This window comes from Apus apus, chromosome 3 (genome assembly GCF_020740795.1).
Source record: "Apus apus isolate bApuApu2 chromosome 3, bApuApu2.pri.cur, whole genome shotgun sequence".
NCBI classification, from domain to species: domain Eukaryota; kingdom Metazoa; phylum Chordata; class Aves; order Apodiformes; family Apodidae; genus Apus; species Apus apus.
Genome location: NC_067284.1, coordinates 24,117,433 through 24,218,417, shown reverse-complemented (window position 1 = coordinate 24,218,417; position 100,985 = coordinate 24,117,433). Strand labels below are relative to the sequence as shown.

Below are 100,985 nucleotides of genomic sequence, written 5' to 3'. Positions count from 1 at the left end.
TGAAAACAGATGTGTTGACCTGGAAACTCTGTAGGGAGCTTTCTCTGCAAGCAATGAGTAAGAGAGGCAATGCAGTGTCTGTCACCTGTAAAGAAAGCTTCTGGGAGGAGCTATTCAGGGTTGAAACCTGTCTGAATGGCCACTGTGCCACCCCTTGTCCATCAAACAGCTCTGGTTATTGTGCAGTTGCTAACCACTCATCAGTTCATGGTGGAAGCTTAATTCAGCTGGAGGCTTGTATCAAGTGTAGTGTGAACTGTTCAAGAATTCTGGTTTGCTAGATCACTTTCATTTACTGTAGCTGTTAGTATCCTTTTATGCAGGAAAAGACAAAACTGTAACTAAGACTTCTGCTGGACTCTGGCATTACAGAGCACAGTTCTAACCATTCAGAGCAGCTATAGATGACAGGAGTGTCCCCCTTGGGAGACTGAAGGAGAAATTGTTGTTTTAACTAGTAGACTGGCATTTTTAATTGAAGTAGGAAAACTCTTTTCCTCTCCTTGACACTAATGGCAGAGTTGAGGGGAGGGCAAATTTGGCTTCAAGATTAAGTGGTTTTCATTTCCTCTTCTGGCTTTCTCTCACTTCAAAGGCTATAGATGTACCACTGGTAAGAGATGTGCAGAGGGTACCCAAGGAATCAGATTGTTTTCCTGACAACTTTTACATTAGAAAATACTGTAGACAAGCAAATCTCTTTACTGTAGAATAGTTTGTCCTACACAAATTTAAGGCTAAGTTTTTTCTTTCACTTCAGATGTGCTGTGTCTGTTCCTATGGGCTAAATGCCCAACTGAAGCTGCAGTATGGTGGGGTGATCTGGGAATGCATCTCCAAGTAAATTTTTGATAAATCCTGTTTTTGTGGTTTGACACTGCTTCATGACATGATTCAAAGCATATGCAGAGGTAAATTCAAAGCTATGTTAAAAAGCTGTATTCAATAGCCTTTTAATCTGAACTAGAACACTAATGTAAATTCTTTTGTGGTCTCCTGCCTTCCATCACAGTATGCAGTTATTCCATTAACAAGGAGTTCTTGCTGGGTCTGTGTTTTCTTGGCATCTGACATACCTAACAATGCATAGTACTGGAGTATACTGACCTGAGGCAGGTCACTTTCCTTCTGGTGTAAAGACTTTTGTTTGGTTTTGTTACATACTTCCCAGGCTTGTGGCTGTGATAAATCCTGTATCCTCCTGCTCTGTTTGACCTCTTCTGTGTTGTAGCTGACTGGCTTTGAGGCCCTTGGCAGAGACCTGAGCTTGACTCAGGGTAGCTTGGAGGAGAAGACCTGTGGTCCTCCTCAGCTAAGTGGCTATTTTCACAAAAAGACTAAACTTCATGACTCCATGATGGCCTTTGTTTCTTTAGAAACATGGCAGCTCCTAGTCTTCCTGCAGTATCTCTGGACCCCTTCATCTCAGCAGCACAATGCTTTTCTCTCCAGGTGATGAGCATGCTCCATGTTAATTTCTTGAAAATTAAGTAATGGGAGAAAAATATGGTCACAAAAGTAAAATCCTGCTGTTGTGGAAAAGACCACAGTTAGAGAATCTGTGTTTTCTTGAACTGTCCATTTCATGCATAGAAACCACTTTCCACTTCCTGCCAATGTTTGTTTCATGACATTCAGGAATGTTTTTCATCCTGTTAGTGGTTGAGCCCAAGATGGAAGCTTGGCCTGGCTGCAATTCCACTTTAAAAGGATGTTTGATCTTGTCACTTAAACAGTCCTTCTGGCAGGAGGAGAAAACACAGCTTTGAGGTGAAGCATTCTTTCTTATGAGACCATGTTCAGAAGGTATGTGAAGTTCCTGGAGATAAGCTGTTCTTGGGCACCATGGAGGCATTCAAATGCTAGGTTAAGTCCTGGGCCAAAGCCAGGAAGGGGCTTAGGGTTTGGTGTGATCCTTCTGGAAGAATTTGGAGACCTCAGTGAACTGCTCCGTGCATACTGTTGTCAATTGTTGCTGCCAGAGCAAGGCACTGGGATCCCTGTCAGCAGAGGGGATATTACAGCATGGTGCTGTTGGCTGTCTAGTACTTGGGGATTTCTAAGGATTTCTGGTAGTCACAGGACAGTCTCAGCAGAGGGAGCACATCCCTCACGCTATGAATCCCAGACTTGCCATCTGGAAGCTCAGGAAAAAAAATATCTGTGCTGGGATTTAGTGTGGTGAACAATGATGATGGATTGATAAGGAAGAAGACATTCCTAGATATAGTGCTTTTGGGCAGGGATAAAAACCAACCAACCAAAACACCACCTAATAAACCCCAAAACAATCAGTGAGGGTTGTTAGATTCTTTGTTTGTAGTAAACATTTTTAATTAGTTTTTTAAATTCTGCTTTGCACACTGGCAAGCTGCATCCTTATGCAACTATTGGATCTTTTTTTCTCTAAGCTTCATAGAGCTGAACTACATTTTACTCTGTGGTACAGTAATTTCCTTTGGTTACATGTGTTGCATTATTTTTAAAACTTCAACCTTAATCTGAGGAAAAAGGGGGCCTCTGTGGCTACACACATTTTATAGACTAAATTGCAGGCTTTTCAGAAAATAAATAATTTGTGGAAAGTTGGGATCCAAAACAACAAAAGAGCACATTAAAAATAAGCATTTCTAAATGTGTGAAGGAATGTACTAATGCCAGGAGTCCTGAGAAGACTATTTCTTCTGATGGACATACAAAGGCCAAGTTCCTCATGGCCTAGAACCTTAAAGATGAAGAGAAGCTGTGTCCTGGATACAGCATCCTGGAATCTGAGGTCCAACAGTCCTGTGCATTTAAACCTCCTCACCTTCCTTACTGATGTGACCCTCGAAAAAAGTTATACTAGAAAAACCCTTGGAATTGCAAGAATTGTAGAATTAAATACATGATGAGGCTGTCTTCGTTTTTCAGAAATGAAAGATCAAATATTAAGGAATTTTAAAAAATATTTTGGCATAGGAATCTACTTTTAGAATAAAAAGTGTCTTTCAGGTTCAGAAGAAGAAACTATTCAGGTCAAGATAATGCAGAAGGTTGGGTTTTCTTGTTCCTTTTTTTTTTTTTTCCCCTCAAATTGCAAAACTTTAAAATCCTTACTTCAAACGTGAAACTGCAAAGTCACAAGTATCATCTTTGTAGCTTAAGCTCTAAATGGTGTGCTTAGTGTGGGAAGTGCTGGTGGAAGCCTTCAGCAGCGTATGTTTTGTCAATTCTGTTTACAGAGAAGTTGTTGCTTATAACTGGTGACAGACCTAAAAATGGCACTTGCTTAGGGAGAGAGCTGAACAGCTCTGGGAAATCTTATGTAGTTCTACAGAACTGCAAGTGGGTATCTGAGCAGTAGACAAAGCTCTTTACCGCTTCTCCATGCCCTATCCTTTAATGTTAATGGAATTGCTGAGGCTGTGGAAGAAGGGATACTGCTTGCTGAAGCCTGCACAACCAGGAAAACAAGCTGCTCAGGCAAAACTGAAGAGAAGCGAGCTGCTGCTTGCCTCTGGAAGATGCAAGAGGCAACTTTCTGACCTTTGAGAGGGAAGAAAGCTGCTGAGACCTGAGTGAAAGGAAGTAATATACCCTCTTTTCCAGATGGTGACCTTTCAGGGGAAAAAGTTGACACCTCTGTCTTCCTGCCACCTTGTTCCATGTATTTCATAGAATCATAGAATGTCTTGGGTTGGAAGGGACCTCTAAAGATTACCTAGGCCAACCCCCTTACAATAAGCAGGGACATCTCGCACTAGAGCAGATTGCTTAGAGCCCCATTGAGCCTGACCTTGAATGTCTTCAGGGATGGGGCCCCACCACCTCTCTAGGCAACCTGTTCCAGTGATCCACCACCCTCATATTAAAGAACTTTTTCCTAATGTCCAAACTAAATCTACTCTTCTCTAGCTTGAAACCATTACCCCTTGTCCTATCACTACATGCTGTAGTGACCAGCTCTTCCCCAGCCTTCTTATGGGCCCCTTCCAGGTATTGGAAGGTTGCTGTAAGGTTTCCCCCAGAGCCTTCTCATCTTCAGGCTGAACAACCCCAACTCCTTCAACCTGTCTTCATATGAGAGGTGCTCCAGCCCTCTGATCATTTTCATTGCCCTCCTCTGGACACGCTCCAGCAGGTCCACATCCTTCTAGTGTTGGAGGCTCCAGAGCTGGGCACAGTACTCCAGGTGAGGTTTCACCAGGGCAGGGTAGAGGGGAAGAATCCCCTCTTTCCATCTGCTGGCTGCACTTTTGATGTAGCCCAGGAGGCAGTTGGCCTTCTGGGCTGCAGTTGCATGTTGGTGGCTCATGTCCAGCTTTTGACCCAGTAGTACTGTCACGGTTTGGTCTTTTTCCACAGGGCTGCTCTCTAGCACATCTTCCCTCAGCCTGCATTGGTATCTCTGGTTGCCCTGGATCCTGCACTTGGCCTTGTTTTACTTCATAAGGTTTACATGGGCCCACTTCTGCAGCTTGTCCAGGTGCCTCTGGATGGCATCCCACCCCTCTGGCATGCTCTCAATGCCACTGTCAATATCATTAATGAAGATATTAAACCACACTGGTCCCAGTACAGACCCCTGAAGGACACCACTTGTCTCCGTTTTCCACCTGGTCATTGAGCCATTGATCCTCTGGAAGCAGCCATCCAGCCAACATGGCCTTCCTACGCAACCAGGCAACATCCCTATACTCTTCCCTGGATACCTGTCCCCCTTCCATTGCCTGTATCATTCCATCTTGCCTTTTAGTTGGACCAGCAGGTCTCGACTCAGCCATGCTGGTCTCTTGCCTTCCTTGCCTGATTTCCTGCACCTGGGGATTGAGATCTCTTATGCTCTATGGAAAGCATCCTTAAAGATCTGCCAGCTCTGTTCTTCTCCCTTGTCCCTGAGGGCCATAAATTTATTTCACCAGACAAGGCACTTTCCCTACTCGCTGCTCTTCAAAACGCTCAGGGAGTTCTCAGCTTTTCTCTCCCACAGATGTGCTGTAGCCAGTGCTCTGCAAAGCACATTTTCCCATGGTTACTTGTGTTGATGTTCTTTTCAATGTTTTCAGACCTTCCAGCCTGAAAGTTAGATAATTAGTCTCTCTTAAATTTAGATAAAAAATAAAGTGGTGTATTAAAGTGTGACTTCTCAGAATACTAGTACCATGCTGGAGCAGTGCTGACAGCTGAGTTTTGGGCTTAGGAATTTATAAAAGGGTGGAGAGAATGAAATGTTGTAAGAAAGTCCTAAAGGCTTATGCACAAAAGCAGTTTCTCCAGGTTTGCAGAATGCTTGAGACCTGAGTTTGCTTCTGCTGCTGAGGGATGAACATCACAGACCCTGAGCAGAGGTACCAATCTCTCTACCTTTATAAGGGAGGAGAAAAATAATCTATGTGGCTCTGAAAATATAAAATCAATATATAAGGGACCTCATTGTAAAAAGGAGCTCTCTGCCTTGTGCCACAAGGTGTTCTTGTGATCTGGATGTTGATCACTGGCTGATTAATCAATAGGTAAAGTTTCAAACTCCTTTCTTTTGTTAGCAAGGCATGGCATCATGAAGAGACTGATAGCCTCCCTGACCTTTTATTATCATAGCAGAAATGATTCAGTGCTTTAAGAGGGGGTGAAACACATGAGAAAATAAGGCCTATGTTGCTTCTTGAACTTCTCCATCTAATCTTCTTTTTGGGTCTAACAAACTAGGGAAACGTATTTTCTGAAACCTATTTTCCCAGTGGCTTTGGAGAACACATACTTTTCAAACAGGCAGAAAACTGGAAATATCAAGACACTGCTTTATTCTAGAAATCCTAGCAGGTTCTTCAAAGATGTTAAAATTTAATGTTCTCAGAAAGGTACTGGTCCCTAAGAAGGGAAATGCCTCCAGTCTCTACTAAATGTCTTTTCCAGGAGTCTCCTGATCTGGAGAACTGCACTAAGCTGTATCTGTGTTTCCTCTGCTGTTTAGTACAGCAATGTATTTTTCATTACTGAGGGCTCAGATCTCTTGGCCTGCCTAACAAGAGAGGATGAGGGAAGCGTTTCCTCAATAAAACCTTGGAGTGGGTCTACTATGAAGTAATTTAATCATTCTGTGTTATCAAAGCTTTCAGCACTTAATGTGACAACATATCTTGATTCTCCATAATCTCTATCAAGAGCTATATGGAAGAACTCATGCATAATGTATGAAGCATTTGTCTCCATTGTTTGAGTAAGACTAAGTTATATTTTGTATATGTCAGTGTTAAGCATTAAAAAAAAACAGTATAATTTTCCCAAAATTATGCTACTTACAGCACAGAAAGGATTCTTCTGAGGATTTAGAGGAAAAAACAAGGATGTAATAGACTGCGGTTTTGGTGCTGCTCTGACCAGCACAGTGGTTTACATGTTTCTTAGTTGTTAAAACCTATTGAAATCCTGAGCTTGTAGGAGACAAGGCAACTATTCTTCCTATCAGTCTTTTTCTCCTAGCTCTGGAACAGGAAGCTTCATCTTTTATGCATCGTTTATAATTATCTGTTGAATTATGTTAAAAATAATGCCTTTCTTCCAGGAATGAATTGCTGTAATTCTCAGAGAGTGACAATTTCCCATGGCAGTTCTTTTCATAGAAGATGCTTTTGCTTGGGTGCTGATCCTCCTCCTGGATTCCCACCCATTATTGCCTGCCTCCTCCTGGCAGTGCCTGGCTCCCACTTTACTGTAGCTACCACCATGCTGCTGCCGAAAGGGGAAGCTCTTACCTACAGGGAGGCAGCAGTGGGCTGCCTTTTCCTTCCTATGCTCTTGGGTACATCCTGTTTACCAAAGCTTAAAGTTACTTGTCTTTTTTAAGGTTATTTATTATACTGTGGTTTCCAGGCAAGAAGTGGCAGTGAGAACTAGGTCCCTGTTTCCTCTCAAATCTGGTTATGGTTTGACTCTGTAAGTCCCTCGGGCAATTATGGAAGTGAAGGTCTGGGCCATTTCCTCATAACAACCCCTTTCCAAGCATGCTGGCATGCAGCTTAGAGGTTTGGGTTTTTTTTTCCTCCAGATAGGTGCCAAACCACAACTATGGGCAACCTTAAAAATCAGGGAAATATTGGACTAATCCCCAACTGTGAGATTAAAAATAATACATTGGGTTATTTTGGTCTGTCATTCAAAGTGCTAATGTAGTTATTCGCCTTGCTGGCTCTTCCCATAACATCAGGTAAGGTGTTTTTAGTTCTGCCTCTTTTCTGACTAAAGCCCACTGGTGTTTCTATCCACAGAAATGAGAGGCTCAGGAACCCATGCTGTGTCCTTGGCACCTACCCTGGCAACTCCTCTGTCCAGCAAGCTCTTGCAGTCTGTCTGTCCTTTTAATCACAACCCTTCCTACTCCAGCTGCTGGTGCAATATGGCAATACAATGCCATGAGAAGGAACATCTCTGTGAGATCCCCTGGTGTGTATTCTGCCTTCCTTTGTGTTGCACATGCGTGCTTTTCTTTTCTGGCTCATTTTCAGGGGTGTCACCTTAGCATGTTGAAACCATTCCCTTTTCCCCTCCATGGATAATTTTTATAAATGTATTTCCAGTGGTGTTTTTCTTTTTTTGAGCACTCCTACAGGAAGTTAAAGCTTCCTAGTTTCAGAGATGCACTCACTCCCTGCTAATGTTTCCCAAAATAATCAAGATGCTCTCAACATGCTCAAAAATGAGAATGTGTTTGCTATCTTTGGCTGTTTGTTCATACTTTTCAGTCAGCTAAATTTGTTTTCTTCACACTTAGACTCCTCAATTTGTCACTAAATGTGAAATAAGTTCTTGTGTTCCCAAAAGCAGATGCTTCACATTCAGGTTTAGAAAGACCAATTTTGCCTGTGTTTGAAAATGGAACTTTAAAAAAAATAGAGCTTTCTCTGTACCCAAAACTTCCTTGTGCTTAGGTATTGCTCATCTGCAGCTCTGCTTACAGCCTCGCAAGAGTGGGCTGTGCCTGTTTTGAAGAGAGGAGATAAACATGCTGCCCTCTGCTCTAACTCTGGCTCTGTTGCCTTTTGGCAGCTTTTTAAATAGACTGTGTTCTCCCCCCCCCGAACTAAAGCTCTGTGCTATTTCACCTACTGGAGATAAGATACTTCAGAGCAGCAGTAGCTATACTGATGCCTATAGAGGACCACACATGGCTTAGTTGTTTGGAGGTCTGGTGGCCTTGGTGTAGCAACCTACAGCACCAGAGATCAATGTCTGAGCTCACATCTTTAATCAGATGTCACTTCTTGTCCCTTTTAAATAAGAGGAAGATTTGCTAGAGGGAAGATTTCCTCAAGTGCCTGCCAGGAGCTCCGTCGTTTTACGTCTGGGTGAAATACATCCCCTTGTCACATCACCCCTGCGGAGCAGCCCGGTGGCTGGCAGCGTGGCCATGGCAGGAAGCAAGGCTCCAGGTTTCATTTGGGGTGAGCTGGCAATTCACAGGAGTGTGCTGCTAATGGCCTGCCACTTCCCACTATGGAAAATTAAGTGCAAAACGTTGAAGGAGAGTGACAGTGCTTTCTAGATATGCCGCAGCACATTTGTGTACAGACTGTGAAGCTTGCTGCTTCTCTTCATGGGGAGCCCCATCAGCTTTTCATGCTCATCCCCTTTTTACCTGCTCTAAATAGCAAGCATCATCTAAAAATCTCTTGCTTGCATAAGACAGCACTCATGGTAAAATAGGTGTTTCAGAAAGTTAGAGAAAGCCATTGCTGCCAGGACACAGAGCTGGTAATGCTCACTTTATGAGAATGTTAAGAGGAGTTATCCACTGAAATCCCCAGATTTATTTGGAGAATAAATCCAGGCGGAGATGTTAACTCTCAACGTTGCCGTGGATGGGTGGGGGAGGGCATGCCAGATTGAACTCAGAGGAACTAATTTTCATTGGTTGGATAATACCTTCAAAATCTGTTTTCTGAGCATCAGAGAGAGATCCTATCTCTTTATTAATGCCTGCGTAGCGCTTGCATTTAAGCAGAATGGGTATCAGTGGACAAGTAGCCATGGCAAATGCAAAGGCTGTTTCCGTACCCGGTCAGTGGTTGATAGCTGTGAAGCTGAACCATTTAAATCTCTGCTAATATTCAGCACTTGGGATTCATTCTAGAAAATATATCCTGGAACTTAAGAAATACAGGAATAGCAATATCCACTCTGACCATCAGGCAGATTGCTCAGTTTGCAATATTCACAGTCAATTAAGTCCAATAAAAAACATCCACTGTCACCAAACTGGAAAAACAAAGCACTGCAATATACATCTGTAATTTTTTAATATGCTATGTATAGCTGTATTCAGTAGAACTTCAAAATTGTAAGCCACTCTGGTGAATGTATAGATAAATTTATTAAAAATCCAGTATATGTTGCCTTGCCATTTTCAAACCTCAGGGGGAAACAGCAAGCAATTCTCTGCTGTGTATTTTCGGTCTTATTACAAACAGCTGGGGTTGATCCAGATCACTGGCTCAGGATGATGCAGAGAAAATGTTGATGTTGTAGCATCTAGTTTGTTGAAAAGGGAAAACATGGATTTTATTTATTTGTTTATTTATTAATCTGGAGAGGATGAGGTATGGGTACTACTTATTTTTTAAAGGTTTTTAACTGAAAAAAACAGTTTTGATGCCATGCAGAGCAGAGGGAGGGGGAGTGTTTAGTCACTTCTACAAACATGTGAGGTTGATTTTTACAATCAGTAATGGCTATGTACATTTTGTACTACTGGAAAAACACAAAATACGTGTTTGCTGTTTTTTTTTTTTTTTACTTACAGTACATACACAATTTTTTCCCCTTTACACTTGACATAGATCATATTTTTGCCCCTGTGCCTCATGGCTAAAAACAGTAATTTGAAAGCAAATTAGACATGTGAGAGGGAAATAATGTGGTTGTTTTGTCATTTTCAGCCTGCAGTTTGGTTTCTGTTTTTGATGGACTTGTGAAAAGAACAGAAGGATGAAATGCTTGTCACCATATAATCTGTCCATGTATTACTTGTCAACATATAATCTGAAGCAGCCTCTGGAGAAGTAAGTACATGCTTCATGGTTGCATTCATAAGGAATTAAATGAAATGCAGATACCTCATACAAAACCATGAAAACCTAGCCATCATATCAAGCTAATTGAAAATATCTCCCTAATTTTAATTCTCTTTAATGAAGTTTTTGTGAGCTGGTGGGGGCTCTATGTCAAAAACTTATCACAGTACCAAAAAGAGCCCTGAAGCTTCCAGTATTGATGAGGTTCTGTTACTTTGCCAACTCTCTTGTGTTACAGCACAGGTTGCAACACCTCTCAGAGCTCCAAGCCACTTTTCCCCACCTGTCCCTGCCTGCTGTCTGTAATTTAGCAGCTCCTCAGGAGCTGCTCTGTGAAGTTAATGTAATTAAAATTGCCTTTGTGGAGGAACAAAGAGGAAAGTCAGGCAATTCGTTTTGACTGGGAAGGTTGACTCAACTTTGCTTAGTACACTGGTTTAAGCATGTGTTCCCAAAACAAGGTAACTTTTACAAATAAGTAAAATCAAATAAATCACTGGGTATGATGTTAATGGCTCAGAAAGAGTATATGATATTAGAGAGGCAGAGAACATCAATAGCAATGAGGAAAAAATAGCCTGAATTTCTCTTTGCTTCCACATAAAAACATGTGAAAGATGGCAGGAGTTTATATGCTGTTAGCCAGCAGGCATGGCCACACCAAATACTGCCTATCATACAGGAACTTTTAATATAAATGCAGACATCCACAATGGAATTCTGCTCATCAGTTGCCCCAAGCCACAGAAGAAAAATTTGCTGTAATTCTGGAAGAGTCAGTCCTGAAAGCTACAGCTCTCCTTGCCCAGCATGCTTTTGCTCACCAATCTATTTTTTCCATGAGCTCTATATATATTTCCCAAATGATAAAGCTGTAAATTCAAGTGTAAAATATAACAATGTGAGCTGATCAAAACTGACATTGCCATAGTCTCTCTCTCCACTCTTGCCTTATGTTCCTGGCCCCTTCTTTCCACCAAGCTGAGAATTTTTCTGATGTAGCAGTGAGCCAAATTGGTAAAAATAGACTCCTAAACTGCTGACCAAATATTTCCACCTCCTTTCTTGAATCAGATCTAGAGCGCATGTGGTATAAGGTATGTTGATTCAGCATTCAAAGCCAATGAAATAAAAAAGCTTGTCTGTCTTTTTGTATTTTTCATACTGGTTTTGTTTCCCACTGGATCAGCAAGCTTGATGGTACCCTGCTACTATGACCAGTACACAGGAGAGCTTGGGAAGGGAAGGTGAAGGGCATTTTTTTGCATAGAAGCCTGCAACTGGAGAGGTTTAGGCTGAAGAGTGGCTTAGGATGGCCAGAAGTGACCTGAAGCTCTCTGAGAGGTGGTTGAGCCCATTCTGGGTTGCAAGAGGTCTGGCAAAGCAGCAGTGAATCACCGTGTTGGAGAGCTTCAGGGATGCACCCTCTGCTTTGCTGGTAACAAGGGTGTTGGCTTTGGGTTCTGACATGGTGGTGTAAACCTAACTTAACCAACTGTCTAGTAGTGTAAGCTTAAACTGAAAAGTGTAGCCTCAGCCTGAAAATGTGCAACAGATGAAAATAATATTGAATAGGTACTTGTCCCATGGAATTTGGAACTGAAGTGGTTCAGAGAGCAAATACAAATATTAATATTAATGGTGGCTGGATTGGATTCTAGTTGAGTCAGCTTCTCTGAACTGGCTAAAATGTGCCTGTGTGAGCATTAGTGCTGGCTCACACAAGAGGCTGCACAGATTTAGGCTTAAACCGTCCAGTTTTGCTGAGCTGAGAAACAGGTTATGTCTGTCCTGGGGGAGCCCTAGTCACTGCAGCTACATTCAGCCTAGATAGGAAAGAGCAGTGGGAGAAAAAGGTAGACACCACACAAGTCTTTACCCTTGGACCTGCACCATGCACTCCATGCTGGAAAGGACTGGTGAGATACAGAAGATGACCTGGGGTGATCTCACTCCTGTTTGCAGTACTTGGCTTTGCTGGTTCAGTGATATGAATTGTATGAAAGGATACCTGACAAATCTTCAAGGGATTAGAATGGAGGGATTAGAATTAGAAGGGATGGGCCAAGGCCAATTGCATGAGTTTCAATAAGGCCAAGTGGCAGGTCTTGCACTTTGGCTACAACCCCCAGCAGCAATAGAGGCTTGGGGAGGAGTGGCTGGAGAGCTGCCCAGCAGAGAGGGACCTGGGGGTGTTGATTGACAGCCAGCTGAACATGAGCCAGCAGTGTGCCCAGGTGGCCAAGAGGGCCAAAAGCATCCTGGCCTGCATCAGGAATAGTGTGACCAGCAGGACCAGAGAGGTGATCTTACTCCTGTGCTTGGTACTGGTGAGGCTGCACCTTGAGTTCTCTGTGCAGATTTGGGCCTCCTCACTACAGAAAGGGCATTGAGCTGCTCAAGCATGTCCAAAGAAGGGCAAAGAAGCTGGTGAAGGGTTTGGAGCATAGGTCTTATGAGGAGCAGCTGAGGGAACTCAAATTGTTTAGCCTAGAAAAAGGAGGCTGAGGGGAGACCTTATCGCTCTCTGTAACTACCTTAAAGAAAGTTATAAATAAATGAGGATCTGTTTGTTCAATGAAGTTACAAGTGATAGGACAAGAGGTAATGGCCTTGGGCTGGGTCAGGGGAGGTTTAGATTGGATATTAGGAAGAATTTCTTCACCAAAAGGGTTGTCAGGCATTGGAACTGGCTGCCCAGGGCAGTGGTGAAGTCACCATCTCTACAGGTATTAAAGTGATATAGACATAGTACTCAGGGACATGGTTTAGTTCAGGACTTGCCAGCGTTAGGTTAATGGTTGGACTCAATGACCTTGAAGGTCTTTTCCAGCCAAGGTAATTCTGTGATTACTCTGGGGCATGTAAATACAGCTTTAAGTGACGTTAGTTCAAAACTTTTGAGGAAGGTAAGGGTTTTTCTACTCACTAGCCTTACCCAGCTTATTGAGGAAACTCAGCACAATTCTGCAATTCTCAGCTACCAAATGCGGTGCCTAATGTTGGGTGAGATGTTACTTATTGCAGACAATGATAGTGTATGGCCATTCCCAGGGGAAATCACAGTCTGTAGATGTGCAAAAGCTCCAGGGGCCCATTTTATCTAGAGGTCACTCTGATTTTTACATATTTCCATTCAGTTTCTGCTATCATTCATTCAAGGCACAATATTCTTGTCTGGGAGTGTTATATTTTTGACTGTCGGTTGCTGCAATGTCATGGCAGGAAAGCATGAATTTGATCTATTAATATTTTAGTTCCTCTCCTACAGTATGTGTTTGGAAATGGGATTAGTTTCTGCAATAGGTCTTCAAATATTATACTAATATAGGAGCTAGGTGCAAATATTAAATCTGGTGCATCTAAGGCTAAATTACTAAAAGCATGGTGTGCAATGCTTGCTGTACTGATTGGTTCCAGAGGGACTGGTTAGGTGCTAAGGGTTTCTAAAACTCACAGCTGTGTTTACTCTCTGTAACTAAATAAGAGACTTAGAGGCTAAACTAGAAATGTGATGGGATTTGAAAGCACTTTTTTTTTTTTTTTAAAATATGAATTAAAGCATGAGCCTGTGCTCACAGTGAAGCAGAGAAAGAAAGATGCAGCTATATTCTAGGTATTACTGGATGATACTTACTGAATCTGCCTCAAACAGTTTGTTACAACCATGAAGCCTATAATTAAGTGGAATTTACCACATTGCAGAGGGCTTCTGTAAAAGCCTTTACTCCACAAATGACCTACTTCGGGTCTCTGTGAAGGGCAGTAATTTGGCATAACTGATGAGGTTCTGCCCCAGACATAAATCCTTGACGAAAATCCCAGTTATGAAGTTCAGCCACTGGATGTCCTCATTTTCAAAGGTCTGCAAAGGTTGATCAGCTGGAAAGCCACATGCTGTTGACAGTTTGCAGAGCATTGCATAAAAATGTGTGTCTTGGGTATTGCCAAACTCCAAGCTTACCACCCATAAAGCAATAGAATCAGTTTCACTTCTCAAGGTAATTAAACTCCTACTGGATATAGAACATGTATTTAATCTGCTCTTCTCTCCATCTTTCTCTCTTTTTTGATGACTTAACTAATTTATGTAACATCTTGCTTTATGGAACTCTTGCATTTCTAAACACCCAGAAGTTCACTACATTTCTTGCTTTTTCCAGTGCTACTTTCACTGGAGATGTTTGCAGTTTCTACTGCAGATTCTGACTGCAGCTTGTTTTTTCCAGGTTCCTATGAAATCCCAAGGGTGCATCCCTCTGCTTGCAGGAATCCTGATCTGATCCTACAAAGGTGATTTCATCATACATGTAGCTTCACCTGCCCAGAGAGTTTCACTTCACTTTTCCTGAGCAGTCCTGCTTTCTCCTGCAGCTCATGAGCCATCGCCACCCACCTTTCCTTTGCTGCCAGCTCCCCCGCCTGCACCATCACTGAGGTTGTTTCTCAGACCAAGCTTCCCCTGCAGCTAGGGCTCTCACCCAGCTTTCCCATTCTTGCAGCTCTAATGGCTTCGTCCTCATTGCCAAACATTCCTGTCTTCTGATTATGATTCAACATTGCTTGTCAGACACTCTCCAACAACTTATAAAAATCTGAGCTGGCAGAAAGACTGGCAAAGGGTTGTCTGTAGCTGCACGTGGATTTCATGTTTGTTCATGAAATGTGGAAAGCATGTTCATGAAAATCTTCATTGTTGGTTTTTTTTAGTCTGAAGTTTTAAGAAAAAAAGAATGTACTTCTCTTAGCTTCCTGCCTTTTACTTTCTCTAATTTAAGCTGCTGTTAAACCACATTGTTTTTCCAATAAGGGGGCAGCTTGTGCTCTGTAAACACGTTTGAAACTGTGAAAGCAGGCTTTGCCAGAGGACAAACTCGGTAGAAAAATGAAGGCTAGACTTCTTTCCCTCATAAAGGAAACTCACCTTCAGGTATAAACAGAAGACTTACACTAGATATGTACACTTCATGTACCAGCATGGTAGTTTTGTTCCTACCACGCTGGTGCTGTAGGCGTATCTCCAGAAAGAATCAGCCACTGCAGCTGCTGAAGTCTCCTACGGTGACTATGGCCAGGTATTAATTTATTTATCTGCTTGCTAACATCTGTTTTCAGTGGTTCAGCATTGGATGAGTGCTTTGGAAAAAGAGATGAACATGTTATCTTTCCACACACAGCTCTGAAGGATCCTCATAGAAACTCGCTCACCCCCTGCTCATCCGATCGTGCCTGCTGTGGAAGGGGAGGCGTGCCAAGAGCTGCCCGGGTGGGCAGAAACCTGGGATGATCCTGATAGGACTCTGAGTCCTGGGATTTGCTCCTAGCTCACTAGTTGTGCTGATTTCCAGACTCTGAAACAAACTCACTATTCAGGTGACCTGTGAGAAAGATTTGGAAGGTGGAGGAGAGAGAGAAAACCACCACAGCAGATCTGGGTGACATGATGTTTGTCACAATGTTGTTACCTTAACCCCAAGTACACATTGGTGTTTCTGTAACAGGGCAAGTAGCAGAAAGTGATAGAAGCAGACTGCTTTGCAGGCACAATGAGGAGCTAAGAGCATCTTCAGAAGAGGGCATGTGTTGCAGGAGTCCTTCCATTCTGGAGGTGCTGGCAGCCATGGTTGACTGGAAATGAACTCCTGGTGCCAGACTAACTGGGCTGGGGGAGTAAATTAAACATTGTGTCTCTGCCGTAGAAACAGTGAAACTGCTGTGAAATTTGCTCTCCTCAGGCTAATGATGCTGATGGTGGTGCATCTAAATTATTGTCTCTCAGAAAATTCTGCTTCTAAACTGCTTAGGAACTGATGACAGCCCACGGTCTGGAGCAGCCTTCTTGGAGAAGAAGACTTACTGATCCTGCTCTGTCATTCTGAAGGGCACTGTGGGCCATGCTAACTGTGGTGGTGAATATAGATGAGGAAGAAGTAGGGTTGGAGTCCAGCATCTCTATTCTCGGGTTGGATACTGCCACTTTTCCCTCTGCCACTCATGGTAATCCCCGGAGAGCTGAAGCCCGTCATGATTTTTGGGGGGATCTTCTTACTCTTTCTTCTTGTAGCTTTTGAAAAGCTCTTTGGAAAATGTGAGACCCTGCTTTTAGTTGTCATAAAACTGGAGCTTTGACTTGGAGTGCTGAAAAGAGATTAAAGGTTTTGCAAGCAGCAAACCCTAGATTTACAGCGAACACAGAGGATTTTGCTTCCTCAGTGCAAAAGCCTAGATGCGGCTCAAATTAAAATCAATAATTGATTTATATCCATTTACAGATACATCTACATTAATGTGGTCTGGGAAACCTTACCCCTGTGTGCACATTTTCCTTCTAAGCAGCTTGTACTCAGGCTGCCTGCAAAGATAGCTGTTCATGAAGCAGGCAACACTTGGTCCCTTCTAGGAATGAGCTGGGGCCATTTTTCATTCTGCTGGATGCCAAGAGCAGGACTGACAAGACAGATGGAAGCTGATGAACTGTTACATCACTTGTTAGAGAAGGACAGAGTCCTTTAAAGCTCAGGGTGCAGCCAGGATTTACCTCTTGAGAAGTGGCAGCAGTCCCAAAAGTAAGTAGCTTGCATGGGCAACAAATCTGCCTTGAAATGAGCAGCGTGATGCAGCCTGTAATGCTGAACTCAAAATAAACATTTTATTTTATTACTTTTTTTGGCTGAGATGCTATAGTATGGGACAAGGCTGAGCAAACATATTGTGGCTCTTCCTTGTTCTGTGCTCCGTGTCCCAGATCACTGGCTGTGCAGCCATGCCAGGCTATGGGGCACAAGCCTGAATTCCCTACATAGAGAAAAATTGCTGCTGCTTTAACAGATCTGCTGGAAATTTTGTTTTTTCTTCAGCTGGTTGATGAAGCAGCATCTTGCTCTGGCCTATGCTTGCAGGGAGCACATTGCAAAGGCTCCCCTGCTCCACCACTGTGCTGGTGAGATGTCTGCAGCACAGGATATCCATTGAGCTGGGGCAAGTCCTGGCTGCAGGATCTTGCTGGGACCCCACTGCAGGGAAGGGCCCTGGGACATGTCCCTGGATGTTACCTGCTGCTGGAAACCTGATTCTGGGTGGTGGCACCAGCAGACCCAGGTTGTCCCCTTCCCTGGGAAGCAATTGCATCTGTCTGCCTTGGGGTTCAGCTTTCAAGGGCACTTCAGGGTCTGAACCTCTGAGGACTGTCCCTCTCTTCTCCTGCCCCCCTCCCTTTTGCTCCTTCCCTGCTGCTTCCCCCCTCAGCCCCTGTCCCTTGCATCCCTCTGTGTTGTGCCCAGCCCTTGGCGGAGGCAGCCCCCTTCTCCCTCTGCTCCAGCACAGGCAGGTCCCCTCGTTCCCCCAGCCCTCCTGCCGCTCTCAGGGGGCATGTGGCAGCCTGGACAGCATGATGCAGGGCTGTGTGAGCCCGTGGAGGTTCTGGGGGATTTTCAGTTGCTAAATATTAGGCTTGTTTGGTACACATGCTGCTGAGCCTATGTGAACTGCTTTTATTTTTTTCAGAGGAATCTTGGATGAGTTTCATGGCTGTGGCAGCAAAGGGCACACTGGTGACAGGAGGCTGAACTCTCTGCCCAGCTGCTGTTTCTACTAAAAGGACTCTTTTTTTTCAAAGCTAATGGTCACAGTAGCAAAATCAACATGCATCTTTTCAAGGTACGATATAGTGTTCTTGGAACTAGCTGATTGTTTTAGCTGAAGCTTTCTTAAAAATACCTGAGTCTGAGTCATGTACAGTAGAAAACATTATCCTGACAGTTGGAGTCTGGGGAAGTTGCAAACAAGTAGAAACTAGATCTTACAAAAGGAAGTACCAGGCCAGCTAACTATGAAGATTATCAGCTCTTCCCATCGCTCCTGATGACAGAAGGAGAAAAGGTGCCCTTCTGCATCCTAGGGAGGTTTCCAAATGTAAAGAAAAGGGCTTTGTTTCTGCTTGGGGGGGTGGAATTTTGGCTGAGGAAGGTTAGCAGGGAAGCAAACAAAGATAGGAAACCTCCAGCCACTTGGCATTGTATGTGAGAGGGGAAGCTGCCCATTTGGTGTTTGTGGTGTGGTGTGCCTTCAGGACCAGAAAGGGCAAGATGCTTTTATTTTTGGCTTAATTTATAGCTGTTGTGTCCTCTCAACTTCCCCTATTTCAGCTTGCAGCCCCAAGACTAATTCACAATGTAGCACAGAGCTTCCTACTTTCCAGACAATAAATGTTGTGATCCTGTGTGAGTCCTGTAGGAGATGGACAGAGAGGAAGAGGGAGACAAAAGAGTTGAGGAAAAACTGCATCATCCAGCCAGATCTGCATCAGGCCCAACATTTGTATTCTGGGATCAGACTTCTGCTGAGATTTTGCTTGAGGACAGCTTGTTCTTCCTGCTGGGAAGAGACTTTGCCACAGGACAAGCATGGCTGTGTTGGGGAAGTTGTGGGGGAAAATGATATGTAGGAGAGGTGGCCCTGAGTAGGCTCTGTTTTGTTTGGGGGAGACCAGGACCCCTCAGCATTTCTACCTGGGGACAGCCCCATCTATAAAGCTCCTAAATGTGAAAGCAGTGATGTATCGGATCAGCCTAAACCAAGCGAGCCCATGACAAGGAGCGAGATTTCAGGTGGAGAGAAGTCAAACCTGTGCCGTGAGCTGAGAGAGCCCAGCGCCGTGTGCAGTGAGGCGATAGGGATGTGTGGGCTGCAGAATTGCAAGCTGCATCTTGCCAACTATGTGGTTACAATGAGCACTCTGAAGCAGACTGGGTTTCTCTTTCACCCTCCTCTGGTGTCCTGTTTAGCCTACATCCTTGTGGGGTGTTGGGATGAAGTACTAAAAACTGGAAATAGAAATATAGAATGAAAAACTTGACTAAAACATCCAGGTTAAGATCTGTATTTGCATGCTGGCTGAAGTAAGAGTGGGCATTTTGTAATGAAAGCTGAGCATCGTCCATGGTGGGTGGTGGTGCTTCCACGCCAGAGTTCCCACCAATGGGCCAGACCAGATGTATATTGCACTGATGGTGTCAGCTGGAAGAAGCTTATTTTGGGGGTTTGTGTCCAACACGATCACCAGATTCTTTTCTGGTCCACACATTTTCAAGTGTTTGCAATCATCTCTGATCTTCACATAATCCAATTAATTTCAATACTTTCTTCATATACAAAACAGTCTTAACTGACCACATTAGTACCTGGTGAAACCTATTCTCATAAAAAGACCAAGGATAGGAAAGGGTAAGGTAGGATAGTTCAGTTGCAAGGGACACACAATGATAATCTAGTCCAGCTGCTGGACTGGTAGAAGTTCCTTGCAGTTGCAAGTTTGCTAAAGGCATGCCAGGAACATGCTCTAGCCCATTTTGCTTTCCTTCTACTTCTGTTGGCCTGCAGAGCTTCTGAGGTGCTTGCATGAACTAACCAGTTCACCACAGCATGTCTGTTTGCCAAGTATGTACTTGACCTAAATTCTTTTGAAAACCATCATTTGTGACAACTGTAATGCTGGCTTTACAGAGCTGTGTAGCTGGTTAACAAATGCTGTGGCAGGGACACGCAAGCTCTGTCATTTCATTATCAACAGTATAGGCAGTTATTTTTCTAATTTATTTATTTTTTTATGTTAGCTGTTTTCTTAAACTATGTCTTTTTCTAACTAGAAGATTGGGATATTGCATATATGTCCTAAATTGTTAGTTTACCTTTCGGTCCTCAGCATAACATTACTTCAGAAAAATATTTCTGAAGAAAATTTGGCTTCTCACTGAATGGTTACATCATATCTGGTAACTCACTGGAGTCACATGTCTGCTTTTAGTGCCAATTGTTACTGTGACACAATTAAAGGCAGAAAAAATATACCTGGTGCAACTGCTTATTACAGTTTTCCCATTTGACATTCCAAATAAATTCCAGTTACGCTGATTGATTAAATAAGCAACTTTCATACTCTATCAGTTCCTTTTCTCTGAGGAGAAACATGAGAAATTTCCTCATTGATTTTCTTGAAGATCAATAACACTTTTCTAACATGGCATTTTATAATTTGAAGAAAAAAAATCATCTATGGTTAAAAAGTCATTGAAGAACAACTGTCTAATTAACATGCCTTATATGAGCTAAGTAACTATTATAGGAAATCAGTGAAAAGTAGATGCAACATTAAATTTGCATTTATGAATACCAAATGTGGAACTGTGTGTGTCTGTAGTTGTAGATAAAACCCCATTTGACTGTTCTAAGGGCACTAAACTTCTCTTTCAGCTAAGATGAGAGGAAGAAGGAAATTAAGAGCCACATGCCAAAAAAAAAATAATAGTTCTGAAAAAATGATGAGCCAATCAAAATACTTTTCTTTGTTGTCAAATTTGCTTTAGCCCCAGTGTCAGCTGCTTCTACTTCCCATCAGTAAAATATTCTCCAGATCCATCAATCAGTACATGAAATGATGGGCCGTAAGGATGCTCCTGATGCTCTTGACATGTGGAGTGATGCTCCTGATTGCCGCCTTTGTGCTGGTGCAACCCTGTACCAACCCAGCTTCTCCAGCAGAGACAGTGTCTCCTCCTGAGCCCCACTATGCTGAATACAACCTGGCTCAGAGCCCACGGGAAGCTGGGGGTCTCTCATCATTCAGAGGATTAAGATCATGAAATGGCATGAAGTGAAGGTGTGGCTTAATGCCTACCAAAACCCCTGGGCTGGGCTGGTAGGCAGGGTCACCTACCTCATGCTGGTATTTGCCTTTTCATTTCATGGTAAATCCAGCAGTGTGGTTGTCTCTGTTGGCCATGGGAAGCAGAGCACCCAACTACACGTGCAGTCAAATGGTATTTAGCTACATCATGATCTTGATTTGGAAAAATAAACACAGACCTGAAATCGTGTCTCTACTTGTTCTCTTCACAGTTGTTGGAGAAGCAAAATTTCTGCAAGAGGTTGTATCTGGTTGTATTGGACCAGCTGAAACTAGCAAAAACCTGAAAAAATGGTTGGGGCTCAGAATCTATCCCTCAGCTGTGACAGCCAGCCCAGCAATTGGAAAGGAAAAGAGAGAAGGGAAAAACCCCATTCCAGCCACTAGTGTATCTCTTCTCCTTACCTGCCAGAACCCATCACTTTGTTCTTCTGGCCAGAGAAGATGATGGGTGTTAGCCCTTGAGAGTTGGTGTCAAATAAGAAGCCATTGGACACAATGCAACCACGTATTACTGGCCACTCCTTGCAAACCAAACTGAAGCAAATAAGATTAAATCAGAGTAATACCTCATGTGATTACAGCTCATTGTGTTCAAATAAAAGCTGACGTTATCATGAGCAATTTGTTCAGGGGTGGGGGTGGAGAGGAGAGATGCTATAGCTTTTGTGCACAGTGTTTGCTATTTATAATGCTGTAAAACCACAGTGAATGTGTTAAATGCACTGCCACAAGCTTATACCAATTAAGCTTGGTATTACGGCTAGAATAATTCATTGCAATTCTTAGATGTGCCTTTATATTAATAATACATTAGTATAATTCTATATCAGTTATTTCAGACATACAAAAACTTTGTAGATATGGCACTCATGATGATGTAACCATAATCTGTAACTGTATTTGTAGGTCTGTAATCAACATGGGAACACTTTATAGTCACATTTACCTGCTGTTTTTATGACCCCATTTGAAGCAATGTACATAGAAACTGAAGAGTAAATGTGACTGGAGACCTCAGCCAGGAAAACTGAGAAAAGAGAAGCACGTCAGTGCTAATTAACTCCAGCACCCTGCCAGGCCTGGCTCTCAGCAGCTCTGCAGGCTATAGTATGGTTACTGTAGGCTCAATAGTATTCTCATTTTATTTGTTCAGAAGGGGTGGGTAACTACTCTTCCAGCAGCACTCAAGCGCTGCTGAGAGTGTTATGCCTGAAACTGGACCTCTTGCCTGTAATACTTGGGTTTTTCTCTTCATACTCTTCCTGTTTTGCCTTGGCTTCTCTGTGTTCTGTAACTGCATCTCTTTCTCTCAAGGCTCAGGAAATGTAACAGGGGGGAGGAAAGTCCTGAACGTATTTCCATCTATTCCCTTTTTTTCCTCTCTACCTCACAGTGTACTTTACTGTGAAGTTCTGGTTATTCTGAGTATTACTACTATCTTTGTAGCATCACTAACCTCCTATGCACTTACCCAAACCCATGGATATCTGTGCTTCAGGGCTTTTTATAAGAATCTCAGCTTACAACCTGGTGCTGTTTGCTTGAATTACCTTTTGATAAGCCAGAAAGGAAGTCTGTCTGAGCTGCTCTGAGGAGGGAGAGCTGCAGTGTGACCTTGCTCTCGCCCCTTTCAAACAATAACCTCCAGGAACACTCCGGAGATCGGCCCAGCCTTATCTATGTTTTACATTTCATTGTCTGAATTCCTCAAAAGTCACATAAAGCTTTTTTCTTTTTTGTTCAGGAGCACACAGTATTATCATATCTAGAAGGAAAAATTGAGATTTTCAGCTCTGAAGTTCTTGTCTATATACCCAGACCAGACTGGTAGTGATTGAAGGATGGATGTTTGTTTGATAGACTATAGGACACTAATTTTTCGGTCATGACCTGTCTCCCAAATTTCAACTATGCTGTGACTGTATGTGTAACTCGTACCCCTGCTGTCATTCCCAAAAGAGAGCCCTGGAAACACTGACTTGTTCAGCAGGGAGATCCCTCACATGCAACACATCCCTGCTGGCAATCCCACACAGGAGAGCTCTTCTGCTGTGTATGTGCTGAGAATAATGGGGGTACAACCTTTGTTTATATGCACCTTAATGGTGTTTAATGGGGCAACAGTGACTGCCACAAAACCTGATGTGGGTTGTCTGATCACAGTGTGAATGGCGGGAAGAAATGTGAACTGAGGTATTGTGGTGAGAGCAGACTTCTTCATCTGTTCCCCTCCAAAGCAGAGTTGGTAGAAATCTGACCTTGTCCACCTATGGCTGAAGAAAGTGGCCTGCCAGGAAAGAAGCATGAAGCTTCTCCCCACACTCATTCATTGCTCTCACAAAAGAGGTAGTTGCATTACCTTTCTTACAGATTTCATGCAGCTTCAAGGCTCCTGCCATTGCAGGGAGAGTCTTAAACATGCTATTAAGTTGTCCCAAGTAACTAAAATTCAGCCAATCAGTATCTAAAAGTACTACAATACTCTTAGAATTACTAAAAAGAGGGAGGAAAAGTAGAAATGGAAAGATCTAAACAACTAAGCAAGAAAAGAAAAGAAAAGAAAAGAAAGGAAAGAAAAGAAAAGAAAAGAAAAGAAAAGAAAAGAAAAGAAAAGAAAAGAAAAGAAAAGAAAAGAGAAAAGAGAAAAGAGAAAAAAGAAGAAAGAAGGTAAAGCAGACCAGTGGTTATCAAATGGCAGTTTGGAGCCAGGTAATCCCCTGCAGAACTGGGAGAGCAACAGCCCTTATTTTCTTCTGCACGTGACCCACACCTTGGCTTGCCATGGAAATGTGTAATGCAGCAGGACTGCTGCTATCAAACAGGGCAATCCTTCTCCTACCCCTGGGGAACACAATTGCCCCAAGTAAAAAGGTTGTCAGGGATGTGTCAGGAGCCCTGGCAATTTGCTGTCCTCCTCCGCTTGCTTGCACTTCTTTTGTGTGCCTGGTTTTAATTTCTAGTTACTCTATCCCATCACACTTCTCTTTTCTCACCCCTTTTCAAAGACATCTCCCACTAAAACTTGCCCTGACATGAGGTCACTCTTCTGGCCACACAGGATACAGAATTGGTCTCTTCTTGGACTAGGGAAGTGTTTTTTTTATCGCTGCTATTTCTTAGTGCAGAAGAACAATAGAGACTAGTAACTCATTACACTGACCAAAGCTGAACAGGTTTACTTGCTCAGGATTATGCTTTTTGCTCTGAGAATACCATATCCCCAGCAAAGGTGCTGGTTTGCCTTTTGGCCTCCTTGATGCCTATTTCCATACTGTAGCCTCAGGCTACATCTTCAGGTGTGCTGTGAACCAGGGCCTCTAGCACAGAGTTGATGTCCTAAGGTCCCGAGGGCTTTATCAAAGACCCTGTGACAGTAGCTGTCCATCTGAGAGAAAGGGAATAGGCTCTTTATCCTTATACTGAGTGTCAGATGGTGAAGGTAGATCTCATAAATAAGTATTAAGCTCTCTTGTCATCACTCTGTCCCCTGGGCTCCCTGACACTCAGGGGAAGCGTGCATAGAGTTTGCCTCATCTTTCATCGAAGTACACAGACTCACTGAATAGTCACTCTTACCTTCCTGTTACTGTCTAGACTTGTCACAATGAGACCTAGTCATGAGACACATGACAACATCTGCAGAAGTGACACCTCATGCCAAACTTTGTGTCTGTGTCATGCAAGAAAGGCTCAAACTTTTTACAAGCCTCCAAGACAGACAGGTGTGCTGGGCATTTCTCCTGACCAGCACAAAGATGGAGAGCACCACAAGCTGGCATCAAATCCCCCCACAGAGGCCACTGCGGAAGCTCTTGCCTGGTGTCAGACTCAGCTGTGGGATGATATGGATGCTTCCAGTCGAGTAGAAGGTACAGAGGAGGTCTTGAAGTGCCACTCACAAGCTTGTTCTTAAGAGCTGAAGCTCAGGAGTCAACCCATTCATCCTTCTGTTTGGCAGGTATGCAAGTCACAATGTTCTTCGATTTCAAATACTTTAATGTCACCATCCCTATGATGTAGTCCCACACAGGGCATGTCCGGTGTATGCTGGGGGAGTCAGCTGCAGCCTTCCCTTGTTCACATGCTCTGCTGCACAGCTCCCCTGCAGTACCACTTCTCCAGTTGGTTCCAAGGAGCTGTAATGATCACTAATTTAGGTGAGGCAATCTTAGTATTGGCTGTTCTCTGTGTCTGGTTCAAGACCCCCTGTGTCAGAGCTTGGGTCAAAGCAACCATTAAAAGCTTGACTTGCTAAACTTAGCCCCTCTGTTTGCCCTCAGGGAGGACCAGCCTCACCAGCAGCTTGAAGAAGTGCATCAGCAGCACTTGCCTGGCCACTGGCTGGGATCCACTGTGTGTGGTGGAGATGATCCTCCTCATCTCCACCTCTGATCTGCTGGCCAACTTCATAGATCCCTGCCTTTGCCCAGCTCTGTGCCAATGCACAACGTTTGTTGGATTACTCCTGTCTTGTAGTTATCTAATTCCTGCCCTGGGGCTGGAAAGGCCTGAAAGTGCTGATGCACGCCCACCCTGTTTCCAAGCACGTGTGAACACATTTATGAATGCTCCTTCCATGGGCACTGAAGGAGCTGAGAAAGTCCTTGCGGCAAAATATTGTAGATCTGTAGAAAAAACTAATCTCCGAGCCCTGTTCAGAATACCATTAGGAAACTTCCATTCTAGTATAGGGTGAAAAAGGTAAATCAGAGTTTTCTCTTTGTCTGTGCTATGAACAGTTGGTACTCTTGTAGAGGATGAAAATGCCGTTATGGTCCTCTGAGGTTAAATGCTGACACTTTTGCTCCAACACACATTTTTTAATCATGGCCTGATCGTTTCCCATGGCTTTCTAAAAAAAACACTTCAGTTCAGTTGTTATCAGGTCAGCAATATTTACAGTTCTTTCACTGCAGGCTGGCAGATTTCTTTACATACTTTATTTAGACACATTGGGAGGTTCCACTTCTTTTTTTCTTTTCTTTTTTTTTTTTTTTTTTTTTTTAATTACTGGGTATATAAATTGCTGAAAAAAACAATTGCTTCTGACCATTTTTTCAGGTACATAGAAGAAAATGGCAACGTTTTAAAAGTGTATTGTTTTATAGGTCAGCTAAGAGTAACAGTACACAAGGTCCTAAAATGCCCTTTTTTAAACCAAAAAAAGCGCAGATCACTGCAATTCCCACAGAAATTAGGAAGACTAAGTATTGTCCCTGCTGTGCAGGGCTTGAAGAGCAGTGATGACTACAAAAAAAAACACGACTTTCCCCTTTCCCCTAGTCCTGTATCTGCACAATTTATATACATTGCATAAGGTATAATTATAATCATTGCATAATTTATAATTATGCAAGGAATTAAGAATATTTCAAGAGCAGGTCTGATGCTCAGTGCCTGTTTTCAAAGGTATTACATGTCATTGTGCAGACTACAACATTGCTATTATGCAACCCAGCAGGCCGGAGCCCCTGAGCCTGTTTTCCCGGCGGAGCTGAGCACATCGCCCTGCCCGCAGAGGTGTGAGGAGCGGGGCTGCTGGAGCCTGGAGCCGGCACTCACAGGCAGAGAGGGGGCTGCTGGCGTGCTTACCTTTGCTGACCCTTCTGACCTTATCATCAGCTCTTTTGAAAGCGGATTTTAAAAGCACAACAACAAACTTGTTCCAGAAAGCCTTGAGGATAGTATATTGATTTTTTTTTTTTTAATGCCACAGCAATGTAGCTTGAAAAAAAAGATATAAAAAACATCCACTGCCATGGTACCTAGACAGCGATCCGTACGTTTTATGATGTTACTTTCCAGATAGCGCTGCGTTCCAACAATTCCCAAGAAAATGTTAGGGCAGCCTGCGCGCACTCCCGCTTGGTGATGTTTGCGAGAGCCTCAGACAGGGAACAGCACGTCTCAAAGCAGGTAAAATGAGTGGCCCAAGCCTGCTCACGGCATTCCCCGGCGTTTCAAACCCTGTTCCACCGCCTGACCGAAGGCAGACCTGCCAACACCGCCCGCAGCGCCGGCAGATCCCACCCTGGCGGCCGCGGGGGCTGCGCTCGGGACCCCCGCACGCCCTGGGCGCGGGAGCGGAGCCCCCTGCTCCCCCGGGCAGGGCTCCGCACTTCCAGCCGGGGGAAAAACTCCGTGCCGGGGCGGCTTTCTCCTCGGCAGAAAGTTATTCGGCCGCCCGCCGGCAGCTGCCCCGGGGCGAGGCGGCGCCGGTGGGGCACGGGCGGCTGGCCGCCTCCCCGGGCGGGCCGGGCCGGGGCGGGGCGGCGGGGCCCGGCCCCGCTGATGTCAGCCGGGACGGGGGAGGAGGGGAGGGAGGCGAGGAAGGGGGGCAGGCCGCCCGTGTTCCGGGTCAGGCGCGGGAATGCGCGGCGGCCGCCAGCAGCGCTGCGCCCGGCGCCCCGCGATGCCCCTGCGGGGAGGGCAGCGGCCCGCCGAGGAGCAGTAGGGGGGCCTCTCCGGTCCCGCTTGGCCCCGGCTCCGGCTCCCGCCCATTGTTCTCCCGGGGCCGCCGCGCTCGCCCGGGGCCGCTTCCCGCCGGCGGCGGCGGAGCGCTGGATGCAGGTTGCCGCCGCCGGCTGGCCGGGACCCGCGCTGCGCGGCGGCGGAGCGGGCAGCGAAGCGGGCAGCGGCTCCCGCAGCCGGCGGGGAGGAGGGGGCGGCGGTGAGCGGCCGCGCTGCCCGCCCCGTGGCCCCCGGCGGCCCGGCCCCCCCCCGGCGGGGCGATGTTCCACTGCATCCCCCTGTGGCGGTGCAACCGCCATGTGGAGTCCATCGACAAGCGGCACTGCTCGCTGGTCGCCGTGCCCGAGGAGATCTACCGCTACAGCCGCAGCCTGGAGGAGCTCCTGCTGGACGCCAACCAGCTCCGCGAGCTGCCCAAGGTGAGCGGGGAGCGGGGCGGCCCCGGCAGCAGGGCTGGGCTCGGGGCAGGGGGGGAAGCAGATGGGCCGCCCCGGCAGGTGCCCGCCGAGCTGCCCGGCCCGGCCCGGGGCGGTGCCGCCCCGAGGCGGCGGTGAGGGGCACCCGGGCTCGGCGAGCGGGGCGGCCGGGGCCGTCAGTGCGCGGTGATGACCCCGGGAACTACTGGAAAAGCCGGAGTCTCGGGTTAGCGTTTAGCGTTTCCCTGTAGTTTGACGGTGAATGAGCTTTCCCGAGCAAAACCTGGAGATCTGCGTCTTGCGGGCGGAAAAGTACAGTTTGGAGGGCAGAGGGGCGAGGGCGGGAGTCACAGGACACGAATATATGTTGTGATTAACATTCACGTCATCGGAATTACGAGACCTTGAAGGGTATTAAACCCTCCCCTTTTTTCCCCTTTCGATAAATACTATCTGCCCTCTCTACAAGGGGAAAACAAAACCCTGTAGCAGATGCGTGTCCCCGTTTCTGCCTTCCACTCCTGGAAACTTCGTCATGCAAACACACGAGAGACGAATAAGCTTTTTCCTGGTGTGAGCCCTGCAGAGTTGTCAGTGTTCTGTTTCTTGCACGGAACACGGAGCCAGATCGTTGCCCCTCATACTCTTTCGGTAGTATTGTCCAAGGTGAATTCATGTCAGTCTGCCTGGTTTTGAGACCTCGAGGGGTACCCGGCAGCCTGCCCTGCCGTTGGCACTGGCTGGTTTTGCTGGAGGAGCTGCCATCCGCGCCAGCCCAGCGAGGCTCTGTTCCGCTCCCTGGTGCCGCGGCAGTGGGAGGTGCGGCTCCGCTTTCGACTTGATCCGCCGAGGGCCTTTTCTAGTGTTTCCTCTTTAAACTTTGGACACCTTAGAGGACTTTGTGAGTTGTGGTTGGTGGAGTTTGACACAGGAGGGGAAGTGTTACCTGGAAGCTTTACCTTAGAAGTGTGTGAACCCTTTACTAACTTGAGATCCAAGAAACTGAACTCACTGGCTAGAAAAATGCTCAAAAGCACCTTTGTTTTCACCTGAATCAAAGTTGGTCTGTTCATACCCAAACTTAAACAGTCTTACATTAATTTTTTTAAACTCAATTCACTCACATAAAGTGTTTTTTTCGCTCTGGGTACTAAGAGTAATTGTAGTGGAGAAGTTTTCCTGTAGACACTAATAAAGACATTCAGTTTAACTGACGTATTAAGTTTGGCTGTTTCTTTTTGAAAAACCTGGATGCAGGTTTGCATCTTGTGACTGAGCTCTTTATCCTTCTGAAGTAGAGCAAAACTGGTTTCCGTAGCCTCAGTGTGGGTGCTATTTTTAATTCCAGCAGTTTCTGCTGAATTGGTGCACAGACTAGGCTCAGGAGTCTCTTTTTGTGCTAGACTTTTCTTCATAGTGTTGGCTTTCAGGCTTGTACACTTCTTATGGTAGGGGTATTGAAGGTGCCTGTGACTGAAATCCCATTGAGACCTATGGTTCTTTTTTTTTTTTTTAAATAATAATAATAAATCCACCACAAACTTGTTACTGAATTAAAATATAAACAATTATGCCTTGTTCATGGTATTATATGGTATTTATTTCTGTAATTAGTGTGCAGCTATTCATTATTTATCCTCTTCCTTGAACTGTGATATATGAAATAGCCTTTTTGTCCTGTGATGGCTAAAACCTGTTTCTTCCCATTTCTTTTGTGTGAGTTGGTGTTAAGTCCCATACATGTAAAGAAATAGCTGGGTAAAAATAAGGTTTTTTATTTTTTAATTTTTAAAAAGCAACCCAGGCTCCTTAGCATTGCAGTGGAATCAAACAAAAGCTGATGTGAGAATGAAGATTTTTGTGTGTGTGTGCACGCATGTATCAGATTACAGGAGTGCCTAAATATACTGTAGGAATAAGTTTGTGGGTTTTTAGCTGGACTAGGAGGAGTCTGATGAAATACAACCGCAGAAACATACTTGTAGTGTCTGTCCTGAGTACTTCGTGCCTTGTCAGCAATGCAGGAAGGCGTTTTTATGAGGGCTTCCTGCATGGACCTATGAACTTTCCTTGTCAGTTCCTTATTAGTGTTTTTTGATAAATGGAATATGGTGCCATCATCTCAGATAAGCGTTGACTTTGTAGGAGTTTTGGGTACAAAAATACAGCTGCAATCCCCTATGTGAAACTATACTGTTGAAGGTAGAAACAGATGGGAAGAGCCCTGTTTAGGGTTTACACTCATGAATAGTTTGAAGAGTTCTACTACAGGAGTCTGGTTCAGGAGAATAGTGAAAGATGTCTCTGTGGAAGGTAGCTACAGGCTGCAGTGTTCACTCCACTTTATATTAAAGGGGAATGCTCATGCACAGTAGAAAAGCAGAATTGGAAACAAACACAAAAAGCTGGAGTACACCATACGTCTTGCAGAGGAAACACAGGGGAAATTAGTAGAGTGTGTAATTAATGAACTGTTAGGTCAGCAGAGATGTTAGTGGTCGTTATGCCCTTGATCTAGTGTAATGCATAATATTAGTCTTACCTCCATTGAAGTTTCCTCTCAGTAACACAAACTCAAACCCATTTTGAGCTCAGTTCAGGCCTAAGCAAGTCGGGAGACTTATTTAACTCAGTGGCTGGTTAGTTAGATGTTATGCTGTACTTGATGAAGTCCTGAAGTTCACAGTGACCTGTGCCAGTTCCTGGTGAGTCATCTGTGGATGGTCCTGATGCTGTAATGTATCTCATAACACCAATAAAGTGTCCATGTCACTAACATGGTTGTGGTACTCCTTAGGAAGTTGCTGCTGTAGAGACTCACCTTGAAATAGTGAAGAACTGCTCTGTAGACTCTGCAACTTGCAGCAGAAGTTGCCATAGTTGGATGGATGAGGAGCACACGAACTCTGCTGCCCTGCTCTTCATTCTGCTCACTGGTAGAGTAGACCTTATCCTCCCAGCATGGGCAGATGGGGCCTGAAATGGGTGTACCAGCAAGCAGTAGGTCTTCTAATACTTCTCAGAAACCAAGCAGATACTGGCACGTTCTTTTTCCAGCTTTGCCATGCAGCAAGTCTGAGACAGGGATGATGTCTTTATTTCTAGATACCTGCTTTCCTTCCACTTGCAAAATTTTTGTTGCTCCCTCAAACGTAAAGCTTTCTGGGGCAGATAAATACAAGCAAGTGGCATGTTGGAATTAATGGACTTGCTGTGTTTCTCTGAAGTTTATGGAGCAACTTGTGTTGGATGCACACACTTTCCCTCCTTCTCCACTGTTTTTTTTTTCCCCTGCCCTCATTTCTTTTCAGTAGCAATGAAAGGTGTTCTTTGGTTGGTTTGCTCCAATGCACCAGTAAAAGAGTACACTCTAGTACACCCTAAAACCTCGATTTTGAGGTACATGAGTAGTCCTAGGCTTTGTTTAGTCTTTAGTCTTTGCCAGCAATACTTAAAACCTCTTATTCTAGAGGACAGTAGAGCATGGCATAAGTTAGCATTTTATGGAAAAAAACCCCAACAAAACAAACACATTCACTAATTTCCTCAAAAGGCAGAAGGTAACTTAAAGAATTGCCATAGCATCTCAATGGGAAAGGGCTTGCAGAAAGACTGAGCAGTATTCCTGTGTTGTATGTCCTGAGAATCATCGGAAGTATTCCTAGGAGAGGAGAAACAAGAACTACACTTTAATTATTTTGAAAGAACTCCTGTGTTGGTTTTATTTTTGTTGTGTTGGCTGACCAAAACGTATGGTAGAATTCTTCAACTCTTTCTAAGGGGAGAGGGGTTAGGAAAGGTTAATCTGGAGAACATCTCAAAATAAATGTCCAAGAAGCAGAGGGAGATGTCTTTGCCTCCATTATTTCCACTCCTCCCCTTTTTTGCTCCCTTGTACATTAGTGCATATGTGGACCAGGAAAAGAATGAGCTAACTCAGTTTTTCTGATTCCCTTTCCCTACAAATACATTTTTTTCCTAAGCAATACCTTAAGCCTCTCAGGAATACAAGTTAATAATTTTTGTTTGTACGGTAGCTTACAAATGTCCTTTTGCTACTGCATGGGGATCCTTTCAGTTTCCCATGTCAGTACTCTGATATTTCCCCAGGTCTCCTTAACTGCTCTGTTGGATGCTGGGATCCCTTCTTCCCTCGCTTCCCATATTCTGTGATGGAGAGCTTGTGCTTGGGTTGACAGCGACCTTCCTCTGCTGTCTGGTGTCTCAGATTCCTTGCCCTGCATGTTCATACTTTCCTATCCACTTCTGTCCCTGTTGTCCCAGGATCTTGCTTACTTCCTCTGACCTAAACTGCCCCATCTGCCTGGTGTTTCTGATTCTTGCTTCCTCTCCTGTCCCTCTGTGCTGGATTCTTGACTGCCCTTGCAAACTTGTGTTTTGTTTTGTTTTTTTTTTCTTTCCACGCTGCTCTTCCCTCTTCCTTTCTGCTGCCTCCCAGGCTCCCTCCCCTGCTCTTGCCCTTCCCACAGGATGAGCCAGCCTGGTGGGGTGGGCTGGAGGAGCAGGCTGTCTGCTATTAAGCTGCTGGTGGTTTTCCACAATATTGAGGTCTCTGTAGCCTTTCTTGGCAGATGTGGCTGTGTTCCCACAGAACAGCAATTTCTAGCTGTCAGCATGCTTCTCACCACTTCTGCTTTACAAGACAAATTAAAGAGCTGCACCCTTCAGTCTCTGAAGGAAGAGCTTTGTGTAAGGCTGGTGGCAGAGGGCGGCTCTTAACTTGCTTAAGTAATACCTCCTCCTGCGCTCGATCCTAAGAGCCTTCTGTTGAATATGTGCTGTATCTGATTCGATTGGAAAAAAAAAAAACCTATGCTCTGTGGTCACCAGTGTGCACTGAGTGACTTAAAAATGTAGTTGGTAGTGTTTTGTTGTGTTTTTTGTTTTTGTTTTTTTTTTTTTTCCTAAACCTAGAGCGTTTTTATTTTCCTTAGGAGTGAAAACTTGAAGGCTTTTTCAACTCAAGCTGTAATGTGTGGTATTTAATTTGCTCCATGTCAAAAACTATACTTCAGTGAAAAGCAGGCTTTCTGGCAAATTGCTTTGATAGAAGCAAATAACACATTCTGCATGATGCATTTCAATAGCTTCTCTAATGAAAAGCATCAGATAAAAATAAAATGCTTTCAATTCAATAGATCAGCTTGTAGTTGATTAAATGTTGTTTCCTACTCATACCCATTAGAATTTAAAGGCCTGTCAACTTAATTTCTCTGTGCATGAAATTGGCAGTACAAAAGTGTATCTCTGCATATTTTTGCCCGCTGTTTTTTTAAAAAAAATACCATGGTGGTTTTTTTTATGAACCTTAGAATAGAGTATTATATTTTGGCTATTGCGTTAAATCACTAGCATTCTTTGCATTAGTGGGAGGGGAAAATAGCTTAGAACTGGTTTTGCTGCTGTTTTGTCTTTCTTCTGCTCAATTGTTCTACTCAAAGGATAAAGGCCATTTTCCTGTGAGACTTTTTCCTGATGTTGTTTTTGTGAAAACTCAAATAGCAAAAAAATCAATATTTTATGTATGCACTTAGTTTAACTTCAGAGTCTGCTGAACTCTTTCCTCTGTTGGGAATGATATTTATACAGTTTGTAAACCTAATCTTATGCAACTCTGAATCATTTTACTTGTGTGTTTGAGGTTTTATCTGTCATCTGTATTTTTTTATTCTTATTGTTACATGCTAAAGCTTCTCTGTAGAGTTATTTCATTTTTGGGAGGCCTTATTACAATGTTCCAGTACTTAAAGGGTGTCTACCAAGGAGATGGAGACTCCCTGTTTACAAGGAGTCACATGAAAAAGACAAGGAGTAATGGGCACAAGTTGCTCCTGGGTGCATTCTGATTGGACACAAGAGGTAAATTTTTCACCATGAAGACAATCAAACATTGGAATGGTCTCCCAAGGGAAGTGGTAGATTCCCCCACATTGGACAGTTTTAACTCTCAGCTTGACAGGGTGCTGAGCCATCTCATATAAATGATAGTATTACCTGGAAAGGTTGGACTAGATGATCCTTGAGATCCCCTCCAGCCTGCCATTCTATGATTCTATGATTCCTTGACATAAGACCACTTTCCTGAGAGACCTAGTTAAGCCCTGGCCTCCTCCCATGCCTCAGTTTCTGTGTTAGAGAAGCCTATGGTGTGCTGCTGCTTGCCATGTGGCTTAGGCAGTGCCTGTATCTCTTCAGTATGTGTGGTGTTGAAATCCGGGGTGCTATTATCATACCGAAATCTTGGGAAAGCTCCTCAAGAAAGACTTCCTCTGTTCTCCCCATACCACACCTTTTTCTCAGGGAGAAAACCCACAAACCAAACAAACCCTTTTAGACTTTCAGACTAAATTTCACTCTTCTACTATATTTTCTCCCATTATGCAACCATTAGTCTGAAAGACACTTGCTTGGTCGATGGTCAGTAATCTGCTGTGGAAAGAGATGATATCATACTGTAATATGTGCTTACGGGTTGTAACCATCCCTTCTTAAGATGTAAATATCTAGAAGTTTTATTTCCTTTTTTCAAATCTGTAGCTCTAATTGGGATCACATAGATGTGGTGGGATATCTCACATAACTGGAGTGCTGCAATGGATGAATTACAGGCTCTTTAGGAAGGACAGGCCAGGAAGGAAAGGATTGGAGAGTTGTTCTTCATGTGGAAGTTTGGCAGAGATATGTGAAGCTTTGCCTTGGGATGGATGATGGGCCAGCTGAGAGCAGCTTGGGATTAGTGGGTGGCATTGTTTTGGATGTCTGCTGTAGGCTGCCTGATCAGGATGTAGTAGGAGATGATGCCTTCTTCAGATAACTAGAAGAAGCCTCATGTTCAAAGGCCCAGGTCCTCATGTGTGTCTTGAACCACCCTGACTTCTGCTGGAAGGACAATATAACAAGGCATAAGCAATCCTGGAGTTTTCTGGAGTGCATTGATGACTTCCTTACACAGGTGATCAAGAAGTCAATGAACAGAGGTGCTTTTTTGGACCTCTTAAACATAAACAAACAGGTTGAGATGTGGAGGTCATGATTGCAGTGGCTGTAGTGACCCTGAGATGGTGGAGTTCAGGATCCTGAGAGGAGGGAAGGATTCTGAGAGAAGGGAGCAGTGCAAAAAGCAGCATCACAACTCTGGACTTAAGGAAAAAAGACTTGAGTGTGCTCGGGGATCCACTTGGTTGTGGCTGATAAGAGATGTTTATGCTGCCATTCAGAGGGGCATTGACAGGCTGGAGAAGTGGGCCAAGAAGAATCTCATGAAGCTCAGTAAAGAGAAATACAAAGCCCTGCATACACGTGAGGAGGATTAACTCCATTGTCCAGTACAGGCTGGGGACCAATTGTCTGGAAAGCAGCTTTGCAAAAATGGCCCCGGGTGACCTGACAGACAAGTTGACCATAAGTCAGCAAGGGTTAGCTCCCTCATGGCAAAGGTGGCTAATGGTATTCTGGGCTGCGTTAGGGAAAGTGCTGCCAACAGGTGATGCTTCTTCTCTGGCCGGCAGTGGGGGAAACATACCTGAAGTGCTGTGTCGAGTGCTGGGCTTCCCAGAAAAGTGTCATGGGCACACTTAACCAGGTTCTGCAAAGGGCCACAAAGATGGTTAAGTGCTTGAAGCCTCCTTCATATGAGAAGAGGCAGAAAGAGAGGGGATAGTTTAGCCTTGAGAAGAAAAAGGCACAGGACATCTTACTGATGTATAGAAATATGTGATGAAAGGCTGTAAAGAAGATTGAGCAAAACCCTTCTCAGTGGTGCCTGATGCCATTATGAAGGGCAATGGGCACAGACTGAAACAGGATTATTTCAAATGAAAAAAGGAAATGCCTTTTTTTACATTAATGTGAGGGTGGTCAAACACTGGCACAGATTGGTCAAAGACATTGTGGATTCTCCATGTTTGGAGATGCTCAAAACCTGACTAGACATGGTCCCAGGTGACCTGCTGTAGGTGTTCATGCTTTGAGCAGGGGCTTTGGACTAGATCATCTCCAAAGGCCTCTTCCAACTTCAACCTGTAGAGGACATATAAATGATTTTACCTGTTTTTATCTTGATTTTTTTTTTTTTTTAATGATGCAAATAGAATTGTCATGTTTTTCACTGTTTATTCACCCTCAAAGATTTAATTGCATTTTATTTTTAACACTGATAGTGTCATGGTGTTTTTTGCACATCTTGCTGTAAATCCTTGAGGAAATGCCATTCTAGGGTTTGAACAAGAATTTACTTCTGGTTAATATTAGAGAATTATGCCACTGTGTGAAAGTCAGGTAGACAGTATGCACACAGTAAAGGTAGTTTTATTTAAAGTTTTAAGATTTTTTTTTTTTTTCAGTATGGCAAATACTATGTAAAATACTTTCTCAGAACTTCTGCAGCTTTAAAACTTCAGTGTCTTGGGAACACTTACCTTTGTAAAAACCTTTTGTAAGCATAGTCATTACTATGGTGTACAATGCATGCTTGAATTATTAAAATATGTAATGCTTTGTAGAGGAGCAACATTGGATCCTTATATTAACATTTCTCTAAATATAAAACACTGTGTTAAAGGCTTCAAGTAAGTTTATTACCAGATTAAGTATCTGTAGTTTTTCTGCTAGCTTCCAGATTCTTTTGGAATGGTTTAAGACTTGAAGAAAATACTATGCCTTTTGACATAAAATTTGAAAGACCATAATCAGATGGGGACAGAGGGAGAACTTAGTCTCGTGTCCAGCTTCCTTGTTAATGTCCATAAGATTGTTCAGAAGATTTTGAAGTCCGCTTGGTTTGAAATCTTTTCTAATTGGCAGAGTTTTCTTGTCCCAACATCCCACCAAATAACAACTGAGTTCTACTGATTTTTGACCCCAGTTCGAAGAAGTAATTAGGTGGTTATGTTTCAATGCTTTTAACTTTCTTTTTCCGTAAGGGTGTATTGTTTTAGTAAATCGATAGCATCCGCTTCTCTTGTGTGATGTACACAGGTAAGGTTTGTGGGCAAAGATTATACCCCTGTAGCTCTAAAAGAAGTTTTATGATTGTACATAGAGTTATTTTTCTAATTATATCAGTTGGTCTAAAAAAAGATGTTACCTCCTGCCAACAATATTATACTGGAAAAATGCAAGCTACAAATTCGTTAGTGAGATTAAATGTGGAGTTTTTTTTTTTTGCTTCTCCAAATGGCAAATGCATTTAACTGCAATGAATACATATTTTCTTGTAGCGGTTGTTTTCTGGACTCTCTTAAAGGCAGAGGTCTTCCCTCCCACCACTGTACTCTAATGGCTGTGGCATCAAGTGCTCTTTAACCTTTGTTGTCTCTGCTTAATGGAGATATGAAAGTAAATCCTTGCCTGCCAGGAAACAGTATTAGGCAACCTGTTCAATGCATCACTTGGTATAGCACCATTTTGATTCAGTGCTGCAGTGTAGTGGTTTTTGAGAATGGACTGTACCTTGTTCATTTTTTAAAATGGATGGTAACAGCTGGCCCATTGTTGACTGTAGTTCAGAAAATGGCAGGTGCTTTGAAAACAGGGGGCAGAAACCGAGTAGGTACCTGTTGAATGCCAGCTTCAGTGAGGCACTAGTCCTAATTTTTGTTCTGTCTCCTGTAGACCCTTCATCCACAAACCTCTCTGGCTGCTGCTTCCTATCGGACTTAAAGGATCTATTGGAGGGGGCAGTGGCAGTTGCAACATCGGGTTCTGTTTAGGGTGCATGCTTGTCAACTGTGATCTTTCATTAATACTTTCTCTTGTAATGAAATCTAGTAGTTTTATTAATGTTTGATTAATGATTCCTGCTTGAAGGTCTGCCCCTATGCCATCTTTCATGATGACAGACTTGATACTAGGAAGCTGCAAGACCAAAATACAGCCTCAACATATTCTACAGAAATGGTTGGGCTATGTGAAACAATCTTTCGGTGCACCAAAATACTGTGGAAGTTCTAGTTTTGCCATGAAACATGTAAGTAAAGAATGAGAGACCTCAGCTGCATGATGCAGTTGTCCATTTGCCAGTTTACTGCTCAGTAAGCAGGCAGAGGTCTGCGTACATGGTCCGTCACCAGCTGCATCTCCTCATGGCTTGAGAGGAAATCCAGTAACTGCTTTCAGTAGCACCTTGATACAGACTCATCAACTGCATCATGACTCTGCTTTGTTGCACTGTGATTTAGCCCCTTCCCCAAGTGTGTTTGGCCCAAAGGAACATGCAAGATCCGCATTTGTGAAACCCTGTTGCTTTTACCAGCTGTCCCTGCTTGCAGGTGAAAGCAGGTGGAGTGACTTGAGGGATTTTGATGCTGATAGCAGGCTTTGTGGGAGATGGCAAGCTGATAACTTTCATACTAGACTTCCCTGAAGTCTACTAGGAGCTTATATCACTTCACAAACCTGGAGTAGGAACCAGCTTCCTCCGCGTTTCATTGTGCAACTAGTTATGATGTGTGTCTAGAGGAAGCTGTCCACTTTCAGCGCTCTTGCTGGTTGTTCTCAGTGCTCCTGCTCGTGCCACCAGCAGGTTTCTCTAGGATGTATTTTAAGATGGTGATGTGCAGGATTGCATCCTAGGAAGAGTTTTTTACTTACAAGTTAGCTGTGATATTCGACTGGAGTTGCCCTGTGGCTTGAGTGGACAGCATGATGTGTTAGAGCTCACTGTGAGCATGGCCATGATTCTCATCTTTCCAGGCTGGCATGTCCCGTGGCTGACCTTGGGGGAGAAGGAATGTTGGAAATCCCACCAGTTGATTAGTGCAGAGCATGGACGTGTCCTGTCCTGTTGGAATCCTTAGCATTGAGTGTCCTGTATGGATGATCTTTCTAAGAGTTGACTATTTGTGGCTTCTCTAAAAGGAGGTGGGGAATGACTGAGGAGGCTTGTCCTTCCCTCTCTGCCTTTGCACTTCTGACAGCCAGGGTGATTGTGTGTGTGTATGAATGCCTGTTGGAGAGCCTGGATTGGATAGTAAATGCATCCCTAGGAAGCAGAACACTTGAACGTAGTGCTCCTTCTGCCCTTATGATTTAATCCTTGTTCTTCTCATAGTATCCCAACCACCACACATTGCCTTCACCTAAAAAAAGATTGGACTTCCCTGGCTCTCTCGAAGCCATGCAATGGTGTAGGCAAAACCCCCCCAACTTCTAGAGGACAAAAGCAAGTGATTCTGTAGTCCAGTGCTCAGGGACCTCATTGGAGAGCTGGAGAGCATTGTGTCAGCCGTGTTGTGAGGCTGTTTCACAGGTTTGATGCCTTATCTTGTTCACTGCTTTGCTTACTAAAAATGAATCACAGCTTTTGCCTGTGTTTACATGAAAAAAGACCTTTTCTGAGGTGTTTTTTGAGTCAGTATAGAAAGGGTGGGGGAAGGATTGATTGCAGTTTCCCTTATCTGGCGACTGAAGGAGGACACATAGCTGGTGAATGGAAGTGAACAACTTAAAGCTTCCCCCATTGATCTTTGTTTACAATGTAGGAGAAGAAAATGGAGCCTGAAATAAGATTTGAAGCAGGAATGCGATTAGGAGTTACATTGTGTTTGAATTACTGTGTGTTACTTTTTAATTCTAAAGGGATATCCAGATATCTTTTACCTGGTCCCTTCTGTTTGGAAAATGGGAGCAAAAATCATAGATGGTGTTTCTAAGGAGCACAACCTAGTAATGTATTGAGTCTTGCTAGATTACTTAATTCCTGTTTGAACATAGTACTGCAATTTCCTGGAAAAGCCTTTCAAGCTGAGGCAGCCTGTGTATGTTGAAAATCCATACTGATGTGTAAGGGAAATGTGACATGAGAGCAAGTGCTTATAAATTTGTAAGTTTGTCAGGAACAGCTCAAGTGTCTGCACCAAAACCCCCCAGCTTTTACTCTCTGCTGTGAATATAGCCCTACAACTGGAGTTAATTTGCAGTTTTCTTCCTCCTCTCCCTCTCATTCTAATTTCTGTTGCTCATGCGTATCTTGAAAATCGGGAAATGAATTTAATAAAATTTCTAATTTTAATTATCTTTGCTGCTACTAGTAGGCATTTTATGGAAACATTTTGCATAACACAGTAAGCATTTAATTATTCTGCCTATGCCAAATGGGTTTAGAGTGTGACATGTCCCTAGCACTGGAAGGGCTCTAGCAGTGAGATGTTGCTCCTCCCCTTCAACAGGGGTAGCTGCAAGTAGGTCTTTGTGCCCTCCTGTGGTTTTTTTTGTTGTTTTGTTTTGTCTTTTTTTTAAAATTTCAGTTGCCTATTGTTTTCATCTATTTTAATTTATTTTTTTATTTTCCATCAGGAAAAATGCTAAGCATTCAGGCAAGGTTCTCAGGCATGAATGTTTTATGTTGCAGGAGTGAATCATTGAAAGAAAGGCAAAGACGTTGCTTTGGTCACTTTTGCAAGAGAAAATACTGAGTTTTATCAATGCTACTAGTTTGGCTTAATTCTGTTAACTTCCGTTTCTTTAATTAAATGCCAGTTCTAGTAGTAATTTTTTTTAAAAAACAAACTATTAAAAACGAGGTGTGGTGGGTCACACTTTGTACTTTTCAGTGAGCCACACATTTATCTTTTATTTCTTCTGTTGGCTGACATTGACCCAATTTTGTCAGTTTTTTAAAACGTATGTGACTGGATGGAGGAGAGAAACTTGGTTAGTTTAGAGGAGGCTCTATTCAAGTGTTTTCTTAGAAAATTCATGTAAGAGAAACCTCTATAAATTCTTTGATAGCAGTAAAAGCTTCAATTGAAGGTTGGGAAATGCAGCTAAATAGAAAGTTGTAGGCTTCTTTAGTGCTGATACTCATGGAATTATTTGTCTCACTGAACCACTATTAATTAGGCTGGCTAAGCTAAGCGGCATTAAAAGTGTTGCCAAGATACTTGTAGAGACGTCGGGTCTGCAATCCAAACCTGCTATTACAGCGTGCTGGGAGGATGTGCTGCTCTGGCCAACAACCCTAGTGCACTTTGGTTTGTGTTAGAGCTGTTCAAAGAGGCTGAGCTGTGTCTGATAATGTTGAATTAGAAACATGTTTCTGATTGGCATATATTTAAGGAATTACAGATCTTTATATATATACGTACATATATATATCTGCATTTGTTGAACACTATTCAGAAAACTCTTAATTCTCTTCCTTGTGGTCATTTTGACAGGTAGAACAAATATGGCAAAAAGCGAGGTGCTTGCCTCTCCAGCAGTGCTTTAAACCACTAATGATATGCCTTGGATAAAAGAAGAATAGATACTGAAATGGGAGTAGGCTGTACTGAGCATGCAAGAATGATTAAGTACTGTAGTTTAAAGGATAAAACCAGGAAGTTCATAGAAATGCCATTCACATAACTGCAGTATCTGATTTTATCTAGGGAATGGTGTAATTCATTAAAAATTGTTATGCAAAATAGAAATAAAGCTCCCAGATAATTTTTATTTTAAGTAGTCAGTTAAAGAAACAGGAATGCTTTAAATATTGTGTAATTGTTTGTTGCACGCAGGTGCTCTGCACATTTAATAAATAAATGGGACATTGACACTTGGTGTGGTGAGGGATTTCAAACCTTCCTAGGGGTGCCCAGCTCTTAATAGCTTTTTGATGATAGTTCTATCTTTTAACTATGTTCTCTCTGTCTTTTCTCACTAGCTATTGTAGAGCATCTCTGATAAGGACAACTGTTACTTAGGAGAAGATTTGTAGTAGAACATGAATATTTGTCACTGTCATACAGTTTAGCAGCTACACACTGCCTGAGGAACACTTTTTGGTATATATTTATTTTGGGCAGTGTTAGGACAGATTGGGATTTCCTTTGTGGAGTGTACTCCTGTGTTTTCACAAAAGTATCTGTAAGTGCTTTTCTAAGCTTCTGATGGATTATTGGTATAGTCATATGGATAAATATTTAGCAAAAGGGATGCTTTGGTTTTAGAAAATAAAAAATGTTAATGATAAGACAATATAGTTGTGGATGTCATGAGGACAAACCAGGATTAAAAAACCCAGCGCATTTGTGGCTATATTAATTCTAATATATGCTTTTAGGGAGCTAGAAATGTGGAATTGTAAAAGTTTTTTATATTCCTCTTACATTTCAACTGTGTTACCAAAGGCCTTTAATACTTGGGGGAAGGGAGTGCCGTTCTGACTCAAGAAACGTGTTCAAATTTTTGCATTCTGATTTGGTGCATCTTTTGCCTACTGAGTGTTTATAAACTCTTCAAAGCTTTGTTCTTTTTATTCCCTAGAAGGAACCCATGGTTTTGGGTAAAACCCATCATTTTCAGTTGTGTTTTTCTGTGGCAAGGAACAACAATGTATATTGAAGGATTGTTGCTGAGGTTGCAATACCTTGCACTTAAAGCCTGACTATATCTAGAGTATAAGACACTCAAACTAAGATAGAAAATCTGTATCATAATACAGATTAATGAAATTTTGCTCTTACCTTGTGTCCTACTGCCCCTTTTTGTGTCTAACTAACTTGGAACTGAGTGACATTCAGAGCACATTCTCCAGCACCCAAATAAAATAATAATAAAAAAGGGGCTAATTTCCAAGAAGGGCTTGCAGGTGATTAAATGTAACCCAATGTCCCAAACTTCCTACCATCTTGCAGTTACCCTGAGAGGCAAAACCTGTGAGGGTGCAGGCACAAACACATGCTGTGTGTGGGTGAGGTGCACAAGTTCTGACTGCTGGGCAAAAATGCTTGTGCACTCTGGGGGCACAAAACTCGCTCAAAATTTGGGGAATCTGGTCATTTATGGTCAAAACTTGTATTTAAAGTCATTTAATTCTTCACAATTCCTTTCCTCAGCACTGGTAGTCACTCTCATGCAAAGGCCTGCCTGGGAGAGAGGAAAGCTGTGATAAGGGCCCTCCAGCTTTCACACCTTAATAGGTTTTTAACGACCATTTTGTCTTTCAATCACCAGCTGTTCCCAGAGCCTGGGGTTGACCTGACTTGTGGAGAAGCCTGTCTCCTTTGATGGTTGTTTTGTCTTGGTGGCTGCTAGACCCTCTGAACCCATAGCTGGAGGTCAGGGAAAGGTAGCATCCTCTCTGCTTTGCATGCCCAGGTCCTTACTGGCTGGGTTGGGTTCCTCTTCAAGCTGGGAAGACCTGGAATTGTGTGTATCCTGCCCAACTTTCATTAGTCCTTCTGAAACTGGGCCATGGGATGGAGGATGTGTGAGGCTGGAGATAAAGTCTTCCTGAGGGAGACTGGCTCTGTAACCCAGTTTGTTGTGGCTGTCACTGGTGAAGAAGACCTTGCCAGCCCCTCTCTGTGGATTTTCTGTATTGTCCTTTAGAAGTGTCTCTCTACATTAATTTCCTAATGAGCCCCAGTGTATAATTAGGATGCTTTTAATTACCCTGCTGGGTAACCTCACCCCATTAATGATTTTGAAGCAAGCACTCTGGATTTCACTAGTGTCTGTCTGCTGTGATCTTTAATAGTGAGCTTTACAGATTTAATTAGCTCACATTTTAAAAGTGGCTTCCAGTTATTGCTTATCATTTATCATACTTACATATGAGTTATGTGAATATTTTCTGACATGGAATTTGTTCTTTCTTTCAGCCTTTCTTCCAGCTTGTGAAGTTACGGAAACTTGGACTTAGTGATAATGAAATCCAACGGCTCCCTCCAGAAATAGCGAATTTCATGCAGCTGGTGGAACTTGATTTGTCTCGAAATGGTAAGCTCCAGGGTGAAGTTGTTTGATTCTATATCATCCTATGCCACGGTCTATAAAACTGGGTTAGTAGGGTTTTTCTGTCTCTGAAGTTGCTATCTATGTCCTGCAGAACACTTTTCTGTGTAATTCATGGATTTGCCTATAGGTCTAGATGGGGAGGAGGGAAAAAGCAGAGGAGAACCGGTGGTGGTAATACAATAATAAAATAGTGCTTGACTGTAGTTATGCCTTTCTGAAAGCCTGCTTTATTTTCCAATTTAAAAAATGCCTTACATCCAATTTTTTCATGTGTGCCTGTCACAATGTTGATTTCTTTCCCGAAGCTCTCTGAAATGCCTAGAATTTAAGGGAAAAAAAAAGAGGTTGAAAGAAGAAAGCTCCTTTCTGTCTGAAAGAAGGCTGCCTGTGGGTTAGAAGTCCAGTTCTTTATCTCTGCTCTCCTTTCTACGTGTGATTAGCAAGAGGCAGAGCTCTGGTATTTCCAGTTTTATTTCCATCAGCCTGATGGTCACTTGCAGAGATAACTTCAGAAAAGGATGCTGGGAGAAACTGTCTTTTAACATGTGTTACTGGAAGCCACATGGCTTTATAATTAGGTTTTAATGTTTGCTGCTTATGTTGTCCAGAGCTGTGATATAGTGAAAAATTTGTTTGTTTGTTTGTTTGTTTGTTTGTTTTTTTGATGGCCTGGTGAACTTACCAGTTCTGCAAGAAATTCCGGGGCTGGTGGGTCACCTTTAAACAACCTTACGACCCAGAGATCTAGAAATAGAGAATCTGTGTTACCAAATTAGAACAACTGGAAGCTATTTTTTCTTTCTTAGATGCAGTGAATATGCACAAAGGGCTCTGAGGTGTGATGGATGGGGTAGGAGAGAGCAAGGTTGCATAACCTTATAAATAAGTGGGGGTGTAACTGAATATTCAAGAGTATTAGTGTAACAGGGAGCCTTTTATTATTTCTAGTTTAACTGCACATTGACCCTTTGTCACTGAAGAATATTCAGTGGCCAATATACCTTCCTGTACTGTCTGAAATGTGCATCTTTCCTTTATTTCTTTGGTGCTTCTAACACCATCTTTATCTGATAATACAATTGATGAAGCATAATGAGTCTCCAGGCAGTTGCTGAAAAATTTCATTGAACCATATAATTTTATGCACATGTGCAAAACCTTGTAAGAGAAGAAAACTGGAAAAAAACATCTGAGAGACACACTAGTTAAAACGTTTTAGAAATACACCAGCATTAATTGACATAGTATTTTGGCTGCTGAGTTGGATGCTGTCTGTGACAGACCTTATACAAAAGGAAACACTCTGTTGGTTTAGTAATCCTCTTTGCAAATGAATAACTAGCTGCAAAAGAGCTGGTGGATCAGAGCCATGTGAACTCTTGTCAGCCTGACTTGGAAGTTGGCTTGAGAGCTCAACTGTAACGAGAACAGATGGTGTGAACATTTATGGTTGGGTAGATGCGTGCATGTCATTGGAAGTTGCTGCACAGGGAAGTGTTTTCTCAACTGATGGGTTGAACTAAAGCAGGCGTCAGGGAGCAGTTGCTTCCCTATATCCAAGGTTCAGTGTTAATCGCCCATTTTATTGCATTACTTTCTCTTTTCTGTGGTTCAGTGCAGAAGGTGACTGATCCTGCTTAATTATGTCACAGTTATTGCACAACTTGACTCTTCAAATGAGAGTCGCACCATGCGAGGTGGTGCAGGGGGGGTGGTGCAGAAGATGACTGATGTTACTTTCCACCGTTTGGTCATCTTGTGGTTGTCTCTTAACTCTTAAAATTAGAAGGCAAAACACACACCATCTGGAATGCAGCAGGGGGAATTCTCACATAAGATTTTGGAGATTTACAGCATTTTCATTTCTTAGCTTTGTATTTTAAACCCGTTTTCCAATATGTCAGATTCTCAACCTGCCAAACATTTCTCCTGCTCAGTGATTTGTATTCCATCGTTTTTGTTTTTCTAACTACCAAAGTACTTAGGAAAAAAAAAATAGGAACTCTTTGTATTCCTTTCAGGCCGAGAAAAACAGCTCAGCTTTTCAAAATGCAGTATGCTGCATGAATAGGAAAGTGTGATGGTGACATCTGAACTTGGGAAATAAGAGATCATTGTTCTCTGTTTTTTGTTGCTTTAGCTGTCTGGTTTGGTGCACTGATTGCTTTCAGTTCTGGCCATTATATTTCCTCAATAGCTTAAAAATGCAAATAAAAATTCATGTAATGTTCTGTGTACAGGAGTAGCCCTTTATATTTTAACCTCTCATCACAGGAGGAGGAGAGGGTTTTGAATAAACAGAGTATTCCATTTCCGTCATAATAAAATGGTAACATGTCCTCCTTTCTCATACTTTCTAATCCTTTGGTCATCAAATGATCTTTGAAACTTCATGAGATGATGGGTGCCTTGTACAGCTGGACTAGGGCGCACTTCCAGGCTGCAGTGACCGGCTGCTTTTTGTGCAGCACTGAGGGGTTGCATCTGAAGGTGGGATTGATCCCCCCCAAGCAGGATACCTCCTGGTTCCTCAGAAGCAGCTTTGCGTGCTTGTGCAATTTGGTGTTACATGCTGAGTAAGTAGCCCTAGGTCTTAGGCACTCAGGAAGGGTCAACAGGGAGACTTGTATATGTGGCTTTCTTAAGTTCCCAAGTGATTTAAAGTGCCTGAGACATGCTAGTGTATGTTAAAAATATGCTACATAATTAATCCTATTAAGCAGTTTTTGGTTAATAAGTAAATTTAGAATGGCAAAAATCCTTCTAAGTAAAACTCAGAAATCTTCAGCAAATGTAAACTTGATGCTCCTGTGATCTTGGGTGTATGTGAGAGAAGTCTGGGAAGGTAAGATGAGAGCCTTAGTGGTGCAGAAGGAGAAGGATTTGGGGAAGGCTAGAAGCCATATAAACTTATATTTTTCCTGGATTATTTGCATGTTGATGCTATTTCTTATTCCTCTGCAAGGCCATGTGATCATGCCGATTTCCTAGGAAGTATTCCCACTGCTTTTCTAGTCCTGCTGAAGGTGTTACTTGAGCAAAGGTTGAATGGATGAATCAAGAATGGGAATATCAGAGGGCAGACAAGCTGTGCTAAGAAAACAGCATAGGGATGGCAAACACTTTGAAGGTTATTTGGCAGTATGGTTTATCTTTGCCCCTTGGTCTTCGGTTGTTCAAAAAACCTGATGTATTAGTTCTGAGGCTAGAAAAAAAACTTGTAGAATTTCAACAGTGGACATCTGAATCTTTGAGTTGCTGTCAAAGCATGCCTGAGACTGAGCATTCCCTGTGGCATCATCTGAGGTAGATACTTAACTGCCGTGTGTCTGGTTCCCTCAGACTCCCCAAGCTTGGGTAAATCTTTTCCTAGATTCTTACATCACTGGTGAATTCTGCAAGGACACAGGGTCGCTGAAATGTCCTTCCTGATGTCATTCAAGTTTGGGTCGGGCTGTGCATTGCATTGAGTTTCAGTGAAAGTCTTTGCTCCACATGGTAGAGATTCTGCTCTATGAAGCATCTGTGTGGTATTTGTTTTCCATAGCCCTGGGGCACTTTCCAGGACAAGTCTTGAAAGACCTTGTGAATTCAGAAGAGAAGTGCAATCTCAAAAGGTGTGCTTAAATTTCCACCGTTTTTTTTCTTGTGTTTTGACTGGCATTTCATTAAACTTCTCTGTCTCCCAAAGTGTGTGCAGCTTGTTTGAGATCCCTGGGAACTGTAGCAGGCTGGTACCCATGCTGCTCATCCGGCAGAGGTTTCCTCCAGTGGCTCCCTCCCCCCTTTTCTACTTTGCAACCCCTGGAGGCTGAATTCTTATAATTTAGGGCCCTGCTATCCAAGAGTCATTAAAATGTGAATGGCTTTTCTTGTTCTGTAGCTTCTTCCAGACAGGAGGGGTAATGCATAAAGTTTCTCTAGGTAATTTAATGCATGGTGGTATTTGGGTTTATGTGTGCCACCTATGTATGCTGTGTTCCTGCAGACATGGTGCAGTCCTTTTTAGCATCCCTATTCTCTATGAAGAGGATTTTTTTGTTTGCCTTTGACAAGCCTTTTTTTTTTTTTCCCCCTCAAATGTCCTATATGTTTTCCAGACTTTGTCAGATTGTCAGCAGCTTGTTTGATTCAGCTCTTCTAGGATACCAGCAGATTTTGTGTACCAGCAGATTTTGTGTACCAGCAGATTTGCACTGTCTGTAGTGGCTCTCTAGCTGGGAGCAGGTAAGGGGATTCAAATTAGCTGTTCTTCCGTGGAAATGCTGAGATTTGTTGCTTTGTGAACTGAGGAGCAATGGGTTTGCTGTGGCATCTTCTGAGGAAATCTGTGTGTGAGCAGATCTTGTTAAGCCATATTTGTCTCTGCATGGTGCTTGATACCAAAATCTCAATGTGGGTCTTTACTTTGCTATATAATAGCAATAATAATAATAACAGTAATATCAATAACAACAATAACAGTAATGATTATGTAATAATGTTAATTTAATATGCATGATTTCATACCTACCCTAGAGATGGATTCTGGCTGCATGATGTATAAGTTATTACCCATTTTTGTAGTTTCAGGTTAAACTGAGCTTATGACTGTATTGATAGCAGAATTGCTCTGGACAGAAATCTTGTGACAGCAGGGTATTCTAATTCCAAAATCCTCTCTGAACACAGTTGCCATATACAGTTGAAAATATACTCTAACTTATGTGAAAATAATTACAGATTTCACAAAAGATAAATACGCTACCCCAGAACTACTGTAACAGTAAATATGGTTCCTCAGTAGTATCTCAATAGTCACAGCACTGTACGGAGAGAGCTGCTGCTGTGCAAGACTGGCAGTCTGAGCAGTGCCCAAGATAGACTATAGTTGCAGATTTAGAATATTTTGTTTTGTTTTGTCTTCAGTTATCAGGGTTCTTTCAGAAATCAACAGTATTTAACTGCTCTACATTCAGCTGCAGGTGGTTTGATATTACTTCTTTTTCTTTCAAGTGTTTATTATTTTTTAGCTGCTTTACAAACTAATTAAGTCTTTTTAGAGATCTTAATCATCCTCAAGACACCACAATGTGTATGGTGTGGTAGGTACATTTTATTCAACAAGTCATTTAAAGCTTCCATTGAAGGCCTGTTGAGCACTTGGCAGCTGATGTGCAGAGCATCAGTCGATGCCACTGAAGAGTGGTGTGTAGTCTCTGCGTCATTCCTCTGGGGCTTCAGCTCACTTGTTTGTATCAGTGCATAAGCACCAATGCTCTCCCCTTTTAATTCATCTATCTGCTCTCAAAGACATACCTGTCAAGTATGTACTGTAGGATTACCTCCCTTCTGCCCACAGTGTCCCTCTTTTCCTCTCCCTTACCGAAAGTAGGAGAAACAGTGTTTTCAAACTAGAAATACTGATAGAGAAAAGGCTTGAACACTTGTTTCAGTTCAGCATGGGCTGGTGACCCAGCTGTTTTATAGGGAGGACATAAGCTAATTAGGCAGAAGCATGTCTTCTGATGCTGCCCTGCAGCCCCACATGGGCTCTGCTCTCTGGTTGAACAGCTGCTGCCTTTTGCCCTGTGCTTTCACTTTGCATCTGGCTTTCCACCTCTGCTGCACTTCCACAGCATCCAAGCAGAGATCTCTGTGAAATCCTCTTCTCTGCCTGCCACCAGGTGCCCTGACACAAACATGCTGATACAAGTCTGGTGGCAAACAGCAAAACCCAGAGTGCTGAGAAAAAAATGTGAATTGACACTTTCTTGCTCATTGGACAAGAAAAAAATCATGCCTACAAAGCTGTGCTGTGAGGCAGTGTAGTTGGGAAATACATCTTTTTTGTTAACAAATTCAGCGGCTTGATATTGCTTGTTTGCCTTCTGAACTGATTTGTGTCCAGGTGGGCACTTACAGACAAACAAGAATTGCTCTCAGTGGACACTGCTTACCTGGTGTAAGAAAGCATCCTGTGAATACAGTCACTGCAACCCTGGTTATGAATACCTGAAAGCCATAGGACGTCCCACCCCACCCAGAGTATTGTAGTTTGTATGGTGGTAGAGCAGTACTGCAGATTATTATAAACTTTAGCCTGGGTCAGGCCAGTGACTGTGTTAAGTGTTTTAACAGATTTTTGGTTTTGTGGGGGTTTTTTTTTGTGTTTGTTGTCTTATACATGAAGTTTAGGGATGTACAAAGCAGAATAGTGTGGAAGAAAGAAGCGTACTACAAATTACTTTTAGATTCTGGAGCACTGCAGAGCTCAACAGATGCATAGAAATTCTTGCTGACTTTGAAGAAGTGATGTAAAAATTGGACTTTGTGAATCTGCGTCAGAAAAATTAATTTGATTTTGGTAAGTTGGAGGAGAAGGTGAGCTTTATTATGCAGCAGGAGAAGCAGGGTGAGAGAGAAATGACTGGACTTCATCACCAAGGATTGTTCATCAGGCTGGGGAAGGAAGAAGCAGCAAGTGCTGACTGATTGGAAAAGAGAAGATAAGTGAAATCTCATGATGGGATAATCTAATTAAAGAAGTTAGAAGGTGTTATTTTTAAATGGATTGCAGAAAAGTGGATTTTTCCATCAAGGTTTATTCTGCCAGATTTAAATTATTTTTATAAAGAAACTTTACTATTCTACTTGTGTACAGATCTTGCAGTAGTGTCTGACTTCATCCAGCTTCAAGAGAAAGCTGTGGATTTTGAAGGGGTTTTTTTTGTTTGGTTGGTTTTTTTGTTGATGGGTGTTTTTGTTTGTTTTTTTAGTGAAGTGTTTTTTCTTTTTGAAAGCAGCAGGACAAGTTGGAGAGAGAAACCTTTGGCCTGCTGAAGTATCAGCTAAAGCATTAAACATCAGGCAATCCATATGGGTGTGACATAAAATAAATACTTCATTTTCTGGATAATCTAGATTAGACGTAATAAAATGGCAATCTGCAAACAGACATTCTTTTATCCGCAGGATTGCTTGGGTTTTGGTTTCTTTTTTTTTCAGAAGTTAGATGCCATGGCTAGGAAGTTACTGAAGAATTAATCTGATAAAATTGTGACTTTGTTGTTAAAACACATATACTTTCTGTCATCCACAGCTTCGTATGTAGAATACTTGTTTTTATTTATTTGTTTTTAATTTTCTTGCCTCTCAGATGGAAAATATTTAATTCCTGATAGCCTCGAGGTCCAAGATGGAAATCCTTATAAAAATGTCTCCTAGCCTTGTGTTACTCTTCATTGGCATGTATCAGTAAAAAGGTAGAAGACCTAAATTCTGTGCTGGACTCAAGCTTTTCCACTTAATTAACCTGAAACAGTTGTTTCCTTGTGATCTGATCTTTGAGTTTCCCCCATGCACACCTTCTTTTCCTCCTGTTTCCGATTTGCAGCTCTTAGTCCTCTGTCACTGCTTCTTCCTGCAGCTGAAGAAGAACCATCTGTTGTTTTACTGCATGCTACCTGTTCAAAAGTCAGCCTGTTTTTATGTCCCCACACAGTTTTCTTTCAAGTAAATGGCTGATGTATCCATTAAATGCAGTTTTGTGGGGACTTTTTTCTGTGCTCATCTCCTCCCTTGGAAAAGGGCTGTATGCAGAAGCTGTGAGGAGGAGGAGCGAGATGCATACCTTACTTCAGTTTCTTGGTAATTATACAGTAAGGGATTTAATTCAGAAAACCTATTTGTGAATCTTCCTTAAAGTTGTAAAGGCAGGTCTTAAAAGAGCTCTATCTCTTGTATTTTGTATATCCTCAGCCTCAAAGCTTGAAGAGGAAAATGTTACAAGCTGTACAAGAGCCATTTAATCTCAGTAGACTTTGCAAGAACTGTGTGACGCCTGTTGTCACATTGTGCCCCAGAAACTGTGCAGTTTATCTAAAGGGGTTGATTACTGCAGCTTTCAGTGTTAGTAGCAAAACTGTCTGGTTTCTGTCACAAAAAGAAGCCTGGCAGATCGTCATGATTTTATTGTGGAAATGGAGGGAGAGGATGAGTGACCTTCCTCCATCCCCACAACCTCTGGGAGCTGCACTTGGTTGTTTTGGGGAGGGTGGAGAGATATGTGGTGGTGGCCCATGAGTGACACCAGCCTACTCAGCTGGGCTTTGCAGCTGAAGACCCCTTCATAAAGACAAGAAAAATATTTGCACCACAAATTCCTTCTTCTGAAGTATTTCACCAAGTCGGCAATTTTCTCCTCCCACATTGGGAAGGTGAAGGAGGTAGAGAGTGGGGTGAGAGAGCTTCCCCGAGGGCAGGTGTCTCAGAGGCCCCTCTACAGTGTCTGGCACAGAGGAACCTCCATGGAAGTGGGAAGAGGACCTCTAGGCTCTAAGTCACTTGAGTACTGCAGTGACTAACGCTTTATTGGACATGTTGTGTGCCTGTATATATGTGTGATATACCATAGTAGATACTGTACATACAAGAGGCAGGGCGGGAAATCTGTATGGGAACAGGAGGAATAAGAAACTGTGCAGAGGGCAAACTTGGAAGATCTGATCACAAGGAAATTAAAGTTCTGGGTTAATTAGGTGGAGGAGCTTGAGTTTAGCAAGGAATCTGGGTCTTCTACCATTTTAATGATACATGCCTATGAAGACTTAAACAAGGCTAGGATAAGACACAGTCTTTTGTGTTGAAATGTCAGGAAAGATACCAAGATAACGGTGAATTGAATGGAGGAGATCTGGTTTGCCACTGGTTATCTCTCTCCTGGGGCATAATGCTGCATGAGTGCAGTCTTTGAGTCTGAGTTGGGTATATATTTGGTATAAACAAAACAACCACTGAATACATTAACAAATTACTAATCACTAAGTGGTTATGGTGTCTTGCCTGTGGTGTACATACTTGGTGGTGGTCCTCCTGCTATGACTGTCTAGATCAGGACTATTCAGTTGACTTTTCCTGGGGTGTATGGAGTTTGTAAGCTCCAGTTCTACTAAAGCACAGTGCTCTCTGCGTTTCCTTGTCTTGATATTGATTAGACATTGGAAATGATGTTCAGTATTGCAGAATGTGTAAAGGATGCTGGCTGTGTAACCTTCAGGCAGACAAAACAATATTGTCAGTTCTTGAAATTCTACATACAGTGCAGTAAAAATGTGCTATACAAAAGGTTTTGCCAGCTTAAAATGAAGGCAGTCTTCTCCTTCATGCTCCCAGCCACCAGAAGAAGGAAGCTGGGGGAATGGGGATTGGGAGAGGTGGCTGTTGTAAAAATCTTCAACAAAAAATTAATACCAAGCAAAGTGATTTTTGAAAGTAATTTTTTCATTTAGACAGTACAGCATTCCCTAGTGTCAAACTTATATCTTAAGTTTTGTACAGGACCTACTAGATCATTAGCAAATTCTTGTGGAAAGTAGAATGTTAAACATCTGAAGAGGTATTTGAAAGGGGGTGGGGTGGTGGGGAAGTGTGCCCTCTTACATACAGGACTGCCAAGCTTGATTTTCATCCACTTCTGCTGGCACAACTTCTATTTTGCTGCCAGTGTATTTGTATTGTCACACGTCACAGGGCTTATGCTTGATTTATGGCTTTATTATTAGCAATGCTGCACAATCTGTATGCCAGAACATCTGGGGCATCGTGCAAATGTGGAGCATTTGTCAGTGCATAGCATTAGAAGAATCCCAGATATTTAAGTAGGATTTGAGCTGGATATCCAGCAGTGGCAAGAAAAGAATTTAACCTTACTTCTGCTGATACTGGCAGAGATGTTTGTGTTAAGGTCTGTAATGAAATCAAGTAGTCAACAGTAATGGTGAAAGCTGCTTAATCCATCAAGAAACAGAAGGATTTCTTATGTATTTTAATACATTCTGTTGCATTTCAGTTGTTTGTTTCAATGCTTCTAATATGGACCATCATCTTCTCTGCTATAATAATAACATAACTTTTTTTTTTCATGTACTAACATGCTCCTTGCCTTTTCTCTTATTACTTTGTTTATTCAATGCAATATTACAGTAGACATCACATAATTTTTTATGATTTTTACATCATATAATTTTGTTTTTTCCAAACAAATGAGGATAGTAACTGCTACTTGAGGTTTGACTTTTGTGGGGCTTTTTGTTTGTTGTTTTTGTGTTTTTTTTTTTGTTGTTTTGTTTTGTTTTTTTTAAATCTGGGAGAATGATTCACACACGCACAGAGTTTGTATCTGTATATGAAAGGGGTTTCTTTGGACTTATATGCATGTATAAAAGTTGTGGACACTGGCTTGGTAACAAAGAATTAAATTAATCTCAGTCCTCAAAAGCTTTGAAATAGTTATGTCCCTTTCAGGACTTTTCCAGCTAGTTATCCAGGAAGAATGGTATGAAGACTAAATGATGGATCACATGCTGCTTTACTTTCTGCTGGTTAGCAGAGCTCAGTATCAGTGTTTATTATTGCTGTAATGCAAGGTGGAAGCAATGTCTACTGAGTGCACATAAGACCTCTGTCTTTAATAATCCTGTAGTACAAATTCAGTCTTCTACAGGTGGTACTCAGTCATAGAGCATTGAAATGGCTAAAAATATCAGCTTTGCTGAAAGTAAATGCAGTTTTGTTTTTATTTTGATTTTATGTATATTGTATATTATATAATGGAAGGCTTCCATTTCTGTGTACTGTTTGTATTTCTTAGAACACTGTTTCAAAAGTGAATAGGTCTACAAGAATGTTTATTAAAAACCACCATCACCACCAAAAAAGTAGTAGTTTATTTACCATCTGTGTAGCAAGGCAGAGCAATATCCCTGCAATTATGTCAGTGTTTTTACTTTCTGGAGTGTTAGTGACAGACAAATGCTTTCAAGTGCTTGGGTATTATGAGAATGTATCACTTGAAGATCATCACTTAGTTAGGCAATCTTAATGATACTTTTTTTTAGTTACTCAGATGCCACTATTCAGACCTGTTTGTCCCTACCATGCAAGAGAAATATGGTGTGAGGTTTTTACTCCTGAAGGGAGGTCAGCTGAAATGCTTGTGAATGTGACACTTTGAAATAGGCTGGTTCTTCAAATGTCCCTCATTTAAATTTGAGAGCCTTGTGGCTCCTGCCGTATCATGGCTACTTCCGAGGTTCTTTGTGGAGGAGCTGCTTGTTGACTGCATCAGTGGCATGTGTTGTGCTGGATTTGGGCTTGTGAATGAGAAAACCATGAAGAGGTTTGAAGAGGCTGACTACGAGGCTCAGTCGCACTTGAGCCTGACACCTCTGCACAGCGTCCTGAACTATGGCCTCTGCACCTCTCTGGCCTGAGAGCCAGGCTGATGTCCTGCCATCTGGCCTGGTCTTTCTGTGAGGCAAGCCAAGCTGCTGCAGGGGAGCGAGGTCTTCTGATTTGGCTTTGGTGACTTAGTGTGATTTGTCCCTTCTAAACTGAACGGCCTCACTAGGAAAGATAAATTGTTTCTCCTCAAATACCAAAGCTGTTATGAAGGAGTGTGTGTGTAAGGACATATAAAACATCTCTGATGGGACTTAGTCTCTACAGTCACCTATTTTATTTTATGGGACAAGTACTGCTGCTGATTGAGCTTAGAATCTGTGTAGATTTGCAAGTAATTTATACTCCTTCACCAAATATACTCAGGGAATTGTTTGCTCCTTTGTGGCTTGGAGTTTTGGAAACATAGCTTAGGATCTTAGAATGGTTTGGGTTGGAAGAAACTTTTAAGGATCATCTAGTTCCAACCCCCCTGCATAGGCAGGGACACCTCCTACTAGACCAGCTTTCTCTAAGCCCCATCCAGCCTTGTCTTGATCACTTCCAGGGATGGGGCATCTACAGCTTCCCTAGGCAACCTGTGCCAGTGTCTTGCCATCCTTACAGGAACTAATTTCTTCCTAAGACCTAATCTAAATCTACCCTCTTTCAGCTTTAAACCTTTACTCCTCGTCCTGTCATTACATGCCCTTGTAAAGCGTCCCTTCCCAGTTTTCCTGTATGCCCTTTGGGTACTGAAAGGCCACGGTAAGGTCTCCCCAGAGCCTTCTCTTCTCCAGGCTGAACAACCCCAACTCTCTTAGCCTGTTTTTATAGGAGGGGTGCTCCAGCCCTTGGATCATCTTTGTGGCCCTCCTCTGGACTCACTTTGACAGGCCCTTCACTCCCCAGAACTGGACACAGTACTCCAGGTGGGGTCTCAGGAGAGCTTGGTTGTTTGGTCTCTTGCACTGTGGGTATTCAGCCCTCTCATTATTTTTTTAGTATTTGATAAGAGCAAATGTGTTTTTTCAGTGTGCAGTGTACTTCTAGGGTTAGTGATTAGACTGCACCAGTCATAGAATCATAGAATGATAGAATGGTTAAGATTGGAAGGGACCTTCAAGACCATCAGGTTCCAACCTCCCTGCTATGAGCAGGGACACCTCACACTAGACCAGGCTGCACAAGCCTCATCCAACCTGGCCTTGAACACCTCCAGGGAGGGGGCCTCCAGAACCTCCCTGGGCAACCTATTCCAATGCCTTGCTGCCCTCATGGTGAAGAATTTTTTCCTGATGTCTAACCTAAATCTCCCCTCTTTCAGTTTAAAACCATTACCCCATGGCCAATCACTATCCTTTCTGGTGAAAAGCTCCTCCACAGCTTTCCTGTAGGCCCCTTCAGGTACTGGAAAGCTGCTATAAGGTCTCCCTGAAGCCTTCTCTTCTCCAGGCTGAATAGCCCCAACTCTCTCAGCCTTCTAATCGTTAGAAACAGTTTCTCCATCTGCCCTGGCTTTTTTCAAAGCTGTGCCTGGTGAGTGTACTGGGAGCACTGGGGTTTGTGAGGGAAAAGTGATTTGCTTCCATTCCTAGAGGAAGCACCATGGGGATACCCATCTCCCTCCTTCCCTCCAGCCCTTCCCACTCATGTAGGAAACAGAAGAATGTTCTCCGGAGATACTTCTCTATGGCCATTGATCATTTATAGCTGGTGACCTGTGGGTTTGGAAGATGTTCTTCCTGGCTCTGGGTTCAGTTCTGAGCTTGGAATAATTCAAAATAGATGTATGTGCTTAGATTACCTGGCAAGAGATTGAACCTGATGAGCAAGTCAATTGCATCACTTCTGGGGAGAAAAGCTGAATGAAATAACATAGGTAGGCAATTCTGAGTTACTCAGCTAGGTAGGAAGAGACCTGCTTTCCAAATATTTAGATCACTGATGGCTGCTGAAGTCAGTGGAGCTACTTGAATGAGGAACATCTATGAAGACATTTCCCGAAGTATTTTTTGTAATGAGAACAGCAGGAAGAGGAGATAGAGTAGATGTAGTCTTCTGTAGAAAAAATGGAAATAGGAAAAAAAACCCTTGGAAATAGGAATATGATTTTTAATTTTTTTTTTTTTTTTCCTTTGAGTTCTTTTCAAAATTGGTCATAAAAATCTAAGTTGTTAAAAGAGGAAACCAAACATATTTGTTTCATTTTTGCTGGATCCCAATGTCAGTAAGCAAGGACTTACACAGTGGACCCACCGCCTATTCATGGAAATAAAGCTTTATGTAAGAGGCCCAGAGACAGTTTCATTTTTAATATAGCATGCTAACTTCAATAGGTAAATGTGTTATGTTGAAGTTACTAAAAAAAACCCACCTGTTTTCAAATACAAATGTCTCTACTTTCTTTCTGGCAATCTGAAACAGTGTACTAGCACTTATTTGGGACCCATCAGTATGAATAATATTTCCAAATAACCCGGCTTTAGTGTGAGGGAGGCTGGTTCTGCTCGTGTGTGTGTGTGTGTGTTACAGGTGGAAGGACTTGAATATTCTCTTCTTCCTTCCCTTGTTTTTCCTCCCCACATACTTAGTGCCAGCACAGATACTGGGCACGTACAGATGAAATTACAAGAGGTTCAGATTTTATTTGGTTCTTTAGGACATTCCTAGCACACAGAGAATCTTTTTTCTGATGGGCAGAGGCTGAAAAAGATCAGTCCAAGGATAGGTGAGTAGTCTAGGATCAGGAAGATGGGCATGGAGCAGGAGGGGGAAATGGGATATGAAAAAGTACAAAATGGCCCTGCTGTGATAGCCACGTACTTAGATGTGCAGCAGTCTTGCATGTTGAAATGTCTTGAAAGATACAAAGATAACTCCTTGCAGTAGCAAAGTACGGAATGTAATGAGGCAATACTTTCAGTGTAGATGCAGTACAGCTGTTGACAATTTTTTTTCCTTTTTTTTCCTTCTGCAGATATTCCTGAAATACCAGAAAGCATCTCATTCTGCAGAGCACTACAGGTAGCAGATTTCAGTGGGAATCCACTGACTAGGTAACTTCCACCTTCTTCAAACTTGCCATACCAGAATTACAATCTTACTGTAACAATTACAATTTTAAATAAGCCTTTAAAAATTGTGATCTAGGATCTCTATGAAATCTTGCCAACAGTGACTGTCTCTGGCAGGGACTGCAGCAAAAGCTCAGATTTAAAAAGCGATGTGCATCTTTCCTGGGATGGGATGAAATTTGTTAGCCAACCAGGAAGAATGTAAATCTGATTGTCTCTTAAGTAATTTTCATTTCTTTTCTTAGATGCATAGGAAAACCATGCTCATACTTGGGAGAGATAAGGCAATGCTTAGCATGAATGCATTGGCAAAAACCCAGGCGCCTGACAATTTGGAATAGACTTCAGATCAGCTGCTGCAGATAATGGCTTTTACTAATGATTAAAGCTTGGACTAGCATTTCATCACCCTCACCATCAATTGGGACACAGTGACATGCAGTAACATGTGGGAAAAGTGCACTGCGTATGTTGGTGGCTGCTATGGCTGCTGCTGGTCTGTGTTATCATGAGCTGGGGTTTGATGCACGCTTTTAGTATAGGAGTTTTGTTTTCATTTCTCTGTTCCATTTTCTGAAGAATTTGGAATTTATTTAGTGATAGCAAGGAAGAGGTGATCTGTTAGTTAAGGCTCCAGAACACTCTGAAGAGCTGTATCCTAAACCATCGTGTGCCACAGAGCTCCTTTGTGATACTGAGCAAGTCATGTAAGCTAGAGTATTCACAGTAGGCTCTCAGAACCTGCTCTGCTTTGCACTGAGATGGGCTAGAAATACTTGCAGGACTAGCTGGTTGGCTGGAGTGCAGGATTTCTAACAGACAGGAGAGTGTCTGTAATACCTTAAGCTGCCCCAGCGGTTTTGCAAGACCGCTTCTCCCACGTGTGCCACTGAAATTCTTCAGAAGCGCGCTTTGGGTATTGCCCATGGTGCATCCTTTGTCTCTGGAAAGGCACATCACTGAGCATTAAAGGGACACTTGTGATCTCAATCCCTGTGCCTCTGTAGCCCTTTCATGCAGTGAGGATAATAATACCACAAAAATCCAGTAAAGCAAACCAAGGCTGAGCAGATGTTTAGATAGGCAAGTGGTGAGGGTCACCAGACAGCTTTTTCCCAGGCATTAGTGTGCAGTGCATAAAACTCAGAGCTGCATCTCATGGTATTGAAATCAAAATTGTCTGCCATAGTGTGCTAGTTACTCTTCTCCATTTTGTGTGCTGAATAAGGCCTGGGGCCAAAGTAACTTGTTTCCTTAAACGGTAGTTGTAATACACAGCTATGGCTGAGTGACATTAACAAAAGAGTTGAAAGGCTTTTTAATGGGGTTGGAAAAGATTTCATAACTCTTTGTTGACAGTTTAGGGGAATTTAAAAAATTCTTAATAAAGTGGCTCCAAAGTGTATGCGTGTTCTGGAAAACATCACTCCAAGCAATTTACTAAGTTAGAAGACACAGATACCAGAAGCTGTTTACACATTGTCACCAGATATTTTCTGTGATGAGATCCAGAATTTCAGTTTTACCTGTATAACAGAATGTAGATTTTGGCACTGATTTGCCCAAGCAGAATGCTAAAGTCTAGTCATGATTTCCTTTTCTGTATGATATCCTGGAACTGTTTTTAACCATTCCTGTCCTTATTTTCTCTTAAAAAGCTTAAAAACCAGTCAGAGATCTTGCCAATCAATGTCCTACCACTAATACAATATGTTGCCTCATTGTCAAACTTAATCAATAAGCCTGCAGCATTAAAAGTGACTGGCAGAACATTTTTTTTCCAGCTGTTTTTAGGTGATTTCAGGTTTATATTAATAAAAGTCAGGCTCACTTATTGTAGATTAGACTGGAAATCCACTATATGCTGTAGATGGCGTAGAATAGAACAGTTCCACTTGGAAGGGACTTACAAGAATCATCTAGTCCAACTATCTGTCTACTTCCAGACTGACCAAAAAGTAATCAGACCATTTAACTCCAGTTTTAAATCTGTTAGAGCCCAAACAATAATTAATAGTTAGAGTGGAGCTCACATTTTGGAGATACTGAGCATGTTCTGTTAGTAAGGTCCAGAAAAAGACAGTGCAGTATGGAGTAGAGCACATGAAAAGCCCTCCCTGCCTCTCCCATTGTAATTTGTCTTTTTTTCCTTTCCCCATCATGTATGGTTGTATTTGCCTGTAGGTGTGCATCTCCTTTTGGCTAGTTGCCTCCTGGTCACACCAGCTCACACCTTGGGCTGGGTGTTGGGGAGAGCAGGAACCAAGAGCAGGAACCAAACTAATTGCTACAGCTTGTGCTTAGGTTGTCTGCTCTGGGGGTTAAGCAGAAGTTGGGTGGCTGGACCATGGGCTTCTCCTCCTCCACCTCATTGCCTCTTTTACCCCACGTTGTCTCCTATGCAACTGCAAACTGAGCTGCTCAATGCAACCTGGCTGCCAGCCAGTAGTGAGTAGTACAGGAATCCATCCGTGTGAGGGGAGGGGGAGCCCGATGGGGTGATGGACCTAATGCTTTTGGGAACTTAGGGAGTATTTTACATATGGCTGCATTTTATAGTGCAAGAAGGGAGGGATCACATGCTGTTGTGTGGTGAACCAGTAAATATGAAATCCTGTAACACTGGAATTTTGTCTCCATAGTGAGCAGGCTGTTCCTTCAAAAAGCAGCAGTTGAAGAGCAGCCGAGTAGCTAATACCAAGTGGTCATGCTGTAAGCATGTAGGTAACTGAAGCCTGAATAAAAATTATTTGTGTAGTTATTTTATCTTCTAGGTCATACACTAGGAAAATAACACTAAAAAAGGTTTTTTTTAATATGTTTGATTTTTAAACATTCATTAAAATGTTTCAAATGTTCTCAAGTCCTATAGCTTTTTTAATCTCTCCTCTCCCCCACAAACTGGGGCAGGGAAGAGAAGGTCTAAGAGACAGGGTTATCACCTATTATTTGACACAGAAGAAGCTTTAAAGTTACTATTGTTACTTGTTACTATGATCCTTAGAATTTTCCAAGAATCATGCTAGAATCTGGGCATGCCTCCCTCTGTGTGTGTTCCCTAAATAAACTCTTGTTTTCCACCACATGTTCTCTTTTCCTGTATATATTGCATGAATATGAATACTTCTGCTGGAAGTCTTTGATTTGAATTAATATCTCCGTAGGTTGCCCGAAAGCTTTCCTGAATTACAGAATCTAACGTGTCTTTCAGTAAATGACATCTCTTTGCAAGCACTACCTGAAAACATTGGGAAGTAAGTTTTTTGTACTTTATTACTTTCTTAATTTATTTTAATGTTATTGTTATCCCTGTTGTTTAAATGACTAGTATAATTGTATGTAATATACCTATGAAGTTATTTACAGGTCTGTGCCTTTTTTATATTCATTCCAGTCTGAGGTCTCTTTAAGAAAAAGTCCTTTGTATTTTCACTTGACGTTAGCAGGCTAATGCAGACTGTGAAGCATTTATCTGTCTGGTTCAGCTCTGTTCTCTGGGATTTGGAGTAACTTGGATTTTTAGGTGCAAAATTAAATAAGTATTTTGTGAAGCAGATCTGTCCTTTTGCTTTCCTACACTGTAGTAGATCATTGATCCATTATTGTGAATATGTCAGATGGCTTGCAGCTTAGCTCAAAACCAGACAGTTGTTGGCACAAGAACAGATGGGTAAAAGCTCACTGTGATCAGGATGGAAATGGGAAGGTTCCTAACTGTAGGAGCAGTCTGGTTCTGAGGAAAACTAGTGGGAGCTGTGGAGATGAAGACTCATGAAGCAGCTCTGAAGATGAAATTTGATAAGCTTTTAATATGTGTTTGTTAATGGTGGAAAGTACAGCAGGGTTGCAAGGCTTCCAAAGTGGAGACTTGGAAAGTAAAGTGAATGTTGTTTATCTTTCTCATTTTGACTGAAAAGAACATCCACACTTGCAGAAGGGAAATCTGTCTTAGTGGAGAGAAAGGTATCTCTTCCAGATAGAAGGAGAAGTAATTCCATGTCTTCTCACTTGGGTACGTAAGAAAAACTTTACTGGTTCAGATCAAAGGCTCATCTAGCCGTTTCCTGCTACAGTTGCAGTTAAGTGGCTGCCTAGTGAGGATTAAGAAAGTGTGTGTTTGATTACTCCTCATTCCATCCCCTATTTCTGGTTCTGAGTATTTCCTGAACTTTAGATTTTGGTTTGTCTAATTGGTAACCCATAGTGAATCTCTCTTCCATGTACTTATGCAGTTTCTCCTTGAGCCTCTGTAGACATCTTTCATTTTCTCCCCTGGCAAACAGCTGCATGGGTCTGTTACCCATGGCGTTGATTTGGTGGTGTTTTTTTTCTGAGCCTGGTTCTACCTGCCTTGCCTGTGATCCCTAGTACTGGAAGAGGCAGTGAGCAAGCAACTGATCCCTATGTGCCAGACCTACCGTTAATGCCTCTGTAGTTTTCTGCTGTATCCTGAGGGCCTTTTTTGTACATTGAAGAGTCTAACGTGGTATTCCAGCTCTAGGAACAGTCTTCCAATAACTTAAAATATCTATGCTTTAACTAAGAGAAGTTATAGTTTGTTACTTTTGCTGGAAAACATAGCTTTTAAGATAATTTTAAATTTCTTGCAGCACCTGATTGTTCTCTTCTTTTTGGTGTTTTCGTTCTCCCCACTTCCTCCCTTTCTTTTAATCTACACCTGGTTTTGTGGTTACCATGCCCATGGTGTTTTAAGTTGTGTACTGAATCACTTCCATCTTTCTATAGAAAGCGGCAGTAACTCGGGTGTTGAGTCACGAGTATTGATAGAGGCCTGTTAATCTCAGACGTTCTTTCATAAAGTGAACTGTTTCCAACGTGGATTCTTTGGGGAGTCAGCAGAGTCTGTACAGTAAAATCCAGCTGTTCCTAAACAGAGAAGGCCTCCAGAAGGGATTTCATTATTAAGAGTTCCTACAGTGTAGTCAAGTTCAGACCAGCAATGCTGTAGCCACGTCCCATGGGTATGAAAGCTGGCACCACTCCAGCAGCAACAGAAATGGAAAATGTCTTTTGAAACCTTCCACAAGCAGTAACAGGTACAGCTAACATGCACTCAGTGATGATGGCAAAGTCTTGCCTAGAAATTGCATGGGCTGGGACTTTTGTGTCATTCTTTTTTTCTGTAGAAGTTCACAAAACTTTTCATTCAGCTTTTTACAGCACTGGCGGCTCAGAACAGGCTTGTTCAGACTTTGTGGTTGCTGAAAACCATGGCCAAAATGTGGGATCCTGCCTGATTCTGAAAACGACTGAAAGAAACATGACAAACTGAAGCGATTCCCAAAGCATGAGGTGGACTGCTGCTTTGCAGACAGTAGCTAGAGAAAGGCTGCTACCTTACCTGAGAGGCTGCTGGCTGTGGTGGTTCTGGCTTCTTGCTTGTCCTGCCTGTCGTTTGGTAGCATGAGTGGTGATAGCCTCTGTTTTGGAGCAAATGATCAGAAACAGCTAAGCTTGAAGGCGGGGTTACCAGACACCTGTAGAGATGTCAGTATGTGTGTGCAAGAATAAGGGTAAACATTTGCCTATTATTAATCCTAAGCAGTCCAGGGAAATGCTGTGATACTAATTTAGCCCTAGGTGATCTGTTGTAGAGCAGAGCAGCATAACCTGTCCTCCCTCAGAGTCTATATTAGATTCCTGATAGTGAAGCTAAAAACCAGGAGTCCTCACTTGCTTTGGGAAGAGCCACAGGCTTCTCCTGGTGGTCTCAGTAATTTCTCCTGGAGGACTAGACTTCTGTTCAAGTCTGACAGGTCTGCTTTGATCTGGGAAGTGCTCCCAGGTTAGCTATGTAGAATATTAATACTGTATTTTTACAAAAACACTTTAATCTCATGAGGTGGAGGTTTACGCTTAAAGGAGCAGAGACAAAAGTGTGGGGCTGTTGTCTTTGGCTCATCTGGTATTAATGATAGGTGGGAATATGGCAGTTGGGAATTAGAGAGTAAGTTTGGGTTTAAGAAGTATGCTTTCCAACTCGGAAGAATACTAATGTAGCAAGAGGGATAGTCATGGAGTGCCCACCCAAAATGTAACTGTTTCTGAATTTTCTTGAGAAATGTTTTGGTGACAGAGAGAAAGGAAGAAAGGGATTCTTTCTGGTTCCAGTTGGAAATTATTGGGAGGTCTTGTTTGTAGCCAGTTAGAACTGCAACCTGAAATCCTTAGGGGTCACATACCTCTGAGAGTGAATTTTATAACACTTTTAGTATCAGATCTACAAGTAATAGATTTTTTTTTTTTTTCAATTCAGCAAACAACAAATGCAGTTTTTCTTTTTTAGCTCACAAAATTTTAATCATTTATTGGAAGTGAATTTAATGGTACAGCAGATCGCCTTGTGTTTGATAAAAGCAGTGAAATGCTCTGTGGCTTCTCCAAAGGTTGCCTACTTGCACTCTTCATTCCCTTCTTTGTTCTTTTCCCTTTGCTCTTGCTGTGATTCAAAAAATGCTAGGAATTGGAAAGAAAGTAATGCTAATTGTGTCTTTCTGGCTGAAGTGACCAGGTCAAGCTCTTGAAGGTGTTTGGATATGTTCACAAATGTCTTACTGGAGTTTCTGTGAGCTTTGGATAACAATCCATGATATGTTACTTGATGGAATAGGCTGGACTTACGTGCTTTGTATGAGAAGTGTCAAATAGCAAGCAAAAAATATATATAGTGGTGATCTATTCTACTAAAGTTGGTCTTCCTTTGGGAAAAACCTGAAGCCCCTGTACTTGCTGCCAGTCTTCTGCCCATTAGAGAATGTGGAAATTTAGGGAAATGCATCCTAATTTCATATGGTTTTATGCTCTAGTCTAAAAAACTCTAATTCAGCCAGTGAAATTTATAATTAATCTTCATGTAGTACAGTAATCAGTACTTAGTGTTTTTCTTCTTAAAACTGCCTACTTAAAATCCTGTGGCACAACAAATTTTCCTTACTGTATTGAATGGGGAAAGCAAGAGAAGTAATGGCATATTTTGCAAACAGCAGTGCTTTGAAGGTTAGTTAGGAAGTTCTTCCTAATGACAGATAGTAGAGTTGAATTGCCTTGTGGTGAACCATTAGTGGAAGTGTGTCTTTCCTCATGAATTCAGATAGCCAGTCTGCTTTTCATGTGGTCTAATGTATAAGATGAATGCCATTGTTCAGCTTCAGTGTCCCAGGCCAGTGTCTGAGCTTGTTCAAGCTGTTGATATGTAGAGTTGCTGTTAGTATTTTTCCTGTGCTGTTAAGAATTCTTCTGCATTGAGTTGTTATGTTTTCCTCTGTGTTGCTGAAATGAGAATTTTTTTTAAGGGTCCCAGCTAGACGCTTGAATAACATAGACAAGGCCTCCCTTGAGTCTTTTGTCTTTTCTCTTGCTTGTGCACAGTCGTGCTCAGTGTATGTCAACTTTTCTTCTTCCATGTGACTGGCACATGTTCAGCTGGCTGTCATTCGAGATCTCCAGGTCCCTCTCTGCTGGGCAGCTCTCCAGCCACTCCTCTAGTGCTGCTGGGTGTTGTTGCTGGAGTGCAGGACCCGCCATTTGGCTTTATTGAAACTCATACAGTTGGCCTTGGCCAATTGATCAAGCCTGTCTAGATCACTCTGCAAAGCCTCCCTACCCTCAAGAAGATGGACATTCCCACCCAACTTAGTGTCATCTGCAAAATGTAGTGTCATTTGCAATTAGGTGGGTGCAGCTTGGAGCAGGAGTTGTCCTGTTGGCTAGTTGAATGCTTTGGGGAAACAAGTGACAGAATTTAAGCTGTGAGTGGGAGTGTCTTTTACAGGGTTTCTCAGTCTAATGAGAGCAAGTCTAATTTCCTTGTGTATTCTGCAGGATTGTGTGTGTCTGCAGAGCTGCCCAATGAGTGAGCATAGCATGTTCCTGCCAGCATGGGTAGTATTTAGGAATTCCAGGATTTTTATTCAATCCGTCCCTGTTTATTTAACACCCAAAATACAGGGCATGGCTTTTTCCTGGAATTAAAAAATCAGAGTATTTGTATGTTGAGATATTTGGATAAATGAAGGTGTTTGTCTGTAGGACTTCCTTACAGTAGTATGAATAATCTAATATCTGTCTGTCCTCAGCACCTTCTCTGTCCATATGTGTTCATTCTGTAGACCTGGCTTCAGGGTTAGTTCCCCACCACCACCAGCCCACGGTGATGTTGACTTTTTACCAGCAAAGATTTGGGTGCTTAGAGATACGTACAGTGCTCTTATGGCTTAACGTCTAGAGAGAGAAAAGAGATTGTGTAATTTTGGATGTTTATTTATTTATTTGTGGTTCTTACGCTTGAATGAAGTCCAGATGCCTTCTTTGGAAAGCCTTTCATGTGTGTCCCTAGTATTTAATCTAGCATCAGACCCTCAGATGGGTGCTACACAAGTGATTGGCTCTAGCAAAAAACCCAGTCCTTTCAGCATGAAATGCATATTTGAAAAAGACAGTTTTCTGTCAAACTTGGTGGGGACAACAAAGTCAACAAGTTTCTTTAACATCTGAAGTAAAGAGCAGAGCTTCACTACTGGGCTTTAAATTATGATTTATGCCTGTCAGCACACCAAACATCTAACCGGTATCCAGTTTTTAGCTTTCACCATTTTTTTCAGCAGTCTTGTCTGTAACTGAAAAACATAAAGATTGCCTCTTCTTTATTTGGATGCTAAGGTTTAAGATAGGAGTTTATTACTGGCTGGCATGTAGAGTTGTTTTGCCTGAATGCTAGCGTGGCAAATAAAAAAAGCTTTCTTCTACCATATGAATTTTTTTATTTTTTTCCCCCACTCCAAAATGTAGAGATGGTCTCCTATACAGACATGATATCCAAATGCTGAGGATTCAACAAAAGATCATAGTAGTGCTATGATTTGTAGTATCCCCATCAGGAACAGCCCCCTTTTTTTCAAGGAACTGCGCAGTCCATAATACAAGAAAGTAGAGTAGCATTATTTTAGCTTTAGAAACTTTTGATGTGGGGAGGGGTGAATTTCTTTAGACGGGAAGGATATTCTTCCAATGCCGACGGCTGATGAGTCTGGTTTACCCCCAGGCTGCAAGCAGACCAAATGACCTGTGGGCCTTGCTAATGAAAGGGATGTACCAGGTAAACAGAGAAATTTTCCTCTTACTGTCTGCAGCTAGCAGGTAGAAGGCTGAAAGAGGTATTTTGTTATGACTGTGAGCATAATGAAAATATTAGAACAAATGTTACTGCACTTAGGAGTGTTGTTTTGCGGAAAGATTTGTTATAGCCATGCTCTTCAAGAGCAGTGGAACCACAAATGTCCAGAGATTTCTTGTAAGAGAAACAAAGTCATCTAGTGTGGGGTTTTTTATATATGTGTGTGTGTGTTTAACTGTAGATGTTTTGAAGTTTTCAGTAGTTTCTGAACTCAGAATCTTTAATGTTGGAGTATTGGAGTGTGTGTATATATATATATTTATCTCTCTCTCTCTCTCTGCATATATACATATATATATATATATATATATATATATATCTATATCTGTGTGTGTGTATATATAAAATTGGAGTATTCCAGAGGAGAATAAAAGGTCTTCAAAGTCAAGGGTGATGTGCTTAGTGCAGGTGATCCAGAGGCAGATCAGAATGGCATGCTTATTCTGGTAATATTTCTGGGCTGGTCATTGACACTGTGTTTCTTAGTCTATGCTAGGTTGCTTCAAGTGTAGATTACACATTTCGTAGGACCACGCAGAATGGAAAATACTCTTAAAATTGTATGGAACAAGAAAATATAATTCTGTTTTAAGGTGTAGCATAATAATGTCTGATTTGATCATGGTACATGATACAACAAAAGTGATGGAGGGTTATCTTGCAAATATACAAAACAAGGACTATTTGTAGGTGGTGGTCTGCTAGGCTGATATAAATAGTGTTAAAAGCTCTCAATCTGGCTTATTTGAATTTAATCAGACAAGTAATATTTACAGAGCTTGAGTAGGCATAGCATTCAGTGTTAATCACAGCTGTCTGCTAAATGACAAAACTGAACATTAAGGTATTGAAAGTTTATTTCAGGAGCACTGTTAAGCAGTGTAGCAATGAATGCAGTGCCATCTGGCCTTTAAATAGGAGATATTGCATCTTGTATGTTACACAAGGAATTTAACATATATTTATTGTATGATATATTTAACATCTACTATATTATAATATCATCTATATTGTTAATATTTAACATATATTTAGAAACATTTTTTGAGATACAGTAATTAAATTTTTTTATTTAAAAATTTGTTGAAGAATTTGTTGAATTTAGAAAGTTGTTGAAGATTGACCTGGTGTGGAATGGAATAGATTTTGAAAATTAAATCTTGTTGTAATAGAGAATTGGCTTAGCCTCCCCAACCTCTTAATTAGTAATCTTGATAAGCAAATGGGAGAATGTTCAGTTAAAGCATTCAAAATTGAACAGGCTTAGCTGTAATTGCAAATCTGTCTCTTCCTCTTAATGATGCCCTTGAAAGGTCACACGGAGTTCAGTGTTTCTGTCTGGTTTTTGGACCATGCTTGTTGCTGTGTGTGCGGGAGAGAGTAGAACTGATCCCAGTGACTTGAAAACCAAGCTTTTTGTAGAAAACTAGTATTAATTAGCAGCTTAGACTACCTCTTTTACATTTTTAGGGAATTCCTTAACACTAAACTGTAGAATTTTGTTTTTAAAATTTTGATGTGACTTGTACTACTGGTCATCTGTTTAGTCTTCAGGTTAGTGGATGGTAAAATACTGGTTTTTTTTATCCTGCTGTTTTCACTTTTAGAAGATCTGTAGCTTTTTACAAGCCAATTAATGGTATTGACAAATTCAGCTCAACTAACTATGTACATGTCCTTTCTCTGGCTTTTAGTTTCTGCAGTTTAAGTCTAGGATGACAGAGTTACCAACTTTACTTTCTTTTGTGCCTATTTAAAGTAAATCTTCCAAGAAAAGGAGTATTCCTCCCTCCCCTGCCCAATAATTTGTGTCCACTACTCTCTCACTACTGTACAAAAAGACAAGTGTTAGGCACATAATCCATATTTTAAGATTTTCTTATGATAATTGCTCTTCCTAGACTACTGTCCTGCTTGTCACACCGCAGAAGTTGGGCTGCTAAGGAAAGCCTCATGTGCCTTCCCGTTGCACAGTATGCCTCTAAACTTAAGAGGAAAGAATAGTATTTAGCTTAGATGCAAGTTACTTGAAGTTGTTATGTCTCCAGAAAGGAGGAGGCAGAATGCTCTCAAAGATGGAAGAGTGGTCTTTAACAATACTAGTGAGACACAGTAACTGTTTCATCAAAACTAAACTTAGTTAACCTTGCTTTGCAGTTGTTTTTGCAGGTGGAACTGCAGGACTTCATGTTTGTGAAGATAGTTTGCTTTGAAATGGATAAGTGCCCTCAATTAGGAAATTAATACTTCCTGTAATTTTTGGCTCATGTAAAGATTTATGGGATTTAATAACTAAGAATTTGCAAAATCACCCTCCCCTATTGCATGGTGTGGACTTTAGGTCTCTCTCTTTAAATTCTATTGAATTAATCTTACAAAAATTCATTAATGCTATTCTGTATCTTTCACAGTGTAAAACAGGTTTTCATAACCAAAGGATAAACCAAATGAAGGGACAAGAGACTGGTTAAAGTTGACATATGGGGGAAAATCCAAAAAAACCTTTAAGGTTTATGGAGAAATAATCTTGAGAACAGGAAGCTAGCTGTGATTCTGTACTGTTTGTGGGTTACTGTATAATGGATGTGAATTTTAAGGTTTTTGCATGAAACTGTCTAATTTTATGCCAGCATTATGCAGTAGTTGGAAGCATAATAAGCGTGTAGTGTCGAACCTTTTAAAGAGGAGGGCAGAATGCATATTGGGAGTATATAGTCCACAAACTACATGTCTATATGTTAGCAGAACCTTAGGGGATCCAGGAAGCATAATCCTTCCCTGTAAGGCTAATATTGCTTTTGTTGCTTTGGAAAAGTCATTACACCAAAAATCCACATGGAGCTGGTTCTTCAGATACTGAGGAGGGATATGGTGCAGGCAAGTACAGTAGCTGTGTGGGTGAAATAAGGCAGATTCAGGGAAAAACTGAAGTGGTGATTAACTCTGGAAAGGGCTGTGTGCTACAGGAAGTAGCGCATTTAAGTACCTAATTTCATAGAATCATATAATGGTTTGAATTGGAAGGGAACTTAAAAGATCTGTCCCCCTGCTGTTGTGGGTAGAGACATCTTTCATTAGATCTGGTTGCTCAGAGCCCCATCCAACCTGACCTTGAACACTTCCAGGGGTGAGGCATCCACAGCTTCTCTGGGTAACCTCTTGCAGTGTCTGACCATTGTAAAGCTTTTCTTCCTTTTATCCAATCTAAACCTACCCTCTTTCAGTTTAAAACCATTGTCTTGTTCTATCACTAGGGGTCCTGGGGATAGAACCTCTGCCCATCTTCCTTAAAAGCCCCCTGTTTATATAAAAAGGCTGCAATGTGGGATTCTCAGAACCTTTTTTTTCCTCCAAGCTGAACAAGCCCATCTCTCTCAGACTTTCTTCATGGGAGAGGTGCTCTAGCCCTCTGATGATTTTTGTAGCCCTCCCTTAGACTCACTCTAACAGGTCCATGCCTTTCTTGTCCTGGTGACCCTCCAAGTGGAGTCTGATGAGAGGGGAGTAGAGGGGCAGAATCATCTCCCTCAACCTTCTGGTCTTGCTTCTCATCTCTTGAAAGACCCTTGATAGACAGGAAAGAATGGCATGTTCTTTTTTTGCACAAAAAAGAAAATTAGTTGCCTAGTTTAAATTCCTTTTCCTGTCTAGTGTCGTGATATTGTGAAGTGTAGGTGCTATGAAGAGATGCAGTGGCAGGTGTTACTGAAGTAACAGTAATCTTCAGGTGCTGACGCAGCAAACTGGAATCTTTTGGAACTGGTGGAAATAGCCAGAAACTGGGCTTCATATCTCATGATTTGCTGCACCCTTGGACCATGTTCAGTAGCCACTGCTACTGCTACATAACATATGTAATACCAGACCAAATTGAGAATCTGTACTGTGTTCTCACCTTAGCTGTCCTTACTGCATAGGACCTTCCCGTGTTCTGTATAAATATGGAGACTATGCCTGTTACCCCATCTCTCCCTTCTCTTTTTGCAGTCTTATAAACATGAGGAAAACTATGTTCGGGATTTTACATTCCCCTAACAAACTGAAACTTGCTGGAAAGCATGCAGATGAGGCCATGCATTTCTGCAGGTGATTTAGATCTTCATCTCTTCCAACTTTGCTTCCTTGTTTCCGAAAGCCCGACTTCTTGTCTTGCATGTGCAGCTGCGTGATGCTCTTGACATAAAGTCAAAATATGTGACTGTTATTACTCAAAGAAGCAAAGGCTGTTGGCCTGTTTTGTTGGCTAAGCACCTCTAGCTTTTTTATTAAGTCCTTTTATCATCTGTCTTCGTTTTCTTCTAGCATTTTCTAAATTGTCTTTCCACTTTTGTATTTTCAACTTCATTTTCACAAGAAAATATCGTATGTATTTCCAGTGCTTTCCTCAGAAATCTTTGCTGGTGTACCCCAAGGGCTTGGGTGGCTCTCAGGAGAGGGATAAAAATGGAATATTTAGTGTTGTTTGTTGTCACCATCCGGGCTGACTTTTTGTCACCTTGAATAGGGGAATGATGCAGCTGTCCCTGATGAAGCACTAGGATAATTAATCTCAGCGTGGGTGTTTTTTTTGGTGTGTCTTTTTTTGTGTGTGTGTGTTGTCGTTGTTTTGTTGGGTTTTTTTTGTGGGTTTTTTGATGTGTTTGTTTGTTTTTAATGTTGTTTTACCTACAGTTGAAATGGCTGTTTTGTGGAGCACATTGCTGCTGATAGTCTCTTTGTAAATAATCCAAAGAAAAACTGTCTTGCTTTGGAGGAACAACAACAACATGCTTTGGTTCTGATCTTAGTGGCTGGTTCGAGTCTTACCTTCATTTTGGAGGAGCCCACTGCTGTTGACATGAAGGAGCGTTTGTGGAGTTCCCTGTCTGTGGACTGTGGTGGATTATGAGTTTTTCTCCCTCAAATGCTGAGAGGAATGCTGAGGAAAGACAGTTCCAGTGTTTATGGACTGTTTTGTTCCTCTTAGTTTTGGTCCCAATTATTGATTTCACAATCTTCTACCTCACATCGTGAATACCAATATCTAGAGTAACCTTAAGTACAGCACTGAAAATGACATTTTTAGCTATGTTATACCTTAAAATTTGACTTGGTTTCACCCTTACACCAGAAGTCATCTGGAATGCTGAGGTGGAAAATTTTGTAATTATTTCAGTTACTGGATCCTCTGCCTGGTTTGGCTGTTGCCTTGTGCTTAGTAATTTCATAATATGCTCAGTGTTCGAGGTGTGTGTGGCAGCTTTTGTGGTGAGAATTATAACAATATTAATGCTTTTTACAAGCTTCTGTGAAATAGTTTCTTGACAATAGTAGTCTTTAAAAAGTATTTCGGGTTGGGGGTTTTTGTTTCCGTGTTTGTTTTTTGTTGTTGCTGTTGTTGTGTTGTTGTTTTTTTTCCTTTCTCCTTTAAAATGTAGGTGACACTTTACTTGTACATTTTCTGTTGGCTATTTTGGAGGAGCAAGGACTGTTCGTGTTGGAGAGCAGCCTGCAGTGCTCTATGGTACATATGCGTTTCTAAATGCAGTTAGTGAACAGACACTGATGGAACTTTGTCTCCTGAGTAGACTAGATTGCTGTTGTCCTTGTGTTTTATGGAATGGAACAGGTAACCTCACATGACTGGTTTTCTCTCCTGTGTGAAGAGTAGAATTAGCTAAAGACTGAAATAATTGAAATGTGGCTTCCTTTAGTTCCTTCCAGAGTCTTTGGAAAGACTTTATTAACAGTGCGCCCATAAAATTAAGAGCAGAGGAAAAGATCAAATTATTTAATTTAGTATATTGTGAAAAATCTCAAATTGTTTTTGAGAAGAGGAAGAATAACACTTTCTGGAGAGAATGCATTATTAAATCAGAAAACATATTTGAAAAATAGCAAGAAATGTAACATTTTTTTGCAAATTACCAAAGTCCTGTTTCTGAACATACCTTAAAAATAGAAAAATGTTGGTAAACGTGCAATATGATAAGAACCTGCTGGTAAGCATAAGGAATATACCTGGGCTCTGTAATGTATTGGAGATGGGTGCTTCAGTATATCAGCATGGTGGAAAGGATAGACTGAAGAAGCAAAGGTCAGTGTCTTTATTTTGTTCCAGGGTAGAATTAAAAGTTACAAGTATGCTGTGAGTGAGAATAGCTGTAAAGTAAAGCATTTCTCCTCCAGAAAGCTGTGTCATTAGAGATGAAAGTGTAATCCTGTGGGTAGCTGACTCCAATAAGGAGACGCCCTAGCCTGGGGCTGCCATCAGCTGCAGTCAGTCTCCCAAGCGAGTGGTCCATGGTTGAATGCAAAGACAGCTGCTGGTGGGTATCTACAACGGCACAGCTACCCATGGGGTCCTCATTGCACTGCTGGCTTGGGCTGTACAGATGCCTTCCTTGAGCCTTCTTGGCAGTTGTACTGGCCCAGGTGTTTAAAGGGATTTATTCTGTGTTGGATTAGGGATCTGTGTTAACTCTTCTTGCTGGGTTATTTTTAAGCAGGATCAATTTCCTGAGCTGATTCACTGGCCTGCCCCAGTTTAATGATACGATGAGGCTGGTTAAGATGGTAGTTCCCAAGTTCTTGCTGTTGAACTTGGTTTTGCTGACAAAGATTTCTGTTTAACCACAGCCAAAGTGGTGTCTGATGTAAGAAGAGAAATTCAGAGTTTGTGCCATTTTACTCATCGACACTTAAATGTGATGGGGAGGGAGATATGCAGATGTGGTGTGACCTGTAAACACAAGATTACAAAGCAGCTTGGTGGTGTGCACATCCTTTTGTATTCTCTTGATAAAAGTGAATCGTGGGCCTCACTTAATAAAATCTTGAAGAGATAGCGTGAAATTAAAAGGAAGATTGGAATAGTTTTCTAGAAAACCTGTAAACAAAAATGTAATGGTGATCTGTGGGTGGCAGTGTGAGTAAGAGCAGACCCATGTTCCTTCTGGAGAGAAACGGTTCTCCATCAGCCCTTCCTTCACCTCCTTCCCTGGTTTGGTTTCTGTGAGGATGTTGGATACCGTGTCCCATCTTGACTTGTCTTTTACAGTGTTAAAGTTTTTATATGAGGGTTTTCTCTTGTGTCATTGGAATGATGGATCCTTATTACCTTGTTTCTGTCAAATGATTTTGAGTGGCAGTAGCTGAGTTATTCTCATTTATCTTTTAATTGACTTTGTAACAGGCTCCTCCTAAAATATCTTTGCCTATATACAGAATCCATTGTATAAAATGTGCATATTTTAAAAGCTGGAGATGACTTCTGGGACCATAATCAAAGCCCCTGTGAGAATTCATTTACTGTTTTCTGAATGCAGTATGAAAGAGGTGCTTGCAATAAGGATGTGTTTTTCAGACACCCTCCAAAGTCAATCCATGAAAAAATCTTACTACCCCTTTAATAATAACTCAGTTAAATCAGTTATGTTGATTTATCAGCATAGATAACTGTACTGGAGTTATAATATGAAGGGTGTTTTTTAAGTTTTATTCAGATTATCAGTTTTGTTTTTACTGTGGCTGACTAATGCTCCTGTAATTCAGTATGTTGGTATTATTTGAAGTGAAAACAAATATTTCAGTTTTCCATGGTCTGAATACATGGGCTTGTTTTTTTTTCCTAAGGTGCACAAACCAAAACATTTTGGGTTTAGATTGAACATGTGTTTCAAATTTAGTGGAATTATTTTTTTTAATCTAGATTTTATTTAAGGCCTAGCACACTGTCCCTGTTCCCTGCACACCAGCACAGAACATACTCTGTTGTAGGAAACTACTTATCTGCAGTCACCATATTTGATTTTTATTTTTCCCTGGGGAGCTGGAGGATTAGAGCAGATTATAGTGTTGGGATAATGTCTGACTCCTTGTGTTCCATTTAGTCATAAATAAACCATAGAAAAATCTGAATGTTGCTATGGTGATGTTAGTAAAAGCCTGGGATATGGAGGGAGTGAGCCGCTTAGAAGCATAATGTCACTTACAGTAATGAGCGTGCTGTCATTAGGACTGTGATGGGTTTACCTGATGCTCTGTAGCTCTAGTAGCCCACGCCAGAATCTGCAAGTAAGTAAATGTAATTCATATGAATATGCTCTGTTCAGTAACTTGCAACTACTGACTTTGTAACAAATGGAAACTTGTGTTTTGTCTGTTTGCTTTCTAGCTTTAATATGTTGAAGTTATCACAGAGAAACAAGCAAAAAACTTCCAGTCTTTGTATGCTGCTATTCACAGGATGGTCTGGTTGAATTAACACAACAACAAACAAATCAGTTCTCAGCAATTTTGTTTTAAACTGTGTGAACACACGCTTTTCTTCTGGAAGTGTGGAATATAAAAAGTAAGCTTGCATTAAAATGTGGTTTGTTTGTTTTTAGTCTTTATAACCTGGCTTCGCTGGAACTCAGAGAAAATTTACTGACATATTTACCTGAGTAAGTGACATTTCCTGTATTTGATTGTATTAACATAAAATGTTCTTCTTCTTAAAATCTGCTATCATATGGATCTATCTGAATGACAGCTAGAAAAAATATTCAGAGCTGATTGACAACATGTATGAGATACTGCTTTATTTCAATAACATCTAGTTACATCCATTCCTTCTAGATGTACTTGTATAGTAGCAGAAGGCTGCAGTCTTTGTTGATTGACTTTGGTCAATAAAGGTATTCTGTATAAAATACAGCAGCACCAAACACTTTCCCTGCACACATTGAATGAGTGCATCAGCAGTGGTAGTGGTGGTTTGGGTTGTTCTCTTGCTGAAACTTTCTACCTGTGCATGTAGGGTAATAGAATTCCAGAATGACCAAGGCTGGAAAAGACCTTTAAGATCATCAAGTCCAGCCTATGACCAACACCACCACTTTGGCTAGACCATGGCACTAAGTGACACATCTAGCCTTTCCTTGAACACATCCAGGGACCGTGCCTCCACCACTTCCCTGGGAAGTCTATTCCAGTGTCTAATGACTTCCACTGTAGGCCTTTGTAGGATAGAAATAAACATTCCATGTTCAGGGCTAAGTAACCAAAACCTTCGAAAACCTGGAGATCAACGCCTTGGTGACAAACTAGGCCTACTGACGACTGAAGTGTGACTCCATTCACCATTATTTTTTGGGGAAAAAAAGATATCTAGATGTCTCTGTGCTGCCTGTACTGTGGCAGAGGAATTGGTGGTCTTTTTGTAAGATTAGCCAAGTATTTTATGTTTTGGAGATCCTTTTTGGTTGCCTGGAAAAAGCCTTTTTCTCTAGTGAAGCAGTTTCCTTCCTTCCTTCACTACCTGGCTGCTTCTCCCAAGAGATTTGGTGACTTGTATTCTGTTTGTTTAGGTAATCTAGTAAATATTGAAACAGATATAACCTATTTTAATGAGAATCTCTTCCCTGGTTGCTTTGGGGTCATTTTTTCCTATCTACTCAGTACCTCTGTTGTGGCTGTTTATAGCTGTGAACCACAAGGCACTTCAATTGTCAGTGGTCAGAAGATATAAATTGTTGTCTAGGTTTTTGTCATGCTGTGAATTAAGCTATCACAGAAGTTTTTTTGCTTCTGGAATATTCTGATTGTCAGTAATGTAGCTGAGGAATCTTGCTGGCTTTCATGCCTCTGCAGCTTTGGGGAAGGTAAGGAAGAGCTTTACAGCAGACTGCTTCTGAAGTAGAAGGATGGCCCTCTGTGATAGTTCATGTTCTGAGAACCTTTTACATCCTTTTGAGCTTTCCTCCATTTGCATCCTGAAATCCCATCTAAAATACCTCAGAACTGGATATGTCATGTTGAGAAGATAAATGATGGATTTAGTGAGTCTTGAGTCACACTGTGCTCACTATAGGGAATTTTTATCCAGTTGTGTAAGTGTAAATTTCCCCTAAAAATAAATCTAACCAACTGTACTAAACTGTGTGGCATTGTCCACCCTGAGGAACTGAGGGTTAAAATAAAGAATAATTATTTGATTGCCTATACTACGTTTTAAGTTTCAAGGACATACATTTCTACTGACAAACCAAATTATTTTTTCAGTAAGATATTACTACAAATAGTCTATGCCCAGTAAAATAACTGTCTGTCTGCAATACCTTGTAATTTGAAATACAAGTTTCAGTAAAATGAGTTCATTCAAATACATGAGGTTTCTTTTGGTTTCTTCTGATGTGGTTTTGTTTTGACTTATCTTGCAGATCACTTGCCCAGCTGCAGCGACTAGAAGAACTTGATTTAGGAAACAATGAACTTTATCACTTGGTAAGAAAACATGGCTCTGAAATTGCACGTTGATCTTGTTTTAGGCATAATTTAGGTTAAATTGTTTGTAGGATGCCCAAAATTGAAGAAAGAAAAAATGTAAGGAGGCAGTCTTTTTATATGTACAGTGACGAGTTTTGGCAGTGAGATGGTGCTTCCAGTATCTGCTTAGTCTTGTTGACAACGATTTTACTTTACCCAAAAATCTGCAGCTGATCTCTAGAAAATGAGAGCACTGCATGGACTTTTCCTATGAAAGGAAAAGGAAATGCAAGGGCACAAACTCTTGCCGGCACTTGCAGTTACAGTAAACATGTGGGCTTCTGTAGGGAGCTGGATGGGGTGAGCACAGCTCAGCGCTTTCCAGGGTGGGAGTAGGAATCTTTGGGAAAGGGCTGAGGCAAATTGTTGAGGGTTACAGTGTCTGACATTGTGTCAGATAGATCTACTAAAAGATATCTGTCATCTCCTGTAAGCTGACTCAATTAAATGTTGGATTTGCAATAGATGAAGAGTGTGCATACAATTTGTTAGTGCATGTCAGGTAAAGTATGGTAGCTTGTTAAGCTATAACAGCTTATAGAGTTCCCAAATGGTCACTCGTGCGGCATTTAACCATGTTACCTCTCAATAGAGCCTGGAGTAAGGATTGGTTTACTCAGGCTGTAATTATGGGGTTGCTGTTTGGTTTTTACTTGGAAGTTCCCATACTACTTAACATTATTGCTTTTTATGTTATAGCCAGAAACAATTGGTGCACTTTTCAATCTCAAAGACCTCTGGCTGGATGGAAACCAGTTAGCTGAAATACCTCAGGTAAAGATGAGCTCTGCTGGTACTGTTTTGAAGATACCTTTGAAAGAAAACCTTGTCATTCATATCTGAAGGGAGGTGGTTTAAATGGAATAGTTTTCTCAATTGATTTTGCCTGGCTTTGGTTTTGGATGTGTGTTTTCTTTTAGTAAGTTCCTCTGCAAGGAATTGTACCTGTTATCATATGTTGTCTTAAGTTTTCTTTTACACGTTTTGACAAAGGAATTGTTTCCTAATAGGCACATCGTTCGATTTATAGGATGACACATCCTCTTTTTACAGTCCTAGCTCAGTGATCAGTGAGCTTCTAGTTGGCTGAGCTAACTAACCCTCACCTTTTATATCTATTTAAATTGCAGTTTTGACAGTTTTGAGGATGAATTTTTTTCCAGTCATCTTCTTCCATTAAAATACAGTGTTTGGGAGACGTACAATAATAGTACTGTTGGCATTAATAGAAATCTTGATTTATGAAGGCAAATCCTGCATCTGACATCAGTCAGGTGAGGGGCCCTAGCATTTAAAACTTACAGCGCTCTAAATTGCCAAAGAACTGTGACAACATGAATGGTTTCTTTTCCTTCTTTTTCCTTTAGACCCAAGTCAAAACTTGTTTTCTCCTGTTCCTCGTGCAGTTTGCTGTTATTTGCTGTGTTGATCTCCTTGTGAACAGTGTAACTTGGACATCAGTTACAGTTTAGTGGGCTTTGTAAACTTTGTTGTTGTCAGCTTGGCCTAATAATTTTTTAAGTAGATATAGTTGAACACTGAGAATCATTCATAAAAGGTCAAGTGTGACTTCAGCAGCTGTTTTTTAGCTGGAGCTGGCCATTATTGTGTATTTTGTCTGATGTCCAAAAGAGGAACTTGTAGGGTAAAGGGTGTATGTGTTTAACGAAAGATTCTCTTAAGAGGCAAACATTTGTGAAAAAAAAGACTGATTTTGTGAGTTAGCATCAAGACTGACACTGTATGAAAGTTTAATATTTTTGAAAGTAAAGGACACTTCTGCCACAGCGATTCTGTTCTCTGAAAGATGATTTGGATGACTAAAATGAGAACTATTCTAGAGTGTCTATAGGGGTGTCTGTGTACATGGGGAATGGAAGCATGTTCTGATGGCTAACAGGGACAAAGATATTTCTCTGACAGACCTTTAAGCTAATTAGTGGATTATAATTGTAAAAAAAAATTAATCATTATTGTTGTAGATGATGGCAGTGTAACTTGGCACTTCAAACCTGTTTGCTAGAGCAATGCTCCCGATTCCTATTTCTACATTTGTGGTAATTCAGAGATGTGAAGATATGAAATCCCTAGATGTCATGGCATGTTGCTGTATCAGTCAGGAGAGACTAATGCTGATTTGCCTGAGGTTAATTGGGAGGGGCACACTTTAATTATGTGGAGGTTGATAATCTGTAGTTCTGAAAAAAACAACTTTGCAGTCTTTACTTGAGGAAAACTCCAGTTTTGGCTGGTGCTTGCTTGGGTGTGCTCAGCACACCTTGTCTGACTGCTGAAGCCAGTCTTAATAGTTAGAATAAGAAGCTGGGACTGAATAATTTGGTGTGCTTTTCATATGCAAATGTAATTATGTACTCTTTCCTACATTTAGAGGTCATTCAAAGAATGGCCAATTTAGAGGTCAAACAGAGAATTGTTTTTCTTTCTGGAATTTCACTGCAATGGTACATTTTTCAAATTGCTTTGTTACGTGTTTGGGCATGACTTAAATTTTTTGTCTTGTATCGCAGGAAGTAGGAAACCTGAAAAACCTGCTTTGTCTGGATGTTTCTGAAAACAAATTGGAATGCCTTCCTGAAGAAATTAGTGGTCTGACTTCTTTAACAGACTTGCTTGTTTCTCAGAATTTACTTCAGGTTTTACCTGATGGCATTGGTAAGTGCAAGGTTAATACTATCACACAGAACCTTTTAATCTACTGTAAATTGGAAGTCCTTTGTTTTCAAGTCTTTTGAAGTTTTTTTGTGCAAGAGATGAGCTTGTCTCAGCTTTTTTTTTTTTTTTTTTTTTTTTTTTTTGCTTAGTAGGAAATGCATAGCTGTATTAATTTCACATTTTAATTGTCTGCATAATGACTATCTCATAATTCTTTTTTGGGCTTCACTTGATACCTCCCCCCAGTTAATATATCCTCTTGCTTCCTACTGTGTTCACATCACCATCATAACTCTTCAACATTGTAAATGTCTGGCTTGTAACATGCTGTAGGTCACTTGGTAAGGTTGACAGTATTGCTACAAAAAATACATCCTTTTCAGTGGGTATGTGTAATTATCTTTAATTGGACAATGTGATTAATTCTGTACTGGACCCAGTGGAAGACAGTTCCAGCTTCAGACCATGACTTCTTACCCTTGAGGATCCAGACTGCTGCTTTTCTGTGTCTGACCCCATAAAAGAGGTTTAATAGCTGAGCAATGTTTTCTGAAGCATTACCAGTGCCTATTTTAAGGTAAATGTTTTTACTCATGCAGTAGTTGTGACATGTAGTCAGGAAGACATTGCTTCGCAGCTACTCATCAGCTGTTTTTATGGAGAGTTTCGTGTTGCAAGAGTGTGCCTTCTTGCCAGGATTTTTGTTGTTTGTTGGTTCTTTTTTTCCCCAAAAAAATAAAGGTATAGGTGAAGGAGGACATGTGAATGTGGCTTAACCAGGCATGTGGAAAAGAATGGACAGAACTTCCCCCTCCTTCCATATACTATATGAGCCTAAGAAAAGAGAAATATTTTTTAGAAGTTGAATTTGGGGGAGTGTGGTGACTTCTGTGGGTCCTACACTTCACTAGTGTGTGTGTGGGCAGAGTTGTAGCAGCCTTCTCCAATGACCTGAGCTAGCCAGGACAGTTGTTGTACATCAGAAGCAGGGCTTCTGAAAGGCTACAAGCCCATGCAGCCCAGAGGAGAGCTGGTGAGCATTAGGCACTGCTGCTTCTCCAGAATCCTCTTAAATGGAGACCCTTTGCATGGAAGGCAATTGCAAAGGACCAGGTAATTTCAGATCAGCCCTAGTTTGCATGTGCTTTTTATAACATTTTCTTGTTGTAACTTGTTAGAAATGCAAAAAAAAGATTTTGCTACTTATGTGCATATAGTAGCTTGTGTTTGTAAAGTTGGGTAGGGCTACAGTGCTTACTCCTTTTATGTAATATGGGAACTTACTATGTGAAATAGAGAAAATCTGGTATCGTGATTGAAATGAACCTCACTGGTCTTTTTGGAAGCTACTGGGAAGAGCTCAGCTGGTCACTGGGTTGTTGGTTGGGCTGGTGATCTGTAGAGCCCTCAAAGCAGGCCTCTTGCCAACACCAGTGGGTCAGAACAGCTGTGGCTGTGTCTCACCAAGTCTCTAAAGCCCTTAACAGAGGTGGCTCCAGCACCCTCGGACAGCCAGTGTCAGTGCTGCACCACCTCCCTGTGAGGAAGCTTTGCCAGATATCCAGCTGGGACCTCTCATGCTTCACTTTGCAGTCATTGCTGTCTCACCTGCTACTGTGGAGAAGAGTTTGGCTTTGTCATCTTCAAGTAGCTGTAGGCTGATCCTAGATGCCTCCTGGGCTGCCTCTTGGTGGGAGTCAACAAAGCCAACTCACTCAGCCTCAGTACTGGGATCCCCATCAGCATCTCATTTGAATTGGGCAGTCAGAGGGGAAGACAGGGCATGAAACTTAACATGGTTTTACAGGTGTGGCCTCACTGGTGCCAAGTAGATGGGATACAGTAACTTTCACTTCTCTTCTGGCTGTAATTCTCCTGACATAGTCCAGCCAGTGTTTATTTCTGGTGAGAGCTCACTTCTAGTTCATATTGAGCCTGGTGCCCACCATAGCCCCCCAGGTCCTTTCCAGCAGGGCTCTTGTACAGCCCATCACTTCCCAGCCTGTACTGGTGCATGGGTTTATTCTACTCCTGTGTGGAGCTCTGCACTTCTCCTTGCTGGACCTCAGGTCTCTGTTTAGGTTGCTGTCTTTCTGGGTATCAGACATGTCTTTGTGATTTAGCATCATCGACAAATTTCTGCCAGCCTATTGCAGCTATTTTGGACCGTATGGGGATGAGCAGGGAGGTGTCAGTAGTTAATGATGTCTCCTGAATTCGTCTTGGGCTCTGCCTGGGTCAGTTCTGCTTTGCACTGAAAACCATGCTGGTACATGGTCCTTGAAATTTGCATAGGATACCATTCAGCTTGCAACTTTAATACAATTTAATATGCTTAAATAGTGAACATGAATATTTATATTGAGAATGAATTTAGTGATGTTATAAATTTGCAATAATAGTACAAGTGCCAGGTGGAGTGGTGCTTGAATTATTGTATTAGAGGATTTCTAAAAGTTTTGCAGCAATAACATCTTCTGTAATTAAAGCAGGTATTGGAGCTAAACAAACATGTTGTTCTTTCTGTCCAGGAAAATTGAGAAGGCTCTCCATTTTGAAGGTTGATCAGAACAAACTTATTCAACTAACAGATTCAATTGGAGACTGCGAAAGCCTTACTGAACTAGTTCTAACAGAAAACCAACTGCAGGTAAGTAATGATCATGGCTGATCAAATGGCTGGGTAATAAGACCTGCTGCTAAGTGCTGAATCACTTAGCTCGTAAGGTTACTCACTACTACTGCAAGTTGCCCTTGGATGCATCTTATTTCTTACCTGTTAAATGAATGCTCAAGATCAAGTTATGTACAGTGACAATCTGCCCATACAAAGGCTTAAGCGATTACATATTCACTCTTGAATCTTTCATGGTCAGCAAGGGAACTGGAGCACGTGGAGTGCAGGTATCTCTTACTTGGTTGTGCTTTTAAGGCAGAGTTTCTTCCATGTTGTGTTATTGCCAATTTTTGCTGTGCACTATGTGGATCAGACTTGCTGGAACTGAATAGAAGCCCCAGGTGCTGCAGAGCTGCTCTTGTACTGTCCCTTTGCTCTGCTGATCTACTCCAGACAGATATTAAGTAGTATATGTGGCCAATTATAATAAAAAATCAGACTTCCTTCCACTAGGTGTTTCCTTGCATTATTTTTAAACTGCTGTCATGTGGCACTGACCCTTGAAGAGTAGAAGTGTTTATAAAAATCTAGGTTTGAGCATTTTTTAAGTTAGGTTGGTGCTTGATTGAGTTAGGAGCTTAAGCCTGTTGGAATGATGCCTCTGCAGAGGTCGGTTCATAGTGCCTTGCTTGTCAATTAGGGCACCTGAAGTTCGATATTACGGGCATTCTGCATACAAGCTTCTGCACACACCTGTTGTGTGTCTGTCACCTTAGTGCAGAGGTAACTCATAAATGAATTTTTATTAGAAACTGACATTCTTGGACATCTCTTCTGTAAGACAAAACCTTGGATCTCCTTTTGAAAGCCTGGCAGTACACTCCAGTTTTGAATATTAATCAGTCTATGAATTCTATTAAATGAGATAATTTCTGTTAAATTTATTAAATCTATAAATAAGTCTATTGCCTCTATAAAAATTTATTAATTTTAAAGTGCGATAGGTTTTGTTCTGACTCTGTGAATTTACAAATTCTGTCTGTATGTTACTTTGGTTTTGTTGGCACAGTCATTGCCGAAGAGCATCGGGAAGCTAAAGAAGCTGAACAATTTGAATGCCGATAGAAACAAATTAACATCTTTGCCCAAAGAGGTAAGTTTTGTGCAATGAACTGTCACAGATGTAATTATACAAGCATAAAACTCCTGATTTTGTATGCCTACAAGAGGTAGCAGGCATGTTTGATCTGCTGGATATTCTTCCCAAACCAATCACAGCCAGAAACTTAAACCTGAACAGCATGAATCTGAACAGTACTAGTGGTGATTTGGTGGCTTGGAAGTGCAAAATGCCTTTGCATTTGAACAAGAGTGCTTGGATCTAATTATCTAGTAACTAATAATTCCAAATGTGGGTGTCAGGTCCAGAGTATATGAAGACTGGAAGTTCTGTTAGAGTGGATATAAACATCAATATGCGTCTTCTGCATGTAGAATAAAAATACTGTGGATTCCTCCTCTCCTCACTCTTGTGAGCAATTGCAAAAGGAAGGTTTCATATTCTAAAAAATTATTTAGAGTGTGTTTTGACAGTCTTTTTGGTTTTGGAGATGTTGGGACTGCTTTTGCCTCTAAATATGAGGACCTGACCTGCCCAAAGTCACTGATACCTTACAGCTGTGATCACTAGGACTTGCTATCTATCGTAACAGTATATGGAATGAAACAATGCTAGAATTTCTGTTGTGAAAATAACAAAGGCCTTACAAGTTTCATACAGCAGTAAATTCTGGAAAGAGATTGGGGAAGCAGTGTGATTGGAGCATGGTGCTGTGAGTTGGTTCTGTTTGCACTACTGTTGCTCTGTAATTTTTGTCCCAGTAGTTCTCCCCCTTTATTTTCCTATCTAACATGTGACTCTGTTGTAGCTTTTGTTCACCACTTTCAGTCACTTCAGGAGCAGGTGGCAGCTGATGGATGGGAATCAAGAGGAGTACCAGCTCTGGCTAGTGAGCATAGACTTTTTCTCAGGCCTTCCTTCTTAGGGAGTGTAGACAGCTTGAGGATAAGGCAAAGTGGAGATGGGGGAGAGCTGATGGTCTGAAGAGGAGGGATTGAGGGAGGACAGAGTCTGCTGCTCTGGCATGGGCAGCAACAATTTCAGTGGCCCAGGTCTGAACTGCTACAAGTTGGTCACCTAATCAGGGCTCCATGACAGCCCTTATTGCTCCTTTGCAGACTGATTTGTAAGTGTATGTTTGTCAGGTGAGGGAGTGTAGGTGAGTACTGCAGCTCCTCTAGCAGGACAGAGTCTCCTCTGCAGAGGTGCTGCTGTTTCTAAACATAAAATTGCAGAGGTTATACTCAGATGGCTTGCAAAAATGCTAGGAAGAGGCAGGACCTTGGGAAAACTGTTTCTGGGTTAGGATGCAATGGCAGTTTTGATCTTGTGCTCTCATTGCGTAGAAACTTTTCCTTGTCTTTATTAATATCTGAATTTAATACATTATACAGGTGTTCTACCTGTCTGTACTTGAGACTTGTACAATTTGATGTCTAGTCCACTTTTTAGCAGAATTGCTCTGAGATTGTTAAAGCACGTAAGGTTTTACTGATACACTTTTTTCCCAGATTTACCATTAATAGTTTATGTAGCCTATGAGCACTTTTCTTCATTAATGGTGTTCACAGAATTGGAGATGGTGCATGAGGGAGAGCAGGATGGCCTGGAATGAGCAGGGACAGGAGCAGGTGAGAGGAGGAGGCTCAGTTTAAGAAGCACATAAAGCAGGGTGAATATGGAGTGTGTCTGTTTGGGAGGAAACACATCCTCAAGGGCTTGGTGCAGAACAATAAAGGGATTGATGCTGAAGAAGAAACTGGAGACTTAGAACTAGAAGTGGGCTTCAGAAGTGGAAGGTGTTGCCCAGTTGGTGAAGGAGTTCAGGATATTGAAGATTGAAATGAAGAACAAGAATGTGTAAGAAGAACATTAGCAGACCTAGAGAGGGGAGACCTGCACAAGGAGTCAGATAAAGTCAGGGACGAGTCTATATTTGGTTAACATGGGTGATGAGGAAATGAAAGGTGGTATCTGGAATGCGGTGAGCTGGGGAGTTGTAGAATGTCCAGGGTGGGAAAGAGGGTTTCCCAGGAACCTTGGCAGAGAAACAGAAAACAGAGTTCCTTGTCATCTACTTCTTTGAAACTTTTTTTTCTGTAAAGGTCTCCACACTTGTATGTCTTTCTCATTAGAGCAAACACTTAGAAATTATGTTTAGTTTACAGACTATTTCATTAAAGTATGTTTTGCTCTGTGGATTTAAAAAATTATTTTATTTTTAAAGGAAGTCAGTCCTTCTCCAACTGGAAGGTCATATCCACCCCCTAGATATGTGGATTTGAATTCCAAGCTGACAATGGTAGCAAATAGAAAACATAAACAACTGATGCAGTGGTTTGTCTCAAAAATACTGGTAGTATACTTGTATTGCAGAACCTACCATTTGGCTAACAAGACTTTTCAGGTTCATTTTTTCCAGTTTCCATTTCAATTCCTTATTCTTAGGCTGTGCAATTAAAACACCTTCCCCTCAAAGTCTTTGCCATCTGACAATGCTGAAGTGCTAGATTGAAAAACAAATCTGCTACTCTATGCTCATATTTTGTCTATTCCTGGAGCTGCATTTTTCTTAACTAGTAGGTTTTTTGCTTTAAACCAAGTGTGAGCATTTCTATACTACAAGTTTTCTGGTTAAAATTCAGAGAAATTCAGTGACGAATCACATTTTTTACCTCTAAAAGAAAAAATGTTCTGTGTAAACAGAGTACACAGGTATAACAAGTACTGTCTGCTGTTACGCAAAGCAGTTAACCCCAGGAGCAGCTTCAGGGGTGCTAATAATGGCAAAGATCCCGATCCCAAAGTTTCCCTTTGCATGGCATGGAGGAACAATTTGTTGTCTTCATGAAATGTTCAGTTTCAATTTTGCTTCTCATTTTTACTGACTTGGAAAAAAACCCAGCAAACTGAAATGCATTGGTAGAGCAATTAAGGAAAACTGAAAAATGTGTCATCCTTTTTTTGTCTGTTGGAAGGTTCTGCTTGACAATGAGGAAGCTTAATATCTTTTCCACTTAATTTAATCTCAGACTGACTAATATTTAAAGCCAAGCATGAGCTTCTGACAGCAGTAGTGTTCCATACTCTAGCCTGCCATGTATTACTTAGGATGTCTACTGAGATAATATGCAAAGATTGGGGTCTCAGACCTTTGCTTATCAGTCAGTATTAGTACTTGTACACTGGTTCCCCCTTCACAGAAGGAGTCAGATGCAGGAGTGTGCAGTGCAGATATTCTTGCTTGTTTCTGTCTTTTCCTTTCCCACTTTTCTACTTCCTCACATTCTTTCTCTGCCTTACAGAGTGGTAGAACATCTTTGCATTTGTGGTCTTGATCCTTAGAAGAAATGGGTGTGGAACATGCCTTTTACTGGTTTCTGTTGGAGAGGGTTAAAGACATAGAGTCTGATAACATGTATGTAGAAAAAATGAAGCTCTGCCAGGGAGAAGAGTACATGTAGCCAATGTTGTGTTTACCTGCTGGTGCCTCTGTCCTTCCATCCAGAATTATTCTTGTAGTAAAGAGAGTTTTTATAGGTAGGATGGCAGAAATGATAAGCCTGCTCTAGTATCACCTGGAGATAATCTAAGTAGCTTCTCCGTGGTAGTGGGGTTTTTTTTGTGTGTGTGTGGGGCTTTCTTTAATTTTAATTTTTATTGTTTTGTTAGCAGTTTACTAGGATTGGATTTTGGGTCAATCTGCCAAACCATTGCATTGCCAGATTTTTTCAGTGCACATTTGTGAAACCAGTCTCTGCTTTTTGGTGTAAGATTTCTTGAGCTGGGATTATTGAAGAGTTTATATGTAAATATTCCTTCAAAGTTTCCTGGTTCAAAGGTTGTTCTGTATCTGGTGCTGATGTATAAGGTAAAACATGGAACAGCTGAATGTATGATCAACACTTGAGTCACTGACAGATTTCATCTTGAGTATCTCATCTTCCAGCTTGATCCCTCTCTCACTGAGCTAAGTGGTGAAACAGACTTTAGCAAGAACCAAGAATGTCTAAACCTGTTCATAGTTAAAATTGTTTTTCCCTTTAAACTTGAAAGACCTGCCTGGTGACTCTTTGGTGTTGAAATCCCACCCTGGCACTGGAACGCTGGTGAAACTGGTGTGTTGATTTTGGCACTTGCATAAATAACCTCCTTGGAATGTTTTCCAGTTCATGTGCTTTTGTTAATGAGTCTCTACAACCTGCAGAGATCTGGTAATGTGTCCTTCCTGGCTTTGAGGTATATTGTGAGAATTACTGCTATAGTAGGTAAAACTGCAGGGTTTTTTTTCAATAACTGTGCTTTTAAAATTGTTCTTACTTTTTTAAAACAAGTACGGGCCACTTTGTTGTTTCTGGTTTTAACTTCTGATGTCTTATCCCTTCCCTCATTTTTGTAAAAGTATGTGTGTCTCAAAGGAAAAAAAAAAAAGGCACTAAGAAAAAATGCCGGAAAACTTGAATTGAGTCAGAGGGCAGAGCAGCTCTCCAGCTGTGCTCCTCCCATACTGTTCAGCAGTGGTGCAGGGGATGTTGAAGTGAGATTGCTGAAGGTTTTCCTAGCCAATTTGAAGTTAATAATAACTGACTAATAGCTAATAATAGTGAGTTGGGCAATTTCTTCCACCTCTACAGGAACTATGTGTTTGCAATTAAAGGATTAATGCATTTTATCTGGCGCAAGGAAAATTCTGATTTGATTTAGATTGAATCCAAACAAAATTTTGGTTATGAGAGCTTGGAAAAGATTTTACAGCAGAGTAGGACTTGTGTTTAAATTCCCAATATATTTATCAGAGTTGCCTAAGCCTAGTGAGAGTTCTTGATTGTGACAATATTGACAGTATTGAGAGTTGAATAAAAGGTGTGTCCTGGACTTTAACTAGTCACGTGCTAAAGAAAAATCATTGTAGTATCTGTCATAATGTTTTTTGTCATTTTTTGGCATTACTTATACCTGCATGAAAGATGCTAAGTGGTGAAGGACAGCAAAATTAATAGCTTTTGAGCAGTTAAAAGATACTGAGATGAAATGATGTTATTCAACTAATGCAACTTGAAGGTCTTCTGAGTTTTCAGCTTTTAATTTGTGTTTTGGCTTTAGAGCACCAACTATGTGAGGATGCACCATCGTAATCAGTGAATTTTGGTCTGTAGTGATAAATGACTGTCACTGACAACTGGGCTCAAGAGAGGTAGCAAATGGGAGTTTCTGGGAGGGATCTAAATAGGAAGAGAAGGATGAATCTGTGCACTGTTCTTGGGTTTACCTCTGGAAGTGTCATCAGCAAGAAAAACCAAATGGTGATCACAGGGTTATTGTAAGAAAGCAGTGCAGTAAAAGTTAAATGATCAAAAATACACAACTGATGCAAGTGTTAAAACAACAGTTTGTCTGCTTTTCAGAGTCAGTCATCTGAAACATCAGCAGAGAGGTGACATTGCAGTTTTGGAGGATTGTTTTAAGATGGACTGGCAGTGGTTATGTGGATGACAAAAGATCAAGAGTCTGAACTGGTGAATGCTGGTCATTTTAAGAATGTGGGGAGAGAGTTTTAGCAGTGAAGCTGACATCCTTTCTGTGTATGCCCAGGTATTACTGCTTCTCCAGATCTGGCAAAGCTCTTAGAAAGATGAGTCTCAGACAGAGATAGAAGAAAAGAGAAAAAAAAATCCTCCATAGGGGTAGGATTTTGTGTGGAACCCAAAGAGATCCTAGCGATTCTTGTCCTTCAAAGCAAGTCCACCTGAGTGCAAATGAGCAGCTTTGTTCAGGCTTTACAGTACTGTAAAACTGGTCATCTTAAAATCAGCATTTCATAGTAATGACCATTTTCTGCCTGAATGATGTGTGGGGTTTGTTTTTGTTTTTTTATTGGGGCTGACTGTTCTTTGGAGATGGTGTCATGAGAAGGTGAATAACCCTTAAAGTTGCTATTATGTAAAAAATATGGAGTATGACTTAGAGATGAACAACTAATTTCAGACCTTTTTCTGATGTCTAGCTCACTAAAGAATTTGAAGATTTCTTTAAGCCTCAGTCTTTGGAACAGTTATGTGCCTGGAACTAAGCACATGCTTGTCCCCATTAATTGAAGTCTGTGCTCAAAATGAGCTGTGTGCTTCACTGTTACATGGGCTTACATTCTCAACTGTGTACTTGGTGCCTATGTGGTGGTTTGGCGAAGTCTCTTGTGAGCATGTGATCAAAGCCTTGGAAAGCATGGCTATTTGTCAGTTAATGACTCTCAGCCAAACCAGTGACATTCTGATACTGTACTAGTTCATGGTGGTCACAATGATATTTTCCTTTCAGCATGCCATTTAGCGTGTGTGTGCACTTTGCCTCAGTGGTACCACTTTGTGTTCTGGTTTTCAAATATTGGACCTAATGTCTTTCTGTGCTGCTGGTTGGGTGCCATCTTTTTTTTGAAATTACAAAGATGTAAGGTTTTTTTTAACTGTCAGCTTGTCTTTTACCTCTGTGATCTCTGACCCTGTGCTGCTTGTTACATGCTGCCTGCATATTCTGAAAACAGTTTTAAAAAAAAAAAATTAAGTGTCTGGATAAGAAAAAAAAAGGTCTTCTCTAACTCTGAATGGATCAAAACCTTTGAACAATTGCCTTTTGATAGAGCAAAGTTAAAAAAACTGAAGGTAACATAACTTAGGAATTTTATCCTCCTTGGCAGTAGAAGAGTGTATGTTCTGTCTCCATTTGTTGGCATGCTCTTGTCCAGTATGGATCAAGAAAAATAAATTGAACATCTCTTGTATTTTTTTGATTGTTAGCCGCTTGGAAAATTATGGGTCAGGTAAATTGATAAGCCTGTAAGTATTATTCAATCCACAGTTCTAGTGTTACCTTTCATTAAACTGCTTTAAATGCATGATGACTCAGGCTGGCTGGTTCCACTGCTGCATTTTTCCATTGTCAAAATATGGAAGTTTTGGTCTCATCAGGGCTGCATGGCTTTACTTTGTTTGGCTAAACTGTTTAGATATCCATGCTCCAAGACTGAAGAACACGAACTTCATTCATGGAAAAGTGAACACTTTGTGTACAGTTAGGGCATCACTTGCCAGCTCATCAACATTCACTAATTTTACCTCTTGCTTTTCACAGCTCCTCATGTTAGATACAACAATAAGACACTTAGTGTGTGCATATATTTATATGCTTATTTTATTTTTTTTTCTATGTGGCATTGTATCTGTGAATGTGTCAAGGCACATTATTTTAGAAACTATAAACGCTTTAAAGTGACCAGTGGAGTTATTGCACTGAGAAACGTTTGCTCGCAATTTGAGCACTGGTTTATAAGGGCTTTGATTCACAAGCTCAAGTGGCTAATGAGGTTGCTGCTCCTAGCAGACATGCAGTGTGGGAAAAGCTGATGCTCTTGTGAAATAGCTGCATCTTAGAGAGCAGTGATTTAAGGGAAACCATCCCAGATTTTGTTTTGTCAAAGGAATGTTGTGTTGTAACTGTGAACACCTTGTGAATCATAAGCCTTGAGCAGCTGATCACTGCTTTCTTCCATTAATATATATATTATGATACAAAGGAATGTGAGTGGAGTATAAATGCTCCATTTGTTTGTTTTATTTTTTAAGTCACAGTCGCATCTATTTAAAAAATCACCTTCCCTTTGATAAATAGCGCAGGTTAAATCAGCATGATTTTTGCTTTTATGAGTGGGAAAGCTTTTGTGGTATTTGTAATCTCGAACTTGGATTTGAACTGAAATGTGGCATTTACAAAGACAGAACTGACAGTTAGCTGAAACATGGCAATAATTGTGGCTCAGATTTGGAGACTTCTGACCAAGTTGTAGTGACATGTTGGCTATATTGTGACAGAAGATCCTTATTACATGTGTGTGACTATCGAAGTCCTCTAATTTTTAAAGATCTTTCAGCGGGTTTGCTGTCTATAGTTAGGTTCTCAGTCTGCTTAATTTTAAGGCTTCAGAAGCTGTTGGGATATGCTGCCTCTAGTACTTGGAATAAGAAAAGAAACATTTTTTTTGCCCTTCTCATGGTTAGTTTTGGAACTAGCAACCAAACAGCAATACTTTTTGAAGTTTCATATGATAAGAAACAAAGGTAAGATTCCTTTGTGAATAGGAACAGAGTTACTTGAAGCAGCTTTCAAGTTGTTAAAACTAGTAATCACTGTGTTTATAAGAGTACTAATTGCCCTCTGGAACAAAATGGTGGAATGTGGTTGGTTTTAATCAAATGTAGAGGGTTTATTTTTCTGAAAACAGGTACCTTAAGATACAGATATTTTAAGTGTAAAACAGAAAAATCCTATCTTTTGCACCCAACAAATAATTTGTGAATACAGGTGTTCACATTTGGGTAAATTGGTAGAAGCAGCAGATAGCTGTACCCAGAGAGTTGTGATCAAGGGCTCAGTGTTCAAGTGGAGGCAAGTGACAAGGGGTGTTCCTCAGGGGTCAGAATTGCGACTAGTTCTGTTCAACATCTTTGTTGGAGACGTGGGCAGTGGGATTGAGTGGAGGCTGGGTGGAGTAGTTGACACCCTGGAGGGAAGGAAGGCCATCCAGAGGGACCTTAACAGGCTGGAGAGGTGGGCCAGTGCCAGCCTCATGAAGTTCAGAAAGGCCAAGTGCAAGGTCCTGCACCTGAGTCAGCACAACCCCAGGCACAAATAGAGGCTGGGGAGAGAATGGATTGAGACCAGTCCTGAGGAAAAGGACTTGGGGGTGGTAGTAGATGACAAGCTTGACATGAGCTGTCAGTGTGTGCTGGAGCCCAGTTGTGTCTGGGGCTGCGTGAAAAGAAGTGTGACCAGCAGGGCCAGGGAGGTGATTATGCCCCTCTGCTCTGCTCTTGTGAGACCCCAGCTGGAGTGCTGTGTATGGCTCTCAAGCCCTCAGCACAGGAGGGACACAGAGCTGTTGGAGAGGGTCCTGAAGACAGGCAGAGGGAGTTGGGGCTATTCAGCCTGGAGAAGAGAAGGCTCCAGGGAAACCTTATGGCAGCCTTCCATTAGCTGAAAGTGCCTACAGGAAAGCTGGGGAGGAGCTTTTCACCAGAGGGAGTAGTGATAGGACAAGGGGTAATGGTTATAAACTGAAAGAGGGTAGATTTAGGTTAGACATCAGGAAGAAATTCTTCACCATGAGGGCAGCAAGGTTCTGGAATAGATTTCCTAGGGTGTTTGTGGAAGCTCCCTCCCTGGAGGCATTTAAGACCATGTTGGATGAGGCTTTGTGTGGCCTGGTTTAGTATGAGGTGTCCCTGCTTTGGCAGGGGGGTTGGAACCTGATGGTCTTGAAGGTCCCTTCCAACCTTAACCATTTTATGATTCTATATGGGAGTCATCTTGAAATTAGATACTTCTAATGAAACAGGGCATCAAAAATGTTACTTGAGGTCTTCTACTTTTTGTAAACTCTTCATTACTCTTTGGGGGCTCAATAAACATTGGGAGTTGACTGGTGTATTTAGCATTTTGCCTTGCCTAAAGCCCCATTGCACTATCTTGGACCTAAAGTTAACATGAGGAAAGAAGGAATTAATATGTTAAACATAGAGCTAGAAAAACTTGAAAGTTAAAGCTAGTATTTTTTGTGGGTTTTGGCTGCAAAATGGCATCTGTGTGAGAGATCTGTACTGATCTCTTCCTGCTGTGGAAGGCTCTAAATGGTAGATAGAACCTGACCGTTTGTGGTGATAGAGTGTTGGCAGGTATAGATATTCAAGAAACTGCTCCAACAAGCTCACTTAAGGTCAGGCTTCTTAAGCTAATACTTGTTTGCAGCCTGTAATTCTGGGTGAAGTGTCTGGCAGGCATCATAACTGAAATGTGCTGTAACACATTACATGACCCGTCCTGCATGCCTTTTTTTTTTTTTTTTTTTTAATACTGTGGTGCTGCAGCAAAACCAGACTTCTTTTTTTTTTTTTCCCCCCCCCCCCTCTTCTCTGATACAGATTGGGGGGTGCTGCAGTCTTAACGTCTTTTCTGTACGTGACAACAGATTATCTCGGATTCCCTCTGAAATTTCACAAGCCACTGAACTTCATGTCTTGGATGTTGCTGGAAACAGGTAAGAGTCATGCCATGTTCTTTTTCTAGTTTTACTTTTTCTAATGACAAAAGATGTTAGGTCTAGGAATGAAGTAACAAAAAAACCCCAATTATGACTGTTGAGATTGTCAAAGTAATTGTCCCCCTTGGCCTAAAGTAGAATAAATTGTGTGTTGTCTGGAGTACGTTTTCTGCATTGCTTTGACCCGGAGGAAGAGATGGGATTTTAAAAATAGGATTTGTATATTTTTGAAAAAAACTGAGAATCTAGGCCATTTGGTACAGCTTCAGCTGAATCTGCCATCTTTAATGTCAAGTGACGCTAAGTTTGAGTGTCTTGTCTTAGAGATGCAGTGCAAGTAACAAGTAATGTCACTTTGACCTTGCAGCTTCTCATGAATCACAGTTGATACGTTTCAGACATCAAAATGCAAAAAAGAGTGGATTGAAGCTTAAGCCAGCAAATCAGTTCAGTTGCTTAGGAAGAAGTTAATGGAGGGAAAAAAAAAAAAAAAAGATAAAGGAAATGGCATCTCATCTATGCAATGTAATTGTCTCTTAGGCACTTACATATTTCTGTTCTGGCAGTTGTTTATATGTAAGGCTCCAGAGCTGAAGCAGCTGTCTGCCTTCCAGGGCATTTTACTGCAGTAGAAAAAGCTCAGCATTGTTTTATCTGTTATTCACAGTTTCAGAGAATTATGGTGTAAAGTTAAGCTGCACATTCTTTTTAAAATAATTGAGTAGTTGGAGTTGATGACTATTTCAGTGCCTTCTATTAGAGACATTAATCTCAATCCTGTTTATTCCGATTTGGGGATATTATACTTAAGAGCCAACTTCCTGACCATCTATTAAATCTCCTAGAGATTGCCCTGACTTTTTTTACTTTTCTTTTTTGAACTAGGCTGATGTATCTTCCCCTGTCACTGACTTCCTTAAAGCTGAAGGCTTTGTGGTTGTCTGATAACCAGTCCCAACCCTTGCTGACGTTTCAGACTGACACAGACCCTGAAACAGGAGAAAAAATTTTAACATGTGTATTACTTCCTCAAATGCCTTCTGAGCCTGGTTGCCAAGGTAAGTGCCTAGAGACAGTTTTCATTATGTTTAAAAGCACTTCTTTGATTACTGTATTGTCTGCTCCATAAACATTTGTAAAACATCCATAAGTTCTAATGAGCAAAACAGCAAAGTTCTGGTTGGATTCACACTTTTAACGTTTTTGTTGTTGGGTTTTTTTGGGCTTTTTTGTTGTTGTAATCACACTAGTTTTTAGAAGACTTGGAAATCATGGCTGTGAGTGAAATACAATGATGCTAGCTACAATAAATAAAATCCAGAGTTGGAAGAAGACGACTTCATCATATAATTATTCTGAAGCTTGCCAGTGGGCCAACTAGGGCTGTCCATATTTGTGTACTTTGATTATACATATGTAGTGAAAACTGGTGACTTTCCAACTGCAGTCTCTTTACCAGAAAAATAACTGCATAGCTAGTAATAAGCAGCAGCTATTTTACTTTTTAGCAAGCTAATTTTCTTTAGAGCAAAGATGCTGTACATAACTTTATTATATTCTTCAACAAGTGTAGAATTACAGTGCAAGTTGCTTTAACTTTTGTGCTGAAACTTGCCTCTGGGTCAGGTGGAACCATAAACTGTTTTTCACTGTTGGCTGAGTTGCTGCTCCAGTAATTTCTGGATGTTTTTTGTCCTCAAACTTTTACAGCAATGTGTGAACATTCAAGGAGTCTCATCTGAGCTAATATTTAAACTTTTGCTGTAGTCACTGGAGAGTAATTTATCCCATCCAAGAATAGTCTTTTAAAATAAATAATGTAGATTCTTCTGCACCATGAACAAAAGGGGCCTGAGAAGAAAAGCTCAGCTGTAGATACCTGTATTGTAGGTACCCAAACTTACCTAGATTCAGTCCACTCTTTCAATACTATGCAGCTGGAAAAAATAGAAACCATTAAAGCAGTAAAATGTAGAAATGGCTCTGGTTTGTGTCAGCTTCTGGATTTTACAAATACAAATTGCTTTAAGAACTGAAATAAGTAAATTAATTAACCCCCTTAGATTTAGAGAAGATTAAACTAGATTGAGGAGAGTAACTGAAGTAGACTGACTTTTTCTAAAGGCCTCCCTGCTAGAAATTAGATTTCCTCATCTCCAAATGACCTCTCATGCCTTCAGGGGTTGGAGGTTTGGAATTAAGATTGTTGAATGTGTATGCCTAGCAATACTAAAAGGGTGAAGTCAGTGAAAGCAATGATCCTATGTTATGGAATGGCATTTAGGGAACCCACTAATGCCAGATGGCAGCCGTGATTCAGAAGAGGGGCATGTATAGTGGCAATTGTATTAAGTTAACTAATCAGTACTCTAAAATAGCCACAAACCTGGAACAGTCCCAAGTACAGAAATTTCTCATTTATACAGAAACTATTGTGTGTACTTGATAACAGAAAATTAATGCAAGTTCTGTTGGCTATAACTATTTTTTTGATAGAAAATTGTAAATCTTGGACAAGTGGCTGGCTGGATATCACAGTTATTAGCAGTAATTTACAGGTATTAACAAATTGTTGTTTTAGACTTGCTATGAATCTTCAGTTAACGGTTTGCTGTTCTAACAGATAACCTACCACGATGTGGTGCACTGGAGAGTCTGGTAAATGAAATGTCAGACGAAACATGGAATGAGCGGGCAGTGAATAGAGTCAGTGCAATTCGCTTCTTAGAAGATGAAAAAGATGAAGAGGATAATGAAATGGTATGTTTTCCAAGTGGTTGGATACCAGCAGATGCTGTGACTTTTTACGTTTTTGAAATATCTGAGCTGTCTTGCTGTAAATATTTCAGCTGTGACTGCATGCTTTTGCATATGTTTGTAGCAGAAATATTCATGTTAACTGGCAAAACTTTCATATTTACTTAAAATGCTTTTTTTTCCCTTTTATTTCTGCTTTGAATATAACCTTTATACTTTATGTTCTGGTGCAGGACAGTCTTTGTTTTGCTTTGTTTTCCTGCTTGTGCTTGGGATGTTTTCTTTCCAGAAACGAGATAGGATCTTTTTCTGCATCTGTGAAGCTTTACTGCCTGAAAGTATACAGGGTCTTATTTAGGATTCCAGCACTCTGGCATGCGTCTCCATTAAGTTTGCCATTGTTTGTCTCTCTGATTTCTGTTTCTAATCTCTTTCTTACTCTTTATTTCTTCTTTTTCCCCCCACCATTTGCCCTGAAACAACTATAGTGTCCATAAACAGCAAGAATGTTGCTCATTAGTTTCCCACTTAAACAAAGGATGTGGGAACATCTGTCACTGTACTTATAAGACCTCTCCATTAAGTTGGGCTCTGCATGTCCTGAAGATCAAAATGCAGTGTAATCTTTGGCTTTACTAACTTTCATTAACAATCAAAACTCTTTGTAAACATTAAAACAGCTTCAATCAGATTTCCAGTGTGCTTCTGTAATGCTCTAAAAACTTGCTGGTGGTCCTTATTAGAGCTCAGCTTGAGATAATTCATGGCACTGTCTGGATTGTAGCACACTAGAAACATGGTCTTACTTTTAAAAGTTACTATAAAAATTCTTAGGGAAATGAATATTTATGTTTTCAAGTAAGGTGGTTCCTTAATCCAAAGCAGCAGAAACTAAATCTCTTTGACAAGCATGGTTTGTAGACTGGCTGATAAGGGAGTTTAGGATGGTGCTTCTTAACTGTGCCAACCTGAGAATGTCCATACAATAACAAGGGCTCAGGTGTTACTGATACCTGCTTTCAGTCATCATAGTACAGCCTGACTCAAGGAAAGAACCTTTTTAGGGGACAAAGAAGTTTATGATCCTACAAGGAGAGAGGAAGGGCACATTTCCAAAGCAGTCTTGACCAGTGCACCCATTTATGGGTGATCAGTTCTGCACAGTTCACTTGTATGCTGCTGAAAAGTAATTGCACATGTATGTATTGTATTGGTATGTATTTGTGCAATTTTTCTTGGTGTTCTGTTGGGGTCTAATCTGGATGCTAACTGGGGTTTTCTTAAATTTTGTTTTCCTTGTAAAGGTTTCAGCACAATAATTTTAGACTTTCCTGGCTCTAAGATGGGAGAGAAATGCTCCCTCTTCTTCCTTTCAAGATCTTTGTTCTCAATTGACAAGTGAACCAAACTGTGTGGTGGGGCTGGAAGGCATACAGAGCACCACACAAACATGTATTTGACACTGTAAAGAGATCTTGTGGGATTCTTTCAAAACCAGCTGAATGTTTTTTTGTTTGAAACGTGATCTTAAATCACTTGGATGTTTTTTTTGGGGGGGGAAAAAAATTACTCTCAGCTATATTTATGAAAGAATCTTCACTTCATAACTTGTAATGGTACTTCACTTGAGTAGCTTTCAGATTAGTAGGTCAAGAGAGGAAAAAATTTGCTCTTAGACAGTTCTTAAAACTGTCTTAATAAACATAATAAATAATGTTCAACATAGAGCATCATAATTTGGAAAGGAAAAGGGGGGAAAAGAAGAAAACAAAAGCTTAATATTTGGTATGTGAATGCTAAAGCCTTGAAAGTGTATGTTACATTTCAAAGAGACAAAGGCAAAACCACTTATTGCGCTGTTTATTTTTAGAGAACACTTCTAAGGCGAGCCACTCCACACCCTGGAGAATTAAAGAACATGAAAAAGACAGTGGAGAATTTACGGAATGATATGAATGCTGCTAAAGGACTGGATTCAAACAAAAACGAGGTCAATAATGCCATTGACAGAGTGACCACTTCTGTGTAGAGTTTCATCTCCAGGTTTTACCTCCTGTGTCTTCCCCTGCTGTTGAAATGTTCCTGTCGTCTTCTGGGACCTCATTTGAGCCCCTTTTTGTTTTTAACCAGAACCTGATTCATCGTCTCCATATATGTGAAAAGCACTGCCCGCTGGAAGAAGTGCCTTATTTCATCCAGGCAGTGAACCAGTAATTTCCAAATCAATATTGTAATTTTAATAGTGCTAAGCTTTTTTAAGTACAATACACTACTGTATGCAGAATACAATATTTTTGTCTTAAACACAGGGGAAATAATGCTTTTCTTTTCCAGAGTGCTGGGATATTGTTTTCCCACTGGCTGGTTAAGCTGGTGAGAAATATAGTTTTGTGGAAAATTGATACACTTTTTTATTTTTTTGGCAGCTCAGATGGTGTAAATTTTAAATTTTTGTATAGGACTTTCATAACAAGAATGATGTATTTCATTTTTAAGAGAAAATTTATCTTGAGCGGTACATATTTTAGTATTTGTGGACGAGAACAAGTTTCATGGACGACTGTATTCATTTGTTTGTACCACCCATTGTGCCTTACTGTGTCTGGTATGTCGTATTAATCTTATATAGAGCAATTCTCCAGGAAAGTGAGTAGATTTAAACTTGGTCTCCTGTTTTAGATATGTTTTTCTTTTTGGACAGTAAGTTGTTGGGATTTTTACAGCAGAGGATTTATGTTTCTATCATGGGATTTTAGGGAGTGAAACGCAAATGCTAGTTTTGTTGTAAACAGAATTAAGATTAAAATGACCAAACTGCTATTGTTTATTACATGATGCACTCACACTTTAACTTAGTTGTAATGAAACATCTTGTTTTGGATGCCGTGTTGCATTGCAGTCAATAGAAATTCATATTTCCGTTGTGGTTTGTTGGAGTTTTTTTAAATGTGCCATCTGTAAAATAACTTGAAAAACAGCACGATAGACTTTCAGAAGCACAGTACGAAACTAGTTTTATGTATTACGCAAGAAAGCATGATTCTTTAAAGTGCTTTGGTGGTTTTATATAAAGAGATAAAACCATAATAAAAAAAAAATCTTTAAAAGCTTCAGTAGATTCATTGTATCATTAAAATAGCAATTAAAGTATGTATTAATTAATACTGGAATTTACTATCATTGTTACTGTGTTGCACGTCCAGTGGACATTGCCGATTTCAAGGTCTTATTTAATCTCTAGGTTCTGGTTTGTTTATAAAGGTAAGTATGAACTGAGAAGAATTCAGTAAATTATGATTTTGCAAGAGGCTAATAAAGATTGATTTTGGTGTCTTTGGATTTTATATGTGCCATGACCTAACAAAGACCACAAACTTGTTCTGTGCAGGGGCTTGAGCAGTCTGAGTTCAGAGCAAAGATTTTAGATAGTCAGTGTGATCTAGTGCAATGAACCCAAATTTCAGCAAAATTAAACTCCTGACACTTCTTGCATGGCTAACCTTGTCCCTTCTTCTCATAAACATTTCTTCCAGTAAGCATTGGTTGTATCAGGGTTTCTGGGAGAAGATGGGAAAGGAGGAGATGGGGAACTTCTTGAATTTTGTTTTGAAGATTTTACAAAATGCACTGCTTTCTTTTTGGTGTTGAACATGTAGGTATTGCAAGCCATCTGCAAATATTGAAATTTAGCCTGGTAAAATACAGCAATTTTTATTTTCTTCTAATCCCAAGGATTTCTCATATAAGCTTCAGGGCATTGTCTCTTTTCAGGAGGTGCTGCAGATTGGTAGGTGGTAAGTCAGTTCAAGGGTAGTGCAATTTCATTCTTCCCTAGGCAGAGTTCTTCTGGTTGTTCTAGGTAAGCTACTGTTAAAATAGGAACAGAAAGAAAATTAGTTTTTTGCACAGCTGACTCCAACCTTGGCTAGAATTTTCTTTTTAAAGTACATACTGGAATTGACACAACAAAACTTTAAAAATATAGAAACTCTATAAATAACCAGTGTCCAAGTGAACCTTGGCAAATTCATTTGAGATGAGAACAAGTTCCTAAAAAAGACAGACCAGAGCCAAAGGCAGCAAGATTCTGTGCTCTGTGATGATAGTTTTTCATTTGGAGGCTGTGGTTTGTTTTGCTTTTAGCCTCTGCTCCAGATATAAACATGAGAACTCCATCAGCTAGTTGAAATGAATGTGTAAAGCCTGGATTTGGGCCTTGCCTCGTGTGTCACCAGATGAAAATCAAGCACCCATGCGCACCTATTCCCTCCTGCTAAGGTCAGGTAGGGAAGGAAGAGAGAAAAACAGAGAGACTTGGCTGGATTGAAAGCTAAACTCCACAGCTTTAATTAAACACTAATGATATAAGAAAATATATACAATTATATACAGATGTGTTCAGGTATGTGCAAAAGCCTCTGGCCTCCCCTCACCCCCAGCAACTCCCACCACACTCCCCTCAGCTGGGAACAGTCCCGAAAAATCCAGGAGCTGCTGGAGAAAGCGGAGAGTGATGAGGGTCAGGAGAGCTTGAGCCTGGGGGTCATTGGTGCTGGATGGACGGAGTCCTCCCTGGATGCTGGCCATGGACAGAAGAGAAGGGAAGAA

At 41.3% G+C, this 100,985-nt stretch overlaps 1 protein-coding gene across 1 annotated transcript; it reads left to right on the top strand.

Moving 5' to 3' along the window:
• The first annotated feature begins 27,464 nt into the window (after positions 1–27,464).
• LRRC1 (leucine rich repeat containing 1) lies at positions 27,465–99,539 on the top strand. The gene is made up of 14 exons (XM_051615629.1): positions 27,465–27,623; positions 43,229–43,346; positions 57,544–57,622; positions 60,805–60,894; positions 75,203–75,259; positions 77,018–77,081; positions 77,823–77,897; positions 79,652–79,796; positions 82,328–82,446; positions 83,483–83,566; positions 93,502–93,617; positions 94,506–94,678; positions 96,244–96,380; positions 98,248–99,539. The coding sequence occupies exons 1-14, from the start codon at positions 27,465–27,467 to the stop codon at positions 98,404–98,406; spliced, it is 1,575 nt and encodes a 524-aa protein (XP_051471589.1). The 3' UTR covers positions 98,407–99,539.
• The last annotated feature ends 1,446 nt before the right edge of the window (positions 99,540–100,985 follow it).

Excerpts from the sequence above, each read along its gene's own strand:
- LRRC1 (XM_051615629.1), top strand. The coding sequence starts at position 27,465 with ATGTTCCACTGCATCCCCCTGTGGCGGTGCAACCGCCATGTGGAGTCC. Across the intron at positions 75,260-77,017 it reads TTACTGACATATTTACCTGA|ATCACTTGCCCAGCTGCAGC; the intron begins GTAAGTGACATT and ends CTTATCTTGCAG. Across the intron at positions 82,447-83,482 it reads TAACAGAAAACCAACTGCAG|TCATTGCCGAAGAGCATCGG; the intron begins GTAAGTAATGAT and ends TTGTTGGCACAG.